Here is a 144,179-nt window from a genome sequence, read left to right as displayed (position 1 = left end):
CGTACAAGCCACAACTCGCACAATCACACCAACAACACTCACCAATCCGAGCCACAACTCAAGGATTCCTCGTATTCATCCGCCATCCTGAGCCACAACGCAAGAGATGTCATTCCGAGCCACAACTCAAGGAATGCCACATGTTTTCCCTTATCCGAGCCACAACTCAAGGGATATTATTCTGTACCACAACTCAAGGAGCATTCCAACAAGTCTCTCTTCAAGGTACTAGTCAAGCCTTGTAGACCACATACATCCCAAAGCAAACAAATCACAAGTCATGCCTCTACATTATCGCTTGGCGTTACTATAGAGCCGCCAAGCAAAATTCAGCTCCAGACCGTCCAACAAGAGTTTTGTGTTGTTATGCGCCAAGTGCCTTTGGAGCCTCTGATCCTGCAACTTTCGCCTGACGGAACGAGCCCTGTCGCCTGGTGCCACGCGCTCCCAGAGCCATTGTATTTGTAGCTATCGCCTGGCGGGTTAAACACCTCCACCAAGAGCTACATCATTACTTGCGCAGTACTAGTTTTTGTTGAGGTCCAAGCATAGTTGCTCACACACCACTCACCTTGCCACTTATCTAGAGTACCATAAACCTAGTTAATTACTGTCAACAACGATTCTAGTTATCATAACTCCTCTCATGTACATTCATTTCCTAAATGTGGTCACATAGGCAATCCCAAGTATTCACACTTATCATTTTGTTATTAACTGATGCAACTGCCCTCTCCCTTCTGATGAAGGATTGACCCCAACCAAGGATGGAGGCACATGTTTAAGAAGACTAAGCATATTTAGAAAGGAAGTTCACTAATCCTTCATCCCTTTCATTTGTGTTTATTATTTTTGATTCCTTAAGTTGACTTAGTTGAATCAACCTTAGTTGACTTGTTGACCTTTGACTTGACTTAAGCCAACATGCTAATCTATGTTTATTTGCTTTATAGGTTAATTAGGAGTAAGAAAGCAATGCTAGGTGGCACATGGTGATTGAAGAGCATAAATGATGTGGAGGAGAGAGTAAAACAAAGGCATAAAGCATAAAGTAAAAGGCATAAAGCAAGTGTACCTATGTACCTTTGGTCTCCTTTGTTTTTAGCACACTTTGACAACTTTTTGGAGACATATGAGACACATTCTTGGTCTCTTTTGTGCTAGAACGAAATTAGCCTTGCACACACCATAGTTAGCTCTTTTGTCTCTCATTTTTGTAACCTTATTTGACCTTGTTTCTAGAAGCTAGGGTTAGGTTTTTGTAGAGACATCCTTAGGTATCTTTTATTTGCATAGAGGCCCCTAAACTCTTCTATATAAGGGGTGCTCCTAGACATGTAAAAAGGGTTTAACATTTTGAAGTAAAAACACTCTTGTGTCTCAACCATTTGTGAGAGTTTGCTCCTTAGGGAGTGAATACTTTTAAGCCTTATCTTGCATAGCAAGTGGCGACACACATCCACTCATCTTCAAGGTTGCCATGGCTTTTAGCCTAGCCTTGTATTGGTGCTTCTCACATGTTTTACCATTACTTTCCTTTCCATTTTATGCTTTCTTCTTCCTTTGTGTGTGTCTCGGGTTTTTACAATTTCATGTGTTTCCATTCTTTTTTTTTTGTTTCGAATCAATCCATCATCTTCTTCTCTTGAGCTTTGTGAAAGAAACCTTCACATCTAGATAGCATGTTATCTTAATGTCCAATGGGGATTTCACTTAGTTTTCTTAATCAACTCACACCATATTCAATAATCTTAAAAGGAAACAAGATAATCCTTCATCACATTTTAACACAACCACATCACTAATTCAACCCTTCCATCAACATATACCTCATATCCAACTCTGGCCTCTTCACTTAGGAACTCTAACTCTTAATTTTGTTATACCTCTCAATCCAACAATACTTTAATTTAATAAGTCTCTCTACTACATTGTTATTAATGTCATGATTCTTCCAACTCCCCATTAACACTCACATTAATTCACGTTACTCATTCAGATGTAACAATCACCTTAGACCTTTGTCTAGATAAGTTCTCTATCCTACATTCAACATTAATCTGATTCACAAGGACCCCAGACTTCCCAATGCACCTCACAGCCACACAGTTCTCTTAATTTGTGCTGGCGCCTTGTGGCCCAATCATTAACGCTAGGCAGTGCATAGTATTCTAGAAAAAAATCCCAAAATTTTCAGCACCTGCGAAGCCCAAAAAAAAATCCCCCAAGTGTGTTCCTAAGTATGTAACCACGATTCCACTGCCATTCAAATTTCCAATGGTACCTAATATCAACTTAAGTGTGCAATTCCACTTTGCTTAAGGTAATTCATGCATCATTTAACCCTATGCTCACAATCTTAATTAATTCCCAAACCTAACATGTGTTCATACCATTATTTACTCAATTACCTCAAACCACTGCAAAATTCAACAATCAAATGCATCCAATATTCAACTCATAGTTAAAACTACTATTTCCCTCGATCAAAATCACCTAACAACTACCAAAACATAAAAAAATGAGCAACTTGGCTCCGGTCGCTTGGTGGTTACTCATCATTGCCAGGCGGTTCATACAAAACCCAGCAATCTGGATGAGAATTTGGCCGCCAAGCGATTCCATACAGGAACCCAAATCACATGCATGGCCTGACGGCTTTAAAGGCTCGCCATGCAGTTTTTGGAAAATTCCAGAAACTCAGAAATACGAACTTTAGCCACAGGAAAACATATGCAATTTAATCATACAACACAAATTTTATCAATTTAAATAAGAATTACGAGGTTCAACTACCCTAACATGGATTTATCGCTTAACTTGATGACTTAGTGATGAGTGCGTATTTTTGCCCTCATTCAGTGTTTAATTCTGGGTATTTAATTGAATTTATGTGCTTAAAGAGTGATTTAATTGATAATTTTGATAATTAGGCTATTTGAACTTGTGTGATAAAAAAGTCTTAAAAAGTGATTTTTAGCTGCATAAATTATTTTTGGATATTTTAACGTTTGTTGATGCAGCTGAAGTTAAGATTAAACTTATTTAAAGGTAGGAAAATAAATGGATTGAAATTACACAACACCTTTTTAATAAGGCTGAAATTAGCAAGTTCTGGAAAAATCACTTTTGTACCCTAGTTTTTACTTATACACTCCCCTCTTTCTAAAGTGGACTACCAAAAATCTGTTCCGCACCTCAGTTTCTACTAAGTTGCACCCCTCTTTCCACTTAAACTCCACTCAACCAAATGCTGCCATGTGGCAATCATCAACTCTTAAAAATTGGCCAACCAGCACATGCCACATGGGCTTAATCTCCACTAAATAATTTGAGCCAATAACATGTTGCCACGTCATAATCTTCATCTCCACACAACCAGAAACCCTAGCCACCATGTCCACCCTCCACGGCAGCCGCCGCCGATCACCATTCGCGAGCACACCAGATCGGAGCAACAACCACATCGCCAGAGAAGAAGAAGGCATCACCATTCTCGCATATGTACGCGCATCAAATTCTCCATCCACGAGAGGTCAGCGTCCTTGTGGATTTCGAGCCTCCATGCGTCAACCACCACAGTTTCTGTATCTACACTAGAACTCGTCACAAATATGTGAAAACGCAGCCACCACCGTCATCCATTAACCTGCACCATGGCCACCGCAACACCTATTCGGAACAACACCTACAACTCCACCAGCGTTCTCGAGCAGATTCACGAGCCTGCACACGTTCCGTCATCATTCCGTAACAGCAGCAGTGCAGCCAGCCATGGAAACCACTCACCACAGGTCTGCAGCATAAAGCACCAGTCACGACCACCACTGCACCTCCATCACCAGCTCTGCAATAGCGCGCTTCCGTACCACACCGCCGTGAATGAAAAGCAGCAACAAACACCATCTTTAACCTTCTGCGTTCTGCGTTCACGTTCCACCACAACAGTGCTCCTGCATCTTGCGTCAATGGAGAACGCATAAATCACGCACACGTCGCAGCACCACCAGCGGAAGCACAACCAACATCACAGACCAGATTTGCAGCTGTAACTTCGTCGTGAGCCTCCACCGCAGCAGCAGCGAAAAAGTAGCCGCAGCCTCCATTGCACCTGCAGAAACCATAGTTTGGACAAAGTGCACTCTGTCACGTGTCTGGGTGCTATTGGACAGTCAAACTGGTCAACTGGTCAACACTGATCAACTGGTCAACAAAGTTGGTCAAATCTGGTCAAAAAGTCAAAGACTGGTCAAAGGAGAGGGGTTTAACTATAAATATTGATATTTTTGGATGTCTCTACAAAATTGGACTACAGAATTGACAATGGACTATTTAGAAAATTAATACAAATATTATTTGGTGATAATTTATAAGATATCTTTAAATAATTAATTTATTTAATTATATCATAAATTATTAACCAATTATATTTGTTAAATAGTCTATATCTCTCCAAATATCTTTGAATATTTATCTTTATCTTTATTTTAAAAGATATTTGAGAGGTTTTAGCAATAGAAAAGCCTAGTCCAATTCCTATATAAAGAGACTAAGGGAGAAGCAAAAGAGGGGAAGCTCGACACTTCAGAATTTAGGAACCCTTAGGGGTGCCTAATTTCGTTTCCTTTCTCTCTCTTTTCTCTCTCTCCTTTCTTCTATTTTTATTTTGCATTCATGGATTGCTAAACTTCTTAGGTTGATTCCATTGTAATTTCTTAATTGGATTCTGAGGTTAGATCAATTATTTTCTTTGTTCTTTTTATTATTGTTGAGATTTTAATTCATTTATGTCTTTTATCTTTGAATCACGTAAAAACTAATGATTTTAAATCTATATGCATGTTGATCATATGAGTTCAAGGGTTTTTAAATCTAATTGAGACTTTACTTTGATTTTATTTAGAAACTTTCATGTGATTAAATGAGTTTTACCGATAATTGAGACTTTACTTTGATTAAAGGTATTTACTCTAACTACAATTAATTGAGACTTTACTTTGATTAATTAAGCTTTTCATTTAGTGAAGAGATAAAAGAATAGACATGATTAGGTATAGTAAATTTGATTGAGACTGTAATTTGGTTGAATTTACTGTGGATAATCTAAAAGTTCTAACTTTTAATTGAGACTGTACTTTGGTTAAAAGTGAGAACGCCAACAAATTAATTGAGACTTTACATTGATTAATTTGTAAATCTATAACAATAATTAATTGAGCAATAATCTTTAGATAACCGATGATGAACCTATTTTGAAAAAGCAATGGAATCAATCTATTTTCTTTACTATTGTTTTTATTTCTTTTTATCTTTTCTATTTCTTTCTTTGTTATCTTAATCCTCCAATATTTTTATTATTTTATTTAGCTAACTCTTTTATATAGTTTAATAAGAACTAATTTGTTAAAAATCAATTCCGTGCTCGTTGGGAGACGACTTAGAGTTACTTTACCCTTTCTATTTTCTTAACTACTATCTTAGAAATACTAAAGTTGCTATAGTTTAGTAGTATTAATTTGATCGCGTCAACGACAGCTTTATCAAATTTGGCGCCGTTGGACAGTCAAACTAGTCAACTGGTCAACAAAGTTGGTCAAATTTGGTCTGCGATGTTGGTTGTGCTTCCGCTAGTGGTGTTGCGACGTGTGCGTGATTTATGCGTTCTCCATTGACGCAAGATCCAGGATCGCTGCTGTGGTGGAACGTGAACGCAGAACGCTGAAGGTTGAAGATGGTGTTTGTTGCTGCTTTACATTCACGGCGCGGTGGTGCGAGAGCGCGCTGTTGCAGAGCTGGTGATGGAGGTGCAGTGGTGGTCGTGACTGGTGCTTTATGCTGCAGACCTGTGGTGAGTGGTTTCCATGGCTGGCTGCACTACTGCTGTTGCAGAATGATGACGGAACGCATGCAGGCTCGTGAATCTGTTCGAGAACGCTGGTGGAGTTGTAGGTGTTGTTCCGAATAAGTGCTGCGATGGCCATGGTGCAGGTTAATGGATGACGGTGGTGGCTGCGTTTTAGCAGATCTATGACGAGTTCTGGTGTAGATGCAGAAACTATGGTGGCTGACGCATGGAGGCTCGAAATTCGCAAGGACGCTGGCCTCTCGTGGATGGAGAATTTGATGCGCGTACAGATGCGAGAATGGTGATGCCTTCTTCTTCTCCAGCGACGTGGTTGCTGCTCCGATCTGGTGTGCTCGCGAATGGTGATCGGCGACGGCTGCTGTGGAGGGTGGACATGGTGGTTAGGGTTTCTGGTTGTGTGGAGATGAAGATGATGACATGGCAACATGTTATTGGCTCAAATTCTTTAGTGGAGATTAAGCCCACGTGGCATGTGCTGGTTGGCCTTTTAAGAGTTGAGGATTGCCACATGGCAACATCTGGTTGAGTGGAGTTTAAGTGGAAAGAGGGGTGCAATTTAGTAGAAACTGAGGTGCAGAACAGATTTTTGGTGGTCCAATTTAGAAAGAGGGGAGTGTATAAGTAAAAACTGGGGTACATAAGTGATTTTTCCAAAACTTGCTAATTTCAGCCTTATTAAAAAGGTATTGTGTAATTTCAATCCATTTATTTTCCCACCTTTAAATAAGTTTAATCTTAACTTCAGCTGCATCAACAAACGTTAGAATATCCAAAAATAATTTATGCAGCTAAAAATCACTTTTTAAGACATTTTTATCACACAAGTTCAAATAGCCTAATCATCAGAATTATTAATTAAATCACTCTTTAAGCGCATAAATTCAATTAAATACCCAGAATTAAACACTGAATGAGGGCAAAAGTACGCACTCATCACTCAGCTTCCTATGATCACCAACGACCACCTTTGTTCTTCTAATGTTCAGCCCTTCCTTTCACTCACAGCCTCAGTTGTCTACTCTGAATTTTTCTCCTTACAATGCTTAACAATGGTGGATACCAAAGCTCTCTCACCCTTAATTGGACACTTTACTAAGGTTTAATTGTGCTTAATGACCAAAAAACGAAATTGTCATTAACAGGGGCTTAATTGCTTTTCATGCTTCATTATTTGTGGTTTTTTTCCAGCCCTCTTGGTTGCCAGCTAGGGTTTCTGGCCTTTCACATCCATGCCAAAAAGAATTTTGGCAAAAAGAAAGCTTAGTTTATGTCTACCAAGGTTCAAACACACAACCATGAAATCTCAAAGCAATTGCACAACCAATTTAACCAATTCATGTTTCATGATAATTCCTATAAATCTAGGATTATATTATCACTCATCATGATCAAGCATATTATTATTAAAATAATAAACAATTAAAATAATGCATAATGACGTACAAAGGACTCAAAACCAAGTCCTCTTAACACAACCAAGTACTCTTAACCATTTGAGCTAGTACTTTTCCACATCATACAAGCTATGGTCTTACGGTTGTCTTGACAAACTGGATGTAGCCCAGGTTTGAGTGAAGTAGTATAAAAATCTTATGCATTAATTTTTTCTCTAACCTTTCTCTCTTGCATTACAATTTAAAGTTTAAAGAATTGTGATCTAAACCATCTTTTTGACATTCTTGAGTGTTTTGGCATTATCTGTAGCATTGATCATATTTGTATAACTCATTGATCTTGCTTTAAATCACGAATCTGCATTTTCCCAATATTTTGGTCAACTGTTTTTGTGATTCAATCGATTGATTATATCAGTGCTACATCTATTTAATAAAATCAATAGACTAACTCTGGTTTTTATGGTTAAAAGTGTTTAGTCCAGAAGTGTTTGCATCCTTACTTGTTGGTTAGGTTGATTCAATTAAAGATAGTTTTTAGCCTTTAAAGGTTACCTAAATGTTTAACTAGCCATTTCAACCCCCCTCCTTCTTGGCATTTCAACCATTTCAAAACTTACACCTTTAATACTTTCATAGCAAGTTGTTCTTTATTCCTAATTCCTACTTTAAAAATATCAAATTTGTTGAGTTCTTGGGAAAGTTTTGAATCATGAGTAACGTAATTTGTGCAACCATTATTTATAATCTAACTTTTTATAAATTTATTGGTTGTAACACATTATGTTATAAGAAGTGATTCATTTTTTAATTCATCCTCTACAATCTTGACATGTTCTTGGAGATGTTGGTATTTGAATATATTCTTTTATATGTCTCAATTAGCCACATTTATAGCATTTTGCATGTAGTCTCCACCAAAAGTTGTTATATTGGTGGTGATTAATTTTCTCATAATATGGATAATGTGAAAAAACATGTGTTATTGTTTTTGTTGTAATTTTGTAGTTCTTTAATTCAAAAACACTTCCATTAGTATTAAGTAAATATGAAGTAAAGTACCTTCAACTCCACAATTTTCTCTCATTAATCTCTTATTCTAATGCTTGCAATACATGTATAATTTTTGTCAAAGTAATAGTAGACAAATCTTTTTGTGTATTCCAACGAAATAATTGATGCTTTGAATCTCTCTAACAATGTTGCTGAAATTTTTTCAAAGAGTCTAGGATATGAAAACTCGTTACCCAATAATTTTATCTTATTAGCAATACCCAATAATTTATTTGAGTATTCCTTAATTGTGTAATGCTCTTTCATTATTTGCATCTCAAACTCCTTTATCAAATTTAGTACTTTTGAACCTCAATATCTATATTTTTCTTGTATATGTGGTGTGGTGATTCATATTATTGTCTTATAAGACTAACGAAGATGTTAAAGTGTAAGATTTCTTGGTGAATTGTTGATGCGAAAGTGAATAAAGAAAATTTAGAGTAGTTTGTCTATTTTCCTTTTGGGGGCTGGAGGTGTTTTCATGAGTGAATTTGTATGGAGATTTGGATTAGAGGTAAATTGTGAGAGCATGGGTTAAAAATGAAATTAGATAATGGAAGTGTAAAAGTTCATTAAGATTTGGAAAACTACTTAGGTGAATTGGATGTAGTGGAAGCCTTTATGAAAAGATACCTTAAATGAATTTGAAGGTGAACTAAAATTATGGATTTCACGTATTCATATAAAAATATATATAAAAAAATGAGTGTTTGAATTTATATATTCATTATGAAGAAATATAAACCACGTATGTATTTATATATTAAGTATGCGGTGGTTTACGGAATAATAATATATTGGGTAACTAGTGTTTTTTTTATATATAAAGTTAAAGTTAATATGGTGTTAAGCAAAAGAAATAAAAAAATTATAATATGTATAACTTTTATAAGAATACGTATGTTCAAGGTTTTATGTCAGTCAACCTCAATGAGAGGCAGTTAAATCTTCTCGGCAATAACCACAATTTAAGTCAGGAGTAGAATGGATGTCCTAAGTAAGGTGGCTCATAAGAGAGAAAGGTTTGACTTGGGACATGAGATGAACGATTTCAAGCATCGAAAGAAGAAGTACTTCGTTAAGTTGTTCTTATGGGAATGAGGCAATTGGTAATGTCATGACATAAGGGAGGATGAAAGGAAAAGAGAAAAGTCTTGTGTAGCTGAAGGAGTGTCTCTACAAATTGGTGTTGGATCGGTTAAAGTAAATAATTAAAAGGATACAAAGTATAAAAGTGGTGTTCAGGGTATGCATTTTGGTTTTAATCGAGATCATATACTCCTTGGTATTGCCATTATGAGAATTAGGTTCTAGCTGTCTGCAAGAGGGAGTTGGTAGTGAGATGTAGGTTTACTCTACAATTTCGGTTAAATGTAGAATACTTGGGTTTGGTGGTGTCTTGGGATGATTGAAGAATCCATACTCAAGGTTATTTGGAATTGACTCTTTTGTGAGACTGGGACATCAATGCAATAGTGGATAGGTTATTTTCCAATCTCATTCTGGAATGATGTGATACTCAATAAGGTGGTGTTCGATGATCCAAAGAGATAAATCGACGACAGTGTATCAATTGTAGATGGATCAGAAAGGTGAGGACAAGATGTCGTGTGAGGATCACAATGTGAAAGAGCTTGAACTGATTGAGAAGCTCAGGGATATGAATCTGGGTAAACAACTAGGAGAAGATTCCATCAGGTACAATGTACTAACGCTGACTAGTGACATCTTGGGAATGATCCGAGATGAGCAGAAGAATGATGCTGAGTTACCATGGTTTGTGAGTTGGCTAGTATAGAGAAAGGGAAAGATTGCAGGATGGGATCAAATGGTATTCTGCGGTTTTGGGATAGAGTATGTGTACTTGGGGATTAGAGGTTGAGGAAGCAGATTCTAGAAGAGGTTCACAAAATTCGTCGTAGCATACATCCAAGTATGACTAAGATGTATAAGGATTTGAAACAATCCTTCTGGTGGAACGAAATGAAAATTGATGTCCCTTACCTTGTGGCATCATGTTTGGTGTGTCAAAAAGCAAAGATTGAACACTAGAGACTAGGTGGTACATTACAGTCGCTAGACATCCCTTAGTGGAAGTGGGATAGCATCGCCATTGACTTCGTAACTCATCTGCCGAGGTCTACTAAAGGGCATGATTCAATCTGGGTGATCATAGAGAGGTTGACTAAGTGTGCCCATTTTTCTGCCGATTAATCAGAAGTTGTCAATAGACAAGTTGGCTGAATTGTACATTCCATAAGTAGTCAGATTGCATAGGGTGCCAGCCAGCATCGTATTTGACAGAGACCCGAGATTCACTTCTCGCTTTTGGCAGTCTCTATAGACAACTTTGGGGACCTAGTTGCGGATGAGTTTTGCATATCATCCTCAAATAGATGGTCAATCTCAGAGGATGATCAAGTCATTGGAGGATCTGCTATGAGCTTGTGTATTGGATCATATGGGAAGTTGGAGTGAAATGCTTCCATTGGTGGAATTTACGTATAACAACAACTATCACTCTAGTATTGGTATGATGCCATATGAGGCCTTGTATGGGCGAAGATGCAGAACACCACTATGTTGGAATCAAGATGGTGAGTCTTTGGTAATGGATTTAGAGTTTTTACAACAGACTTCAGATAAAGTCAAAGCCATCCAAGAGCGAATGAGAGCGACTTAGAGCAGACAAAAGTCCTATGTAGATAGGAGGAGGAGGCCTTTGGAATTTAAGGCAGAGGATCATGTGTTCCTTAGAGTCACGACGATTGTTTGCATTGGAAGGACTATCAAATCAAGAAAGTTAACTCCGAGGTTTGTTGGGCCATATCAGATCTTGAAGAGGATCGGCACCGTAGCTTATGAAATTGCACAACGTATTTCATGTTTCTTGGTTGAGGAAATACATAGCAAGTCCCTTACATGTGCTGGAATCAGACGATATCCAGATCAGGGAGGATCTGACAGTGAACACAAGACCGGTGAGAATATTGGACTCTCAAGTGAAGATGACTTGGGAGTGGAGGATCGTATGAGATAATTCTATCCGCACTTGTTTCCTGATAAGTCAATTTTTGAGGACGAAAATCTTTTAAAGTGGGGGGAATATAAGACCCGAGAAATTTAAATAATTAAATAAATAATTATTTAATAAATGCAGGTAGTAGGAGCCTTTTGTGGCATTTAATGCGGATTGTTATGACGTGGAAAAGTACTAGCTTAAATGTTTGAGAGTACTTAATTGTGTGTGAGGACTTGGGTTCAAGTCTTATGTATGCCAATTGTATGACATTTTAAAATGTGCATTATTTTAATGTTATGATTGAATGCGAGTAGTAATAATGTAATCCTAAAATCATAGGAATTATCATGAAACATGATTTGGTTGAATTGGTTATGCATTGACTTTGTAATTGAGTGGTTGTGGGTTCAAACCTTGTTAAGAACGAAATTAACTTTTTTCATTTTTGCAAAAATTTATTTTGGTATGAAGGTGAAATGGTAGAAAAACCCTGGCTGCAAAAAGTGGCAGCCAAGAGAGATAGAAAATAGCCATAATGAACCTTGAATAGCCATTAACCTCATGATTAATGTCCAATTTCGTTTTGGACCATTAACCCTCATTAAGGGACAATTATGAGACATTGAATTGGAGAGAAAAGGTGAATTTGAGACTGCATTTTCGTGGTATTGAAAGGAGAGGGTTCTAGAGCTATCAGAAAGTGCTTTTGGAGGAGTGAAAGCTTAGAATTTTGGAGTAGGAAAGGAAAGTTCTTGAACCTCTTGAAAGAAAAGCTTGGAAGACCAATTGGAGCAAGAATTGCAGGTAAGGGGAGCTATTTCGTGTTTTATTATGTGTATGATTAAGAATCTTGCTCTCATGATTTTATGCTTGCGTGCCATGAATTTTCATGCTCTATGTGATGGGATTAAATGTTTGTTGTTTTCTTGATGTTGTTGAAAAGCCTCTTATGCTTTTGTATGAATATGATGGGGGTTTGTGCTATATGGTTGTTTGTGGTTCAATCTCAAGTGTTGGTGGTTCAATTGGGTTTAAAACATGTCCATGAGAATTACTCATTGTAATAGATTGTTTGGTAATGCTTGAATTGTTGTATTGGCATTGTCTTCTAGTGTTTGCGTGCGTGAACAGGGAAGACATTTGTTATTCTCGCTCAAGCGAGCAAGGCTCGCCTAGGCGAAAGTAGCAGCGACTCAACCCTGATTTTGCTCGAGCCTCTCGCTCAAGCGAAGAGCCCATGTTTTGGGCGACAAAGCATCTCGCTCAGGTGAGAGTTCCTCGCCTAAGCCAGAAATCGTGGGGTTGTGTGGTTTTGCTCGAGCATCTCGCTCAGGCGGAGAACCCTGTATTGGGCGATAGAGCATCGCACAGGCGAGAGTTCCTCGCCTAAGCGAGAAATCGTGGAAATTCGTGTGTTTTTCTTAAGTCACCGCCCAGGTGAGGGACGTTGGTTTTGGGCGAAGGGTGATCTCGCCCAAGCGAGAAAGACTCGCCTAAGCGAGAATTCGTAGAGTGCCATTGTAATGATCTCGCTTAGGCAAGAGAGCCAAGCTTAAGCAAGACAGGCTTGGTCGCTTGGGTGAAGGCTTTTAGCCTAAGCGAGATTAGTGCAGTTTTGTGTTTTAAAATGAGGCGGTCTGCACAAGTAAAGTCACTTGGCAGTGCTTGGGCTACGCCAGGCGATATTGTTGCAGTCATGGGTTTTGTATGTGTTTTTTGTACGCATTAATGCGGACTTGGACCAGGAGATGTTGTGTCATGAGTGGGTAGGTTCATGGATCGTGGTGAACACGTGATGATATGAGCGGGGAGGTTCATATCCAGCTACTCTCGTGTGGGGACACGAGCGAGGTAGGTTTGCATGTTCCATGCTCACACTTGAGAGATGCTACGTGCGGGGAGGTACGTAGCTGATGGATCATGTGTGTTGGACTACAGGCGGGTAGGTATGTAGAGTAAGACTACGAGCGGGGAGGTTCGTAGAGGCAAGACCACGAGTAGGCATGTTCGTGTGAGCATCATAAATCCTGAGTCCATGGCTAATTGTTGTGTGAATTGAAGGTTGAAAAGCCTTGGGATATTAAGGTCTTGGCCAAGAACTAACTAGAATTAGACAATTGGGTGTATTGTTAATTTTATTAACTTGTTCTATTAATTATTTTTGAGGTCACCCTTTGTGTGTGTGTTTGGCGATGATCGTGTAATTCGTTACAGGGAGCAAATGATGCTACAGGTGATGCTGGTGATGCATAGAGACGGAGAGAGGGCTAGCTTGGGGGCTCTTGAGATAGGGATTTTTATGATGTTATTTCATTATGTTGGATTTTAAAAACTTGTAATAAGATTATTATTTAGTTATGTTTAAATTATGGTGTGTTGAAAAATAATTTGAATTTTCCTGTGTTTGGGAATAATGAAATTATGTCGATTAATTTTTTTCTATATTTTATTTATTTATTTTAATTAAGTAATTTCCAGTAGGGATGTTACAGTTGGTATCAGAGCAATCCATTTTAACTTCTTGTTTTAATATTATTTGATGCACATATTTTCTTTTGATGGGACTTTTGTACATTTTAGAGTGGTGGAGTACACACCTTAAGTGCTTCACAATATATATTTCTAGTTTAGTTAAAAGAAAATTCAAGAAGTTTAATTGGTTGATTTTATGCAAACAAAAGAGACTAAAATAGGAGTATTAAAATAAAGGTTCAAGTATGGGGGCCAATTCGTTTGAAGTAGAGGTGTTTTTGGCAGTGCTATTTGGTGTATTTTCAAGTTAGGGGAGCTATTCATCGCGTTTCTTGATTTTAAATTCATAATTATGAATTGTATAATAAACATGAATGTATTTTACGCGTGATTTTCTAGACTATGATAACTTTCGGAAAATTTTCCAGAAACTGCCTCGTGGGCCTTCAAAGCCGTTGGGCGACTCATGTTAAAACAACCCAGTTTCTGGGTTTTTGTTAAGAATCGCCTAGCGGTGAAGAGTTGCCGCCAAGCGATACGTGTTGGTGTTCTTGTCATGAAAAAGTGTTGTTTTTCGTACTTTTCGCGCAACAGGAACCGTCGGGCGCTGGTTTTGTACCGCCAGGCGCTAGGTTCCTAACTTTTGGGCACTATGCACCAGCATTTTTCTAGTTTGCGCAATTTTCGTAAAACTGCATTTTCTGGTTCGTTATCTGACCGATTTAGGTAAAATTTTGACAAGTGGTCCATAACATGTAGTTCTTCACTTTGAACGGTGGAGATTTTAGTTACAGGTCATTAGCGAGAGATATATGTTATGCACGATTGCTGGTTTTGAAGTCTTTAAAATGCATGAATAACCTCTTGATAATTCCAAGTAACTTCTAATGAAGCATGATTGGGCTATGTTGTAAGTCTCTATAAAATTTGAATGTTCCTTTGCGTTAGTCACATATTGAGAATTGATTTATTGATGAATGTATGTGTGTCAATATAAATTTGCATTGGTGCATAGAATCATGTGCTTAAGTTGTCAAAGTGTGGCTACTTTATATTTGTTTGAGCATACATCATTCATAAGTTGAAATTGAAATTGAATGCTAGCATGAATTTAAATGGTGGAATATATATATATATATATATATATATATATATATATATATATATATATATATATATATCTATATATAGATATATATATATATATCTATATATAGATATATATCTATATATAGATATCTATATATATATCTATATATATATATATGAATATGTGGGGATTGATGCATATGATATATGGTGATACTTGTGTACACGTATGATGAAGCCATTTAAATTGAGATTGTGCATGGGAGTCATGTTGATTTCTGGAAGCCTATATTCTTGATTGTGGATATGCATAATTATAAGAGTATGATTGATTTTATTTTGTTCTGGGTGCTTAAAAACCAGTACGGCGCAAGTACTGGTGTAGTGCCTAGTTAGTTGGGAGAAGATTTTTCTCAGAGTTTTATTATTTTATGCATTTTAAGGATTATGTAAACGTTTGGATTATTGAACATGGCTTTTATATTTGAATTTTATAAATTATGAATTTGAAATATTTCACGATGAAATAAAGTCTTAAATTTCTCGCGTTTTTGGGAAATGAACTAAAATAAATGAGAAATATTTATTATTTTTTTATTTTATTATTTAAAATTCGTAATATCCGGGATGGGTGTTACAATGTTGGTATTTGAATATCATTTTTATATGTCTCGGTTAGCCACATTTATAGCATTTTGCATGTAGTCTCCACCAAAAGTTGTTATATTAGTGGTGATTACTTTTCTCATAATATGGATAATATGAAAAAACATGTCTTATTGTTTTTGTTGTAATTTTGTAGTTCTTTAATTCAAAAGCACTTCCATTAGTATTAAGTAAATATGAAGTAAAGTACCTTCAACTCCACAATTTTCTCTCATTAATCTCTTGTTCTAATGCTTGCAATACATGTATAATTTTTGTCAAAGTAATAGTAGACAAATATTTTTGTGTATTCCAACGAAATAATTGATGCTTTGAATCTCTCTAACAATGTTGCTGAAATTTTTTCAAAGAGTCTAGGATATGAAAACTCGTTACCTAATAATTTTATCTTATTAGCCATACCCAATAATTTATTTGAGTATTCTTTAATTGTGTAATGCTCTTTCATCATTTGCAACTCAAACTCCTTTATCAAATTTAGTACTTTTGAACCTCAAAACTTTTCGTTTCTTTCATATTTTCCTTTCAAACAATTCCAAATTTCTCTAGTGAGTTTATGATCATAATTCTAGTGATGATCATTTGTGAAACATCAACAAACAAATGTGATTTCATCTTTATTTTTTTTATCATTTTTCTTTTTGTGTAATGTGGGATTTTCAAGCAATGGATAATCTGTATAATATTCTTTCATAGTTTTTTATAAATATAATTCCTCTAAATGAATTTGCATTTTTACCATCTCTATAGATCATAGCTTTTGTCACGAAAGAGTAAAATAATAACTCGTGAACATTTTTCTTCTACTTCAAAGTCTAATAAGATTTTGGAAATGTGTTGTTTAATGGCTATTTGTCGTTTTATTTTATTTATGTAATGTGACCATACATAAAATATTTATGATATTTCAATTTTGATTTCTTAAATTTAAATAATTCAATATATTTTACTTTTATATAAAATATGTTCCGAATAAAATGAATTTTTTTTCTAAAATATAATTTATATAAAAAAAATGTTCAATAAATATTTTTTATTGTAATAACTTGAAATCTTCGTATAATGTAACACCTCATCTAAATAACGACCTTAATTAAATGAAATGCCACACAGAATAATATAAGAGATGAAGTCATGGAGTATAAACATTACTCCTTATAGTTGTACAAAAGAGAACAGGAAATAAACTAAGGCACACCACGATGCCAGTAACAAAGCATAATAATGGATCGACAATATTTCAAAATAAAGCCCAATGACAAGACAATACATAGGCCATAGCCCTAAAAGAAACTCAAATGAGCGAAATCCAGCCTAGATGGCTATGCAGCGGAACCTCCATCACCCTGATGACCATAGGGAGTTCTCGCATCTGCTCACATAAATAAATTGATGATCATCGCAAAAGTAGAAAACCACACACAAGAACACAAACAAGCAGAAAGGGTAAGCTAGAGCAGAAAATGATTTATCATACGGTTACATACAAATTCATAGTCCAAGATGCATATGTCAACCAATTATGTTATGACTTTTCAAGCAATACACTAAGACTCAAGACACGACTCATCCGGATACATATAATTAGTTGGATTCAGCAGATGCTTGCAATTGTGGTGGCCTTTACTACTCTACCGAGCTAATTGTTCAAGTGTTTCATCCCCCACACACAAGGTTAGCCCTTAAAGTATTCCAAGCCTCCTACTATCTCACCACTTGAGTTAGTACGCTTTATGTGAGACTAACTGACTCTTTAAAGTGTCAGGATACAATCCTTACCTTGAATCCTTACTAAATTATATAAATGAGGCACCACCATGAACTCCCACTAACAGGGGTCATGGAATTACGTCTTGACCAAATGAGGCACCACCATGAGATCTCACCTAGAGATTCATGGAATCACGCCCTAACCAACGAGGCACCACCATGAATCCATCGTAGAATTACATCCTAACCATACCAATAACATGTTCCATTAAACAATATAACATTCATGCTCATACCAATTATGTGTCGCTTTTATATTCAACCATTCCATACTCATTACATGCCAAACTCATCATCCATAACCCATAAACCACTTTACTCATGCATGTTCACTCATCTCATGCTTTAACAAGATTATTTAATCCAAACATATGGTAAACAACCAAGAACAGAGAAACACACAAAACCAGCGCGCCTCTCGCCCAGCTTCTCGCTCAGGCAGGAAGGTCTCGCTTAGGCGAAAGGTTTCCCTCGCTTAGGTGTGCTCCTTTCGCCTAGGCAGGAGCTCAAAAAGGGAACAGTGGCGCTGTCGCGTTCTCTCGCTTAGGCGAGACCTCCTCGCTTGAGCGAGATGGCTGCTCGTTCAAGATTGGAGCTCGTCGCCTGAGCGATAGCTCGCGCAACACCAAGGAGGGTTTTCTGATACTCTCGCTTAGGCGAGCTCCACTCGCTTGGGCGAGATTATCAGATCTCCTCACCTATTCACGCAGGCCAGTACACAGATTCACCCAAAACAATGCGGAATACATATTCATATCATGTTAAGCATCATACACACACCATAAGCATGAAACAGAGCTGAAAAACAATCAAAATACATCCAAACTCGAAACCCTAGCTTCGCTTAACTGGAAAGAGTTGGCCAAATGACTCGTATATGCAAACAGTGAGCACCACAACTCCGGGAACAACTTAGTGAGCTGAAAAAAATAGTAGAACGAAACAGAACGAGGTCATTGAGATGAGCCTTAGAGGAAACACGAAAATAAGGCTAGGGGAGAACTAATATGAGTTAAGAAGCAACTTACGTGGAGCGGAAAAAGCTTGAGCTTGCTTGAAAAGGACTAGGAGCCAAACCCTAACAGAGCACAGTTTGGGGGAAAAAGAGAGGAACAAGACGGTTGTTTTCTGAAAGTGAGAAGAATGAGTGAGGTTAAGACAATTTAGGGTCCTTGGTTCCCTTTGAGCCAGCTCTAGGCCCAACTGATTTGGGGCGGCCCTTATAAAATAAGGACAGAAAATGATTGGGCCTTACATACAGTTTTAAGACCAAGTCAACTACTTTTATTTATTCCGATTTTCCTTTGTTTATAAATAATTATTTTTTCAAAAACATGGGATTATTTAAGTGAACAATGATAATTTTGGATATACATATTAGCGGATACACAATCATGATTCGATTTAAAACTTTATATATATATATTTCAATTTTGCCTTAAAGTATATGTTTTAAGTGTTTTTTATTTATATTTAACCATTTCTTTTGATTTGAATGATTTCTTTTAAATTTAATTTTTTTATAATTAAAATAATATTTTATAATACAGTATTATATAGAAACTAAATAAAATTATTTACATAAAATTGTAACTTTTTATTGTTATAATAATAATAATTTTATAATTTTTTGTTATAAAAAAAATACAGATATGCTTATTTTCACTAGTATATAATAGAATTATTTTTTTCTATTTGATATACACATTTTACTTCTTAATATACTATGTAAAACTTTTTCTGTTTTATCTGATGCTCTCCAAATAATTTTTCATATTCTACGTGTTTTTTTTAAGTTTTCTATTTTCTTATATTGTAACGTCCCAATAAAATAGATAAATCCAATTTAATGAAACGCCACATACATAATTATCCAGAGAGTACGGAAATTGGGATATAAAGTACACAGTTCCCCAAACATATTTCATAATAAAAGAAAAGAGACGCCACCTTGCCTAACACGAGTACAATAGTTCAAAAGTAGCACAAGTTCTTATCCAGAACAATAGAAATCTAACTAATAAGATTCTCTTAGTTGCGGCCCCACAGTGAGCCCAACACCCGTCCATAGACATCAAGCTGCAGCATCCCTATTGTCATTACCACTGCCAGGGGTTCTCACATCAATAGAATCGATGATCATCGCAAAGAAGTAAACCACACACAATCATATAAACAAGCAAAGGATAAGCTAGTGCAGAAAGGTTCTTATATCATAACACTCAACATACGAGTTCATAGTCAAGCATAATTAACATACATCCACATAAGAAGTACCAAACTACATAAGACACCAAGACTTGACTATCCGGATACATACGATGAGGCATCACCACCAAACTGTGGAATTACGTCCTAGCAGTGAGGCATCACCACGAGGCCTTCGCGAAATTACATCCATACATGAGGCACCACCACGAGGCCTTTGTGGAATTACGTCCTGACCTTGAGGCACCACCACGTTACCCTCGTGGAATTACGCCCTGTGGATGAGGCACCACCATGAACTTCCCCTAAGAGGGTCCACGGGATTACGTCCATTAGGTGAGGCACCACCATGAACTCCCCCTAGGAGGGTCCACGGAATTACATCCATTAGGTGAGGCACCACCATGAGTACTCCCTATGAAGGTCATGGGATTACGTCCTACCTGCACTTTACCCATGTTTCACCAACCACTCTTAGAGTTCTCATGCACATCAATCTCATGCCAATATGTATATATATTTACCAAACCAATCAAGCATATATCACACCAAGCCCATGCTAAACACATCAACTTATAGTCCCAATATATCATATACAATACATATAGCATCATGGCTCGAACCGTCTTAAGCGTACATCAATCAATCATGTGAGACATATATATATATATATATATATATATATATATATATATATATATATATATACACACACACTTAGAAATGTCAAATCTCGCTCAAGCTAAAGAGTCCTCGCTCAGGCGAGAGAAACCCCTCGCTCAAGCTACAAGCTCTCGCCTGGGCGAGACTGCAACAGGGAGAACGTCGAGGTCTTGCTCAAGCTAGCCCAATTCACTCAGGTGAGACTGCTCTCGCTCAGGCGAGTGGCCTTCGCTTAGGCGAGCCCTCGAAACAGATAGGGGAGTGAGCTACTGTTGTTCTCGCTCAAGCGAGAGCTCCTCGCTTAAGCGAGAGCTTTTGTTTTGATCGACCAACCCCCTCGCCTGGTCAAGTTCAGCAGAGCTCAGCACTCTCTCTCTCTCGCGCAGAAACAGGTCCACATCATTATAGCAGTACAAATCATGCATTTTCATACAACTAATAACATATACCAACCATCCAGTACATAGAATCAAACGAACAGGCATCTAAAACGTAAAAACAATAAAGCCATAGCTTCCCTTACTTGGAAAGAGGCTAATAACAGATTGTGACCTTAAGCCAAAGAACCCAACAGCTCCAAAAGTAGGGTTACGAACTGGAACAGCGGCACAGAGAGAATAACAGGGTTACTACTGTGAATCCTAACAGAAACCACAAAAACAAACTTAGAAAGAAGGGACTACGGTTCAAGGACCAACTTACGTGAGACGAGGTGGGCTTTTGAGCTAGCACGAATAAGAGGGAACCAAACCCTAGTAGAGCTTCTGTTGATAGGGAAAGGGAGAGAGTAAGGTCCTATTTTTCGCAAGAATGATAGAAATGAGAGGGGTTAGGCTGCCTTAGGGGCTTTGGACACCCTATGGGCTAGTCTTTAGGCCCAACAGATAGGGCTAGGCCTTGTTAAATTTTAGGGCAGAAAAAGAGGGTTTTATATTCTCCCCAACAACAAAAATTTTCGTCCTCAAAAATTCATCGATGAGGTAGGAAGGAACTATGTTCTCCTCATATCCTTTGAGAACCACCACTCAGGCACCTATAGTCACTGGAAACTTTGGCTTCATGCTAAACGATATGTGTTCAACTGTGTATATTAGTTTAGTCACTACTCTTGAAGCACTCCTAATCCTCCACCCTTGAAACTGGAATGCTCCTCCAAACCTGCCCCACTAACTTGTATCTGATTTACTGACTCACTAACCATATGCTCTTCACTACCCCTTGTAGGTTTTTACCAAGGCCTTAGATGACTTTAAGTCTCAAACTAAAGCATGTTAGTTATCACTTCACACCACCTTGTTCCCTCCTCAAAGCATCACTCCACTAACTTGATCATCCTTGACTTCTGGTCTACTATCCCATACCAACACTCTTGGTCCCTTTTATCCATGACGACACTCATAACATCTTGTCCCCTTTACTGACTCAAACCAATGGTAACAAGGTCCTCAACCAAGTTATTCCATTTCCAAATTAAACTTTCATTTGTTACAGCCACCCAATTCAGTTCGGCATCTCACCTTCCTTTCTGATCTACTAACTCGTAACCATCCTTCCACAAAAGCCTTAGAACCATGTATTTCCTTGACTTGATGTTTCTAGCTTGATTTATACTTATTAGCTCTAAGATACTTCTCAACTAAAATTTTTCTGAATTGCTTCTTCCCCAACCTTGTCGAGAGACTCACTAGTTCTAGTCGGATGACTAGGCTATTGAAATCTCCTCACACATTCTCTTCCCAACCCAAACACTTATGTTTCTCAACCAACCCTTACTCTTAACTCATCAAATCATAGATCTCGAATTCTGTTTCTGGCTAAGCATTTACTCTCACTTTCTCACTTCCCAGTTGGCACCCTAACTTGAAACCATAACTCAATCCATCTCCTACTTCTCTTGTACAACTTTCTCTGAGTAACCCCATAATTCCAACTCTAAATGATCCATGAACATCTTTAATTGATTCTCATAAGAGCGACACTTTTGTTGTTTAAAGAGAACTAGTTGTCGTAGTAATCCTCTAGGTCGTGAGTAAGATAGTTTTTTCACGTACCTCTTACCCTTTATAAGTATCACTTGTCATCATCCCATTGCGCTCCTCTGACCAACACAAGAAGTCACTTATTTGTTTACTCAAAATGATGCTCCTTTCATGTCTGCCGTGACAAGGAATCAATCATCACTGAGAAACCTTCCTCCAAAACTTCTATGAAACTTGCAAAACCCTTTGGACTCCCCTGTTTATAGCCTTAACATCCTATTTCCTCAGCATCACATCCACCCTTTTTAAATCGTATGTCTTACTAGTCACTCCAACCTTTGTCAATACCTCTCTCGAACATTCTAAAGACTCTCTTCACACTTGGAAAACTCGCCGCTAAACCTTGATGATACCGCTAACCTGTTTGAAATTCCTTACCTTCATCATGTTTCCACCCTTTAAAACCATAGGCCAAAAAGTCTATCATCCCTTATCCAACGTTTACCCTTGAACAGTCTATCCTCCCACTACCTCTCCTTTAAGATTCACCAAACTTGCAGTCATCCTTTTAGTTATACTTAGTATAAGCCACTACTTCTCCAACCTCTCCCCCATTTCCGTATTTACTTCAAATTCTCAGTAGGAACTATCCAATTAGGAACTATCGGCACAAGTCTCCCTTCAGACACCAATGTAAAAGTGAACTCCACCACACCAAGGTTAAAATTCTAATACTTGCTTTAGAACACGTCTACAAACTCTTCTACTACTGAGATCCTTTGTGTCTATTATTCACTTTCCTCTGTCAGCTGGCTCTGATTCACATTGCACTCCGCCCCCACTATTTAGCTTGATTCGTACTTCATACGCAATCATTGACTTATCCCTTTTTAATCAAGGTACACCACCTTGTTGGTTATCCCAAGTCATCGGAATGAGATTGAGAAAATAACCAATTCACCCTTGAGACCATGTCCCAACCTTGTAAAGGAAACAATTCAAATTGGGTTTGAATTTAAATACTTTGATCACCACGAAGGCGCCACACTCCAAAGCGAATCTTCACATGACCGCTATTGTAGCGAAAACCATTATCTCAAACCCAACTCCTTGTTGCAGACAACCATGACTTCTTTACCATATTGGCGACATCAAAGAGTGAGCTACTGTTGTTCTCGCTCAGGCGAGAGCTCCTCGCTTAAGCGAAAGCTTTCGTTTTGAGCGACCAACACGCTCGCTTGAGCGAGTTCAACAGAGCTCACCACTCTCTCTCGCGCAGAAACAGGTCCACATCATTATAGCAGTACAAACCACGCATTTTCATACAACTAATAACACATACCAACCATCCAGTACATAGAATCAACCGAACAAGCATCTAAAACGTAAAAACAATAAAGCCCTAGCTTCCCTTACTTGGAAAGAGGCTAATAACAGACTGTGACCTTAAGCCAAAGAACCTAACAACTCCAAGAGTAGGGTTACGAACTCGAACAACGGCACATAGAGAATAATAGGGTTACTACTCTGAATCCTAACATAAACCACAAAAACAAACTTAGAAAGGAGGGACTACGGTTCAAGGACCAACTTAGTTAGACGAGGTGGGCTTTTGAGCTAGCACGAACAAGAGGGAACCAAACTCTAGCAGAGCTTCTGTTGATAGGGAAAGGGAGAGAGTAAGGTCCTGTTTTTCGCAAGAATAGCAGAAATGAGAGGGGTTAGGCTGTCTTAGGGGCTTTGGACACCCTATAGGCTAGTCCTTAGGCCCAACAGATAGGACTAGGCCCCTTTAAATTTTAAGACAGAAAAAGAGGGTTTTACACATATCTTATTTGTTATCTCCATAACTTTTTTTCAATTTTAAATTTAATTGTCTAATAATGTCTCAAATTTTAAAAAATAACATAAAAATATATAAATAATATAAATAAGCATATCTTAAAGTTACTAAATTTAAAATTAATAATTAAAAAAATTACCATTACAATTAAATATTAGCTTCATAAAATAAAATAACATAATAAAAATGTAGTATTTTTGTAGTAGACATGTACAAAATGTACCTATACAACCTGTTAGTGTAGTCAAAAATCTAATTTCATTTTAAAATTAAATATGTTTGTAGTCTTTAACACGAATGTTAAATTATAATATGTTATTGTCTTAAAAGTTGAAAAATTTTGATTTTTAAATTTAAAAAATGAATATTTAAAATTTGATAACTTAATCCAATGATATTAAATTCTTTTGTGGTAAATAATATTTGAAACTGACATTTGAAGTAAAACATAAAATATAAAACGTGTCAAATAATATAAATAACTCAATCAAATATTAATTTAAAATGTCATTTAAATAAAATAAAATGTAATAAAATTAAGAGAAATCAACTATATATATTTATTTTTATGTTTATTTTTAAAGTTTGAGGACAACATTTTATTAAAATTTTAAAGTAAAAATCGAATTGTATAACACCCCTCCAACTGAGAGCATGTCAGGTCTGCAGCCCAATACACCCCAACCCCTCGCCCCAAGTGTCCCCCCACTTCGCAAGGCAGGTTGTTGTCAGTGGGTATCGAACCCCAAACCTGACCTTTAACACCCTCCCAACTGGAGAGATGTCACTAGTTGTGCTGTTAAATGTAACATCCCAATTTCAACAGCTTAAAACTAATAAAAATTGGGAGTTTCATCATAGTTCCAAAACAGATAATCCAGTGTACCCAATATATTAATACAGTCTTACAAAAGGTATGACTATAAAAATATATCACTTATACACTTAAACTAAACTAATAAACTTTGTACTACCGACCACTGCTAAAGCTCCCACTGGAAACCTCCTCTTCAACACTAACCCGATGGCTCTTAATCCTCTAGAAGTGCCTTTGACACTGCAACCATATCTGCTCCCACCAAATAGGTGATCATCGCAAAAGGAAACATACAACACAAGACAGGAACACAAAAAGCAATGGTAAGCTAATCTGATTAAGGAATCATGTAGTTCAATTATAAACAGAAACCATGCAATCTTTCTCATTATCACCAGAATCATATAGACCACCACAACACATATACATGACTCTAGACTCAATATCTGGATTATGTAAGCGACATCGGATCTCTTGGTGGCTTGCACCTGCGACGGTTCCCAAACTTTGCAGAGTTTGGACACAAGGGGTTATCACCCAACCACTCCCAGGGTAAGTCCCATCACCACTATGGCGGATCGGGTCCATAGACCAGGACCTCCTGCTACTCCCCCCGACGTAATCCATCATACTCTACATGAGTCTTAATGGTTACTAGGAGCGTCAGGATACCAACCAAAACTGAGTCCTTATGTCCTTACATACACTAAAACATTCCTCTTAGAATTTCCCTTGAAATCCTAGTTCAACCACTTCTTCTCATATTCCAACTTCATGCAATTTCACCACACATATTACCAGTCATAACAATTCATGCATATCATAACTAAGTTCATATTTTAACATTCAAACATAGCTTCATCCATTAGAAACAAAGAAGTAACACTCAACTGCAAGAGTTCTCGCCCAAGCTAGAAGGTCTCGCCTAGGCAAAAAGGCTCTCTCGCTTAAGCGAGTCATTCTCGCCTGAGCAAGGCTCAAAACAGAGAACAACCCAAACTCAGGGCGAATTCTCGCTCAGGCTAAGTTGTCTCGCTTAGACGAGAGTGACTCTCGCTCAAGCGAGACTGGCTCGCCTAGGCGAGATCTCGCGCAGAAACAGGGGATGAGTTTTTGGTGTTTTCGCTCAGGCGAGAGCTGCTCGCTTAGGCGAAAATACCAGATTCCCAATCTGTTCTCACATGCAACAGTAAAGAAATCTAGCACAACCCAAGCATACACTCAATTACACAATTCAAGCACTCATACAATAATCAATCATGCAATTCATCAGAATGATTTCTAGATGAAATTCAAGTAAAACATTTAGCTTCCCTTACCTGTTATCCTGTTTAGACAACTTTATAAACGTCAAGGCCTTAAAAATGTCAAGGCCTTAAAAACGTCAAAGCCTTAAAAACGTCAACACCTCTAACTCCACAAGATGCTCTATCTACACATAGAAACATCACAAGAACGATCAAGACATACCGTTATGATCACTGATCAGCAGAGACTCATACTGATGATTAAAACGTCGCATGCAAGCGGAAGAGGGCCTGCATGCAACAGAAAACAGAAAAAGACTAAAATAAAGAGCGGAAACTCAACTTACGTGAACGGAGAAACTGATCGGTCCAATTTGAAGAGCTTGTTGAGAGGATCAATCCTACGGTCTCGGTTCTTCAATCAGACGACTAGAGAGACAGAACCTCTAGAGAGAAGTCAGAGAACTCTAGAAAAGTGGTTTCTAGAGAGATTTTGTGTTTTAAAATAATGAAACTCGTTTATAACAATTCTATTTATACTAAAACCTTTTAATATTAAAATAATCGAGTCTCACTATTTTTACTCCACTATCACTTTTAAAACGTTATTTTCTAGGGTCTTACAAATTGTATAATGCATAAATAAAAAATAACAATCACTTTAAATGAAATAGTTAAGAAAATAATTTTAATTTATTCTAGTTTTTAAATTTTGATATGTTTTTTTGTTACATATGTGAAAATATTATTTATGAATTTTGATAATTTATTCTAGTTTTTTAATATTACGTATGTTTTTAAATTTTGATATGTTTTTTAGATAATTCAATTTATTAATATTTACGAATTTTTATTTTTTTAACAAATAAATATATGTAATTTTCGCTTTAATTTATTAATAAAATTAAATAAAAAATTTATTATTAACAAAAATCAAAATATCTAAAAGTTAAGAATATATAAACAATATATAATTCTATAAAATTTGAAAAAGAAAAAACAAATTTATTAAAAACCATTGCCTATATTATTAACAAATAGAATCAAATTAAAATAATATGTTCATATCAAACCAAAAATTTTATACTTCAAATACTACTTTTAAAAAAAGTATGAAACGTAAATAAATTATTTCTCATCTATACATTAAATCGGTAAATATCAAATTTAATTTCATACCAAATAAATTTTATTATTTATTTTTTTATAAATATATGTTTTATTATTTCAGACAATAAATAGAAATTAAATAAATTATTTTAAATCATTTATATAACATTTTATATTACTTTTAACATAAAAAATATTTTGGTAATCTCATTTTTTTTATATTTTAAGTTTTTTTTAGCATATCGTATCACTCGATTCAATCACAAATTTTTACGATTTTCACTATCTGATCCATTCTAAAATCACCTTTTAATCTTTTAAAAAAACAACATTAATTTTATCCTCTAATTCTTCTAATCTCTTATTTTTTTCTCTCTAATCCTCCTTGAGAACACAACCTAATCGATTTGAAAGAGATTAAAAAAAACATTGAACCATATATATCATTATTATAGCACGTGTATCTTCTCTAATTAATAGTAGCATCCATTTATAACATCCACATTAAGGATCTGTGTGTGGTAATGAGTGATAAAGACTTTAAGGTTTGAAATTCATAAATGGGAAACGTGGTGCATAATTTGTGAGCACTTTCATAAGCAATTAAGAATTGGTGGGGCCAGAAATTGTAATGGGAACACAAATATGAAACTTTTTGTTTGGTCGTTCTCATTGTCAAGCCGCAATTGATAATTCCCATTTGGACTTTGACCATAATTGCCAAACCATGTTCATCAGTTTTATATCACTTCAATGCAAAAAAACTTAACATCACATTCATTGTGTTCCTATCTGATTAAAAAATTTGTTGAATATTTGTCCATTTTATTTTATTTTCTAATGTTTAAGATGATAATATTGCTTCCGTTTAAATTGCATTCTTATTTTTATTCTGGTCAATTCATGTAATATGATGCAGGAATGAAAATTGGTAAATAAAAATCACCTTTTTGAGATTAGAACAATCATTGCATTTTCTTTACTTCCGCATAAAAATATTAAAAAGCACATAAATCCTACTCCGTCCATATCAGAATTATAATTAATTAGGAAAATTTAGTTTTGTACATACCTACTAAAAAATATTAACTATCACGCTTACAGACTTAAATTAACCACCCCCTCCTCTATTTTTTATTTTTATCTTTTGTAAAATTTAACGATTTAGAAGATATAAAATACAAAATATAACCAAAAAACATTACTGTGAATTTATAAAATAATTTATAGGTTGTGGAAAAACTAAATTTCTAAATAACTAATGACAAAATTTAAATGCCATTTTACAAGTATTTCTTTTTATGTTTATCAATTTAAAAAATTAGTTTTTCTCTATTGTAAAGGATCAATTTTATTTTATTATATAAATGATTAACTATATTTTTATCTTTAAAGTGTAACGTAATTTTGATTTTAATATATATATTTCAAAGTTTGATCTTGTTAAATCCTTTTATTTAAGAAATGCATATATTTAATTCTTAATGGTGAATGATAATTAATTAATTTATTTGACGTGACAAATAATGTATCACATCAGCATCCTGATACGAGCGTGACAAATGAAGATTGGAAGACATTTGAGGGCCTACTTCCATTTCCCACACACTTTCCACCATCATTTTCTTCCTCCTATCCACTCCAACCTCCATCACCAGGCACCCATCCCAACTCTCCAACATTCTCCATTTCTAGCACCACCACCCTCCATTCATGAGCCACACATACAACCTTCGTCTCCTCCCTTCCATTTTTTGATCCTCTATATTCATCTCTACAAACACAACTTCATCATCCTTCATCAACACTCACAACACAGATAAAAAAGAACACGCTTCTAGACATAATCTCTTCATCCATCTTTCACATACAATATGCCAACTCTAAAAAAACAAACATTGTTCATAGAAATAGAGAGGGAGACATATTCATCATTTCCTTCAACTTACATCACCTTCAGATTGCATAACACACACTCAATTCAACTTCAATCATAACCATTTATTCTTTCTCCATGCATTGTACACTCGTTGGACACAACTCTAACAGTCATCACGCACCTATAACCAATATTCTTCAACTCAACTACCATTTTTCTCTTCATATCCTCTCACAAAACATAAAGACAAATAAACAACCACAAAAATCAAGTTCTTCATCCAAGGGTAGAGGTTTGTCATATTCTCCTTCCACACACATAAATTTTGGACAAAGGAACAACTCCATACTCACATAGTCGACCATCTCCATTTTCCCCATCCCCAATTCAACAATTGGAGCTCCCGAGTAGCAATTGACATTGGTAATAGAGCATAGAGAGTTTTCAATAGAAGAGGGCTTGGCGGCAACCTGAGTTGGAGAATTGGAAAAAAGAGAATCCTGACAATTTTGGAAGAGGGAGAAGGAAAAACATTTCCAGATATTCTGATTGCAGCGTCATTGTTGAAGGAGTCTTTGGTCAAGTGAAAAAGTGATAATGTAGATTTTTACCATTATCTTGGCTATATTTTTCTAAGAAAATTAACTCCTCTTGAGCTTTTAACCCACTTAATCCTCATTTTTACTTTGCTTTTGTGAATAAATACAATATGGGTTACATAGATCTAATTATACCACTAATTCCCATTTTTGTGTCCAATTTAATGATAGGAAGCTTTTATCTCAAGCCAAATAAGTTGTCAACCAGAGAAGAAAGAAGAAAAAAAAGCCAAAGTTGAATATATGAACATAGCAGTTCAAGGCTGAGCGCTAGAAATCAAGATTGAGCCCCATTTTCACGCATTTTTCAGCGTTGAGCGCTAGAATCAACGTTGAGCGCCAATTGATTCGCATTTCTGGACACTCAGTGCCAACGCTCAACCTCATTTGGTTCGCATTTTTGGGTGCTGAACGCCAGATAGCCAACGTTGAGCACTGATTGGCTCACAATTTTGGACATTGAGCGGTGCGAGGACGACGCTGAGCGGCACTTATGTTGATGTGGCAATTTTAACCTATTTCTTCTGGTTTGCTTAAGGGGAAATCATCTTTGGCAGTGTGGAGGCACGAAAAACTCATTTTGGAGAGCTTGGAGGTGTGCTAAGGCTTGTGGGAACGACTCCTTCTTTCTCTTTGTATCTCTTTCTCTTCCATTTCTTACATTTGTAAACTTGAGCTCTCCATGAAAATGGAGAGCTAAACCCATTTTTGTTGGGGTTAGATGTAGCCACGAAACTCCTATATAAATGCAAATGTTTTGATTATATATATGTTTCTTTCATTAATTGCTAGTCTTCTTGTTTCTTCACTTAATGCTTGCATTGATTTGACCATCCATTACATGATATTTGGTTCATTGGGTGTGGAAATATCTTTTCAAACCTTGAATTGGAACAAGAAAACCCAATGGAGCTTGTATCTAGGAATGAGACTTGACCCATTGGTTGTCTTAAACCCTAGTGCATAATGCAGATATGCTTATTAAAAGTGCAAGGGATTGACTCTTAATAAGGAAATTTAGGCTCATTCCACTAAGGAATTAGGGTTTGAGTAGATTTGTGGGTTGACATTAGCATATTGATGTAGAGGATGTAAAATTGTAGTTGCATGAGAGCATAGTTGGTGAATTCTAATCCCGACAATATCAATTTATATCATTTCTAATCTTTTCCATTCACTAAGTGCCTTAAACTTCCAAAGTTCAATTTTAATCATTTATGCAAAATTACTTTCTTACATGAAACTCAAAATTTTTTATTCATTCTTTAGTTTAAATTAGTCATTAATTGCACGATTATTTTAGTATACACAAGTCTCTTGGGAAACGATATCCCGGTCTTACTGGTTACTACTTGCGTGACTTGGTACACTTGCCTAAGTCTTAATAAAGAGGCACGACAGTGGGGTCCATGCCCATTGTTGTGCACTTGAAAAAGAAGAAAGGGAACTTCTCCTATGACGGCGTAACGAGCAACGATGGTCTAGTGACGACTAGTGGTAGCAACATCTCGTCTTGGAAGGACCTTTGATCTAAGTGGTTACTAGAGAAGAAGCCTCTGGTGGAGATTAAGAGGAGAAGCCCTCATGCATGAGAAAGTAGAAGATGAAGTGGGTTGGGTCACTTTTGCTCCTGGCACCCTTGGTTAGATTAATTTCATACATGGAAAATGTGTTCGGAACAAAGCAATAAAGGAAAGAATAAAGGAGAGAAAAATAAATGACACGAAAAATTTAATGTGGTTCAACGTACAATGTATATGCCTACGTCCACGGCTACACTAAGAAGTATTCTTTTATTTTTGGTGTGTATCAAGCTTTACAAAGGGTCTCTTATATAGAAAAATAGATAATTGTATCTCACAATGCTAAGCGATGTGGGACTAAATCAAGCACCATGATACTAACAATTCTCACACTTGGAGTTTGATTTACATTACCACGTAGTGTAGTGCCTTCATCATCAATTTTCTTAAAGGTCAGTTGAGGCAATGCAAAGCCTCAACTTAGTTGTTGTGACAGTCTTGATCAACATATCAGTTGGATTCTCTGCACCTAGAATCTTCAACAAAAATAAGTCTCCATAATTTATCAAGTTTTTGATAAAATGATACTTCAATTCAATGTTCTTGCATTAGAATGAGGAATTGGATTTTTAGCAAGACAAATAACACTTTGATTGTCACTGAACAACGGAGAGTCATCTTGTTGTTTTCCTAACTCTTTTACAAGGTTCATCAACCATATCATCTCCTTCGCTACTTTTGAGATAGCTACATACTCATCTTCAGTGGTTGAGAGGGAGACTCTTCCTTGAAGTTTCGAATTCCGATTGATAGTTGTACCACCTCGTAAAAATGTAACCTGTTGTGCTCTTTCTATACCATCCAAATCACCTCCCAAATCTGCATCAGAAAATTCATATAAAGTGAGATTGCTTCTTCTAAAAGACAAATGCATTTTTGAAGTTCCCTTCAAATATCTCAATATCTACTTCACCCCTTCCCAATGCTCATTTCGATATTTGATAGAAACCTACTCGCAACTCTTACTACATATGCTATGTTAGGTCTGGTGCAAACCATAGCATACATCAAGCTCCCTACTGTAGATGTATATGACACTTTAGACATGTGACTTTCTTCTTCCTCTATCTGAGAAGATTGTCTTTTTGAAAACTTTAAATGAGTTCCCAAAGGTGCATTCTTGGTTTTAGCATTTCCAACATTAAACCTACTAAGCAATTTTTCTTCATATTTTTCCTGAGATAAGTTCATAATACCTTCAGATCTATCCCTGTAGATTCTCATACCAAGAATTTGCTTGGTCGGACCAAGATCCTTCATTTCAAAATTTTCTGACAATTGTTTCTTCAACCTGTCAATTTTTGCCATATTAGCAACAACAATTGTGAGATCTGAGAAATTTAAATAATTTAATAAATGCGAGTAGTGGGAGCCTTTATAGCATTTAATGTTGGTTGTTATGACGTGGAAAAGTACTAGCTCAAATGATTGAGAGTACTTGGTTGTGCATTGACTTGATAATTGTGTGGTTGTGTGTTTGAAACTTGACTAATGCGAAATGAATTCCTTTTTGCCAAATTCTTTTTTTTTGGCACGAATGGGAAGGGTCAGAAACCCTAGCCATCAGTGTGAGAAACTAGAAGGGTTGAGAAACCATCATGTTAATGAGAATTGATGCCCATTAACACACACTTTAATAATTTCATTTTTGATTAATTAAGCAAATTAAAGGTTGAAAAGGGTTGGGATAGGAGGGTTCTGGAATAGAAAGTGAGCAAAGAAATTGAGAGTGAGAGTGGGGGAATTAATTATGTACATTGTAAGGGAGAGAAGCAAATGTGAACTAAGGAGTGTGAAAGGTGGAAAAGGGTTGAGAAACCATCATGTTAATGAGAATTGATGCCCATTAACACACACTTTAATAATTTCATTTTTGATTAATTAAGCAAATTAAAGGTGGAAAAGGGTTGGCATAGGAGGATTCTGGAATAGAAAGTGAGCAGTAGAAATTGAGAGTGAGAGTGGGGGAATTAATTATGTACGTGGTAAGGGAGAGAAGTAAATGTGAACTAAGGAGTGTGAAAGAAGGGCTAATGAACTCAATTGGAGAAGGGATTCCAAAGAAAGGGGAGTTGCTCCTATCTGTTTTGATTCGTGTATGATGTGTTGAGCCTTGCCATGAATCAATTGCATGAAATCCTATATTTTTACGTTGTTTTTTGTAGGTTTCTGGGTTTCTGCCTAGAAATCGCCCGACGGTAATGAATGAATCGCCATGCGACACATCATTTTAACCCACTTTATGGGTTCTACTATGAACCGCCTAGTGACGATGAACACCCGCCAGGCGACACGAGGACGAGTTATGCATTTGCTGATTGATCATCATCTTGCTTCTTGTTGTTATTGTGCTTCCTTGGAGCCCTACATTGATTTGTAAAGTGACCCCTTTTCTGACAATTCCAACAAGTGATATCATTCCAGAATTTTGGTTGTGATCTCCCTCTAGACTTTAATCTGCCTTAACCTTGATTACGATCTTTCTGACTACTACTTCCTCTAGTTTTAGTACTCAATGCTGAACCAGAATTAGAACTGGAAGATTCTCCTGAACTTTTCCTGCAAACATCTTCGCTAAAGATCAACTTGCGGATGTTGTCAAGCTCCAACTTGCTATTACTTGCAAAATTAATAACTATAGTAATAGTTGCACTTTAACTTTCCAAAAGAGATGATAATAAAATTAATGCTTTCACTTCATCATCAAATGTTATCTGCACTGATGTCAATTGCGCAATAATTGTATTAAATTCACTAATATGATTAGTAACCGAGTTACCTTCACCCATTTTTAGGTTGACTAGCCTGCGAATACACTAATGGTTGTAGATGGCTTCTCATACATATTTGATAACGCCTACATCAAATCTACGGTTGTTTTCTCGTTCATGATGTTGAACGCAACATTCTTAGCTAATGTCAATCGGATCACACCGAGTGTTTGCCGATCTAACAACTCCTATTCTGACTACTCCATGTCGGTTGGCTTCTGCCTTATTAAAGGTAGATACAACTTCTTTTGATACAAGTAGTCCTCTATCTGCATCTTTTAGAACCCGAAGTCACTGCCATTAAACTTATCAATCCTCACATTCCCTTATTCCAATGCCATTTCTCTTGTTGCTTTGAAGAAAGCTCTTGCTACTTTGATGAAAGCTTCTATTGCTTCGACGAAAGCTTTTGCTACTTTTGACGAAAGCTCCCACTACTTCTCTAAGCTGAGATTCCCAAGAAGAAAAAGAAGCCAAATCTTTTCTGATGTGGAAGATCAGACAATGTTGCAACCATAGAGCATACTAAGAAAAATGGCTTTTGATACCAATTGTTAGGAATAAGGCAATAAAAGAAAAAATAAAAGAGAGAAAAATAAATGACATGAAGAATTTAACATGCTTCGGCGTATAATGTGTATGCCTATGTCCATGATTACACTAGGAAGTATTTTTTTTATTTTTGGTGTGTATCAATATTTACAAAGGATCTCTTATATTACAAAATAAAGAACCACATTTCACAATCCTAAACTATGTGAGACTAACAAAATGTTTTCATTCTTCATTAGCTTTGTTTAATAAATAATAGGTCAGATATACCATTATAAAGTGCTAACATGACACATCTTTTATCATGTAAAAAAAAATTGTTTACCATTAATAAATAAATCCATAGATTTTTGAAGTATTGAGACTTACCATGATCAAACTTTAAAATAAAAACTAAAATCTAAATTGCATTATAGTAAGAAATTAATTACATAATATATATATATATATATATATATATATATATATATATATATATATATATATATTATCAGAACACTTGCAGAATTTATAAGGAATGTATCCGTCTTTGTAAACCTTCTTAGATCCGCTATTTCTATTATTTGAATTAGACTCGAATTGTGATGAGGTTCTAATTTTTTATTAACAATGATACTGAAAATTATTAAAAAAAACTGAATTTGATATTTTGTCCTGTATAAATATGTTATTTAATATTTTATGTATGAACGTTTTTAACAAATAAATTTGAAAATAGACAACGGTGGATAAATAGAAACCAAGAAGAATTATTGTAGAATTTTATCATATAAATGACATCACCCTTTATGTTTTTGACATTGTTTTGAAAAGTATCTTCATCAGAAGGGTTTGACTGATCTTCTGTTGTGGTGCTAGCAATGATTTTGTTTATTTCACACCATGTGATGTTGCCATTTTTTATGCACTTATGTTTCTTTTGTTATTTAATGCAGTTGATCACGTGTAGACACAAATCGGATTTGATGTTTTTGGTGGTTGGTTTCCATGTGTCGGGCAAGGAAGTTCATTGGCTGTTTTCCTTTTTTCTAAGTATAAATCTTAAAATCTCTCTTTTTTATTTATAATAATATTTTAATTACTAAATTCGATAGCTTTCTCTTAAAATATAAAATATATTTTTTAAAAAAATTTAAAATATTAAAAATCAGAAAATAAAAAAATAAAAAATTATTTAAAAAATATCACTTAAAGTTATAAGAAAAAGTTATCAAAATAATAAAAAATTATTAATTTTTTTAGAGAAAATAATTTACGTTATCAAACCAAATTAAGTTTTGATAAAAAGAATTGGTAATCAGCAAGACAAAACAATTGGAGTTAAGCATTTTCAAGATTTTCTTTAAAATTACTTTTCTTCCTATTTGGTCTATTTTATAATTTTTTATATTGTGATTTGGTAATTTGTGGATTGTTACTTTTCTTTTCTCAGAAATATTTATCAAGTTTGGGTCTTCCGTTCCAATTATGTTGTTTTCATCTAAAAAGTGAAATTCAGTATCTTTGCAGGAACCAAATCTAATATCACTCGCATGAACGAATTTTTATTTGTATATTGTTACACTACTAAAAAATCACTCATTACCTGCAAAATTTTTTATAAAAATATTTTTGCAAGAAATTCATGCATATTTTTGTTTGATTTTTTTGCGTGAAATTCATTTGATTTTTGATACAAAATATAATTGGCAAAAAATATTTAAATATTTTGTAGCGTAATATTTTTCGCATGAAACACCTGCAAAATTTTTTATGTTAAATTATTTGTTAGAATATAATTTAACATTACATGCAAATTTATTTATGTATTTTTTTATCATATATCTTTCTCTTACTAATAAAATTTCGTAAGAAATACCTGTAAAATTTTTTATGTAAATTTATTTGCAAAAAATAAATTAAAATTTCCTGCCAATTTATATATGTATTTATCATTTTTCTTGTCGATAACATTTTGCAGAAAAAGTATGAAAAACTAGAAAAATGAAAGAAAATCGCTAATGTTGTTTCCTTTTTTAAAAAAAATTCTACGGCTCAGAAAAAAGTAAAATAAAATATTATATTAATTTATTACATTTAAGCATTTATTAAGTTTTATCCCATTTAAGTTTTACTATTAGAAAAATTATTATTTATAATTTTTTCTATAAAACATTATTCATAGGAAATATTTACAATTATTTTACAAAAAATATCTATCAATTTTTTAGAATTACTTTTTACAAAAAAATAAACTCTAAAAGATAATTCATAAAAATAAATATTAATATATAATTTTTATTTTTTATAACTATAAACAATTAGTGTAGCCTGGCTTTTACTATTTTCTCATTTAAAATTTGATAAAATAATATTTTAAAAGATTAAAGTTAAAATGAATAGAACGCACGCGACGGAAATATTTGGAAAAAATTAATAAGTAGCATTTGTATTTTTCATTTTAAAAAGAATAAGTAGCCAATAAGTAAAAATTTGCAGATGCATTCTCATATTGCCCTATCTGGTACAGTTTCCCTTTTACATTTTCTACCCTCGTACTCATAGGTTCTTTGTCTTCTCCATAACTTCTTCGACAACATTTTCACAGATTTGAAAATTTTCTCCCAATTCACTCTGCATTCTCACTTTTTCAGTGGTAATCATACATTCTTCTCAATTGCAGGTTTGAATTTCAATTTCACTCTCCTTTTTCTATTTTTGTTGTATCTCACCCTCTCATATTCTCTTGTATTTGTTATTGACATTATTTTTACAATTTTCACATGTTCTCGTTCTATCATCTCGACCTCCACCTCCTCCACCACCTCCAGCTAGATATGGCCCTCCACCACTTCCACCTATATATCGCCCTCCACCTAATCATATTCAATTCCATCAAATGCAAGATTTTCCAGTGATTAATGAAGATCCATCTTCTTCATCTAGTCACATAAGTGGAGACAATAACAGAAATAAAGTCTCAATACTTCTAGAGGGGGATGGGTGAGTAATTTTTTTTAGTGAATCATTTAATTTCTTACCATATACATTTTTGTTGTTTGGGTTTGTGATTTTGTTTCAATCTTTTTGGTTTTACATAGGTTTGATCAACACAAGTTGGTACTTGGTTCAATTGCTTCAATCATTCGCACTAACTTGGAGGAGGGAAAACCATCATGGAAAAAACTATCCAAAGAGCAAAGGGAGTCGTGGTTTGATATGTTCAAAGTAATTAAATTTCAAACATTGAATAAAAGGGTTCTATATATTTATTGGAAATGTATCTAATAATTGGTTTTCATTTGTTATAATTTAGTCAAAATTTTCATGGCCACCTCAATGTAATGACATGGTGCGACGTAACTTTGAAAGAAGAGGTGCATCAAAAATGTCTCAATTAATGCAAGAAGCACGGAAAGATCTAGAAAAGAAGCCAATATGGATGGGAGAGGATGTGTGGGCACAACTAAAGACATATTGGAAGTCCTCAAGCTTTAAAAGTAAGTCTGAAACAAATAAAAGAAATTGTGTAGCTATGGATGGTGCATCTCTTCACACTGGTGGATTAATTCCTCATCGTTTGCATCGGAAGAGAATGGTAATATTATTTTATTGTCATTTTTATAATTTAGATTCCAAAATTAATTATATTGAAGAAATTTCTTTATCAATTATAGAAGGAGGAGAAATGAGCAAATCCATCCTTAACTGAGTTTTATTTTCGTACGCATCGAAGAAAAAAGGACCAAAGTTGGGTTGGTCTTCATGCAAAATTGACCTTTGTAAGTTTTCAATTGTTTGCTTTGTTTTTATTGAGTTCTTAATTTCTTTGTTTTCATTAAGTACTTTTCATTTTCAGGACAAATTTGAACAAAGGAAAAGTGAGTTAACATCTCAAAGCCATATGGAGAATGCTAATGATGGTGAACAATCCATTCATGAATATCCATCTAATTGGGATATATGGATTGACTCAATTGGTAAGAAAATGGGAAGGATATTTGGTCTTGGATCTGTGGGTAGAATGTTTATTTCAACCTCAAGTCAACAATTACATTTTGAGGAAGTTGATGCTTTAAGAAGTCAGATTCAAGCATTAAATGAATCATTATAAAGACAAGAAGAAGAAAAGGTAGAAATGAAAAGAGAGTTGCAAAAACAAAGAAAAGATAAAATAGAAATGAGAAAAGAGTTGACTGAGACAAAAAATCAAGTAATAGCTTTAATGCAACATTTAGGATATGTGACATCCTCTTCTCATCGATCTTTATCATCTCCACATAATAATGAGAATGAGGATGACGACGATAGTGATCATACAGAAGATGGTGATAATTATTATTTTATTCTGTACTTAGTATATTAAGTTGATTTTGTTATTTATTGTATTACTTATTATATTTTATTTGAATTTGTAGAGAATACAAGTTTTTGATTATAGGTACAAATTTGATGCAATTGGTAGTACAGGAAAGTTTTAAAAGTCATTTGATGGATGTATTCATTTAATTATTATTATTATTATGCAAATTATTAAATTTTATGACATTTGAATTTGTTTATGACTATTGCAGGTTATTGAAATATTAGAGGCAAATTTGGAGTATTGATATTATTGCAGGTTATTGAAATAGTAGTTTCAATTTACTTGGATAATCATTTCAAATTTCCTTAGAATAGTAGTGAGGACTTATTTGATTTGCTTGACTACTGTTTATATTCAAAGTTTATTTTCATATTATTCCTGTCTTTTCTTTAGCTTGCTGTAAATCCATCACTTACGATCTTCTCTTTTGTTTCTGATGCTGCATTGTAGAAGGTTAAATTAAATGTTGGTTGAGTTTTTTTTTTTTAAGTGTGAAAGAAGAAAAACTGAAAATAGGTGATGCTGGAGAAAAAATGCAGATTTTAAAAAGGAAGAATTGATGCGACATGAAGCATCTAATGTACATGCATTAACTTAGGCTTTTCGTAGCCTAAGTCTAAGTTTATAGCAAGCTACTGGATGGGCCACTTCATGTACATGCATAACTTAGGCTTTTTGTAGCATCTAATGTTGATTATGATTTTTCCAAAAGCTACTTTCCTTGACCTCATGTCGTAATGAGTAATGTTTTGATGCTGATTTTAGAATATTTGTACATAACTACTTTGGATATGCATCTGACTTTTACTCCTACATTTATTATTTTGTATCTAGAAGGTGCATTTAGTTGTTATTTTTTTCCTTTGACATGCTTGTGCTCTGTAGATCATTTAGAGAACCTTACAATTTAGCTTTTGATTTAATTTAATTATACTCTTGTCTAACTATTGTTGTGAATGAAACTAATTTGTTAGAATGATAGACATGGATTCTTCTCTCCAAGATTTGCATAGTTTGATGCAGATGGCAAGGACCAATTTGGTGATTCAAGGCAAATATCATAATTGGCTCTCAAAAGATTAAAGTATTATATGTTGCTTCTTGGAAAAGTTCCTTTAAACAAAGATATTAGGAACCTTTGAGAGGCTTACTTTTATTTTATGATTTTAATTTCTAAAGCTCAAATTATAAAAGTGTTTTCTGCATTATTTTGTCTACATTGTTGACCATTGCATAATTGAGCTTAATCTTTTGTATGTTTGTGGATGCTCATAGGTAATTTTGCAGGGATAAAGTTATTATGTCATTTTTGATATTATTGTGATTTGTTTGATATATTTTGAAGAATATTTTAAAGATTTGAAATAGCTTATGTAAAAATTTATTAACTTTTCATGAATTATGTTATTCAGGATCATTTATTTGGTAAAATAGCTAAATAGACATAAAAAGTGTTTTGTTTTTTTATTTAATTAATATATGGTATTGATAATAATAAAATAAATATTTTTTTACAAATTATTTTGTCATTTAAAATAATATGAAAATAAAAATTATATAGTTTTTAAAATTTATTATTATTCTCTTTTGCGAAATTTCTTGCAACATTATTAGTAAAAAAAATATACTTGCAAATTCATTTTGGCAGGAAAATTTACTTGTAAATTTTTTTTGCAAGAAATTACCTACAAATTTAAAATACGCAAGAATGTTATTTGTGAAATGTAAATTTGCAAGAAAAAGTACTTGTGGTTATATTTACAAATTTATTTTCGCATGAAAAGTTACCTGCAAATTTTAAATATGCAAGAAAATTACTTGTGAAATGTAAATTTACAGGAAAACATACCTGCGGTTTTTTCAATTGATTTTTTTGTAGAAAAAATTGCTGTGATTTTTTTTTTTGTAAGAAAATTTGCTGTGAATATTTTTCACAAAAAAAATTGCAAGAAATTTCCTGCGAATTTTGAAATTCCCTAATAACTAATTATACACGAAGGTATTACCTATCGATCAAAATTCATAAGAAAATTGGCAGGAAACACTTTTTCTGCAAATTTTTGTAAAAAATCTGCAAGAAATTTCCCATGAAATATAGAAAATTCTAGTAGTGTTGTATTGTTTTTTCAAATTTTAAAGAAAATTCGTTTCCGACACTTAAGCATGTTATAAATAAAATCTAATGTAGATTTCAAGAGGAATTTAGAATTTATTAACACTAATGAAATGCTAAGGTTGATTGGTTTCTGTTTTTTTGGACAAATTAAACAATTCATTTTTATTCAATATTGTTGAACATGAACAACTTTTAACATTTGATGAAGTAATTTTGCTTAGTATTAAGGAAGATTGTTCTATAGCAATCTAAATTTTAATGTTTGAATTCGTAAAGGTCCAGGGGAAAAGATTCCTCTGCCACCACTGTCACTGTCACAGAATCACCGTAGTGTCGGTAAAAAAAATAAAAAAATATCTATTATTTTTTAAAATATTTCAAAACTTAATAACTATTAACAAATAAATGTATTTAATACAAAATTTGGAATTTCGAGTGGAATATATAAAAAGAGATACTTACGTGAATCATAATACGAAAACATACTATATTTAGTAGAAAATACGTTAATTACATCACAACATTAATGTTGGGTAAAATTATAAAAAGATTTAAAATAACAAGTTTAAAATAGTGAGATTCAATTATTTTAATATTAAAATATTTTAGTATAAATAGTTTTGTTATAAATGAGTTTTATTATTTTTAAATATATAAATTTTTCTAAAAATTACTTTTATAGAGTTCTCTGACTTCTATCTGAGAAGGGTTCTTCTCCTCTTTTCGACTGATTGAAAATATGAGATTCGTAAGAGTGATCCTCGCGACGAGCTCTTCAGATTGGATCAATCAGTTTCTCCGTTCACATAAGTTGAGTTTCAGCCCTTTTTCTTGGTCTCTTTATGTTTACCATTGCATGTGAGCCTTCTTTAACTTGTATGTGCCTTTTTAATCATCAATATGAGTCTCTGCTAATAATTGATAATAACGGTATGTCCTGATCGTTCTTGTGATTTTTTTCAAGTAGATAGATCATTTTGTGAAGTTAGAAGCATTTTGGTGTTCTTAAAGCGATTTGAGTGTGTAGAATTGCTTTGTCAAGTTAGGGAAGCTAGTGATTTTTGGTGTGTGTGAGTTTGATAAATTTGATGTTTTGCATGCATGTATATGATTGATTATTTTGAAGATTAAACCCAATTGTTTTGCTAAATCTATTTGGTGTTATGCTTGTGGAATGATAATTTGTGTTGAAACTGAGTTTGGTATGTTTTTGGCATTTGTGATGGTTATTGGATTGCTTAGACTGGACCGAAATGACATAATTATACAAAATCATGTTTTGCAGAATTATGCAGACTCGTTGATCGAGTGTGTGCTAGTTTCTGACTTGGTAGTCGCTGAGTGAACCCAAAGTCAAGGAGTTTCTTATTTGGTATTCACTAATCGAGTATATTCTCGTTGAGCGAATACAATGTCAAAGAGCTTATTGACTTTGTAGTCATTGGTTGACAATGTACTTGTTGGACAAATTTTGGAGGGATATATCTTTGTGAGTTCTAGTAATTCACTCGCTAGGCGAGCCATCTAGTTGTTGGACAAGTAGGCGCTACTCGCTGAGCGAATGGATGATTTTGCTGAGTGAATGCATCAAAGTCTAGTAGTCATTCTTATGCTCAATTTTGGCATGTTGTAGTAAATGTGGATTATTGTTTAGGAAATAGTTGGTGTATGAGATTGAATATATGGTGTGAGCATGAAATATGACGTGGATGTTAGAATTTCAAGGAGAGATTTTGTGTGGTGATATTTGTAGTGCATGCATTGACATATGAATTCAATATGGAGGTATCATTTTCTCTCTAATAACTACTCACACATAAGTAAAACAGAGTAGGTTATGTGATGAAGAAAATAAAGAGGTCCTAATCATTAAACCTGATTTGGTCCTAGGCGCGGAAGGGGACTACCTTTTGAGTGGTTGGGTGATAACCCCTTGAGGCCAAACTCTATAGAGTTTGGGAACCACCACATGTGCACACCACCAATGAGTTTAATGTCAAGTGCTTGTGTGATTATAGGCATAAATAAGTTTTATACCATGTTTGTAGGTATTTGGCATGATTTAAATATATGTATGAATATTTCTTTTGTATACTAGCTTACCCTGTTGTGTGTTTTGTGTATTCTTGTATGACTTGTCTCTTTCTTTTTTGTGATGATCACGTATTTGGTGGGAACAAATGAAGTTGTAGGTTCAATGACACCTTTAGAGGATGAGGAGTCATCAATTAGAGTAGGTAAAGGTTTCAAGGAGTTTTAGCAGTGGTTAGTCTATGTATTGAGCTTTTTAGTTTAGTTTAAATGTATAAAAGATATATTTTTATAGTTCTATCTTTTGTAAGACTATATTAATATATTTTATATACGGGATTATTTGTTTTGAACAATATGATGAAACATCATATTTTATTAATTTTAAGCTCCTAAAATTGGGATATTACATGGTTGGTAAAATTTTGACATAAAAGTGTACAACAATTTTTTTGTAATTAAATTTTACTTTTTAGTATTGAAATATTTAAGATGATGAATTTAAATATAAATATTACATTATATACTATACTGGATGAGAGTTATAATTTATATGAGTATTATTCATTTTTAAACTAAGATAATATATTTACATATTTGGTTAAATTTAAATTTACTTTTTGTGAGAATTGAAAGTTTAACTTAAGTCAAATGTTTTCATTCTTTTAAAACCTAACCTCATTATCCCCATGTTGATATTTTGTATGTAAGCAACAATTAACAACATCTCCAATATAAATAGGAGTTAGGTTTAGTTAAACTTTATTTAAACACTTGAGATCTTTTTATTTAATATTTATTAGATTGTTTATGTTAAATTAGACAATTCGATTAAAACTTAATTATAAAAATTTTATTCATGTGGTATATTTGAACTATTTTAATGATCTATATTATTTTTTATAGGTTTTGATTTGATGGTAAAACAAACCAAAATTAAAAATAATAATTTTTGTGACGATTTATAACTATAATTATAAATAAGTTTGAGGAGATATGACTGTATTTATATCTTAATATAAAATATACATGATTTTTAGTGGTAAAAAAACTTTCTTATTTGAAAACTCTTGAACCAAATAGAAACGATCTATAAATAGTTCCTCATATTAGTCATTTGAATAGATCATACTTTTACTACACAAAAATCAAATTAACTAAATAGCATAAATAAAAACATCAGACCACACCTTAATAATATTCGTAACCTAATTAATCTTAGGACGGTGCAAGGTTGTGTTTGATTCTTATTCTGAAACATTGAATTCAACCACACCTATTAATGAATGCACGAATCAACATTCTTCCAAGAAATTTCTTAAAATTTTGTATTAATCAATATTAACCGTAAAGTAACGAGTGTTTTTAATCACTCATATTAAATAGAAAATTAATTTGGAGTTTTTAATTAATGTAATAAATATGCTTGTTATTAATGCAGATGTAATATGATTTTAACCTCTAATATAAAACTTAAGACGTTGTTGGGAAGAAGAAGAAGAAAATCAGGATTGAATTATGGAAAACAAAAATGTTAGAAATAAAAATAAATATGTGAGAACAAAAGAGAAAAGAGGTGTGACTTGAACATATTTTGTGTCCGTGTTTTTAGATAAATAAAAGAAAAAATGTAAAAGACAAATAAAAAGTTAAATTTACCGAACATATTTTATTATAAAATTCTTTTTATTTCATGATAATTATTTACTTTTCTATAAAATGTAAAAGGGAGAAAAAATGTCCTCCTTTCCAGTTTCAACACGCAAGGAAAAATATTTTCTAATTCTTCTATTAAGCAAATACTGAAAATTAGTTTTATGGTTTACTATAAATATGGCAAGTTTTTAAGATAAATTTTTTACTTTCATAATACATTAAAAATCACATTAAAAACAACTTCGGATTAATTAAAACTATATGTACAAATATTTAACCTGAATGAAATAGTTAACTTGATAATTTACTTCTTATAAATCCCTTCCACAATATTATAAGAAATATAAAATAAAATTTCCAAATCTTTTATGGTTTTTATCCAATAATTTTTAAACTCCTTTTAGTATTTTTCTCCACCCAAGACTAAAATGCATCATTCAGATCATTAAGAAATTTTTTTTTTCATCTCTTATTAATATTTATGTTTTATCCAATAATTTTTAAACTCCTTTTAGTATTTTTCTCCACCCAAGACTAAAATGCATCATTCAGATCAAGACATTTTTTTTCATCTCTTATTAATATTTATGTGACTTTTTTTTTTCAAATATTATACATTGTGTGCATCATCATTCTCAAGATAATTTCACAAATCATAAGATTGTATCCTAAGTCAAAATAATAAGAGGTAGCAAATGTAGAAGATTGATATTGATATTTCTTTACAATATAGACAAAGATCTTTCCTATCTTTCTTTTATCTTTAAACTTATCAAATAAGAAAACACTTATATATCAGATAACTTTGTGTTGAAGTATTGTATTAATTGTTGACATTGGGCAATGGTTGAGATAGAATTATTGGTGGGAGTATTTTCAGAAGATTCAACAACACTGTTACTTGATGGTATAAACAATTTGGGGAATATCCTACAAGCTTATAACATTTTTCTTTAGTATGATCTAAGATATCACAATGACTGCATCTAGGTCTTGTTTTCTTAAGAGATCTTTGTTTGTCAAATTGAGATTTTTCGAGAAGTATGAATAGAAAAAGCCAAATTTTTAGAGGTTTTTGAAGATTGAGTTTCAATAATCTCACGTTGAGCTTTTTCTTGAAGACTGAAAAAGAAAACATTACTGATTGAATGAAGAGGATTGAAAGGATTTGACCTATGATTTGAGAAAAAAGAATCGTGTAATCCCATAAAAAATGATATCACATACTGAGAATCAATATGGTGTTGTAGTTGTTGAAGGCCACTGCATGAACATGCGAAGTAGGGTTTGTATCCAGATGGTTCTTCCCATATAGATTTAAGTTATATGTAATAGGTACTAACTCTATCAAAACCTTGTTAGAGGGACATAAGTTGTCACTGACATTGAAAAATGCAAGGGACATTTTTGGAGTGCGAAGAGCTTCCCAAATCTCGCAAACAGTTGTGGCAAAGAGGATGCTAGTAAATATATCTTTTGATATTGAGTTATATAACGATGACATGACAATGTTGTTAGCCCATGTACAAGAGGTAAAAGAAGGATTGGTTTCCGAAGGTTGGGGAAGGGATCCATCGATAAGCATAATCTTATTCTTGATAAAGAGAGCAATTCACATCACACAACTCCAGGTGGTGTAATTTCTGTGATCCAAGGATTGAGAAGTAAGAATGGTGTACAAAAAGGGAAAGGTTTGGATATTGATGGGGTTCTTTAGTAGTGGCAATGGCAACGAGGTTATAAGAAGCCATGGAAAAAGGCAAGAACAAAGAGATAGACCAACAAGAACAAAGAAAAGACCAAAAAGGAAAAAAAAAATAGAAGGAACTAATGATGATGGTCTATTAATACCATATCACATAAAGAAGCACAAGAAACTAGAATTCTTATAGAAAAGAAAAAGTTTATACATATAGAAAAACTAGACCATGACTAGGCTAACTAGACTAGTAAAATACAATGTAATAAAACTCAAATTTCTCAATTATTTTTTATTATATATTAATAAGGGTTAAATATACTTTTGGTTCTTCAATTATGACACAAAATTAAAACTCGTCAATGTTTTAAATTTTGATATAATTTGATATCCAAATTTTAAAAATGAATAAATCTAGTCATCGTAATCCATCTATATTAAATTGTTTTGACGTGTCAAATAACATTTTGAACATTTGAAATATTTATACTCTATGACATGTACTAACTTAAATTGTACTATACCTATGCGAACTTGGGTAATCATACAACCTAAACCGCCTACCTATAGTCCCTTAATAAAAATAGTCAACTAAACAAGATTACATAGCGGCCTAGACCGCCTACTATAAAATGTCACATTATAACATAGAACCGTTAACTTCGAACTTAAGCCTCTCACAAATGCTCAGAATTTGGGCTCAGCCCAGGCCCATAGAGAATCTGAACATTAGCCCAAAATGACTCAAGAGGGGCCCAACCCACAGGAAGGGGCAGACACATCTAATGACTCTATAAATATATATGGACCCCAACAATTAAGAGATACGCTTTCATTAAATTCCTAATCTAAGATTTGACTTTTGAGAGCCTTTTGCTGACTTGATCGTCAGAGCACTTTTCGCAGGTAACCCCTCAAGGGTCCAAACCGCCTACGTTAAAAGACGACATGTACAAGTCAAGAAGGAGCCAGCTCAGGGATCAAGGATTAAGATAATACATTATTCGTGTCCACTAACATCTCTTATTTGTTTCTGCAGGAACATAAATATTAACCATTTAACACGTAAAAAGAAATTAATATTTTTAAATTAAAAGATTATATTTATTTATTTTTAAAATTTAATAAGTAAAATATATTAAAGTATGATACATAGATAAATTAAGTTTTATGTCAAAATTTAGGAAATATAATCATAAACCTATTAATAAAAGGAGAGAAAATAGTAAGGAATATATTCCACCAAGGAAATTTTATTGTTTCTATAAAGGAGAATTTCAAATTCATCTATCTCCTTATGAATATTGAACTAATCATATTTTATCCCAATTCAGTCGGAGAGATTCTCACCGAAACATAAGAAAGCTAAAGACAGCTAACTACGCTGCTGACAGGAATGTTCGAAATCCAAGTTCCCAACGTGTGCTCTGGTCGGTGTTTTCAACGCTTCAGTCAACCCCAAACCACTCAACGTCCGTTACAAAACCACAAAAATTCTAACGAATATTTCCCTCCGTTACCGTTTCTCCGCCGTCAAATTTCCAAGACCTTTTTCTCCTGCTTTTCCTTCCCCTATATTATAAATACCCCGTTTGAACACTCCCGGTCTCAATTTGCGGTTATTCAAAAAACTCCTTCTCCATGGTGCCTTCGTTTTCCTTCAAAACCATAATCCCTCATCAGAAACCATATCATTACGTGTCATCAACTGAGGCGAATTCAGCATAGTTTAGCTCTGCACGTGGATTGAACCGAAGTCTTTTCTAATGGTACACGTTGAATATTAATGGTCTTCAAGGTATGCTAAGTGCTTACACCAACGTTTTTCACTTTCCTAGACAATTTGGTTTTCTTAGTCACCGTGTTTTTGTTTGTGCAGTTTATGCTTCTTTTTCTATGTTATGTGTTTGCTTGCATACCTGAATGATTCTTAATCATTGGTGATTTGAGGGTCTTAGCTTTTTGAATTAAGAAATAGAATTTTGCATGTTGTTGTTTGATCGAGAAGAATGGTGTAACATCATTTCTGACGCTGAAAGCTGCAAATTTTGGTTGAGTTGAAGGTTTCGATTTTTGATTTGGTTTAACGCATGGTAGTTGAATCGTGAATCGTATCGTGTATCGGAGAGCTTAAATTTTGAATCGTGAATCGTATCGTATCGTGAATCGTACGATTCATAAACATTTTATAAACATTAAAAGAATGCAGTTTATACTTAAATATATAAGATAGATAAATATGTAAAGAGAAAATTAATAACAAAACAATCTCATAATCAAAAATAAAGTAGTTGTATCTATGTGTATCTACCACAGAGTTTCACAATTTCAGCAACATGGCCTTCAAAAAACAATGTGGTTGCTGCATAAAATTCTTTCAACTATAGTTATATGCTACTAAACAAATTATGCATTATAGCCATCCAAAAAATAAGTGTTTTCGAGCACACTAACCTTAATAAGTAACATTAATAAGTTTCAATGTGCGGAAAATAAAGGGGGGAAAAATTAGGGTTTCAATTTGGGGGTAAATCTGTAGAGGGAAAAACTAGGTTTTCAAATTGGGGTAAATTCGTATCGTGAATCGAATCATGATTCACATGATTCGGACTCGTATCGTACGATACAAGTACGATACGGGAGTAAAAACGATACAACTCACGATTCGTATCGCCAGGGACCTGAATCGTATCGTATCGTACGATTCGTATCGTGAATCGTACGATACTTACTACTAACGTTTTTGTTCCAATGAAATGGTTTGGGCGGGGTGGATTAGTGGACTTTGAATTAAGACGAAGATTCTTTTTCTGGGTTTCTAGGAATTTTTCTGGATTTATTGGTATGGTATGAACAAATGTATATGGAGCTTCCATGAACTCAGCATCGGGAAGTGGGGCAACTGCACAATAACATCAACAGGAAATAATAAGGTTTAAGTTTTGGTTACGTGGCTTAGTGGTAGTGGCTTTCCTGGTTGCAAAGTAACGATTGGGACTGCAATGAGGAATTGTGACTTACATGGTATTGTTGCTGTTGTTACTATTGATGCTATTATAAGCTTTCTCTTACTACTTGAGTTTTTCTATGTTCGTGATTTGTAAGTCTTTCTCTTGGTCACTAAATCAGTACATGACCATATTTTTTCTTGATTTGAGATATCTAACGTGTCCCCTCATGCCTAACATGTTCCGAAAAAATAACATGTCGAACAAGAAAATAGAGAATAGCAGGGAACATCGATCACATGAAGATTCTTTATGCTTAAATGAATTTTACAAAATTAGTTTGCACTCATTTAATAGACTAGAGATATAATAAGCTATAATATGTAGATAGTTACAAAACTCACTTCATAAATTGTTTTTGTTATATGTAATTAGATTTGGAGCTCATTTTTAAAAAATAAAGAGAAGCGATGAATTCAATAACAAAATACCAGAATTATATCTTAACATATTCCAATCAGCTTTTATATTTTTCAGTGTGTACAGGTTGATCCAATTCTTGTATGTATGTGTATTGTTTCTTCAGTCCTCCACTTGTTAGGCTAGTAGATGATTGTTGCGGCAAAAATAATTTTTATTGTGTTTATGCGTGTATTGATAGATTGCTGCTCTGTTTTACAAGGTTTATCTGTTATTATTGTAAGTGTTGGTATACTAGTCTGGAGCAGAAGTTTGCCAAGGAAGCTGCTTTTAGCTGATTGCTTTGTCATAGTATGGACTTGAATGAGTTTTCAAGTGTCGGTGTGACTAGTTCTGCAGGAATCCCTTGCACATCATCTTATACTCATATTTCAGCAATACCCAACAGGTTGATTGGATCCTTGAAACACGACACAGAACACTCTCCTAATTCGGCTCTTTCTACCCATTTTGATTCTGATACCCTTTCTTCTGCACTAAGTGACGGCCAGGAACAGCACACCGCTGGGGAAATTCACTCTGGTGTAAACCCTTTGCAACTATCTACTAGATGCTTTTTTCCACAGGATATAAGTTATGACCATGAAACCAGATATGCATTGCTGGAATTAGAAACTGCTTTGATGGCACCTGATGGTGATGATCAAGTCACCACATCAAGCACTTCGTCTTTTGGTGTTAGCAGAAGGCCTACAACATCTGGGCAGAGAAATAGGTCCTGGAGCCATGAGGGTCAGCCAAATGATGTTGCACGAGTGGGTAAGCGTCACAAATCAACTGAGGAAGTATCACTACAAGGATTTCCATCAACCCATTTGAAAGAATTGCTGATTGTGTCAGCCAAAGCCTTGTCTGAAAACAAGATGAAAGATTTTGATCAATTGATAGAGAAGGCTAGAAGTGTTGTGTCTATAACTGGGGAGCCAATCCAGCGCCTCGGTGCTTATTTGGTGGAAGGGCTTGTTGCAAGGAAGGAGGCATCGGGGAATAACATCTACCGTGCACTCAGATGCAGAGAACCTGAAGGAAAAGACTTGCTCTCTTACATTCAGCTACTGTATGAAATATGTCCCTACTTAAAATTTGGTTACATGGCTGCCAATGGCGCCATTGCTGAAGCTTGTAGAGATGAGGACCACATTCATATCATAGACTTTCAGATTGGTCAAGGAATTCAATGGATGACACTTCTTCAAGCTCTTGCTGCAAGACCTGGTGGAGCTCCCCATGTGCGGATCACAGGGATTGATGACCCCCTTTCTAAATATGTCCGTGGTGATGGATTAGAAGCCGTTGGAAAAAGGTTGGCTGAAATATCTCAGACATTTAACATCCCAGTTGAGTTCCACAGTGTGCCTGTTTTAGCTCCATATGTGACAAAAGACATGCTTGACATTAGACCTGGTGAGGCTTTGGCTGTGAATTTCCCTTTGCAACTCCATCACACGGCTGATGAGAGTGTCGACATGAGTAATCCAAGGGATGGACTTTTGAGATTGGTGAAATCACTTTCTCCCAAGGTAACTACGTTGATTGAGCAAGAGTCAAACACTAATACCACTCCTTTCTTCAACAGGTTTATAGAAACCTTGGATTACTACTTGGCAATTTTTGAGTCCATTGATGTGTCTCTTGCAAGAAAGAGCAAGGATCGGATTAATGTAGAACAACATTGTCTGGCACGGGATATTGTCAATATTGTTGCTTGTGAAGGGAAGGAAAGGGTAGAGAGACATGAACTGTTAGGCAAGTGGAAGTCTAGGTTCACAATGGCTGGCTTTTCTCAATATCCTTTGAGTTCATACGTTAATTCTGTCATAAGGAGCCTGCTTAGGTGCTACTCAGAACATTATAATCTTGTGGAGAAGGATGGGGCCATGTTGTTGGGATGGAAGGACAGAAATTTGATTTCAGCTTCAGCATGGCACTGATTACATGCAGAGAGGAAATATTGTGGTTGGGGTAGAAATATGTTGCTGACAGAGGTTTATGTTGATTCTCAGGGCCATGTGTCCCTTATCATTGTCTTAAAGGTCATTGTTCCATAAATTAGTATATGGAGTTTCATATCATAGTGATGCTATAACAATTCTTTCATGAAATGTTTAGGTATGTACAGGGTTTTGGTTTACAAATATTGTACTTGTTACCGAAACTTACCCTTGTCTCCAATAAAAAATTCAATAATTTCACTATAAGATTATTGACAACTGACTACATTCTTATTTGTTGTATTACCATTTTTGTTTTGATAAGGTTGTTTGCGTAAGCTGATAAATGGTGGTTGGTTGGATCTGTATATATGTAATAGAAAGGGATGGTAATTTTTTCTGTTGGTGGCATGGTGGGTTTTCCATGTTTGTGACTGAACACAGGGATGGTTGTTGCAAAACTTGTGATGCTTTCGAGAGGCATGTATCATCTCAATGTATACAAGTAGTCATATTAAGAAATACAAGTAGTAAATATTATCTAAAGAAGGAACTTCATTCAATATTAGGATATATCCATTAGTAATTATCGGGATTTGGTTTCTTTTTCCCATTGTAGTTCATTGATGAAATGGAATTTTGAATAGGCCCACTGGTCCATAGACGAACTAGCTTCAAGCACCTTCGCCTCCAAGGCAAAATCGAAGGCAATGTCCAATAATAAGTGCTTTTATTTCTGAAAAATGTTATGTATAATAGGGAGCTATCACAACTCGGTATTTCACTTCCAGGGATAATACATTCAACATCTGGACCAAATGTAGTTGATGTAAGATATATGTATCGGTGGGTCACCTTCGAATATCAGGGGTAAATATATATAATCCTTTATATGCTTGATCTTTATGAACTAAATGTGCAATGCGAACAAGAGTCTAACCCGTAGGTTGTTCTATCCTGTACGAATCAAACAATGAAGTTAGTAGCTTCGTGGCATGCTACTTCAGGAGAATAGCTTTCTGGATCAAAATGTGAAATGCATTCATAAAACACGAAAGAAGCAAACAAATAACGACTTCATAGAAAAACAAAGTCTTTTTTCATCCTCGATTGTTTCCTCTGATTTAAATATGACATTATCAGTGTTTGAAGCTGTTTATTTAATGTTAACTTGCATATGGGAGTTCATGTGAGACAGTAATATTAAAGTACCTCCGTGAGTCACAATTAAAATCTGTCAGAACATTAAGTACCTGAAGTTCATGTGAAGACAAACTAAAAGAAATTATAATACGGAGGAATGAATTGGACAATAAGAAGTGGATTTTACAATAACAATACTATATCTTGAGAAGAGAGAAGTAGAGTGCCTATGAGAGAAGTCAAGGGGAATTTGAATGCGGTGCTTCTACTGTTCATCTCTGTGTGGTTTGATGGTAGCAAATCATGCTTCCACGTCGAATAAAGGCTTAAATACGGTAGCTACCTGTTTTCTTCAATTACTGAAAACTTGCGCTTCAGATCAGTCAAATTTTTGCCATACATCAATGTAAAGTTTGGTTGTTGATCTTCCTCATATACCCATCGATACCCATATTTTTTCACATCCACCGTAACAAATTTCTGGTAACCAAGTCTGTCGTGATGAAATATTTGTATGTCCTCCATCCTCAATTTCAAACTAATAAATTTACGAGTATCAAATCCGACCCAACATGGTCGAGTGAAATCTTGCCGACGGAAATAAAATAGCTTCATGTGATCTGACTGGTCAATGACTGGATCTTTTCTCAAATCCACGGGAAATTTTGGAATGCGTGGAAATTGAAGATATGTTGGTTTTGGAAAACGCACATCATACTCATTGCCTAGACGAAATATTGCACAGCACACAACACCAATCCAATTATTGTCATGCGTAACGGGAGATGGATCAATGATTATTGAATTGTCCATGCTCACAAACTGATTGTTGAACCACCTCGGTATTTCACTTTCAGGAATAATACTTTGAATATTTGTAGCTAATAGAATGGATGCATCAAGACATTTGCATTGCTGGGTCGCCTTGTACCACCACCACAGAGTTATGCGTTAGTAGTTCTGTGGACAACAAAAAGAAATTTTAAGAAATAAAGGAGGAAGGAAAGAGCATCCAGACCTGAAAAATTTGCATCATCCATGAAACACTCATGCTAATGCACCGTTCCCTCTCAACTAATTCTGGGCAGTTGAAAATGATTAATCCTGCCTCATCATGATGGTCGTTCAGCCAACCAAATAGTGAATCCGACCGAACTTTTAAACGTAGGAATGGCCGCATGTAAAATTTTGAGGGTAAGTGAGTTCGTGAAGGGAGGTCAGGCAAGTATTTGAATTGCTTGCAATGCTGTAAGTCTAAATAATACAGTCTGGAAAGGTCTTTGAGGTTAGGCAACGAAACAAAATTGTTTCCCTTTAAATTTAACTTTTCTAAGCACCGTAACTCTGCAATGGCGTCAGGGATTTGAACTAAGTTACAGAAACTTAGATTAAGGAGACGCAAACAAGGGAGAGTGGGAGAGGAGGGCAACAAACAGCTGATCGAGTCTCTCTGTGCTTTCGGATACAACAAATCTAAAGGCCACAGAAACATATTTTTTAGGAGAGACAATGTTGACTGGAATTGAATAGGAGATTCAAGTAAACGAAGCTTCTTCAAATGCTCTCTGTTCCTTGCTTCATCTAGCAACACATTTTTATAAAGTTTTGTACAGCCAGAGACATTCAGATATTTGAGAGAACTCAAGCCCAATATAGTATTGGGTAAGCTTACTAGGCTTTTGCAGTCCACCAAAAATAGAAAAACAAGCTTTCTCAAAAGACCAATTGATGGATTGATATTTCGAAGTTGTATGCATCCGTGAAGATTTATCCCTTCCAAATTTAAGGCCTCTGCAACATCCGGCATCTCAACCAGTTTTTTGGAGAACGAGAGATCCAAAAACTTCAAATTGGGTAGCAACTATGAGAAATGGAAAAAAACAAAAATTAATAATGAAAAAAGGAATTAAAAATAGATAGTTTGTAAATTATATTGTTTATTTTTTAGAAAGCTAAAAAAAAAATTCATTTGCATTACCTTTGTGCCCTTCCACAAGCGTTGAATACTGCTCGAACTCAGGTTTAACTCAACTAGTTTGTGTGGCTCAAAACTTTGAGGCAAACATTCAAACGGATAGCTCTTCCAAATAAGGTATCCTAGTTCATTCGAAAGATGACTTAGACTTCCTGAAAAGCGCACATCCTTAATTACAAGCAGTTTAAGGTGTTTAATTTTTGATAAACCATCTGCCCTTGTTTCATGTATCCAGAATGAATCAGTTGTAACAACTATTGCTTCAAGGTTTTCAGTTGCCTGTAACATCGCACATTATTAGATGTAGGTTTTGAATTATTTACAAATTCTAAAATAATTCCAATATAAGATTTTATAATCAATATGTTAAATACCTCATTCTTCAACATAGCATTATGGAGATCTTCGTGTGTCCACAACCTACTCCACTTTAGAGGCTCCTTAGGTGATTTTTCTCGAACAATACACCTGCCCAAATCCACTAGTAACCCATGCATATAAATCCGTCCATCTTTTTTGGTTATGAGTGATTTATCAAAAAGAACTTGTATGCTATCTTCGGGATGAAATCCACGGAAATTTAGAATTTCCTTCACTTCTATTTCGTCATAATCATTGTAGAAGCAGGCAATATCCAAAAATGCTTCTTTCTCTTTTTCATCTAACTGATCAAAACTTATACGCAAAACATCCATAATATTTTTACTTTTGTTTTCTTTTAATTTAGCCAATACACTTTTCCATTGTGACATATTTCGACCAAACAAAGATGATCCAATTACTTTAATTGCCAAGGGATGACCTTGAGCATGTGATAGTACATCATCTGCCAACATTTCATAATACCACAAAGTATGATTATCTTTGAAAGCATATTTACCAAACAATTGCAAGGCATGCCCCTCATTCAATGGTTGGACTCGATAAACATCATCCACTCCATGTGTCTTCAATATATGTTCATCCCTGGAAACTACGATGATTCTGCTCCCACCACCTAAGCAATCACGCAACAAAGTGTCTCTATTCCCTGTAAACATCCTCAGTTGTTCAACTTCATTAACATTGTCAAAAACTACAAGTGCCCTAGCATTGCGGAGCCTGGACCACACCAAACATGTTCCCTCAAAAGCATTTGAAATCTCTAGATTTTTCTCATTTAGAGACTGAGAAATTAACTGCTTTTGTAGACCTAATGAACTAGAATCTTGATATATTTTGCTTACGTCATCAATAAAACAATGATAATCATATTGATGACATATTCTTTCGTATAAAGCGCGACCAAGAGTTGTCTTTCCTATACCACCCATCCCACTAATTCCAACAACTCGAACATCAGTAACTGACCCCAAACAAAGAAGTCTTAACAATTCTTCGACACGAGCTTCCATCCCAACCAGATCATCCCTTGGGAGATTTGAAATTTTTGGTCCCAAAATATTTATTATGTTTTGAACAATTTCTTCAATCTGTTCATATTGTGGCCTGAAATTTTAAATGAAATGGGGGCAAAACATCATGCAACAGAACAAAAAAAAAGGACTATATACATTTTTAGGAAAAAAATAATAACGTCAAAAATTTTAACTTTCAAATTATTATTTTCATTAAACTAGTATACATTTGGACTCAATTAGCATGTTTCCTCCTAAACCTCTGTTTTTAGATAATGACATAACATAAATGATGATTACCATATGTAGGATACATTTGTGATCAGTCTATAAGCATAATAACTGGAAAGATGCAGGATACGGTATATATAGGCCAGTGCAGTTTTGTTTTTGTTAAGCACTTCCAAATATCAATAAAGCTACATTTGTCATCAAATCAAATTATACCTTCTATCATCTTTAGGTTACTAATATTACTCTTCTACTTTTCCAAAATTCCTAGCATCTCTCAACTCTAGTTCGGAAAGGGATAATAAATTTCCGTAAACAACAGGAGTCAAATAAATTCAGAGGTACATAACTCACTGCATAATCGATATATAATTGTGATCAATCTTGAAATGAGAGAGAGGATTACTCACTTATTTCGGACATCCCAACCAGAGAGATTGGCCATTTCTGTGAGAGCCTTTCTCCATCTCTCAACTTCCTCCATCTTCACCTTATCTTCTCTGAATCTCTTTTCGTGTTCTGCAAATGCTTTCTCATAACATCCACTCTGTTTCCGCACCGTCGAAGGATCAACATCATAAAATATAGGTATAACACGTCTTGCTGAAGTTTCAACGCAGTTAAGTATCTCTGCAAGTTCTCGTAAGCACCAAGTGGAGGAAGCATAGTTCTTTGAGAACACAACAATGAAAACTCGAGAGCCTTGAATGGCTTGCAGCAACTCAGGTGCTATGGATTCACCTTTTCTGAGATCTTCATCATCTTTGAAGGCATCGATGCCTTTTCTACGGAGAGCTTGAAAGAGAAAACCAGTGAAGTTGTTGCGTGTGTCTTCACCACGGAAGCTCACAAATACGTCGTATGTGTTAATTGCATGTGATGAAGAAGAGGTGTATTGGACGATGTCGTTAGAAGGCATTAGCGAAAGCATAACTTGTTGATAGAGAAGGAAGACTATTATGAAATTGATGTGAAAGTGGAAAGCAAACAATGAAGAAATATAAATCCACGCAAGTTTTGGGAGTCTTCCACTGAAGCTTCTCCCACTTTGCTTTTCTAATAATTGTGCTTAATCATTACATTCATAACTTCCTATTTGGTTCATCTTTCTCAGATCACTTCTCTTTTGTTCCTCTTTAATAAAAGCTAATGTGAAAACCTTTTTTGTTTTTTTGTTTTTTCACCGTGCTTCTTTACTTAAGAGCATAAGTTATATACATTCTCTAACTTTAACCAAATCTACTTTAAAACTAAGAAAACAAACTACTAGGGATATTACCCTAATACTCCTATCTGATGCGCTGACACGTGTCCAATTAAATAGTTTTTTCGTCATTTTGGTGCCCTTTATCAATGGTTTGAGCAGCTGAAGACGGAATTACAATTTTGTCCCTGTTTTCTGCTCCGTACTTTAATTGGGTTTGGTTATTTCGTAATTTTGCATAGTTTTAAATGCATATGGGACTGATTTGACGAGCTTTCATTTCCACTGCAGACCTTCTCCTTGGTTTGAATGCGGAAGCTTGCTGTGGAAGGAAGTTTTACAGATAAATGTGGAAGAAGTTGTGTATTTATATTTTGTTTGTTGTTTTCCATTTCTTTCTTCGTTTACTGTCTTTGCCTTACTCCAGGTATTTCTGTATTTTTTCTGTGTTGCAGTGTTTTTGTTCATCATGGAATGGTACTTGGACAGAAGTTTACGTGATAAATATGAAGATGCTTTGTTGTTTCTCTGTATTTCTTTTTTTTTTGTTTGTTCAATGTTTATGGGTAATGATAGAATGATATTTGTAAGCAACTTTACGTGATAAATATCGAAGAAGTTTTTTGTGTTTTGTGTTCAAATTGTGTTTTTTTGTTTAACTTTACTCCAGTTTATATTTTTGTGTTTGGATTGTGGTTTTTCTGTGTTTATGTTCATCATGGAATGATATTTGGAAAGAAGTTTATATTTTCTGTGCTCTGTGTTAAGATTGTGTTTTTTTGTTTAAGTTTACTCCAGTTTATATTTTTGTTCTTGCATATCCATTTTTTTTCCGGTCATTGTTTTCGTTTTGGTTTTAATTAGTTTGATAATTTTATTCTGTCTTTAATGGTTGATATAGTTCTTTGTTGTTTTTTATTTAGTTTTATTTTTCTGATGTTAGTTTTTTTACTCCAGTTTATATTTTTACGTAGGCTACATCAGGAAGTTTGACTGATTTTATGGTGTTTTTAGGAAGTGCAATGGCGAAGAAGTTGGATATGATTAAAGATATTGATGATAAGAGGGAAACTCTGAAGTTGGGAGTTAGAGTTGTTGATCATTGGTATGTTCAGTCCCGTGATTCTACTCTTCAATTGGAGATGATTCTGATGGATGAAAATGTAAGTATTTATTCATTAAACATTTGAGTTAGTTTTTGGATGTCTTATGTATTTTAATTTGTTCTGTTGATTATTTATTGTAGGCGGACAAAATACATTGCATTGTTCGCAGGGAAGAGTTTGATTTATGGGATAGCAAGTTGATTGAGGGAGAAACATATATCATGCACAATTTCAAGATACTGAAAAATGAAGGGCAATATAGGGTATGTGAGCATCCTTACAAGTTACTGTTTATTGGTGCTACATCCGTGAAGTTGCAAGTTATTGCTAAACTTCCAATGAAAGCTTACAGCTTTAAAAGTATAAAAGATATTGTTAGTGGCAATTTTATTCCTGACTTGCTTATAGGTATGACAAATATAATAACTGTTTTATTTTTTTTTTAAATATTTCGTATGATTTTCATACTAACCGTATTTTATATATTATGTCATTGAGATTTGATTGGTGTCGTTGAGAATGTGAGAATTAAGCCTCAGTTTAAAAGTGTGGAGTCAAAAAACGTGGTGTTTACTTTGGTGGATCTCAGGTAAATTAATATAATTGTACTGTAATATTATGTTAATATTTTGATTTATTTGAACTGAAAAATTTGTATTTTTGCAGTGGTGCTGCTATTTGTTATACATTGTGGGATGAATATTGCAAGAAGTTTATACAGAGGTACAATGAGCTACCTAATTCGGAAAAGCTTGTGGTTGTCATTACTCAAGCTAAAATCAAACCAGCTACAGGTATAAATCTTTATGAAACCTCTTCTTCGTTGATTGTGATTTTGATTTTTTCTAACATTGGTTTTCATATGTAGGTGAATGGCCAGTTTCTGTTTCTAATACGTGGAATGGTACAAAGTTGATAATGGAAAGTGATTTTCCTCAAATAGTTGATTTTAAGAAACAAATGAAGGAGTAAGTTATCCGAATATTAAGCCATGTTAATTATTTGTCTGGTAGTGGAGTTATTTTACATATAGTAAAAAAACTATAGTTGATTTTGTATGTTTTATTTGACTTGCAGAATTGATCCAGATGAAGTGATATTGAGTCAGTGTGCAAGTCAATTGACTCAGTCTTCCCAATATACTGATGCTGAACGTTTTGTATATAAATGTTTAGTAAAAAGTTTGTCTGAAATCCCATTAATGAAGAAGGTATGAAAGCAAGTATTGTGAATTACTTTATTTCATTTGTTCTTTTTATTGTATTTTAACTTAAATTTTTTCTTTTGATATAGGAAGTTGTATGTGTGACTGTTGCAACGACTGTTAAGTTTAACTTAGATAATGAAGGCTGATATTATTTGGTTTGCAACAATTGCAGCAAAAGGACTTATGAAGCAGTTTCTTTCAAGTGCACTTATTGTGATAGAGATAATGCATTACCTGTTTTCAAGTTGGTATATTGTTTTATTGTATTTTTCATTTTGTGATGTATGTTAGTTGTTAATTTCAATTTTTCTGTACTTTCCAGGTATAGGCTCCAGGTCCAGGTCTGTGATGATTCAAACAATTATGCTAACTTTGTTGTATGGGACCAAGAATGTAGCAACATTATTGGATTGTCTGCTGCTGATTTGCAGAAACAAATGATTGAGGTCTACAATTTTATAGTTTCATCGTTTATATTTTGTGCTATCAGTGTTGTTTATATTTTGCATTGTTGTTAATTACAATAGGCTGGTGAAGATGATCCCCTTTGCTTTCCTGATGCATTGGATGTAATGCTAGGTTGTACCTTTGCTTTTAAAGTTCGAACGCAACCAAGAACTAAGTGTGCATCTGTCATTAAAGTTTCAAATGTTTCAGAAATAGTGGCACATGTTAAAAGTCTTATTCCTCCACTTCAAGTAAATATTATTTTGATATGATTTATGTATTTCTTTCCATATGAAATACATATAAATGTAAAATAATTTTATTTTATTTGTATATGTAGATTGGTGATGGTACTGATAAATGCAGTATGGATTTGGTTTCTGAGAGTTCCAGTGTTATGGTAAGTATATTAAGATGCAATTTTGATTTTTTGTTAATCTGAATCACAATTTTTAAGTATATATTACAGAAATTGATATGTGGTTTTATTTGTTTTGTAGATTTCAGAATTACGTGGGAAAGCTATTTGTAATTTGGCTGCAGACACTGATACTAATATAGTATATTCTTATTCAATTATCTTGAATCATAATTAAAACTATAGAGTATTTTGACATTACAATTTTGTATTCTTAATTTTGTAGATGAGTTTGAGCGCAACTGGTGATAATGACTCGGATTATGTTGTAATTGGAACTCCAGGAAAGAGGTTATTGCCATGTAATGAAAATTGCAATGAATCTTCTCAGGACATCGATTCTGCTCAACTATCCAGCACTAAGATGAAGAAGCTTATTAAAAAGGAGAAAACTTAAATTAAGTTGTTCTGATTTGTATATGTTTGATGTATATAATTTTGGGTGCTTTGGAACAGTTATGGTTAAGCACTTTTTTAGCCATATATATTCTGTAAGTTGGGTTCAAGTACATTGTCTTTCGTATTTTGTGTGTTTTGTTTGATGTTAGACTCATTCTCGAATATATGAATGAACCATCTTTTATTATTATATAGTGAGCGATTGATAAAATTATAGCTACCAATATTCAAACAAAAGGTATACATGATTGATAATAAAGGAAATTAGATTAAGTAGATCTGCATACATACAGAAACATATAGTCTTCCAAAAAGCAAATAAAAAAAAGCCCGTAAACTATTATCAAACTTAAGTCATAAATATTCGTAGTTACATTAAGTGATTAAAACATGAATTGTGCTTGAACGGTTTTTGTCAACTCCGAACATCACTTTGTTTCCAGCTTCAAGTGCATTATCAATGCAGAACTGGTTCCATCCTTGAGTAATGTAGCATCCCATACGCGATCTGTTACTCCATTTGATATTACATTCCTATAAATCGCCATTTTCATTGCTGAGGTTATAGATTTTTTGATTCTTTACCAAGGCTACATTAGCAAATTGTGCATCCAAGTACTGTAAAAGAAATTCACAATATGTTAAGTAATTCTCTAAATTCATGTAACATATACATTTCAGAAGGAATGAAACTTACCAGTGATGATGAGCGGATATCGTTTTCACTCAATGTTTTTTCTGTTGAAAAGTAAAAAGGATTTTCATCGTTGCTTTCCATTGTAGTACTGCATTCATCAGTTGATTTGGTGATGTAAGTGATTTCATCACCAGCCAAATCAAATATCCTTACTATGAATTTGTTATCTCCCATGTAAGTTAGCCTCAGTACATGATCATTTTTTATATCATAGTATTTAATAAACTGTGGAATTCCCTTTGTAATAAAACGCATATGCAAGAATCCTCTTGAAATGATAATTTGGTGGATGTTTCATACTGGGTCAATCATCTCAAAGTTATCAGACGCAAATGTTGGACCCCAAAATCGTGAGAATGCATCAGCAAGTGTTATAGATTCCTGTACCATAAATAAATTATCTTTATGTTTATACTCAAATAATTATAAACCAGTTACATATGAATTATATGTATCGATAATGTTACCTGTTGTATGGATAATTTGACATTGAAACAGTTGAAGAATCTGGGCAATGGGATTTCTGGGTGTACATCTGTCGGATTTTTTGGGGCAGGGTATTGGATTTCAGTCATGTCAATGTCAAAAATCCTTAAGTCAAATACTCTGTTTCCTAAGTATTTTACTGCAAGAAAATAGTTTTCTTTGAACTTGTAAAAACTTGCTATTTCATAACCTCCACAAAAGAAGTTTTCAAGCACTGAAGTTTGACCTATGCGGATAACTATCTTATTTCCTCTTGGGTCCACTAAGTAGTTTAGATTGTGTCTAACTTCCTTTGACCAGTAAACAGCGAAAGCAGGGTCAAATTGAATGTATTCCTGCAATATGTATGAAGTAAAGGAATGAAAAATTATGGATGTACTACAAGTGTCCGATTTTATTTGTACAGATAATAAAATCGGAAAAAAACAGTCTAAAGAATGGGTTCCAGTTTGTAATATTATGTCCACATAATGCATATTATAATGGCTCTTATGCATAAATCGAACATATACTGACCTTTTGCATTTGCTTTCTCATATCAATGGTTGGAAACAGATGGTACTTACTTTAAACCAAAAAAATTAAAAACTTACCTTAGTTGGATTAAAGATTGAAACCCAAAATGGTTGGCAGTACATCATAGCCTTCCGGGAAGATGAAGCCATTGGAATAGATTTGAGAAATGCAGTGCAGAATGATTGGACAATGGAAAGTGAAGAACTCGAAGGACATGACATAAATATTAAACTTTAAAAAAAAATTACCGTTTCAAATGACGGTTGGTAATGAAATGTCAGTGTAATTAATACTCTGACCTTTTAATTATTTAGTTTAAGTTTTAAATACGAGAAAAATACGAAGCACTCATTGCATATAATAATTTCATTAAAGTGACACGACAATATATGAAATAGATTTATGTGCAAAAAAATCCTATCTTTTTTTTATTTGGCGCCATTTTAATTGACTAATTGCAATAACTACAGCATAAACATCTAAGTTATGTGGTCTGCAATGAAGGGATGATAATTTGCAGTAGCAACAAAAATAATGAAACTACTCCAATGCCTACGAAAATAAAAAAGTTAAACTACACAGCCTTGAGGTTTGTTTTTTTGTTCTTCCAAACTATAGTTATACATTGTAGAATATGTATTTATTATTTATTTGATTTGAATCCAATTTTGTAAAATAAATTCTGAAGTGCTTGTGCTGTATGTTAAAAACGCAGGAATGGAGGCTGATAAAAAAATATTGAAGATTGCTTGTGCCCAAGCAAGATTGAAGCGAAAAATAATTTTGAAAGAAAACATGATGAATAAGAAATGTGTTAAAGAGTGTGGTATATTTTCTAAAAGCCAACATGGTAGAACATTGTGTACTCCACTGTCTGATGTTACAACTCAATTTTTATCTGGAGGAAGACTTAACACTTCTGGAAGAGTACAATGTCATAAAAATAGAGATGCAGTTCCAGATAGTAATGCTTCTCATCGACAAAATCTATTGCCTAGGTTTGAGATTGTTTTTTCAGAGCAGGAAAAAGATAATCAGTGCTCATTGAATAAGAGTAGTAGTCAACAGTCTTCCTTAACTGCATCTCATTTTCATATGGCTGAACAAATAAGTCAACTCAGTACTAATGCAGACAATCTAGACAATGGCCAAGGTATTAATTAATTTATCTACTACCAAATGGATATATTGTTTAATTCTGACTGCTTTCAATTATCACAGTTGAACAGATGGTTAAAATGCGAAAAAATCAACATATAAAGCAAAAAACATATACAACTTCGGACTCTGACTATTCCATACAATTTGACGAAAGATAAGATACTATTAATTACATCTTGACTTTACTATATTTAGTTTTTTTATAAATGTTTACTAAAATCGAGATACACATTCAGTTGCTATGCAGATATAGGTGACCCAATTTATACATGCCCCTATTGCAAAGCATGCATGTGGTATGAAGAAAGGATAGACAAGCATAAACATTCTGCAATTCCAAAGTTTAATTTGTGCTGTGGAAATGGAAAAGTGCAATTACCTCTATTGAAGGATGCTCCTACTGTTTTGAAGCAATTATTGTTTGATTCCAATAGCAAAGAAGGAAAAAATTTCCAACAACATATTCGTACATATAATATGATGTTTGCTTTTACATCACCAGGTGCCAAAGTTGATAACAGCTATAACAATGGTCATGGTCCACCCAATCTAAGGATCCAAGGCCAAGCTTGCCATAGAATAGGTAGTTTTCTCCCGCCTACAGGACAAATTCCTAAGTTTGCCCAACTATATATTTATGATACTGAAAATGAAACACACAACAGAATCCAATCCTTAAGGTACGTGAAGCTAAAGTTTGTTTAAAACAACAATTTGATATTTTGGATGCTGTATTAATTAAGATACTACGAAGAATCATTTGTTGGGCAGGGTCATTGGATGTATATTCCCTTTTTCCTATTATTTGATAATGTAAATTTTTTTTTGTTCGTTCATATACTAATGGAATGAATTTACAATGCAGACATGTATACTATTGAATTCCAAAAGCGTGGTCTACCTCATGCTCATCTGCTTCTCTTTTTGCACCAAAATGACAAATATCCAAGCGTTGATGATATTGATAAAGTAATATCAGCTGAAATTCCGTGCCCAATTGCAAATCCTAAACTATATGAATGTGTGAAGGATCATATGATTCATGGTCCCTGTGGAGTAGTAAATAAATCCCTTCCTTGCATGAAGAATGGTAAATGCTCACGGTTTTATCCTAAAAAATTTCAGAGTAGTACAACTATTTCAGAAGATGGATTTCCACAATATCGAAGAAGAGACAATGGAGTCTGCGTGGTCAAGAATCATGTTTCTTTAGACAATCGATCTGTGGTTCCATATAATCCTAAATTGTTACTTAAATATGAAGGTCATATCAATGTTGAATGGTGCAACAAAAGTACTTCAATTAAGTACTTATTCAAATACATCAACAAGGGTTATGACAGAATTACAGCGGCTATAGTTAATAATACCAATGCAACTCATCTTCATCAACAGTCAGGACATGAAATTAAACAATATCTTGATTGTAGATACATATCACCATCTGAGGCATGTTGGAGAATATTTTCATTTCCTATTCATGGCAGGAATCCAGCTGTTGAACGTTTATTTTTCCATCTTCCCGGAGAACAATCAGTGTACTTTAAAGACGACGAGTTTATTGATGAAGTCATAGGAAAAACAACTGTAGCAGAATCAATGTTTACAAGTTGGATGGAATGTAATAAAAAGTATGAATTGGCAAGAACTTTGACATACCCAGAGATTGTGTCAAAATTTGTCTATGTCAAGAAAGACAAATGTTGGAAACCCAGGAAAATAGGAAACACAATTGGAAGACTTATTTGGGTTCCACCATCAACAGGTGAATTATACTATCTAAGGAGGATGCTCACTGTTGTCAAAGGTCCTTTATGTTATGAAGATATCAGAACGGTGGATAATATATTATATTCAACCTTTAGAGAAGCATGTGAAACCTTGGGATTTTTGGCAGATGATAAGGAATATGTAGAAGCAATCAAAGAAGCCAAAGATTGAGGCAGTGGAAATTATCTAAGGAAACTTTTCGTGACAATGCTATTGTCCAATAGTGTCAACAAACCACTAGATCTATGGGAAAAAACTTGGAAATGGCTATCTGATGACATATTATATAGGGAAAGAATAAAAGCTGGCAATCCAGGTATGTTTGACTTAAATTTATAAACTTATAACAGAAATAAGTTACTGAAATAACAAAAATGAATACTTAAATAACTGAATTTTAATGCAGAACTACAATTATCAGTCCATATATTGCGAAACTTGACGTTATTCCATATTGAAGAGATACTACAAACTAATAGAAGAAGCCTAAAACAATTCCCAACAATGCCATATCCAGATGGTTTTATTATAGCTCAATGTGGGAACAGATTGGTGTACTCAGAACTTGACTACAATTCTGTCACCGAAGCAAATCTATTTCAGCAAAATTATGATCGGATGACAGGTATAACCTAACTAAAAATTCATGAGTACATTTTTTGTTTTGAATAATTAATATCTGAATTACAATTGTAGGGGAACAAAAGGACATATTTCAAAAAGTTACTGAAGTTGTTATTAAAAATGTGGGAGGAATGTTCTTTCTTTATGGCTATGGGGGTACAGGAAAGACTTTCATGTGGAGAACTATTTCTTCAGCATTGAGATCTAAGAGAAAAATTGTATTAACTGTTGCATCAAGTGGTATAGCATCTTTATTGTTGCCAGGAGGAAGGACATCACATTCAAAGTTCAGAATTCCAATTCCAACCATGGAAAACTCAATTTGTAACATAGAGCAGGGTTCTGAAGCTGCTGAGCTACTAAAATTAGCTGACCTCATTATTTGGGATGAAGCACTAATGGCACACAAATTTTGTTTCGAAACTCTAGACAGGACCTTAAATGACATAATGAAAGACAAAATGAAACCAAATTTAGTATTTGGAGGAAAGGTAGTAGTTTTTGGAGGTGATTTCAGACAGATATTACCTGTCATTCCTAGAGGAACTAGATCAGACATTGTACATGCAACAATCTATGCTTCATACCTATGGCAGCATTGTCAAGTTTTGACATTGACAAAGAACATGAGACTTCTACAACCAGATTTACAAAGCACTTCAACATGCGAAATTCAGCAATTCTCCAATTGGATTGTAAAACTAGGTGATGGTAACTTGTGCGAACCCAATGATGGTGTTGTGGATATCGAAATACCTCCAGAATTTTTGATCTCTGATTTTAACGATCCAATTGAAGCTATTGTGTTAAGCACATATCCTGATCTATTGGAGAATTATAGAAATGATAATTTCCTGCAGAGCATAGCTATACTGGCCAGTAGAATAGAAATAGTAGAAGAAATCAACAAATACATATTATCTTTAATTCCAGGTAATTATTAGGATATTGTTAGTCACATATGTTACATATTGAATACTAATTATATATGTAGTAACTAATACAATGACTATTTTGCAGGAGAAGAACAACAATACCTAAGTGCAGATACAATTGATAAGACAGATAATCCAATAAACGATGAATATGATGTTCTTACTCCAGAATTCCTCAATTCATTAACTACATCAGGCTTACCAAGTCATCAAATAACCCTCAAAATCGGAGCTCCTATAATGTTGCTAAGAAACTTGGATCAATCAGAGGGGTTGTGCAACGGAACCAGATTAATTATTACAAGGTTGCAAAAACATGTAATAGCAGCAAAGATTCTTAGTGGAAACAAAAAGGGTAACGAAGTTTACATTCCACGTATGTCTATGTCTCCATCTCAATCACCTTGGCCATTTAAACTAATCAGAAGGCAATTTCCAATAATGTTATCTTATGCAATGACAATTAACAAATCACAGGGACAATCTTTGTGTTCGGTTGGATTATATTTGCCAAAACCAGTATTTAGCCATGGTCAATTATATGTCGCAGTTTCTAGGGTTTAGAGTAAATCGGGATTAAAAATTTTAATCCATGATTCTGACAAAAAACCATTGTCTTCAACGACAAATGTTGTATTTAAGGAAGTCTTTCAAAATGTATAGAAATTCAGACCATATTAACTTTATTTTGATAACTGAGTGGGTTATGTATTTTGTATAGACAGAGCAGATATGACAACTAATGTGAAACTCCATGTCCATTATCTAATGACTTTGAAGTTTACAGTTTCAGATACAAAAAAAAGGATGATACTTGATAAAAGGAACAACTGCAACATTGTATGAATTGTTGCATGAGCTAATTGCCTCAGAAATGGATGACATAGTATTGCGAGACCAACCATGCCCTCATTTATTGCGAGACCAACCATGGTAGACACGTAGTCATATTCAATAAAGAATGCATTTATGTACTGAACTCTTTTTCTTTTTACACCACCGCCACCTCCATTTAATGATTTCTTTCACCAACACAGTAATAAATTGAAATTAAACATAACCATATACACCAATTAATGAGCGTGAAACGTATTTACCTTGCATTAACCCAGTATTTCTCATTTTATCAACTATTAAAATATCGGTTATAAGTATTGTTCCATTTTGTTTTCTAAATCCACTTAATCACTCGAATTCATCCTATTTATTGGAAACTAATTTACTTTTCAATATGAAACATTTATTGTTTCAACAAGACCTGACCGAAAATGAAGGTTTACCATTATGTAAACTGATTCCATTAGTCGTTAGCTGAATTAACAAAATTGTTTAATATAGAAACCCATACTTCATCCATTTAAATAAAACGTTGGCATACATACCAAAATACAAGTGCCAACCAAAAAAATATGTCCTTGTGCATAAACAACACCAAAATATTACCACAACATACATAAATTAAACATTCCAGTTAAATATTCCAGCAACACACTAGATTTTCTGAACTACGATTACATTGTCTTCGTTTTTCCTAACTTCTAACTTTATCCTATCACCAGCGCATAACTTATTTTCCGTGACAAATCTCCTCCATCCACACCCCAGATAGCATTCAGTGCGTGCCCTCTGAGCCCATCTAATTGAACACTGCCAGTACATTCCATTAGCATTTGATAATAGGCATTCCTTCTTAGATGTCGAAAATGCATTGGCAACAAATGAAGCATTCAGATATTGAAATAGGAATTAAAAAGATTGTAAGTAACTACAAAGTTTTATAGAAGATGAAATAAATTTACTGTAATAAATAAAACTAAGTCTTACCAGCGACGATTCACCAACATCATAAGCAGTCAAACATTTTATTAAGCAATTGTCACTATCATCTTCTGGAACATCTTCAAGGTTTTTTGCAGTACCAGAACAAGATGCTGCATTTGTAGTATAGGCAATCTCGATTCCTTCCACTGAAAATAACTTAATTAAGAAAACATTGAGCGATACATAACTCATATGCAAGTAGACTTCATCCTTCAGATTATAGTATTTGAACATTTTCCGAATCGGACCATGAAAAACCGTTGTTGCATTTGGGGTCACATGAAACTTAAACTTGAAAGTTTTAGAATTTGGATCAACAAACTCCATCTCCTGGTCAAAAACTGTTTTCTTTTCCCAGAATAGGTGGAAATAAGGATCCAAGCTAATTGTAGACTGCATTCCGAAAATGATACAATATTAGACTAAAATATGAAATACTTATTTTTACACAAAACAAGAATGATAAATGCTACAGATTTACCTCTTTGGGAGTTAAGAGAATCCTGAAAGAAGACAAGAACCTAGACCACACCAAATCTTCTTCTGCAATGTAACTATCAGCTATACCTCGGTATTCTATTTCAGTCCATTGTAGGTCGAAAATCCTCTTACTTTGTTTCAAAAAATTTAACAAAAATGATCAAATTACATCAATTTTTAAAAATTCAGGACCAATTTAAGGTTAAAAAAACTAGAGGATCAATAAGATATTTTTGGACAAAAAAATAAATCAAAATAGTAATTCAACCAAAATTTTGGCATCCCCAGAATTTTGACTCAAGATCTGTCACTGCTCACAGGAATAATATTATATTAAGTGACAGTTGAAAAATCCCAACCTCCAACGATACTCCTTTCAGATTTTTCTTCAACAATCTAAGTTTTACATTCTGCTCACATATTTCATCCACGACTTACATGAGTATTTACGTCCGTTTACGTTTAAGTTTTAATGAACATATAAAAATTGATAAGTAAAATTTTTAAACAAGTAAATAAAATAATATTTTGAGTTCCTTTTATTTAAGATAATAATTAAATATAATTTTTAATTTAAATATATTAAATTATAATTAAAGATAAATATTTATACTAAACACAATTTTTTTATGAAATGCTACTTATAAAATATGGGTTCGCCTATATGATAATAATAAATTTCATTATATTTATATAACGTAAGCACAATTTTTATTTGAAACATTTTAAAGAATTGATAATTTAAAACATTTTAGATAGTTGATTATTTAGAATAAATAAAATAATTGACACTGACTTTATAATATAATTTTTTTTAAACATTAAAAAAGAAAGCTTGTATATACGTAAAAAGTTTTGTAAATCAAAGTGAAGTTTAAACTAAAGCAAGGACAGGAGTCTTTCGATACAAACACCGAAGAATTATATAAAGTTAATATTACATTAAACGTGTTTCATTTTTTCTGGCTCTTTCGGCGTAGATCATATAATTTATATAAAAGTTCCTATATGTAATTTTTGCCTTTTTTTCATTGAAACTTCTCCCACTTAGCTTTTCCAAAAATTGCGCCTATGATCATCAAATAGCATTCATGATTTTTATTTGCTTCCCCTTGGTCAAGATGTTTGTTCCTCTTTAATAAAAGCTAGTATGAAAGCCCTACTTCTTTTGTTGCCGTGTTTACTCCACTAAAGAGAATAACTTCTAGATTTTTATCTTCTTTTTTTTTTTTTTTAATTTAACCGATTCCAGTAATCCTCTTTTTTATTTTTCTCTAACAATCTAAGTTTTGCATCGTTTTAACATAAGAATTGATTAGTAAAACTTTTAAAGAAAATGAATGAAATATTTTTTTTTTGAGTTCTTTTTTTTTTAAGATAACGAGTAAATATAATTTTTAATTAAATTAATCAAAGATAAATATATACTAAACAAATTGATTCTATTTCTACTTATCAAAATTTGGTTTCTGATAGTATAATTTCATTCTCTTTATATAACGTAAACACAATGTGCAGAAAAAAAAAAATCAACTAATGGATAATTTGAAACATTTGAAGTACTTGAAAATATAGAATAAATAAAGCTTGTAAAATTATAAGAAAAATAAAAAAACAAAGCTTGTAAAATGCTTAAAAGTTATGTAAAATCATGGAGAGGAAAATTTAAACTAAATAACATTTAAGAAAATGGAAAGAATAAGTAAACAAATAATTGTAAACGAAAAAAATTATAAATGCAAAAATTGATAAAAAAAATGTATACGGGAAGAAAAAATAGATAGCACGAGAAATAAATGTATAAGAGAAGTAAAGAGTTCGTAAATGTAACGTCCCATTCAAATATAATATAATTCAATGTAAGATTACACAAAATAGGTATAGAAACAAGGTCCTAGAGTAAAGCCTATATGTAACGTCCAAATTAATTAATGAGTGTAATTAAAAGAAAGCGTCACATGATCATAATATAATAGTGCAGTTCTGGAGTTAAAACATGAGGCCTTACAACTAAGGCACACCACGGTGCCACCAACACTAAAGAGCATCATAAACAGTCTGCTGGAAACACAACATAAGTAAAAACTGACAAATACATAGGTCGTAGCCCTCAAGATGTTCCAAGAAAACTAAGTTGTAGAGTCACCTCTTTCCCGATGACCACGATTATCCCTCGCATCTGCTCCCATCAATAAATTGATGATCATCGCGAAGATAGAAACACGACATACAAAGCAACCAACAAGAAAAGGGTAAGCTAGAGCCAACAACATGTTATCATACAGTTAAATATGCTTTCACCATCCAATACCAACACAACATCCAAGCATGTTAAGACTTTTCAATCAATACACTACGACTCGACTCGACTTATCCAGATTCGTATAACTTGGTCGGATTCAGCGGATGCTTGCACTTGTGGTGGATACCTTTGCTCACCCCCAAGCTGCTCGACCCTGAGCTATGTGTTACAAGTGTTACGATGAATCAATTTTCTCTCACCACAAGATTAGCCCTTAATGAATTTCAGGCCTCCTGCTACTCTCACCACAGGAGTCAGTCCGCTCTAAGTGAGACTAACTGGCTCCTTAGAGTGTCAGGATGCAACCTTAACTTGAATACTTACCTAGTTATACAGATGGGGCACCACCATGAACACCCACTAACAGGGGCCATGGAATTACGTCCCGACCACTGAAGCGCGACCCCGGAAGTCTCACCTAGAGACCCCAAGGAATTATGCACTGACACATACAAAACATAACCACGCAGCCAATAATGATATTCACCATGCATGTATACGTTAATTGTACCAACCTTTAAGCCAACGCCTTTCATGTTCCAAGCCCAACTCATTTCCTCTCATCACAAACCATCCATGTACCACGGACTTCCAAATCATATAGTTATCATGCCTCTTTCATACCAACCATTTCATTACAATCTCATGCGAAACTCATGTCAACTCATTATACATAATTCATGACTTGCATTACCCTATCATACTCATTCATATTAAACCTTCAGCACCATACTCAAAGCCAAGCAAGCATTATCCATACAACACCAAGAAAACCATCCCACATTGCATTGTCTCGCCCAGCACCTTGCTCAGGCTGGAGGGTCTCGCTCAGGCGAGGTGATCTCGCCCAGGCGAGCCCCCTTAGCCTAGGCGAGGGCTCGAAAAAGACAGCAGGAGCACACGCGAGATCTTGCTTAGGCGAGACCTCTCTCGCTTGGCGAGATGCTCGCTCGCTCAAAAAGCCGAGCTGGTCGCCTGGGCGACCTTCAGCACAAAAGTCCTAGGCGAGCTCCCTGTTCATCTCGCCTAGGCGAGACTGGCCCGCTTGGGCGAGATTAACAGGTCTCGCCACTGTTCTTCACTGTCCTCAACACAGCTCATGGCCAAACAACCACACAAATCATGCCATACACTCACAGTCACATATAAACACGAAAATTCATAGGACACCATCACAACTAACAACATTGCACCAGACACTAGGGTTCTAGCTTCCCTTACCTGGAAAGGGAATAAGGGGCTTCGGTAGCCAAGTGTGCAACACAACAGCTCAAAGAACGAATAGAGGAGATGGAGTAGAGAATAGCTTCGAGCTAGCTTGAAGATGGCATAAACCTAACCCTAGCAGAGCTCTCCGTGAGAGGGGAAAAAGAGTTGACAGCTGTATCTGTGAGAATGAGAGGGTGGAAGCGTTAGGGCAACTACGGACCAACTTTATCCTTTGGGCCAGCTCTTTGGCCCATCAGATTTTGGGGCAGCCCTTTTTATTAAGGGTTATAAAATAATAGGGTCTTACACTATACTCCTTACAGTTATCCAATCAAAACATAGTTGAACTAGGGCATCACGATGCCAGTAAACAAGTAAAGGAAAGGATCAACAATAATACAAAATAAAACCCAGACACAAGACACTACATAGGCCATAACCCTAGAGAAAAGCCCAAATAAACAAAAATTCAATCCAAGCAGACTATGTAGCAGAACCTCCATTACCCTGATGACCACGGAGAGTTCTCGCATCTGCTCACATCAATAAATTGATGATCATCGCAAAAAGGAGAAAACCACACATACGAACACAAACAAGCAAAAGGGTAAGCTAGAGTAGAAAATAGTTTATCATACTGTGACATACACTTTCATATTCCAACATGTATATATATCAACCAATCATGTTATGACTTGCACACAATACACTAAGACTTAGACGCGACTCATCTGGATACATATAATTAGTCAAATTTAGCGGATGCTTGCACTTGTGGTGGCTTTTACTGCTCTACCGAGCTAATTGTTACAATGTCTCATCCTCCACACACAAGGTTAGTCCTTAATGAGTTCTAGACCTCCTGCTACTCTCACCACTAGAGTCAGTACGCTTTATGAGAGATTAACTGACTCTTTAGAGTTTTAGGATGCAACCTTACCTTGAATCCTTACTAAATTATATAGATGGGGCACCACCATGAACTCCCACTAATAAGGGTCATGGAATTACGTCCCGACCAACTGAGGCACTACCATGAGGTCTCACCTAGAGACTCATGGAATTACATCCTAACCAATGAGGCACCACCACAAAACCATCGTGGAATTACGTCCTAACCACATACAATTCATGTTACAACAACCAAGTATATATTATCACATATACCAAAGTCATGCCAACATTTAACACCAATTCTTCATTCATAATTCATACCACGATCATGCCAACCTTATCATTTGCAGTGCATAGATCACTTAACACATGCATACTGAATCCATTTATGCTTAATAGGGAAATAGAATCATACAGTAAATCACCAATCAAAGACATGAGACAGAACAGGCACCACACAAACACTTGCATCAGTTTCACTCAAGCCAGGAACCCTCGCTCAGGCGAAGGGGTTCTTTCGCTTAGGTGAAAGGGTTCTTTCGCTCAAGTGACAAACCCTCGCTTAGGTGAGATTGCCAACAGTGAGAGCTGATGATTATGCGAGTTCTCGCTTAGGCGAGCCCTCTTGGCTGGAGCGAGGCCACCCCTCGCCTAAAGGTGAGGTCCCTTGCCTGGGCTGAAACTGCAGCGACATGCCTTGAGATGTCACCTCACTCAAATGAGAGATTTCTGCTTGAGCGAGAGCTCGAGTGTGAACCTGGCCTATTTCTGCAAGTCTCGCCTGGGGAGACAGGCTCGCTTGGGCGAGAGCATTAGTTTCTCGTCACTATTTCCCTACAACAACCACACATACGAATCCAAACATACTCTAAATACGAGAATATGCCCAGAGAGGAGAAGTATAAGTTGGAGAATGACTTACGTGGAATGGAATAAGGGAACTATTTTTCTAAAAGTGAATGGAATGAGGGAGTTAAGGCAGATTAGGGTCTTTAGCTCCCTATGGGTTAGCCTTAGGCCCAACCGATTTAGGGGCAACCCTTTAAAATAAAGGCAGAAAATAATTGGGCCTTATATGTTGAGATTGCTTCGTCACGGGATTCGCCGGAAAGCCTCTCTTATCGGTGTTCTACCGATTGAAACTCGCGAAAGGCGAGGGAAAACGCAGTAGAAGACTCAAATATGGAGATTACACTCAATCTCTCTGGTTTCTCACTGGTTTGGTAAACCCTAGGAGGAGAAATCCTCATCTAAAGGGGAAGGGTGAGCTAAGACGAACGGTGGGAGTGTTCTCAACCAATTTAACATTCATCAAAGCTTCCTTATAAGAGATTGGCATGCACTATTTATAGATTGAAGGGCAGCCAAAGCAAACAGAAAAGCAAGTGGAAAAGGAGGGTGGATGCCATCTAACACAAACCTAATGACAAAGAGTTAGGGAAAGGAAACCCTAACGACTATGTATGGAAGGCGTGAACAGAACCTTAGCTGATACGGTGGAGTGCATGAGGCAAGGAAACCTACAAAGGTTTACAAAAAGAAATGCGTGATGGCTTGAGGCGAGAAAAGCCAGTTGCGCCTCTTGAGAAAAAGGATTAGACGTGTGAGGTTAGAAACCCTAGCACAGCTATGAAAGGAGCGTGATGCGGAAATTAAAGGAAACAGCTAGTGCTGCACAACAAGAGGTGTGGGTAAGATCTGTGTGATGTGCTGGAAAATCAATTGAAGAAGCATGTGATCCTTGTGATTTGGCCGCTGAAGCAAAGTGATTAACACGTGATTGGCTACATATGGGTGATGCGTGGAGAAAGAATGTGTTGCTGGTCATGCTAACATATGGAGGAATTGGGCCACTTCCAGGTTCAGTCTGAATCACAAAGAAAGCCTCAATGCGTGATAGTGCCAAGCAGGTGTCCTTGTTATTGGGCCGTAGGCCCATTAACTGTTGACATGAGAAGCCAAGGTGGTTTGCTTCTTGAAGATTTGATGAAGACTTAATGAAGCTCTTTTGAACTATCTTGAAGCCATTACCATTGGAATGAAGCCTACATTGATGAAAGAAAGGAGATTTGATGATACTCATGTTGTTCAAGGCTGGAACGTGTGCTCTCCATGTAGTTAAATAATTTAGAAAGTGGATTTTAAATTTGTAATTCATGTTGTAGACCTTATAGCATTAATTAGATATCTTTTAATCTGTTGATTGGTTTTGCAACAGGTTAAAATGTCTCTTTTACTCTGCTGAATGGTTTTTCAACATGTTAAAAGGTTGGATGAAGTAGTCTTAAATTGTAAAAATTCAATAAGTTGATTTAGTTTTTAATCGACTAATTTCACTTAAGTCAAGTGAAATCAATCGATTGATTTGAAAATCAACCTGTTGAATTTTGCAACAGTTTGACTATAAAAGTTGTGATTTTCGAAAGAGAGGTTTGTTGATCATTTTAGAGCACCATTTTAGGGGTTTGGGTAAGGAATTTAACAAAGAAGAGTTAAACATCAAGGTGCTAAAGTGTCTTGATAGATCTTGGCAACCAAAGGTCACAACCATCTCAGAAATAAGAGATCTATCCACTTTGACTACAACTGCATTGTTTGGTAAGCTTACGGAGCATGAGATTGAGATGCAAAGGCTTAATGAGCTTGAGTCAAGTGAGAAAAACGTTAAGAACATAGCCTTTAAGATTAACACTAAGAAGAATGAGGAACTCGAGGATGAGGTTGCTGAATCAAGTGAAAGTGAGAACTTGAATCTCCTTGTCAAGAGGTTTGGAAAGTATCTCAAAAGGTGCAGATGCGACTTCCTCACATCCTCCTCTAACTCCCAAGTAGAGTCACCTGTCCTCCGATCCCAGATGACTTTGACAAGACTGACTGGCTTTCCTCAACGTTCCTATACTCAGCTATCCTCTAAAGCAACTGGTGGTACCTCCATAGTAAGATCCTCCCTGATCTGTACATCCTCTTCTTCCAACACATGAGACGGATCGAATACGTACTTCCTCAGTTGTGACATGTGAAATACTGGATGGAGGTTTGCCAACTGAGGAGGCAAAGAAATCTTGTAAGTTACCGGCCCAATCGTCCTCGAGATCTAATAGGGACCAAGAAACTTAAGAGAGAGTTTCCTTGAGTGAAGAGCCCTTCCCACACCAATGCTTCGGGTTACCCTCAAGAACACATGATCTCCAGCTGCGAATTCCAAAGATCTCCTCTTTCGGTCCGCATAGGCCTTCTGCTTGCTTTGAGAGGCTTGCATCCTATCTCTCACCATTATCAGTTTCTCAGTAGTCTGCTCTAACAACTCTTGTCCAACCAATACTGCTTCCCTATCCTGATACCAACATAAAAGAGTCTTACACTTTTTGCCATAAAGAGCATCATATGGCGTCATGCCAACGTTTGCATGAAAGTTGTTGTTGTGAATTCTATCAAAGGTAGTACTTCATCCCAAGCACCCAGATGATCTAGTACACACGTCCTCAACAAATCCTCAAGCGACTGAATCGTCCTCTCGGACTGACCATCGGTCTGGGAATGATAGGCTGAACTCATAGTCAACTTGCTTCCCAAAGCACTCTGCAAGGTCTCCCAAAACCGTGATGTCAATTGTGGATCCCTGGCTGATACAATGCTCGAGGGCACTCCATGCAGCCTCACAATTTCCTTAATGTACAACTAGGACAACTTGGCCATGGACATCCTCAAGTTCACCCCAAGAAATGGGCACTCTTAGTCAATTGATCCACTACAACCCAGATGGTGTCATGCCCCCTAAAAGTTCATGGCAAATGGGTCACGAAATCCATCGAGATGCTATCCCATTTCCACACTAGTACCTCCAAGGGCTATAGAATTCCACCGGGCCTCTGATGCTCCACCTTTGCCTTCTGACATGTCAAATAGGCTGATACAAACTATGCAACATCCTTCTTCATTCCCTCTCACGTTGCTTGGCAAAATTTGGTTCTAGACCGCCTGGCGAACATCTCACACCGCAAGGCACAAGCGCCTTCCAGAAGTATTGTCGCACCCTCACTACCTGGCTCACCCCTCTCGCGTCGCCAGGCGCCAAACTACTTCCAGGACTTGTTCCCTGCCACCAGGCGCCACGCGCGTACAATGGCCATTGTTTTGGGACTCCATCGCTTGGCGGCTCGCCCTGCGTCGCTAGGCGCCATACCAGTAGCACAATGCTATTGGTTTTTGACATTTTCATCCGATCTTAAGAGACCCCAAGCATACAATGCATTATTCTTATGACAATCATACTATTCCATACATAATATTATAACCAGGACTTAATATATCCAAATAACTCATGCCAAATCAAGTATTTTCATGTCCAATTTATTCTCCTTGAATTACTAATTGAAACATGCCTCAAAATTGTCAACATTGTACATACACCTTAAACCATACAAATGGTGAACATACAAGCTACACCATCATGTGCATCAATCTCATTCATTTAGGCATGTTTATAAAACTAATTTGCACTTTCACACACTTCAATCGAATAATTACATTTCATAACAGTTTTCATAATTCAAGTTGTGCTTTATACTGAGATATAAAGTAAACAATCATGACTACTTTATTTCACCAATTTATACCTATGGTCTCCAAAATATATCAACACTCCAGAGAACACATAATTACATTTCAACGCATACAATTCATCACATTCTGTCAAAGAACACTTTTTATTAATTCATGCATTTAATTCCATTCCCCTCTCCCTTATATGCATGGTAATGTACTCCCTCACCTGTTTCAAATGAATAACCCCTACCAACCAACCCAAATCATGCAGAATATCACCTGTAAAACCATAACGTGCACAACTCACAAAGTCAACTCAAGACATCCTTTGTACTGGTGTGTCGTTTGGCGGCAATCTAGGTGCTGTCAGGCGAATCATGACAATCTAGGTTCTGCCAGATCTCTCCCGCACCCTTCGTGACCCCAAACAATCCCAATTCCTGCATCCACGATCATATCGATACAGTTTCAAATGCACACATCATAAAAAAGTTCATACTTCATTCATTTTATATCTTTTCACTAAAAACAGTGCACTAATCATAGACCTAGACCATGCTTTAACCCCAACAGAAACCCTAGTTTCCCCAATTTAATGCAATACTCTTACATTCAACATATAAATATTAACGTAGTCAAATTCATCCATAAAAATTCATATTCATGCATATAGATCATCACGACAACATCACGGATAACCCAAAAACCTAGAGCAATCCAAAACTGATCAGCCCCAATTTGTGTCGCCTGGCGGATCATCCTTTACTGTCAGGCGTTTCATGAAGAAAACCTAGAAAACTGGGTCTGAAGCTTGTGTCGCCTGGCGGGTTACGTGTGACCATTAGGCAGTTTCTAGAAAATTCCAGAAACCCAAATGAAACTCAGAGAAAATCAGAATATGCAATCCCAAACCCTTGGCACATTGCAATTACATACAATTAAAATTAAAACAACCAATAGGAACTCCCCTAACCTGGTTTCCTTTGCTTAAAACTTGAGTAGCCCTTGGTTCTCCCTTGTTTCCAATAGCCTTCCTTAGTTCTCCTCAATTCAGCCTCAATGCCTCACTCAATACACCAACCTTACTCTGATTTTCGTATTCCTCTACCTATCCAACAAAAACAGCCACAAAACCTCTCTCTTTTTCCCTTAATTGGCCAACAATTAGTGTCTTAATGTGGGTTTACAGTCACCTCGCTTAAATGAGAGCTCTCTGCATTAGCGAGAGCTCGAGTGTGAACTTGGCCTGTTTTTACAAGTCTGGCCTGGGCGAGACAGGCTCGGTTGGGCGAGAGCATTAGCTTCTCATCACTGTTTCCCTACAACAGCCACACATATGATCCCAAACCAATATACCAAGGTATTCCATGCGTTCATAATATCACACCAACCATAGAATAGTATAATAATAGCAGGACAAATAGGAAAATAGAAATACAGGAGTAAGCCTTAGCTTCCCTTACCTGGAAATAGCTAGAAAATGCCTCGACTCTAAATAGTGGAGCACCATAAATCTAAGAATGGACTTGTGAACTGGACAAGATAGAGGAACATATTTAGAAAATGAGCTTACTATGAAACCCTACTATAAATACGAGAATATGCCGAGAGTGGAGAAGTATGAGCTAGAGAATGGAGCAAGAAAATGAGGTTGAGCTTGCTTGACCAAGGTGGTGGCAAACCCTAGCAGAGAGTTCGCAGTTGCTCTAGGAAGGAATAAGGGAATTGTTTTTCTGAAAGTGAATGAAATGAGGGTGTTATGGCAGATTAGGGTCTTTGGTTCCCTATGGGTCAGCCCTGTGCCCAATTGATTTGGGGGTAGCCCTTTAAAACAAAGGCAGAAAATAAATAGGCCTTACAGTAAATGTAAACATGTGATTGCCAACGATAAAATAAGAAAATGTAAAAGAAATCATCAAATTTTGAAGGTCTATAAAAAAAACGTTTTCAAGGAGTTGTCCTTATTTACAATTATTTGGTATTTGTAAGAAGAAAATCTAAACTTCGTACACACATGTACAATTCTAAAATCATGAACATTAGTTTATTGACATTGATTTTGGAAGGCCGATTCTTAGTACTATCGACTTAGTTCATGCTAACTCATCATTACTTTTTAAATTAATATTTTATTTAAAGTAGTTTAGCATTGGCTTGATCAACAATAATGTTGGCTATTAATTTAATTTATATTGTTTTGACTGACACTAATGATTATAAGAACTTAAAAAAATTGTATAGTACTTAATGTTCAGTAATATACAAAAGAAATATGGTTATATATATTTTTGGTCTCTTAACTTTTAGTGAAAATGGAAAATAATTTATTTTTAAAATTTTGAACTAATTTAGTCTCCCAATTTTAGAAATACGTGTATTAAGTCCTTTTAACCATATTTTTTAAGTTTATTTCAGGTTTTAAACGTGTTTCATGATAGTATTTGAGTTATTTACATCGTTTAACTCATTTTCGCTTCAATGTTAATTGAGAAACACGTTTAAAACGTCAAATAAACTTAACAAAAAAAAATTGGTTAAAAGGACTAAATTCACCCAGATTTTAAAGATGGGGAACTAAATTGGTCTAAAGTTTCGAAGATGGACTAATTCCATTTTTCATTAAATTTAAAGGACCATAAACATATTTAACCCAAAAAAATATAAAAAAAAAAGAAGAAGTTATAATTAATGAAGGAAATGGGTGTAAATGAAAAAGATGATTGTAGATGAAGAAGATGATTGTGGATAAAGAAGATGAGAAAAAGAATGTGGATGAAAAAAAGTAGTATATGTGAACGAGGTGAATGTAGAGAAAGAGATGAGTGTGTGAGGAGATTAATGAATGTTAATAAAGAATATCAATGTTCACGTAGGATAAAAAAAATCCTAAACCTTCCCCACGAGCTCATCACAACTTAGGCTTCTCCAACTATATATGCATCAACATCTACTCCCGTATAACAATGTACATCAATCTACAACACACCTAGCACTACCAAAATATATCATAGCTCATCCGAATGATCAACTATCACATGTTCTTAAAACCACAACATTTAATCATCACCATATTACCACCAAGTGATATTAAACATGAATGGCATTATCTCGTAATTAAACACCCAACTAATTCTCACACGTAATTTATCGAAGATGCCACTTCCTATTACTCTAGTAACGAGCCTCGATGAAGTGTACTACTTCCCATTACTTTAGTATTGAGCCTCGATGAAGTGTACTACTTCCCATTACTCATGGCAAGAGCCCCAGCGAAGTATACAACTTCTCATTACTCATATTGAGCCCCGATGAAGTATACAACTTCCCATTACTCATATTGAGAGCCCTAGCCAAGTGCAACCCTTATACAATCACACAGAGTAACTTTTCATTACATTCATACCTAAGTATAACCATGTCTCATCACACTCATGCATCAATAATATCACACCATGATGAAGGATTGACCCCCACCAAGGATGGAGGCACATGATTAAGAAGACTAAGCATGTTTAGAAAGGAAGTTCACTAATCCTTCATCCCTTTCATTTGTGTTTGTTATTTTTAATTCCCAAAGTTGACTTAATTGAATCAACTTTAGTTGACTTGTTGACCTTTGACTAGGTTTGACTTGTTGACTATAGTTGACTTGACTTAAGCCAACATGCTAATTTATGTTTATTTGCTTTGTAGGTTAATTAGGAGTAAGAAAGCAATGCTAGGTGGCGCATGGTGATTGGGGAGCATAAATGATATGGATGAGAGAGTAAAGCAAAGGCATAAAGCATAAAGTAAAAGGCATGAAACAAGTTTTTGTGCCTTTGCTTTACTCTCACCATATTCAATAATCTTAAAAGGAAACAAGATAATCCTTCATCATTTGGTATCTAGAGCCTAGGTTATCTTGAATATGGTGTTTTTCATATGCTAATCTTGTCTTGTTGTAGCTATCGTTGTATGGTTCAAATCCACTTCCATTACACACAAATCCACTTCCATTACGCTTTTAAAACATTAAACTGCACCAACAGTCCAAAAATTACGTTTTTGGTGTCAAAAGAAAGCTTTTTGAGTCTAGTTTCCAGAAAAAAAAAAAGAACCAACGCATTTGGAGTTCTGTGGAGAATGTTATGATCAAATTAGTGAGCAAAGGTCAGATCTGCCAAGAATACGTGAATCAGCATTTTCAGGTTCTGTTGTTGAAGTTTGACTACGGTTTTTGCACCTCTTTAAGCTCCTAAATGTGATTGGATAACATGTCTTTGGATGCTTAGTCTTTGAGCCTCAAATCCATGAGTTTAAATGCATGATAGCTACATGTTGTCTTTGTGTATGTCATGTTGAGTCTTTAAATGTGCCTAACTTTTGCTTGAGTCATATGTCATATGTTAACTTGAAGTTTTCTTATTATTGTTTTTCCAAGTATTTGAATCTTGCTTTCACTTTATGTCTTGCTTGATGTAAGCTCCATGAAATTGATTTTGGCCTAAAACTAGAGGAACTAAGTGTCCAAGCCACCTAAAACTCTTTCTCACCATTTTATAAAACTAGTTGTGAAAGAAGAAACTTTTGCACCAATTTTTGCCTAAAAACCGAGAGCAACCTTGCTCCTTGGTGAACTAAAAGTTTGTTTTTCATTAGGTGTTTTGCTACTAGTTTTCATACTTGAGAATTGGGTGATATTGGCTAATTAGTTCCATGCTTTAACTTGGTTAGGATCTTTCTGGGTGTATGCATGATTTAAGACTTGAAGATGCTTGTCAAGTACTTTCCATAGTCTTTAAAATGTGCTTTTCTTGTTTTAGTCCTTTTAAAAGTTTTGTCTCAAACTTTTCTTCTTTAGAGTTTAGCTTTCCTTGTTTTTGTGCTTTTCTTGCTTGTTACTAGGTGTTCTTTGTTTTGTCTTAGTAGTTTTCTTTTCTTAAAACTCTTAGGGTGTTGTGGCCGAATCACTTGTCTTGCATTTGAAAGGTTTTGAACATGTTTTTAAAAGTGTTTGCTTCACTCCTTTGGTGGATTTTGAGTGCTAGCCTTGCCTTGTTACTTTGGAAGAGTGATCTAAAGACTTGGGTTACATTTTGGGTTGGATTTGGTCTCGCTTTTCATGTTGTCTAACCTCTAATCCATTTATTTTGTCTCGAATTTGAGTGTTTTTGTGATAGGAATCATGGCAAGTTCATCAAATGCACCTACACCAAACAAAAACAATACATTGATGAGATTGCTTCGGGATTTGGAGTTGTCTAGGAAGGAGGCCTTTGAACAATTGAGAAAAGACAAGGAGCGAAGTGACCTAAGAATCCAAGAGCACATTCAAAGGCTTGAAGCTAAAGAGCAAGAAAGAGATGCTAGGAAAAAAGGGCATTCTAGGCGCAACCCATCACAAGAGAAGCAAACTCCAAAGATTCCTAAGTTCTATGGAGGAAGTGATCCCAAAATCTTCCTTGATTGGGAAGCTAAAGTTGATCAAATTTTCAATGAAAATCATGTAAAGGATCAAACACAAGTTGATCTAGTAGTTTTAGGATTTTTGGAGTATGCCAATACTTGGTGGCATAAAGTTTGTAAGAATTATGACCAAGGGCCACCCGCGGCTTCTTGGATGGACATTAAAACTCTTATGCGCGCTAGATTTGTTCCTCCCTCCTATAGGAAGGAACTTCTTTTCAAGCTCCAAAGGCTTCACCAAGGTCCTATGAGTGTGAGTGAGTACTTTAAAGAATTAGAGTCTCAAATGCGTAGGGTTGAAATAAAAGAAACTAACAAAGAGAAAATAAAATGATTTGTGAGTGGTCTTAGGAGAGACATACAAGATCAAGTAGAGTTGTATGAGTACTCCACTCTTGAAAATGTTTTCACACTTGCCCTTGGGATTGAAATTCAATTGAAAAGAAAAAGAAAGGCAAAAAAGAGTTACTCACCCAACCACTACTTTAGTCACTCATGGAAGGGAAAGGATAAAAAGAAACATGATAAGTTCCCTTCTAACCTTCATCAAGAACCAACAAGTAAAAGTAAGTCACCAAGTGATCACATTCACCATTCCACTTCTCAAAGATCAAGTTCCATTAAATGTTTTAAATGTTTGGGTTATAATCACATTGCTTTAAATTGCCCAACCAAAAGGACCATGATCTTAAAGAAGAGTAATGATGTTGAATGTGAACACTCATCTCCCCATTCTCTTTCAAAAGAATCTTCTTCCTCTAGTAAAACTAAAATTTTTGAGAAAGACCCTATGTTATTAAGGCGCATGATAGGTCAAGATCAAAGTGAGCTTGAGCCAACTCAAAGAGAAAACATTTTTCAATCTAGATGCAAAATTAACAAATGGGTTTGCTCTCTAATTATTGATGGAGGAAGTAGTACTAATGTAGCTAGCACAAGGTTGGTGGAAAAGCTTAGCTTAGAGACCATTCCTCATGCTAAGCCCTACAAGCTTGCTTGGATAAGTAAAGAGGGGGAAATAGATGTCAATAAACAAGTCCTAATTAACTTCTCTATAGGAAGCTACAAAGATGAGGTGTTATGTGATGTTGTTCCCATGGAAGTCACACATATCTTACTAGGTAGGCCATTGCAATTTGATAAACAAACTTTACATGATGGTCATACCAACCAATACATTTTCTTCATAAATGGGAAAAAGACCACTTTACAACCTCTATCACCTCAAGAAGTTAATAAGGATAAAAATATAATAAGAAAAGATAAAGAAGAAAAAGAAAACGGGCAAGCTTTCACTAAGGTGTTACTTGCCTACAAAAAAATTCTTCCAAAGCAAGATGTGCCTCACCCTTCCTTCTCTTCTCAAGCCAAAAAGGAGGTCCAAAGCACAAGCAAGAGAGGAAGAGTACTCTATAAAATAAAGATAGCCTAACCAAAGCTAAGGGTAATATCCTTAGAAAGGATGGAACAAGAGCTCAAAAAAGGGAGGCGCAAATCCTCCCCCAAATCAAGTCAAACTCCATCTACAAAGGCTTAAAAATTTGTGGTCAAATTCTCTCCAAGGAGGGGAGGATGATGAAGGATTGACCCCAACCAAGGATGGAGGCACATGCTTAAGAAGACTAAGAATGTTTAGAAAGGAAGTTCACTAATCCTTCATCCCTTTTATTTGTGTTTGTTATTTTTGATTCCCAAAGTTGACTTAGTTGAATCAACTTTAGTTGACTTGTTAACCTTTGACTAGGTTTGACTTGTTGACTATAGTTGACTTGACTTAAGCCAACATGCTAATCTATGTTTATTTGTTTTGTAGGTTAATTAGGAGTAAGAAAGCAATGCTAGGTGGCACATGGTGATTGGGGAGCATAAATGATGTGGAGGAGAGAGTAAAGCAAACGCATAAAGCATAAAGTAAAAGGCATGAAGCAAGTGTACCTATGTACCTTTGGTCTCCTTTGTTTTTAGAATACTTTGGCCACTTTTTGGAGACATATGAGACACATTCTTTGTCTCCTTTTGTGCTAGAACGAAATTAGCCTTGCACACACCATAGTTAGCTATTTTGTCTCTCATTTTTTGTAACCTTATTTGACCTAGTTTCTAGAAGCTAGGGTTAGGTTTTTGTAGAGACATCCTTAGGTATCTTTTATTTGCTTAGAGGCCCCTAAACTCTTCAAAATAAGGGGTGCTCCTATACATGTAAAAGGATTAATCATTTTGAAGTAAAAACACTCTTGTGTCTCAACCATTTGTGAGAGTTTCCTCCCTTGGGAGTGAATACTTTTAAGCCTTATCTTGCATAGCAAGTGGCGGCACACATCCATTCATCTTCAAGGTTGCTATGGGTTCTAGCCTAGCCTTGTAGTGGCGTGTTTCTCACATTTTTACCATTCCTTTCCTTTTCATTTTATGTTTTCTTCTTCCTTTAATTGTTCTTGGCTTTCTATGGTTTATGTGCCTTCCATTTCCTTTTTGTTTTGAATCAATCCATCATCTTCTTCTCTTGAGCTTTGTGAAAGGAACCTTCACATCTAGATAGCATGCTATCTTAATGTCCAGTGGGGATTTTAGTTAGTTTTCTTAATCAACTCACACCATATTCAATAATCTTAAAAGAAAGCAAGATAATCCTTCATCACACCATACCATGCCATGCTTATATGCAGATAAGACTCATAATCATATAAGTAACCACGCATTATCATCATGTTATGACACACCTTTAACACAAAGTATCACACAAACCATAATGTATATGCATTAACACTATGAAGTGTGGAATATCATTCAAACTAAGAAAAGAAGTACAAGTAGGAGGACCAACACTCAACACCATTTGCCTCGTAAAAACCACCGCCCAACACTCAACGCCCAAAACCACCGCCAGACCTCTCATAGACTCACCCAAAAATACAAAAAACTACGTCATTATGCATACAACATCACAAAATTCTATTCCTTACCTTCCAACCTTCCATTTCATACCCATAATTTACCAATACAACACCGCCAATGCAATTAAATACTACATTCAGTCAAAGCATTCACACAACCAAATCATTATTATTATTATTACTGAAATTTTACTGCACCAAAATCCAAGACAATTGCACACACTGAAATCATATTCACTTCATGCACCTTTCACCCAAAAATTAATCCAAATTAACCCCAAATAATTTCCAGCTTAAACTCAATACCATAAACCATAAAAACATGAATTTCCTTTTTACATCATTCACCTAATTTTTCATTATCAGGAATCTTTAAAATATTTCCAAGGTCCATATGCCAAAGTTTAAAGCCATCAAAATTACTGCTATAAAAATTTATACCACATGCTCCATGAGATTTTCTTGCATCTCTTTTTGACAACAAAAATTCAACACTCAAACTATATCAATCCAACCAATTATAATCAATTTAACACGCTAAAACTTTACAAGTTGTTTTTTTCAAAAGCCACTTTCCAAAACGTTAATTTAAATGAAACTTTATTATCAAGTAAAGCATTAATGAAATAACCAAATCAGGTTAAGTTGTTCAAACCAAAGCTCATTACAAGTTCAAAACTCAAAACTAGTCAAACTATTACAATTGCCTTATTCAAAATTAACCACTTTCAAATACTTTTTATAAAACTCCCAGAAAGTTGTCCCTTAAGCTCCTCATAGCTATGTCTTACCATTAGCATCTGCATGAACATTAGCTCTCATATAACATACACGTTATACGATCATCGCACAGAAACAACCACACATAAAAGTAAGGGTGAGCTAACCAATTAAACCATCACACAATAGTATATCACCCACATATAAATCACCTTACATTATCACAACATATGCATAAATTTAACCAAAATACCAACTCATCACATGTTCCCAAAACCAAAACCTACAATCATCAACATGTTCCCACCAAGTAATATCAAACGGTATTTCGTTCTCTCAAAACCAAGCATTCCTAATTAACCCCAAATAATTTCCAGCTTAAACTCAATACCATAAACCATAAAAACATGAATTTCCTTTTTACATCATTCACCTAATTTTTCATTATCAGGAATCTTTAAAATATTTCCAAGGTCCATATGCCAAAGTTTAAAGCCATCAAAATTACTGCTATAAACATTTATACCACATGCTCCATGAGATTTTCTTGCATCTCTTTTTGACAACAGAAATTCAACACTCAAACTATATCAATCCAACCAATTATAATCAATTTAACACGCTAAAACTTTACAAGTTGTTTTTTTCAAAAGCCACTTTCCAAAACGTTAATTTAAATTAAACTTTATTATCAAGTAAAGCATTAATGAAATAACCAAATCAGGTTAAGTTGTTCAAACCAAAGCTCATTACAAGTTCAAAACTCAAAACTAGTCAAACTATTACAATTGCCTTATTCAAAATTAACCACTTTCAAATACTTTTTATAAAACTCCTAGAAAGTTGTCCCTTAAGCTCCTCATAGCTATGTCTTACCATTAGCATCTGCATGAACATTAGCTCTCATATAACATACACGTTATACGATCATCGCACAGAAACAACCACACATAAAAGTAAGGGTGAGCTAACCAACTAAACCATCACACAATAGTATATCACCCACATATAAACCACCTTACATTATCACAACATATGCATAAATTTAACCAAAATACCAACTCATCACATGTTCCCAAAACCAAAACCTACAATCATCAACATGTTCCCACCAAGTAATATCAAATGGTATTTCGTTCTCTCAAAACCAAGCATTCCTTTCCTGTGTGACAATGCCTCTTGGAAATGGCATTTCCCCTACTTTCCATAGACTTACAAGAAACAACCCTACCCACTTAACAAAACATTGGGTAAGGGCACTCTTGCAAAGTTCATGCTAAAGACTTATGGCGGGAAGAAACCCTTTTACTCTGACTCAACAAAGTCCTCTGGTAAAAGAACCATCTTGACTTTACAGTTATCAGAGCATTCATATTGTCCCATCACATATGTACACATATGTATATCATACCTCATCATCATAAGATTAACCCAAACATTATTTCCTTACGCTTAAGGATTTTAACATATGATTTCACCAATTAATTGAGAACAACAACTTTTTTAAAATTAGCCACAATGGTGGTGACAGTGGGCATCAATAGTGGAGTAGCTCAGCTGTTTGAGATGCCAATATTGACGACGAGAGCGGAAGAATGAGAGGGTTCATTTTCTTCATCATCGGTAGGCAAAACATCTACTTCTTCGACGTCTTCGTAAACGCTCTGTATGGTGGAGTTACTACAGCACCAGACCAACGTTAATGCTTTGCATACCAATTGCCATATATGCAACAGTGGGATGATTCTCAAGCACTGATTTGGGATTTTCATATTCTTAGGGTTTGATTATTCCTCTTCTCTTGTGATTTGGGATTTTTAAATTTCGGATTTGATTCTATCTCTATTTCGTTTTTGTTGAAATTGATTTTATCCTTGATGATTCCTGGCTTTTGAACCAGAGTAGTTTTATTTTAGCTTTAGTGTTACAATACTTGATGTATGTTTACTCAGCATGTGAAACATCAATTTTTGATTATGACATCAAGTGTGTTATGTGTTTGTTCTCCTATTTGTGGCTTGGATCTGGCTATTTTTTTAATAAGTTGTATAGTTTATAATGTAATGCCACTCTACAGGTGTCTGGTTTGTGTAAAGAATTTTAAATTTTTTATTTTATATTTTATCGTGCGTAAGCTAAGCCGATGCAATTTAAATTCATCATTATATTTCAATTTCTCACAACTCTAAAATACTATAAATTAATAACATGTTGTAAAATGTTCAAAAGTGTTGTAAAATCTTCCTATAACTATAATTCAAGTAATTGTAATTATAGAAAATCAATGTCACCGAAAATGATTACTTTCAACCGTAGAGCCTTATGTTAATTAAGTGGAGGAAACATTTGGCCATGTGAGGTTTTGGCTATGAATTTCCCTTTGCAACTCCACCACACGGTTGATGACTACATTCATTGAGCAAAAGTCAAACACTAATACCACTCCTTTCTTCAACAGATTTATAGAAACCTTGGATTACTGCTTGGCATTTTTTTAGTCCATTGATGTGTCTCTTGCAAGAAAGAGCAAGGATTGGATTAATGATGAAGGCGTGACCACCTTCTTAGAAGCTCCCTCAAGAAGGATCACTAGAAGCATGTCTAAAGGGGAGTCTTCTATTCCATCACCTTTATCTTTGTTTTGCATTACTTTAGTTTGAATTCCCTAAGTTGGTTTCTAGTTGACTTATTTTGGTTGACTTGTTGACTTTGATCCAAAGTTGACCTTTGACCAAGATTAAATTAACTTAATTAAACCAACATGCTAATCCTTGTTTGTCTTGTTTTGTAGGTAATTAAGAGAAAGTAGAGCATGGCTAGGTGGTACTTGGTGATTGGAGCACTTGGATGAAGTGAAAGAGAGAGGAAAGCAAAAAGCATAAAGCAAAAGCAAAAGTAGACATGTACCTTTTCTCCTTTTGCCTTTGTGGTTTATGCCTTAGAAGGTCACTTGGTCTCCTTCCTCTTTTGGCCTAGAATCCTCATGGGAATGCCTCCACCAATCATCTCCCTTCACTTGGCCAAGACTCATTCTCACATTAGGTTTAGGGTTTGCTAGTTAATCCTTTTTCATGTTTTTGTATTTGCTAAAGGACCCCTATGAACTCCTATTTAAAGGGTGCTCCTTGTCTTGTAAAAGGGTTGATCATTTTGTTGCTAAACTATTGTGTTTCAACCATTGTTTTTCCGTGAGCTCTCCTTCCTAGAAATGAACTCACCTTTGCCTTATCTTGCTTGCAAGTAGCGGCACCATCACTCATCTCTAGGGCTTGGTTGGCTTAGATCCCCCCTATGAGTAGCGTGCTTCTTCCATGCTTCATCTTCTATGCTTTCTATTTTTATTGTTTCTTCTTTCATTTTGCTCTTTAAGTGTTGTTATTGCCGTGTGTGTTTAAGCTTGAATCCAACTCTCTTCTTCCTTTCATGAGCTTGACAAATGAACCTTCACATCTAGATAGCATGCTATCTTAATGTCTAGTGGGAATTTTCAAAAAATTTCTTAAACAACGTCACCATATTCATAACTCTAAAAGGAAACAAGATAATCCTTCATCAATTAATGTGGAACAACATTGTCTGACACGAGGTATTGTCAATAGGAAAATGATTTTTTGACTACTAAAATTTGACAACTTTCTATTATAACTTTAGGTGGCATCTTCTGAGTGGTTTCCCATTTTTTCATTTTCTCATTCTCAATATTTCAAAATCACTTAGAAGATGACACCTCATGTTGTAAGAGAAAGTTGTCAAAATTTAGTAGTCAAAATATCATTGTCCTTGTCAATATTGTTGGTTTTGAAGAGAAGGAAATGGTGGAGAGACATGAACTATTAGGCAAGTGACAATGGTCGATTTTTCTCATTATCCTTTGAGTTCATGCGTTAATTATGTCATAAGGAGCCTGCTTAAGTGTTATTCGGAACATTATAATCATGTGGAGAAGGATAGGGCAATGTTGTTAGAATGGAAGGACAGAAGTTTGATTTTGTACTTGATCTTGTATTGGAGTAACTAAATTGTTTGATTTTGTACTTGATCTTGTATTGGAGTAACTAAATTGTTTGATTTTGTACTTGATCTTGTATTGGAGTAACTAACTTTATCGATGTCTTCAATTGCCGACAACTTTCATAATCAAATTCAATTTATATTCTTCTTAATTTTTTAATATCTCTACTTTTTTGCAAATATTAAATATCTAAATCCAATACTTATCTTTTCTAATTTTTTATTAAATAAAACCTAGAATATATAAAAAGATAATAATAAAAAATAATAAATGATAAAAAAATATGATAATGCTAATTATCACGACACATGGCCCTGAAAATCAACGTAAACCTGTCACCAAAATATTTCTACCCGACCTACAATATTTCCTCTCTGCATGTAATCAATGCCATGCTAAAATCAAACTTTTGTCCTTCCATAAACTCTAAGAGGGTATATTCTGTTTTAGTTTTAAATAGTTATAGTTATATTTTGGTTGTTGACAACTAATTTCATTTAGTTCATTTTAGGTTTAGTGTACATTCTTATAGTTTTGATTCTTTGAGTAATCATCCTTAAATTTCGTTTTATTTTGCTATTTTAAAGTTGTAGAAAGTATTTTAGATTAGTCTTTAGTTGTTGTTTGAATATAGCTTAGAGTTTATCTTGTTTTTACTTTCTTCATTGCCTTATTTTTCTAATTAGGCTTATTTTTAGGATCACATAGCTATATTTTGCTTCTTTAGTTTTCTCAAGTAGATAGAGGTAGTTATATTTATTTTGGTCATTTGGCCTCGATTTAAGACCCGAGGCATATCTAGCCGAGGTAAAAAAGTCCACATTTCTGCCTCGGTTCTTACCCGATGCATATCTCATCATTACTGCCTCGGTTCTGATACCAACCAAAGCATAAAATACGTTAAAAATTAAAAAAAATAATTCCGAAATGGCTGAAACCTGCAAGAACACAAGCAAGCAAAAATGCAACTTCGCCAGTTCGCAAAACCTCAACACCTCGCGCGTCCAAAATCTCGTGCCAACAACCATTAAATCAACCATTATGTGAAGTTCACCTGCACCAAAATGTGAGGAAACACAACAAGACGAACCCCAACCCTACAGGAAAAACACCCAAGAAAATGGATTCAAATTGCAAAATGAAAACGCAAAAATACCCCAATGTGCGGACGAAGGTAAGCTGTTGTTCTCGTCGGAGGAGGCGCAACGCCGGCAGCAAGTGGAGAAGGCGGGCATGGCGGCGGATCTACGATGGTGGGTTGTGGGACTGAACAGTGAAGATGCATCTGCAGTGGTGGCGGAACGGCGTGGAGGCACAAATTTTTGAAGGTAGAAGATGCATCTACAGTGCGGCGGATTTGGGTTTTTAGAACCTAACTAGGCTTACTGCCTCGGTTGATTCGAAACCGAGGCATATACTCAGCCACGTGGAAAAATTCTGGCACTGATAGGCCTCGGGTGAAATAACCCGCTGCAGTAAACCATTATATGCCTCGGTTCAGTAAACCCGAGGCATAAAATTGCCCAATTATTTTCGAATTTTAAAAAAAGAGGGAAAGTGTGAGTTTCTGGCAGCGTTACTGCCTCGGTTGAATTTATAACCGAGGCATAAACATTCATAGGCCTCGGTGGTTTTGGTTAACCGAGGCATAAAAGTTGTTCGAAATCACAAAAATGTCACCGCGTCCTTATCTACCTCGTTTGTGCAAGAACCGAGGCATATAGGGCTTTGTCTAAACATGAAACTGCACTAGTGTAGCATAGTTATTTTACTATTTTGATATGGTTAAGCATAGACCTTTGATTTAGTGTATTTTCTAATTAGTTTTATCAGTTTTAGTACATTTTCAGGTTTAATAGGCAACTTAGTATTTCTTTGTTGTTTTAAGTAACTAATATAGTTCTTATCTTGACTTTATCATTTTAACTAGTTTAGGATGTTCCTTTACCTTTTCCTTTAATGCTTGGTACAATTTTAGTTTTTAGGTTAGCTTGGTAAGCTTTTCTTTGATCGTTATAGTCAGATTTCGTAATTCTTACTGCTTGTAATAGTTAAGACAGTTGACTTTCTTATACCATTTAAAAATTGTACAAATAATTAGATAATAATTCGATATGGTAATCTAATCCATTGTTTTAGCACTTTTAGCCTACTCTAGTTGCTAGATTTAAGTCATTAGTAGCCATATTTTGATTTTTAGATAGATTTGATAGGTTGAGTTTCATCATTTTAAACTTGTTAAGGCAATTTCTTTACTTTCTTTTAGGTCATTTTAATGCAATTTTATGATTTTAGGCTACTTTAGTACACTATCATAGTTTTAGGTAGTAAATTTTTTAAGTCTTTTTAGGAATTAGTGTTTGAGTTAATTTTTTGTTGTTGATTGTAGTCATTTAAAACTTGTGTAGATAATTTCTTTGCACATTTTCTTTTTGTTTTATTGCGATCTTTAATATTAGCCTAGTTTTAGAGTGATTTTTGTTGGATATTCTGCATAAAAGATAAATTAGAAGGAGCTTTTGAGATGTGAATGGTCGCTGCCTATTGATGGCATTATGAAGGATTCAACTTTTCTAGCAAGTATATTGGGTCTGTTGTAGTGCAACAAGGTCGTATCCACAAGAATTTGGTAACTAGATCAGTAGTCTATAATTTTACTCAAAGTTTGGCAATGGAACAATAGATGAGTTTTGGTTTTTATATGATTAAGACAAATAAAAATATATATGAGAGAGGTGACACTAGTGCAAGAATTTGACCACGGTTTAAGAATTGAGACATATGCAACTGAGGCCAAAAAATGTCACATTTCTGCCTCAGTTGAAAATCAAAACATATCCAACTACTACTGCCTCAGTTCTCGAGATAATTAAGACATAATAGACATTAAAAATATAAAAAAAAAAAACTTATCTTTTTGTCTTGGGTCTAACTACAACCAAGACAGAAAAGTGTCACATACTTTCTCCATTGTGAAATAACCAAAACCTAAAGAGATTAAAATTTTTGTTCCTGCGGAGACCAAATAAGAGATGTCAGACACAAACGTCACCTTACCTCAATCTGCAATCTCCTCAATAGGCTTCCTGTCGCCTGGCATATGTCATATGCTGGTGTCTCGGCTTGGACCGGTTTGGACCCGATAGGGGTTACCTGCGGAGAAGACTCCGACGCTCAAGTCAGCAAAGAATTCTTAGAAAGTCAAATCTCATGATTAAGGGATTAATGAATGTGTACCTTTAATTGCTGGGGTCCATGCATATTTATAGATTATTAATTATACTTGGCCACGTCATGAGCTGGGCCATCGTTAGGGGCCGTAGGTGGGCTTGAGCCTGGCACAAGCCCTTTAGTTTGATCAGTTGTAGGCTTAGGGGTCTTACCTGTAATACCTTAAGTCTGGAATAGTTGACAAGTTCTCGTTTTATCCTCTGATGTAGGCGGCTTAGGCCGCTTATGCCTGCTTGATTGGTTCATCTGACAGTTGTTTGCATGTTTGATGATCACCGCAAAGCAGAAAACCACACATAGAACATACAAACAAGCAGAAAGGGTAAGCTAGAGTGGAAAAACGTCTTATCGTACAATTGCATACAATTTCATACCCAAAGATACATACACCAACCAATCATGTGATGACTTGCAACCAAAACACTAAGACTCAAGACACGATTATCCGTATACATATAATTAGTTGGATTCACCGGATGCTTGCACTTGTGGTGGCCTCTACTGCTCTACAGAGCCAATTGCCAATGGGTTTCACCCTACCATTCACAAGGTTAGCCTTCAAACATCCAAGGCCATTATCTTGCCAACGACAACGTTATCAAATTTGGCGTCGTTGTCGGGGAACACGGTTAGAATTTTTATCATTTTAGTTCATATTTATTTTGTTTTTTTTTTCTTTTCTTTTCTTTTCTTTTGATTTTATTTTTTGTTTATCACTGTCGCAACCGGAATCGCGACGGGACGACGAACCAAAGAAAAAACAGGTTTAAAAGAGATTTGGAGTCGCCACCATAGTTATTCTGGAAAACTATGGAAAACCATAAAGATAAGACAAGTCTGCGAAAAACTAGATTTTTGGATCCGGGAGTCGGTTACGTGTAGGGAAGGTATTAGCACCCTACAACTTCCGCCCGAAGGCGGTACCTTTAATTAAATATGCAAAGTTGATGTGATTTTCAAAATGTTATTTTTTCCCCCAAAATAATAAGATAAAAATGCTAAAATGAAACAAAAATATTTTTTAATTTTTTAGGCCCGACAAGGATTAACCTTGGTCCTACGTATTCTCATTCAAAATGAGAAATTAGGGTTACGTAGTTCTTTAGGAGAAATGATTTTGGAAAACAATTGAGAAAATGATTTGATTTTTTGGAGGTGAACCTGACAAGGACTGACCTTGCTCCTACGTATCTTACAATGGAGAATCAAGGATCACGTAGTTCTTAAAAAAATAATTTGAAAAATGATTGAGAAAATGATTGGATTTTTTTAAGGTGAAGCTGACAAGGACTGGCCTTGCTCCTACGTATCTCACATGGGAGAATCAAGGATCACGTAGTTCTTGAGGATTGAAAATGTTGATATTTTTATATTTTTGAAATTTATATTTTTTTTGGGGGGTATTTTTGATTTACTTGAAAATATGTGTCACACAACGCGAGCGGTCGGACAGACTTTAAAAGAGAAAGAAAACATTTTTTATGTTTTTTAAAAGAGTGTCACACGATGCGAACGACCGGACAGACACAATAAATTGGAAGAGAACATTTTTTCATTTTTTAGATTTTTTTCTATTTTTGTAATTTTTATGATTTTTAAATATGTTTGTTTTTTAGAAAAGAAATTAAAAAGTTGAAATTTATTTAAAAAAAAAGATAAAATGGAAAACAAAATATGAGGTACATGAGTAATTAGTGGCAAGTGCATAAAGTAAACACAACAACAGGCCCAACAACAATAGACAAAGATAGGGGTGCATGATTATCACATATGGGGGGCATGAAGTAAACAAGAGGGTGTGTAAAGTGAGACAGGGGTGTAAGAAATAAAAATATGTGGGGTGTGCGCATTAAACATAGAGGTGCGTTGTGTAAACCCAAATAGATTCAAAATACAAACTGTGAGAGGTGCAAAGATTGAAAACGGGGGTGTGCGGAGTATAAAGGTTGGCTAGCCCAAAGAAACTCGTGGATGTGTAAAACATTAATGTTGGGGGTGCGCGAGAAAAACCACAGACCTAATTTTTAAAACAAATTAAAAAAAACTTCTTCTTCCACGATCCAGCAGCATCTTCTTCTCGCAACAACACAACCTCCAACCCTTGTCACCGTTCACCTCTGTCTGCTTCACCAGGCCACCATGCCACTGCGCAGCTAGCTCGTCGGCGACACTCATCGACGTCAGAGACGTCAACATCCCTCTCGGCGGCTCAGCCATTCCGTTCTCGCGCACGCATCGAAACCTAAACCCGATAGATCATCGCCTCGTCGCCGGTCCTGCCGTCACCGTCAAGGGAAACGCCGATGCTGCTGGTGTGAACAGGGATGCGTCCTCTCCTCTCAGGCACGACTCGATCGGCCTCCGCTCCAGCGCCCCAAAGCCACCGCCTAGGATATGCGACCTTTACAGTTTAAAGCTCCGACTCGTCGCCGGCGATTTTCTCTCTTCTCTGCTTCGATTTGTGCCGGGTTGTTATGGGGAATATGGGTGTTTTGCTGAATGTTGTATAACAGCGACTCGAGAATGATGAACGATGAAATCTGAGTTGGTAGCAGTGGGCGTATATGTTGTTTTTGGTTTTTATGCAGGTGAGTGATGAAAATGAACGAACAAGATGACAGTTGGGAGTGTGTACTGTTTGCAGGTTGAAAGTGATGGAAGAATGATGAAGAAAGATTGGTCTTGGATGAAGGTATGAATCTGGAGATGAAAGCCAAGCTCATAGCTCATTCGTGTGCGAGAATGTGAACGAGATGATGGTGAAAACAGGTCTAGAAATGTTCAAAACTTTGGCTATTTCGTTGGATATGGAAAATGACGAGGACGAGTGCATGATAGATGCTGGTTTTTTATTGAAGTTGTGTTGTTATAGATGAAGTTAGATACTTAAAGCATGTTTCGTTTTCTGGCACTTAACAACGACGCAAGCACAACATACTATGAAACTCGACAAACCCAACAACATACGCACATCATTTCACACAAGTACTTCTACGTTGAGGATGAAAAACACCAAGACAACATATTCATTGAATTATTCAAGATAGAGTTCTTACCTCTTGCAGCCCCTACCAGAGTTGAGTTGGTGGCTTGAAGTCTTTTTTTCTTTTCTCCCCCATGTGCTAGGAAGTTTTTTTTCAAACGGCTCTAGCCCCTTTTCTTTCATCCTCTGTATTTTTGAAATGGCCAGCCGTTGCCTCCTAACCACCCTACGGTTGTAATCTGCATGCCAATGGTTGATGTTGCAGTTATAAGTTGCCATCTAAATACTTCCTTTTTCATGTCAAGACCCAAAATCAAGGAAAAGTATGCAAGCTGACAATCTTTCTTTGGACGAGAGTGGAAGGGTCAGCAGGAGTGCAGCAGGTGTGGCAACTTCAGCCCGGTTGACTTCAACGTTCATCATTTCATTTTTTTATATTATTATTATTATTTTCTTTTTTTTTTTCTCTTTTTTTTTTTAAAAAAATAAAATAAAACGAAAATAATAATAAAAAAGAAATAGAATAGGATAAGATAAAAATTCAAAATAAGATAAAATAAATCTAAAGTAAAACAAGATAATAATAATAATAATAATAATAATAATAATAATAATAATAAATAAATGTAAAAATTAAAGTAAGATAAAAAGATTTATTCATACTCAAATCAAGGTTCACCTTTTTTTGTATTTTTTAATTATTTTTAAATTAAAATTTTATTTCTTACCCGGACGAAATTGGGTGTTGACAATCACTAACATTTTTTTTTATCTCAATTTTTTTAACACTTGTCAAAGACTAGGGCCTCCTGTTACTCTCACCACTTGAGTCAATATGCTGTACGTGAGACCAACTAACTCTTTAGAGTGTCAGAATGCAATCCTTACTTGAATCCTTATTAAATTATATAATGAGGCACCACCACGAAACTCGTGGAATTACGTCTTAAGCACGAGGCACCACCATGAGCTCCCACTAACAAGGGTCATGAGGCACCATCACACAACCATCATGGAATTATGTCATGACCAATGAGGCACCACCATGAGATCTCACCTAGAGATTCATGGAATTACGTCTTGACCAATGAGGCACCACCATGAAACCTTCGTGGAATTACGTCCTGGCCATACCAAAAATCATATCTTACCAACCAAGTATGAAGTTATCATGCATACCAATCTTATTCCAATATATTATCAATCATCCAACCATTTTTCATACGTATATCATGCTAAACTCATCAATTCTAGCTTCGTTGTGTCTTATAAAATACTTATCATGCATCATACTCAACCACTTAAAATAACTAACCAAAAGAAGCATTTGAAACACACTTATCAAGTCACCACAGTCAATCTCGCTCAAGCTAAGGAACACTCGCTCAGGCAAGGAGAACCCCTCGTTCAAGCTGCCAGATCTTGCTTGGGCGAGATTGCTCACATTGGGCACGTCGAGGTCTTGCTCAAGCTAGCCCCTCTCGCTAAGGCGAGTGGCCTTCGCTTAGACGAGCCCTCGAAACAGAGAGGGGGTGAGTTGTTGTTGTCCTCGCTCAAGCGAGAGCTCCTCGCTTAAGCGAGAGCTTTCGTTTTGAGCGACCAACCTGCTCGCCTGGGCGAGTTCAGCAGAGCTCACTACTCTCTCTCGTGTAAAAAAATCAACACATTTTCACACAACCAACAACATATATCAATCATCTGATACGTAAAATCAACCAAACAAGCACATAAACCTTGAAAACAGAAAAGCCCTAGCTTCCCTTACCTTTTTGGTAGAGCTGAAATTGAGGGGTTTTAGACACGGTAGCAAAGATACCTCAACTCCAAGAACGAACTCAGCAACTGCAAAGCACGAACGTAGGAGCAAGATTGAGCCTATAAGAATGGCTCGAAACTGAAACCGAACAATAGGAACAGAAAAGAAGGGAAGAGTGGAGTCTAACTTAGCCAAAGGAAGCGTTCAACGAAGAGGAAAAAAGAGGGAGCTTACTCAAATCCTAGCAAAACTTCTGTGGAGAGAAAAGGAAAGAGTAAGTGATTGTCTTTTTGCAAGTGAGTGCAGAATGAGAGTGTTAAGCTGCTTTAGGGGGCTTTGCACCGTATGGATCAACCTTAAGCCCATCTAATTAGGATAAGCCCTTAAAAGTTAGGGCAGAAAAGAAAAAAAATAAGCGAGCCTTACAAATAAAACTAAAACTAACAACCTACCAGAAATTTTTTGTACTGATATAGATTCTGCAGAGACACAGTAGTTATGTGAACAACTTTACCTTTGATATTTTTTATTTAAAAACTTACACATATTTAAAAATATTTAATCCTACACCTTTAGGGATTAAAACGTTGAAAATAATAGACATCGGGAATAAAAGGATTAAAATAACATATACAACAATTAGAAGAGATTAAAATAGTATTTATAAAGATTAAAGTGATTAAATAAAAAATAAATAGATATATAATAATCTGAAACAGTTATAAGACAATTTGGTATTGTTAAGTTTATATCCTCCCCGTTAATTTGTATTAGACATATTATTTTTTATTTCAAATTAATTGATGTTTTATTACTTTAAAAGATCATGTTTTTAGTGAGTGTATAATAAAATATGTAAACTTCTACTTTTGTTTTCATGCTTATATACTTAATGCTTTAAATATAAAATTAAATAAAGTATGGTTGCGCAATTTTTTAAGATGAATTTCAAAGATGTTGTACCGGTATCTAAAGTCTATATTTATCATACATGAAATTCATTGGGTTAAGTTTATATATTTCATTGTAAGACAAACAAGAATAAATGAAATCAATAGATAATCATAGATAAGCCAGATGGAAGCATATGATGAATGACAATATCAGTACCAAAGTGTGCCAACCAGAATTATGGGGACACCAGGTGCATAGTGTTTCAACTCTAGAATCCACTGAAAATGAAACCAACACATTCATTTTATCATCCATTTTTTATAAAATGAAACAGTTGCTTAGTATAAAAAAGATCCATAGATTACCGGCCATACAAAAATCTTGTAATATTATCAAAATAAATGAAAAGTAAAATGCTTTTCTCTTATGACAATAAATGACATAAAACGAACCAAGATGAAAAAAAAAAACATGAAATGCTTGTTTATTGTAGAAAACACGGATACAACAATATCAATTTGCTAACCAAACTTCATAATCAAGGACTCATTATAATTTTACAATATGTCGTTTGTTAGCTTATGAAACATGTCCCTTCACTTCTCGAAATACATAGGGCAAGAAAAATGTAACTGAATTTCTTCATTTAGTGAAACTGAACAATCACCCAGACCCAAAGTTAATGTTTGAAATGCGAAAAATAGAAAGGAGAAAGAAACTAACGGTGTAGAAAGTAGAGTTGGTGTAGGAAGTAAGCAAAGAGAAAGAGACACGAAAAGCCTTAGATCTTCACCTGAAGACCGATCACACACCCCCTCCAATTTCTTCTTCTTTTTCTTCTTTTATCTCGATTACAAATCTACAACAACAAAAAAGTAAATGAAAAAAAAAACACAGAAGAAGAGAAAGAACGAGGAGAAGAAGCGAAAACAAAAAAAAGAATAAACCCTAATTGCGAAAAATGTGGAGAAGGAGAAAGCAGGAAATGAAAAAACTGAAAAATTAATCAATACCATGGTACACCGCAACAAAAATTGGAGAAAAAACACCCCAAAAAATTATTCAAATCATAAAACGAAAACAGAAAAAATAACACAATATGTAGACGAATGTGGCGCAGATATTGTTGTCGTTGTCGGAGGCGTAATAGCTTGTCGTCGGATGCACAATGTTGATAGCAAGCCGATGAGGCAGTCACAGTGGCAAAGTCTGTGGTGGTGGGTCACGAAACTGTAATGGATAAGTAGAGAGGTTTTTCTTCATGTTCGCGCACAAGAGGAGATGGAATTGATTCTAATTTTTGGGTTTTTAAATCCACCTTCTGCCTCGATTCAATTGGAAATCGATGCATATATATTATTCTGCCTCAAGTGAGTCATAACGAGGCATAAGGCTTTTGTTTTAAATTTAAAAATTTAAAGTAGCGGGAAAGTGTAAAATTTGGAGGGGCATTAAGCTTCAGGTCTTTCAGATCCTAAGTAGAAAGTCCGAGTTAGAAAGTCCAAAATGCACTAGTGTGATACTTATTAGGATGTTGGGATTAAAATTGGCATCTTAACTTCAATATTACCCTATAATAATTTATATATTGTGTTCTTTATCTTAGTGTTCATGGAAGTACGCTTACTTATAGATCAAACCACATGTTTGTGAGAGTGAACCTAAGGGTGTCAAACGTAGGATTTACCACACTAGGTGGAGGAATCCTTGCTTTGAGAACAAGACTCTTTAAACGATCTGATCCCGAATATCCATGTCTGGTATATGCCAATGGTTAGAATACTTGATTGGATGTAGACACTAGACCAGATGTCTCTGCATCTAGTGCTGATGAGGTGCGATGATTAGCCAAATCAACACGAAGTGAAATACAAACCAAGTAACCAACATGTAAAACAAGAACACAATAGATATATAATCAAGTGCAATACAGAGAGAGTTTAGAAGTTACAATTAATCCCGACTATAGAGGACTTAGCCGGTCATGGGGATGAATAGAACGTGGAGTAGCATCCTTCCTTCCATAGCTATATACTACTATAATATAAGGACTAAGCTAATCTAACAATATCTCTCTCTAGAATAGTATACAAAACCAACATGAAAATAACAAGGGTAATGTCCTATATTTATAGAATTTAGGGTGTTGCTCTAGCTTCCAAATCTTAAAGTTTAGCCATGGAGATCTCCTTCTAAAGTGGGTTTCTTCCCAAGCTTCGACATCTATCTTTTGCAAGTCAGCACTAGAGCTTTCCTATTCGTGCTCAACTTCAAATCTGGAGCTTCACATTTCTTTGAAGTTTTGTTTTCTTAGAATGTGGCTTTAGCAGCAAATTCCAGTGTTCAACACCAACTTCATAATTTACTTCATTTTACTTTGATTCCATAAAATATATTAAATTCCATTTTTTATCAATTCTTACTACCTCATTCTGTAATTATGTAAAATTAGGGCAATTCTAATGATTTTTACATTGATTTAGTGCATTATAAGTGTCTAAAAGATATGCAATTTAACTAATACTAGACACTTATAACTACCCTTAAGGATTTATCCGCTATGTATGCGTAGATCTCCTAGGGTACAAGAGGAACATCTCAGATATTACGAGGATCTCATAATCTAGCAAGATAAACTTTTTACAGAGTATCTATAAGCCTAAGATCTCAAATAAAGAGAACATAGGATAATAAAAGAGAGTGAGAGATTGAAAGAAGAGAGGAGAAGAATAAGACACCTATTTATAAAGAGGGGTTGAGATTTGTAACAGCCACCAACGGTCAAAATATTGCTGTAAATACCAAATCAACACGCTAGAACAATAATGGCGGAAACAAAACTATTGCTGCAACTTTCATACGTTTGTAATAACAATTAAAAACATTGTTTTTACAACAATACCCTAGCTATTGCAAAAGGTATGAGATAGAAAAAATGACAGAAAATAATGGGTCTCATATTAGATGTAATGCATCAAAGTTAGTAAACCAAGCTATATGAACCTATCCTAGATTAAGAAGGTTAACACATAGTCTATTGGTATAACAAGTTATATGAACCAAAACACTTAGTGTGTGTTAGCAGATTATCAATCGCAATACACCCTCGCAATTCTTTGTTGGTATCACTTTGTTGTTGTTACTAGGTCATGTGAATGTCCGATGTTCATGAGTGCTCTAGAGGTAATGCCAAAATCTCTTACAAGCGGTCCCACTCAACACTCATATAGGTGATTTCATTAAGTGTATGCTGCAAATCATACACCACCCGTTAGAGATATGAAAATCATTAAAACTTTGTTTCACCTAAAATTCTTACACCAGGAGAATATTAATTACAAAGTTTAACCTCTCATTAATGTAGTCTCTAACACTTTCACACACATAATAGGAATGGACATAATTGATTTAAAAATCAATTTAGTGTTATTAGTACTAACAAGTGACTTGTTTTTACCCATATGAACCTTATTCATGGGATCTCCAATCAAAAAGCTAGCTATTATTGATTGGAAATCACATTATATAGATTTGTTTCATTCCAAGTGAAATGTTAGCTAGAAGTTCATCAACTACTCAACTTCACTACTAGTCATTTCAAGAACAACAAACTCATATTTCATTGTTAACTTAACAAGCATTGTTTGCATGGCTGATCTCTATGTAATCACATTACTCTCAAGTGTGAATACATAATCCGATCCAAAACGCTGATCAAAAGTAGTAAGCTCCCAATTATCTTAGCATAGTGATGTTGATAAAAATAATTCTCCTCTATTTTTCATTAATTAAGAGTTAGCATCATAAGGGATATGAAGTCACAATTTATACTATCATCCTTCCTTATGATTCTAGCTTCTAAAATCGCATTGGTTTCACCCATATCTTTCATTTCAAAGTTAGATCCTAGAAACAATTTAATTCTAGAGATTAAATCAATGCATATATGTCAATCACTAGTATATCATCTACACATATATAATGACACATTTTCTTTAAATATCATTAGGAGAAAACCCATCAAAATAATTTATTTTCCTTTGAAAATGGGATTATATTCACTGAAATGATTTTTTTTTTAATTTTTCGACACCCCTACAGTCTTAAATACCTGGTTGTGCTCGTCTCATTTATAGGTAGGGAGTATACGACCAACCTTTTAGGGTTTCGTAGTAAGCCCATTTTAAAATATGTTCTACTATATTGTTCAGTTCATAAATTTGTTTCGTGAGCTGTCGTGCTCGACTGTTGGGTGTCAAAGTCCTTGCTAGCTTATTTCCAGGTAAGGGAAGCTAGAATCTTGTGTTTTGAGTTCATTTTGCCTACGTTTGGTTTTGTTTTGCATTCCTGATAGTTATATGATGCCTACTTTGAAATGAATATGCGTTGTATGTTTTTTTTTTGTATGGGTATCTGATTACGCAGGCATAGAACAATGAGGGAGAACTGTTGTTCTCACCTAAGCGAGCTCGCCTCGCTTAGGCCGCTTAGGTGAGAATAGTAGAGGCTCGCCCAAAGGTTTTTCTCGAGTACTCGCTCAGGCGGGAGACTAAACTTTTAAGCGACGAACCATCTCGCTCAAGCGAGATGGCCTCGCCTAAACGAGAGTCTGCAAAACCTCCAAACCCTCTGTTCGTGGTATTGCCTAAGCGAGATCTTGTAGCTTGAGCGAGAGCACTCCTCTCGCCTAAGCGAGAGCTCCTAACTTGAGCGAGATCTGACGCAAAATTTATTGTTTCCTCACATTCTTGTTATTGATGGTATGATTGACTGGTTTGCTCTAATTAAAGTATGAAGTATGAAAATGTATGAGATCTCTGATATTATGGGCTTGATTCATGAGTTTTTGTATGATTTTGGCATAAGACATGTATGAGATGGTTCGTATTAAAGTGACATGGAATTGGTATGAACGATGCTTTTATATTGGTTGATGGAACATTATATTGGTTGATGGAACATGTTGTTGGTTTGGTTAGGATGTAATTCCATGATAGTTTCGTGGTGGTGCCTCATTGGGTTAGGGCATAATTCCATGAATCTCTAGGTGAGATCTCATGGTGGTGCCTAAATTGTTTGGGACGTAATTTCATTACCCCTATTAGTGGGAGTTCATGGTGGTGCCCCATCTATATAATTTAGTAAGGATTCAAGGTAAGGTTGCATCTTGAAACTCTAAAGACTCAGTTAGTCTCACATAGAGTGTACTGACTCTAGTGGTGAGAGTAGCAAAAGGCCTAAAACTCATTAAGGGCTAACCTTGTGTGTGGGAGGATGAAACATTGTAACATTTAGCTCGGTAGAGTAGGGAAGTCCACCACAAGTGCAAGCATCCACTGAATCTGACTAATTATATTTATCCGGGTGAGTCGTGTCTGAGTCTTAGTGTATTGTTTGCAAGTCATAACATGCTTGATTGGCTTATGCATCTTGAGTTATAAGTTTGTATGTGATTGTATGATAAATCCTTTTGTTTGTTGTATGTCCTATTTGTGTGGTTTTCTCCTTTTGCGATGATCATCAATTTATTGATGTGAGCAGATGCGAAAAATCCTCTTGGTCAACAGGATAATAGAGACTCCGCTACTTAGCTTGGGTTGGATTCCGCTATCCAAGTTTCTTTTAGGGCTGTAGCCCATGTACTTGTCTGCCCCTTGGGCAATTATTTTGAATATTTTCTATCTTTTACTCTATTTGGTTATAGGCGTAGTGGTGTGCCTCAATATCTTCTTTTATTTAGCTTGGATAATTGTAAGGAGTAGCGTTTATACTCCCTAACTATGTTTCTTAAATTATTCTGTGTAATATTCCATTTGATTATGCTATTATTTAAATGGGATGTTACATTTATGGTATCAGAGCAATTCGTCCTTAGGATGACCTGAGGTTGTGGGTTTGTCATGCCTCGTGGGTGTAAGTAGTCATGTCTAGTCGAGTTTGTCAGTGAAACCAAAAGTTTTAAGAACAAAAAACGCCATGATAAAGTAATGAGGGTGCACACTCATGACTAGATATAAGGTTGTTTTCCTTTCTTAATTCTAATGGTTTGGGGAAAGAAGGGTGACATATAAAAGGGTTTATTGTCTGTAAGTGATAGAGTGTTGCTTTGTATGATCTAGTTTGTGTTGCTACGCCTCTATGCTTTGTGTCTAGTGTCTACGGAGATAAGGGAATGCAGATTCAATGTCAACTTGGTTTGCTCACCTTTACAAGTGTTGGATGGGTCTATGAGACAACGTCTTGCCTCAAAGATAGGAAGTTGATGTATGATGTATAGAATTGAGCAAGGAAAGCTAAATTTTGGGTTAATAAATTGGAGAAGATGCTAGAAGTTCACAAAATAACGTTTATTCAGAGGAAGCTTTAAGGATAGACTCTCGAAAACAGATACTACAAGTTTTCTAAAAGGAGTTAAATCCAAAGGTTAAGAACGCTGAAAGGTATTAGTGCATGCAAGTGCCACATCGTTTGAGGAAATCAACCTGATTCTACATCTCGACAATGCTGGGGTTTAGAGTTATGCAAATGCATACAGTGTTAGGAGAAGTGTCAATGAATATAGTCATATGGTCACATCTAGTGCTTCTTGAAGTGGTGGAAGAGGGACAATTGGCAAATCCTAGGTTGCAGAAAGTGGATAGATTGCTTAGCAACGAGAAAGATAAGAAAGGAGGAGACCGTGAAGTGTGAAAAGATGGCAAACCTCTAGTGAGAGACTGAGATGGATAAAGGTTTACTGATCAGTCAGGACAGATGATGTTCCTAAGTAAGGGAAAGAACAATTTATAGATAAGAAAGAAGTGGCATAAGGGATTCCTACTAGGATTAATAGTCAGCAGGTAGTGATGTGTCTTTTCAAATTTTTTAGTGGGATGTTTCAAGGAAAATAGTCCCCATGAGCAGGGCATTTGACCTTGGGTATAAATTTGAAGGTTTCACGTACCAGAAGGAGGGGCACACCTTTAAAGGTTATTCTTGTATGGAAGGCAACCCAAATGATGTCGGAGCACAATGATGGAGGGAATTAAAAGAAAAGTTTTGAGTGGTTGACATGGTGTCTACAATGATTGATGCTAAAGTAGTTAGCACAAATAATCCCATCTAGAGATGCGCCTTACAAAGTGATGCTTGGACTAAGAGCCAGATTTCTTGGGATCGTGTACTCCTTGATGTCGCCAGTATGGTAAAAGAGTCATGGTTGTCTTTAAAAAGGGGCTGAGGTTGAGATGATGGTTTTTGCTATAATTGCGACCAAGTGATCAAAGTATTTAAATTCAAACCCAATTTGAATTATTCCCTTTGCAAGGTTGGGACATAGTCTCAAGGGTGAATCGGTTGTTTTCTCAATCTCACTCCGATGAGTTGGGACAACCAACAAGGTGGTGTTCTTAGATTAAAAAGAGATAACTCAATGGTTGCGTATGAAGTATGGATCGAGCTAAATAGTGGGGGCAGAGCTTCACGTGAATCAAAGACATATGACGAGGGAAAGTGGATAATAGACGAAGAGGATCTCAATGGTAAAAGAGTTATAGACGTGTTCTGAAATAAGTACTAGAGTTTTGACCTTGGTGTGATAAAGTTCACTTCTGCGTTGGTGCCTAAAGAAGAACTTGTGACAATAGTGCCTAATGGAATGGTTTCTACTATGAGTTTGAAGTAAATACGGAAGTGGAAGAGATGTTCGAGAAGTAGTGGCTTATACTAAGTATAACCATAAGGGTGACTACAAGTTTGGTGAATCTTAGAGGAGAGGTAGTGGTAGAATAGATTGTTCAAGGGAAAACGTTGGATAAGGGAAGATTGGCTTTTCGGGCCTATGGTTGTAAAAAGTGGAAAGATGATGAAGGTAAGGAATTTCAAACATGTTAGCGATATCATCAAGGTTTAGCGGCAAGTTTCCAAGTACGAACAGAGTCTTTAGAATGTGCAGGAAAGGGTATTGACAAAGGTTGGAGTGACTAGTAGGACATGTTTTAGAAAGGGTGGATACAATGTTGAGAAAATGGGACGTTAAGACTATAAAAAGGTGAGTCCAAAGGGTTTTGCAAGTTCCATAGAGGTTTTAGAGGAAGGTTTCTCAGCGATGATTGCTTCATTGTCATGACAGACATGAAATGAGCATCATTTTGAGTGAACGAATGAGTGACTTGTGTGTTGATCAAAGTAGCGTAGCGGGATGGTGGGAAGAGATACCTATGAAGGGTAAGAGGTGCGTGAAAAGAACTATCTTACTCATGACCTAGAGATTACTACGACAACCAGTTATTCATAAACAGTGAATGCGTCGTTCTTATGAGTACTAAGTATGGATGTTCAACGATCATTTAGAGTTGGAATTATGAAGTTACTTAGAGATAGTTGTGCAAGTGAAGTAGGAGATGGTTTGAGTTATGATTTCAAGTTCGGGTGCCAACTTGGAAGTGAGAAAGCAAGAGTAGATGTTTAGTCAGAGAAGGGAATTCAAGATCCTCGATTGACAAGGTAAGAGTAAGAGTTGGTTGAGAAACGTAAGTGTTTGGGTTGGGAAGAGAATGAGTGAGGAAATTTCTTTAATCTAGTCATCTAACTAGAACTAGTGAGTCTCTCAACAAGGGTGGGGAAAAAGCAATTCAGAAAAATCTTAGTTTGAGAAGCATCTTAGAGATGATAGGTATAAATCACACTAGAAATTTCAACTCAAGGAAAGACATGGTTCTATGGCTTTTGGGAAGGATGGTTACAAGTTAGTAGATCAGAAATGAAGGTGAGATGTCGAAATGAATTTGGTGGTTGTAACAGAGGAAAGTGTAATTTGGAAATGGAATGACTTGGTTGTGGACTCTGTTACCATTGGTTGAAGTCAGTAAAGGAGGCAAGATGTTATGAGTGTCGTTATGCATAAAAGTGGTCAAAAGTGTTGATGGTGAGGCAGTAGGTCAGAACTCAATAGTGATCAAGTTAGTGGAGTGATGTATAAAGGAGTGAACAAGGCGACGAGAAGTGATAATGAACATGCTTTAGTTCGAGACTTAAAGTGATTTGAGACTTTGATAAAAACCTACAAGAGGTAGTAGAGAGCATATGGTGGGTGAGTCAGTATATCAGATACAAGTTAGTTGGGCAAGTATGAAGGAGCATTCCAGTGTTAAGGTTGCAAGTTGGAAGTTAGTTCGAGTGTAGTGACTAAACCAATCTACACCGTTGAACACATATCGCATAGCACAAAGACAAAGTTTCCAGTAGCTATAGGTGTTGGAGTCATCAAATCTGTCATGTCTAGGTGGTGGTTGTCGGAAGGCGTGAGGAAAACGTAGTTTTCTTCCTATCCCATCTGTGAATTTTCGATGACGAAAATTTTTGTTGTTGGGAAGAATGTAAAACTCTCTTTTTATTCTACCTTAATTTTTAAAGGGGTTGCCCCAATCAGTTGGGCCTAAGGTTGGCCTAAAGGGGACCAAGGACCCAAAATTGCCCTAACCCTACACATTCTTCTCACTTTCAGAAAACAGCCGCCTTGCTCCTCTCTTCTCTTCCAAAGTTGTGCTTTGCTAGGGTTTAGCCGTAATCTTGGTCAAGTAGCTCAACTTCATTTTCTTGCTCCATGTAAGTATTTTTCCAGCTCATATTTCTCCTCTCTAGGCATATTTTCGTATTTCCAGCTAGGGTTTCATAGTAAGTCGATTTTAAAATCTGTTCCACTATCTTGTTTAGTTCATAAATATGTTCCGTGAGCTGTCGTGCTCGGTTGTTGGGTGTCGAAGTCCTTGCTAGCTTATTTCTAGGTAAGGGAAGTTAGAGTCTTGTGTTTGGAGTTCATTTTGCCTAAGTTTGGTTCGGTTTTGCATTCTTGGTAGTTATATGATGCCTACTTTGAAATGAATATGTGTTGTATGTTGTTTTTGTATGGGTATCTGATTGTCAAGGCGTAGAACAGTGAGGGATAAATGTTGTTCTCGCCCAAGCGAGCTTGCCTCGCCTAGGCGAGAATAGTAGAGGCTCGCCCAAGGGTTTTGCTCGACCACTCGCTCAGGCGGGAGACTAAACTTTTGAGCGACAAACCATCTCGCTCAGGCGAGATGGCCTCGCCTAAGCGAGAGTCTGCAAAACCTCCAGGCCCTCTATTCGTGGTCTCGCCTAAGCGAGAGCACTCCCTCGCTTGAACGAGACCTGACGCAGATTTTACTATTTCCTCACAAGCTTGTTATTGATGGTATGATTGGTTGGTTTGCTCTAATTAAAGTATGAAGTATGTGAAAATGTATGAGATCTCTAATATTATGGGCTAGATTTATGAGTTTTGGTATGATTTTGGGATGAGACATGTATGAGATGGTTGGTATTAAAGTGACATGGAATTGGTATGAACGATGCTTTTATATTGGTTCATGGAACATGTTATTGGTTTGGTTAGGACGTAATTCCATGATAGTTTCATGGTGGTGCCTCATTGGGTTAGGGCTTAATTCCATGAATCTCTAGGTGAGATCTCATGGCGGTGCCTCAGTTGGTCGGGACGAAATTCCATGACCCTGTCAGTGGGAGTTCATGGTGGTGCCCCATCTATATAATTTAGTAAGGATTCAAGGTAAGGTTGCATCCTGACACTCTAAAGAGTCAGTTAGTCTCACATAGAGCGTACTGACTCTAGTGGTGAGAGTAGCAGGAGGCCTGAAACTCATTAAGGGCTAACATTGTAAGATTTAGCATTCGTTGAATCTGACTAATTATATGTATCCGGATGAGTCGTGTCTGAGTCTTAGTGTATTGTTTGCAAGTCATAACATGCTTGATTGGCTTATGCATCTTGAGTTAGAAGTTTGTATGTGACTCTATGATAAATCGTTTCCTGCTCTAACTTACCCTTTTGTTTGTTGTATGTCCTGTTTGTGTGATTTTTTCTTTTTGCGATGATCATCAATTTATTGATGTGAGCAGATGCGAAAAATCCTCGTGGTCAACATGATAATAGAGACTCTGCTGCTTAGCTTTGGGTTGGATTCCGTAGCCCATGTACTTGTCTACCCCTTGGGCAATTATTTTGAATATTGTCTATCTTCTACTCCATTTGGTTATAGGCGCAGTTGTGTGCCTTAGTATCCCCTTTTATTTATCTGGGATAATTGTAAAAAGTAGCGTTTATACTCTCTGACTATGTTTCCTAAATTATTCTGTGTAATATTCCATTTGATTATGCTATTATTTAAATAGGATGTTACAGAACTCACCTTCACATTTCCATGCACTTTATTTTTTAGCCTTTTGACCCTTTCTTGTTGATTTTACTTCCTTTAGTAACCTTAGACATGCAAAACTATAATTATATATTGTCCTAGAGTTGTGAGGTGGATTAAGCTGTGTTATGTGACATTGTTGGGTTCAAGTGTGGGGGTTTCAATGATAAGTTGATGGCTAAAACATATTGTGAATTACTAAAAAATAGGATAAAAATGAACAAAATGAGAAGATTTTGGTCTTAACTTTTTCTCCACGTTTATATATATATATATATATATATATATATATATATATATATATATATATATATATATATATATATATATATATATACTCTTTTTCTTGTTTGTTACGCTGGTTTTTGACAGCTCACTATTTTTGTTACCTTTCTGTTTTATCCTTCTATTACAATTCCTTGTATATATACTCTTGTTGACATCATAATAAAAATATGAGAAGCTTATGTTGATCATATCTGCCTTTTTCACCCCTGTTGTGACTTTTGTGATGGTATCAAAGCCTTTCATTTGAAGGGCTCTACTACGCTCTGCCTTTTTCTTTTGGGTTAAATATGTTTTTGGTCCTTTAACTTTCAATGAATTTTGGAATTAGTCCATTTCGAAACTTTGGACCAATTTAGTCCTCCATCTTTCGAAATACGTGGATTTAATCCTTTTAATCAAATTTTGTTAATTTTGTTTGACACTTGAAGCTTGTTTCATAATAGTATTTGACTTAACATTAAAGCATAAATGTATCAAACAGTATAAACAACTCAAATACAATCCTGAAATGCGTATGAAATATCAAATAAATCTAACAAAATTTTATTAAAAGGACTAAATCCACGTATTTCGAAAGATGAAGGACTAAATTAGTCCAGAGTTTCGAAATGGACTAATTCCAAAATTCACTGAAAGTTAAGGGACTAAAAACATATTTAACCCTTTTCTTTTCTCTGCCACCATGGCTGATTCTCAAACACTTGGTGTACACAGTTACCTATATCTCTACCCTAGTGAAAATCCAGCGACAACCGTCATTTCCCCTCTTCTTGAATCCACTAATTATCACTCATGGAGTCGCTCTATGTTAACGGCTCTTAGCGCCAAGAATAAACTCGAGTTCGTCACTCGCACAACATCTTAACCTCTCATTTCAGATCCTCTCCATCATGCTTGGCAACGTTGCAACAACATGGTGGTTTCATGGATTTTGCATTCTGTTTCAGTTCCGATTCGTCAAATCATCCTTTGGATGGATAATGCCGAAGACATATGCTTAGATCTAACATTCTGATATGCTCAAGTTGATTGATATGCGTCTCTAAGTTACAATATGAAGCCTCTTCACTTAAGCAAGGAGCTCTTTCCGTTACTAATTTTTTCACCAAACTTCGCATTATTTGGGACGAAATGAAAAATTACAGACCTGAGCTCGTCTGCGTTTGCAACCCTAAGTGCTCTTGCAAAGTTAAGTCTCTCCTTGCTCAACGTAAACTCAAAGATAGAATGATGCAGTTTTTGCGTAGATTGAACGAACAATACAACAATGTTTGATCCCATATTTTGCTTATGGATCCTTTGCCATCCATTTCTAAAATTTTCTCGCATGTAGCTCAGCAGGAACGCCAACTGGTTGCTCCCATTCTCTCTTCTTCTTCTGAATCGATGATTAATGTTTTTATTGCCCTTCCCTACACTTTCTACAGCCGCCCAGGTCATAGAGAAGTTGTTTGCTATCGCAAACATGGTTTCCTTAATAGCAAGAGTAAATCCACTCCTTCTCGCAATAACAAAATTTGTACTCACTGCGGTCGTTAAGGACATACCATTGATGTTTGCTATCGCAAACATGGATTTCCCCTTGGATACAAATTTTCGAATTCCAAACCTTCCATCAACATTGTTGTGACAAAGGTTGGTGACATCACTAGCACTGATCAATGTAAAGTTTCAGAGAATCTTGATCTTCATTTCTCCCCACAGTAGTTTCATGCATTACTGGAGTTAATCCAACAACTAACTCATAACGCTTCTTCTACGTCTTCTTCTCATGTTAATTAAATTGGTTCTATTACATCCTCATCAGGTAATATCCAACCACATTTTCCCACTCCCTAGATATTAGATTTGGGAGCTACCGATCATGTCTCCTCTTCATTGACACATTTTTCTTTTTTTAAAGCTATTACACCCATTCTTGTTAAGCTTTATACAGGACAACATGTCTATGCCACACACTCTGGAACTATTTCTTTTAGTCCTTCTTTTCAACTCACAAATGTTTTATACATTCCTACTTTCACATTTAATTTGATTTCAATTTCTAAACTTGTATCTTCCCTTCATTGTGAACTAATTTTCTCCCCTTCTTCATGCATTATACAGGACATGACCAGCAAACAGCAAATTGGTACAGTTGATGTCAATGCTGGATTGTACACCCTCACTTTTCCTATCAAGGCTACGAGCTCTGTTGCTGCTACCATTGTTCACCCCCAATGTACAAAAATTCCCATAGACTTATAGCATTTTCGCCTAGGACACCCTTCCCATACCCGTATACACCAAATGAAAAATACCTATTCTTGGTTGAGCAGTGATCACACTTTTACTTACAATACATGTCATCATGCTAAACAAAGAAAGTTGTCTTTTTCTTTAAGTCAGTCTCATGCTACTAAACCTTTTAAACTTTTACATATGGATATTTGGGGGCCTTGCTCCACTACTTCATTATTGGGTCACAAATATTTTTTGACTATTGTTGATGATTATACCTATTATGTTTGGATTTTACTCATGCAATCTAAATTTGAAACCCGCTCTCACATTATTCATTTCATCAATCAAATGGAAAAATAGTTCACTATGCTTGTTAAAATCATTCACACATATAATGGAGCTGAATTTCTCATGCATGATTATTTTTCTTCCAAGAGTATTATTCATCAGACTAATTGCACTAAAACACCACAAAAAAATGGAATTGTTGAGCGAAAGCATCAACATATTTTAAATGTTTCAAGAGCACTTCTTTTTCAATCCAATCTCCCTCTAAATTTCTGGTGTTTTGCTCTTTCACACGCTGCCTATCTCATCAATTGCATTCCTACCCCTTTTTTACAAAGTGTATCACCTTTTGAAAAGCTTTATCAACATGCATGTGACATTACAAACTTGCACATTTTTGGATGTTTATGTTATGTGAGTACAATCACTGCTCAACATAAGAAACTTGATCCTCGTGCTCATCCTTCCATCTTTCTTGGTTTTCAACCCCATGCCAAAGGCTACTTACTTTATTACCTCCATACTCATACCACTACAATATCTCGACATGTTATATTTTACGAAGACCATTTCCCTAGCGTTCCTTCCCCTCCCCCCTCACTATGATACTATTCCTGATCCTGACCCTCCCTCAGCTCCCACTGATTCTCCTCCTCCCACCCTTCGTCGTTAAAATAGAGCTCGTCATCCACTTTCTTACTTAAATGATTTCCATAGTGCATTGACATCAACTGGTACTATTCCTGCTGCTGTTCATTATCCTCTTGACCATTTCATCTCATATTCTCGTCTCTCTCCTTCATTTCATAAATATATATTATCAATCTCATTTGTCACTGAACTGAAGACGTATAATGAAGCTGCTAAGTTTGATTGATGGCTTAACGCCATGCGTGCTGAGCTTATTGCTTTACAAACAAATGAGACTTGGATTCTTACATATTTACCCCCTCATAAAACCCCTATTGGTTGTCGGTGGATTTTTAAGATCAAACACAATGCTGATGGTTCTATTGAGCGTTATAAAGCACGTTTGGTTGCCAAATGATACACACAAACATAGGGTATTAACTATCTCGACACATTTTCTCCCATTGCCAAGCTCACCACAATGTGTCTTCTCCTTGCTCTTACAGCCATTAATAACTGGCATCTTAAACAGTTGCACATTAACAATGCATTTTTACATGATGATCTCCATGAAGAGGTGTACATGCAACCCTTTCCTGGTTTATCTCTTGCTCATCCTCATCAAGTTTGTAAATTACAGCGCTCTATTTATGGCCTCAAACAGGCTAGTCGACAGTGGTACGCACATCTCTCTTCTTTCTTGCTCAATAATGGCTATAAACATTTGGCCTCTGATCATTCTTTCTTCCTTAAATCTTCTATATCTCATTTAACTACTCTACTCATTTACGTGGATGATATTATTCTTGCTGGAGATGATCTTGCTGAAATTCAACGCATCACTTCATGCCTTTATTCTACTTTCAAAATCAAAGATCTTGGTAATCTATGTTTTTTTTTGCATTGAAGTAGCCCGCACTGCTACCGGTATTCATGTTTGTCAGCGGAAGTATACTCTTGACTTACTCTCTGATACTGGTATGCTTGCATCCCGGCCACTACTCCAATTGATTACAACACTCGTCTTCATTCTACTTCTGGGGATCCTTTGCCCGATGCTTCTGATTATCGTCGATTACTTGGTAGACTCATAATCTCACCAACACATGACCTGATATTGCTTATGTTGTCCATCATTTAAGCCAGTTCATGTCTTCCCCTACTGACACACATTATCAAGCTGCTTTCTGTATTCTCCGTTATTTGAAGGGTACTCCAGGTGCAGGATTATTTTTCTCTACCCCTGCTCCTCTTCAACTCAAATTTTAGTGACTTGGATTGGGCGGGTTGTGTTGATTCTCGTCGATCCATCATCGGTTTTTCCATTTCTCTTGGCTCATCTCCTATCTCATGGCGTTCCAAGAAACAAACTACAGTGTCTCGGAGTTCTTCGGAAGCTGAATATCGGGCTCTAGCGTCCACTACTTGTGAGCTTCAATGGCTCACATATTTACTTGTCGACCTTCATGTGCCTTTCATTCGTCCTGCATTATTATACTCCGATAATCAATCTACCCTTCAAATTGCGAACAATCAAGTCTTTACGAACGTACTAAGCATATCGACATTGATTGCCACATTGTGCGCGACCGAGTAAATGATGGATTGATCAAATTGTTACCCATCTCTTCATCTCATCAGCTTGCCGACATTTTCACAAAAGCTTTATCTCCCAATCTTTTTGGCACTATATATATTCCAAGATGGGAATGCTCAATATACATTCCCAGCTTGAGGGGGGCTCTTAACTTTTTCTCCACATTTATATATATATATATATATATATATATATATATATATATATATATATATATATATATATATATATATATATATATATATATATATATATATATATATATATTCTTTTGCTTGTTTGTTACGCTGGTTTTTGACAGCTCACCATGTTTGTTACCTTTTTGTTTTGTCCTTCTATCACCATTCCATGTATATATACTCACTACTAAAAAAACTCATATTTCTTGCCAATTTTGTTTTGAAATTTTTTTCGTAGGAAATACTTACAAATTTTGTTGTGAAAAAAAAATTGCAAGAAATTGCTACCAATTTTCTTGTAAAATATTTTGTATAAAACACTTTTCACGATAAATTTTGTAGGAAATACTTGCAAATTTTATAATTTTGTAGGAAATGATTACCCACGAAAGAATTACCTGTCAATTAAAATTCTTAGAAAAAATGGTAGAAAAAAGTCTTTTCTTGCAAATTTTTTTAACAAATGTGCAAGAAAAAATCCATGTAATATGAGAATTCCTAATAATGACTCTTATTAACATCATAATAAAAATATGAGAAGCTTATGTTGATCATCTCGGCTTTTTCACCTGTGCTTTGACTTTTGTGATCTGGTGAAGAAGAAAACTATGGAAAATATGAAAAAGTGGAAAACAAAATGAGAAAAGAAAGTGAAGATAAGGGATGCTGAGATGAAAATTAGTGTGTTCGATTCTGTCCTGCACTTCAATTCACCGTTGTCCACCTATATTCATCTCAGTTTTCTAGTATTCGAGCCTTGCTTCCGTCTTCTATACCATACCTTTACCTTAACCTCATTATAAGTCCATGAAGAGTTCTTTTGATCTTCAAATCATATATTTTGATCGGTATTGATTAGAAATTTTCCAAGTCCACGTGAATGCTCATTTCATTGATATGTTGAAAGTAAACACAATATATTTACCTTAACCTCATTACAAGTCCATGAAAAGTTCTTTTGATCTTGAAATCATATATATATATATATATATATATATATATTTTTTTATCGGTATTGATTAGAAATTTTCCAAGTCCACGTGAATGTATTTCATTGATACGTTGAAAGTAAACACAAGCTGATATACTTGAGTGCAGAGTGTAAACACCGACTGTGAGGTTGAATCTGTTTTATGCCACTGATTTTTATTGTTCAGCGCTTAATATCATTGTTTGGAGTTGTTTTTTGAGTGACTGAAATTTTTTGAAGCCAGAATCAGAGGATTCTATTATCATGTGCAATTTAGATTTAAAATAGTAGAATGAGTCCAAGTGTGCGGATTTGTTTTTAAAATTGGTTTTCTATTTTTAGAAAGATTAGATAAGTGTAAACCTTTAGTAAAGTTTTTTGTATTTACATTCTTACGAAATAATTTTGACGTGCTTTTTATTTAAATTTTTATTTTTTATTTGAATTATACCTTTTTACTTTTTTATGTTTTTTCCCATTTAAATTAAAATATTATTTTTGTATAATTATATTATTATTGTTATATTGTATGTCCTTTTATTTAAATTATATATATTTTTATTTAATATTATTCTACAAATATATAATATTAGACTATAATTCCTTTTTAATTTCTGATGTGCTTATTTTTTATTTTAAAATAAATTAATATAATACAAAATTTATTTTATTATAAGAAATTAAGATGAGTATACTTAATCAAACCATCAACTAAGAAGATGAAACAAAACACATGACATTAACATTTTTCATACCACATTGTCTTTGTCACATGTTAGATCCAGTTTTTTTTTTCTCTCAAGCTAGTATTTTAGCTAAATTTTTAATACCAGGAATGAATTGGACTCTATCTTGTAAGGAGAGACAACAAGAATATGCTATCATCTTGTTATTTTTCAAACCAGTGGATTTTACAATGACAATACTATATGTTGAGAAGATAGAAGTATTGTGCCTATTCAAGGGGAATTTAAATGCAGTGCTACTTCTACTATGCCTGTCTCTGGTTAGATTGTAGCAAATCATGTTTTCGCATTCACTAAAGGATTCAATTCTTTATTGTGATGAACTTGTAGCTTAAATACGATAGCTACCCGTTTTCTTCAATGTCTGAAAATTTGCGCTTCCGAGCTGTCAAATTTTCGTCATGCATCACTGGAAAGTTAATTATGTCTTGCTCATTTACCCAGCGATACCCATATTTCTTCATATCCACCGTAACACAATTTGCGATCTTATCCCACCAAAATTCAAATCTAAAAGGACGAATAGCAGGTATGTCCCTATTGTAATAAAATTCATCAACAACAAAACCATCATAACCTTTCCGAGGGAAATAAATTAGCCACATGTGATCTGACTGGTCAATGACTAGATCTCTTCTAAAATCCACTGGAAGTCTTTTGTTTCGAAAATTTGTTATTGTTGAATATTTCACTATGGTTTCATTGCCTAGACGTCTTGAATGTTTCCCTTCACTCTCATTGCCTACTAGACGGAATATTACACAACACACAACACCAATCCAGTCATTGTCATGCGGAACGGGAGGTGGATCAATGATCATCTCTTTGTCCACACACACAAACTCATTGTTGAACCAACTCGGTATTTTACTTCCAGGCATAATGCTTTCAGTACATCGATTTAATGTAGTGGATGGGCATTGGCAGGTCGTCTTGTACCAGCAGAGAATTATTCGTTAGTAAATGTTCTCCAAGACAAAACCAAAAAGGAATAGGGGTGGACAAAAAATCTAATTTTCTTGATCGAATCCACTTTTGCTTTGATCCAATCCACTTTTGCTCTGATCAATCCATTTAAAATCCATTTTATTAAAAATCCAATCCATTTAATGGATCTGGATTTCAATCTAATCTACATTTTATATATTTTATGGATTGGATATTCATTTTATAAATCAAGATTTTCAAATATCGATAATCCAAAAAAACCAATCCAAATTTTCAATTTAAATGTTTGCTTGGGTTAGGCTAAAGGTTAAGATGGACTAGGCTAAATTCAGACTCAAATGGACCTTGCTCGACGACCTATACGGATCGGGAAGACCCGACGACCATAAGAGGTTGGGCGGGCCTAAAGATATGAACGGGCTAGGCGGGCCCGACAAACCGGACGAGTCGATCGGGCCTAACGATCCGGAAAATTCGGGTGAGCCCGATGACCCGAACTGCCAGGCGGGCCCGATGACCCGATGAGTCATGAGGGCCCGAAGACTCGAACGGGCCAAGAGGGCCCTAAGACCCAAACGGGTCAAACAGATTCGAAGATCCAAACGGGCCAAGCGGGCTCGAAGACTCGAACGGACCAGGCGGGCCCGATGACCCAAACGGGTCAGGCGGGCCCAAAGACCTGAACGGGTCAGGTGGGCCCGATGACCCAAATGAGTCAAGCGAGCTCGAAGAATCGAACGGGTAAGGCGGGCCAGAAGACCCGAACGAGCCAGGCGGGCCCGATGACCCAAACATGTCAGGCGACCCCAAAGACCCGAATGGGTTAGGTAGGCCCAAAGACCCGAACTGGCCAAACGTGCTCGATGACCCAAATGGGCCAGGCAGGCCCAAAGAACCGAATGGGCCAAGCGAGCCCGAAAAACCAAACGAGCACGACGGACCCGATGACCCGAACGGGCACGACGGGCCCAAAGACTCAGATGGACTAGGATGGGTCGGCTTGACGACTCACACAGGTCCTGCCTAGCGACCTGTACGAAATAAGTCATGTTGGCCTTAATGACACAAGTCTTAAAAAATTCAATTTAAATTTCTTTTATAAAAAATGGATTCTGGATTTTGAACTTGATCCAAATATTTGGATTGGATTTAAATCTTGATCCAAATAATTGGATCTGGATTTTCAAAAATCCAAACTACTTTTTCTAAAAAAAATGGATTTCGGTTAAAAATCTAATCCAATTATTTCGACCATGGACCATTTTCAAATTTAGGTCAAACTTGAGATATCAAAAACATATATTTTTTCCTTTTTCTTTAATATTCACGGATATACATAAATACTCATGAACTTTAAAAGACTATGTGACATCTTTTAAATGGATATCCAATATATATACGTACGGATAACATATTAGATTTCTTTTTGAGATTGGATAGCAAATAGACACTATTTGTAATGAATCCAAATCGTGTTGTCATACCTTTTTACAATGCTATAACAAGCAAAATATAATTAAAGTTTTCAATCAATAAGATATATGTTTTAAAGCCTTCAGGATTAACAAAATATTGGTACAACTACAAATAATATTTAGTTTTTTTTTAATTTCATTTAAAGACAGAGACATATATGTATATGCATGCTTAATCTCAAATCCAATTTTAATTTAAATTATTAATATAAACTTTTTATTTATTAAGTAATAAATAAGTTATTCACGTTGTTATTTTTAGTTATTAGTTTTGTTTCATTCAAATAATTCTTTTCGTTTTTTTCTTAATTATTCCGCATGATATCCATCAAGTTCACTCGAATTTTAAATGTATTTTTCCTCTCAATATTTGCAAAAATAATATCTATGTAGTTGCTATAAAATTTTAATTGTGTTTAATTATTTAATGATTTTTTGTAATTATTTTGATATTTATGCAATTATTATCTTTTACTTTATTTAAATATTTATGTAAATTTTTTAATATTTGTTACTGAAAATAAAATGTACCATTTGTACATTGAATCATTAATAATATCATGTTTTTATTTTTTATATAAAATATTTAATTAATATTTAGAATAGGAAAATAGGAATAAAGCACAAATTTCTTATTTAAAATAAGCAAAAAATGTGTATGACGTTTTTAATTGAAGGACATGAAAGAATATAGTGAAACTTATGTCTACAGACTTTTCCTTTAGCTATTTTTGGTGTAGACAAATCTTTCCGTTTAACTTCTAGGTTTTGGAGCTATTTCTAAAACATAATTAACTTTTCACGATAAAGAAAAAGCTATCCACAATCAAATCTTAAAAACAATTATTTATGATCATATTTCTATAAGTTTAATAATACTTTTTATTTTAATAATTATATAAAATTGATGTCATTAATATGCATTTCTAAATAGCATTTCTAAAAGTAAAGTGTGCAATAAATGGCATATAAGGTCTTATGTGATTTCTAAATAAAACAAGTGTTTAAGGTGTCAAGAGTATTTCGTATCACATGTATAGCATAAAAGAAGTTATACAAAACACAATCTTTTTCTAACAATAAGAAAATAAAATAAAATAATGAAAATGAGTGCATTGAAATAATTTGTTAAAAATATATTCTTAAAAAAATATTAAATGAAAAGCCGATATAGTGACAACTAATCTTAAAAAAAATGTAGAACTCGAATGAGAATATGTTACATCATTCATTTGACATTGATTTAGTTAGTAATTTTGTTTTTCTATTAGGTCTTTTAGTTGTTCTGCTTTTATAGTTTTTATTTTTTATTTAATTGGGTTCTTTTTCTAAAGGAGTTAGTGTGATAATTTTTGTCAAAATTGATATTAACGGTCACATATTAAAATTTAGATATTTTTTTATTTTTTGTCTGTGATTTTGACATTGTGATAAAGTAAAAGTGACAACTTTTTATACAACATACACATGCACCAGCGAATCTTAGAAGATTTGTAGAGGTCATAGTCTAAGATTTTTAAAATATTTTTAATTTTTTTATAAAAATTTTAGATTGATTTTTATTTTTTTATAAATATAATATTTAATATTAATAAATAATAAAATTAAAAATTAAACATAATAAAAAATAATAAAATTTATTGAGATTTTTTTTTGTTCTCTCTCATCTTAAGTTTCTCACATATTATATTTATTTATCATTCTTGCATAAGTTCTTTTGTTTTTTGTTTTAAAAAATAAATAGAAAGTTAGACATAAATTTATTTTTTCACTCTGAGTTCTCATCCGTTCTTTCTTATAGGTAAATATTAGTTTGATATTTAGTTTTTTTTTTCATTTTCTGAGTTTTTTGTATATTTATTTTTTTATGAATATAAAAAGAAAAGTTATGTATTATATGTTTCCTCATAATTAGGGATGTCAACGGGGCGGGTAGGGTACGAGTAGTAGTTCGCCTCGTACCCGTACCCATATCCGTCGGGTATCCGTTATGTGGGTACCCGTCTATTTTTTTTATATCCGCGGGTATCCACGGGTACCCGCGGGTATTTACAAAAATATTTAAAAAAATAATTATTTAACCATAATTATTGTTTGGATCAACAAGTCCCTTTCTCCGATTGATTCTTAAAAAACAAACAAATGAAAAATCACTACCAATTTATATTGTAGTTTATTTTTGAATAAAATATTAAAGAAATTACTAACTTCATCAATGTCCACCTCTTGCAACATTGTATAAAGTTTCATATTGTCCAATTTTAATCTAGAAGAGCCTTAAAACATAAGGAGTTCAGTAAAAATTTCTAACAATCACTTAATTAAAATATCTAAGTAAAAATGTTAATTTCATTACCTTCCATGTTGGTCCATAACCAGTCTTAGAGACACATCAATGCCTCCACAGTATATGGAAGTAATTTACTCATCTGTGGGGTAAGAATCTCAATACCAATATTGAATGAAGACTCATAATGTTTTTACTAATAAAGATAAAAACACTAATTTTTTTTGGGTTTCAAAAGAAGACAAATTTGAAGACAAACTTGACAATTCCAGAGGAGATAGTCTGTATATGAAAGAAAAGAACTAGGTGGCCATTACTAAGTAGAGGGTCTCGATTTGACACACTAATTCATTTTTTTTTTACTTTTTGAAAAAACCAAATTAGACCAATCCTGTGGAGAGGGTCTGTTCAAAAGATTCGGTGACCATTACCATGTAGAGGGTTCCCATCCGAAATTTTTCTTTTCTTGACTTTTTGAGAAAAGATTAGACTAATCCCGAGGAGAGTGTCTATATCCAAAAGATTCAGTGACCATTACCATGTAGAAGGTCACAATCTGACAAATCATTTTGTTTTATTATTTTCTTTTCTGACCTTTTAAAAAAACATATTAGACAAATCGCGAGGAGATTGTCTATATCAAAATGAACGAAATCAATGACCATTGTCTTGCAGAGGGCCTTGATATAAATAAATCTATGACCATTACATCACAAAGGGCCTCGATGTGACAAAGAAATCAATGATCGTTGCCGCGTAGAGGGTCTTGATGTAAAGAGATCGATGACCATTGTCTCGCAGAGGGCTTGATGTGACATAAGAAATCAATGACCATTGTCTCGCAAAGGGTCTTCATGTAAAGAGATCGATGACCATTACCTTGCAGAGGGTCTCGATGTGACATAAGAAATTGCCTTGCGGAGGGTCTTAATGTGAAAATATCGATGATAGCAACACATTATGGGGATCAAACCATAGCAAATCAGAGCACAAAATCAATCAAGATTAAAAATATTGATTCTAATCATTAACAAATCAGAGCACAAAATCAATCCTAATTAGTAATATTGATTCTTTACCATTTGTAGAGATATTGCTTCTAATTATTAGAATCATATCACTAAGTTTTCCACCAGGAACAAAGGGAAATATTTGAGTTGTTGGGCTCATGAAAAAGAGTGTGATAATTAATAACAAATTGGGTTCTTCTTTCTTTATTCCTTTTTTTTATCATCTCTCTTTTTTTCTTTTTCTTTTTAAATTAAAGTTTAAAAATCTTTGAAGAAAATTTTGTTTCACACTTTTTTTATTTTCCATTAACTAAAAAACTTTATTATTATTATTATTATTATTTTGAAAATAAATTATTCACGCGGACAAAATTGAATGTTGACAGATCCCAATGTCTTAATAGTTTCTAAACTAAGAAAAACATAAACCACAAAAAAACTATCCTTCAATCGGGGGACGGATTTCCCGGCACAATGATAAACGAAAGATGGTCGTCCACAACCGCAAGCCCTAAAATGTTATGTTTTCGCAACAGTCGCGGCATTGGTTATACTTCTCTCTGTAATGGCACTTCTATGACGCTGTCAACCTCTCCTGTAGGTCATCCACTCCAGTTTATGTGTGTGAAGAAAGATTTTCTCTCTCTTCTCTCTCCTTGCCAAAGTTTTGCTCTTCACTCTGTTTGTTTGCTGAAAAACTCTTCCTCTATCCTTCAAAAACTCACACACATGGCACACTCCTCCCTAACTTAACAAAACCAATTTTTAAATAAAAAGTAAAATGACACATAAGTCGTGTCAAAATATCATTTTTATTTTTCAATATATTTTGGAAGATGAAATGACAATAATAATCTCACACTAAAAAAGTAACCCTTTTGTAAAATAAGTACGACATTAACTTAATAATCAAATAACTGCTGAGCAATTGGTTTGCATAACGCAGCAGTATGAAATATTTCACTTGAACACATTTGTCTGTGTAACTATGCACTAAAAATCCTATGTGAACAAGGAAATTTATATGTTATATCAAAACCTAAAATCCTACTAGTAAAGCAATGTAAATCTTTTAAATAATATGTTATGCATGTCTCAAAAACTAACAAATTTAATGATCTATGATTGTGAAACATCGATGAAATTGTTATCATTGAAGAAGAAGAAAAAAAAATAGAGGGAAAGGGAGAAACTCACCTTTCGGGAATCGAAGGAGGTTTCTCTTGAAAATGTATCAAAACTCTTGATTTTCCTTCTATATATGAATTTCCATCATCGAAAACATTAAAAATAACAAATTGTTATGTCATGAGGTCTTTCATAGAATCATGTACAACAAATTATTTTTTCCCAAGTTCAGTAAGTTTCAATTACAAACTATTTATCAGGTGTGCTTTGCATGAAAATCACATGTTTTCCTTTTTTTTCATTTGATATAGCTTACTAGTATTTATTTTAATTAATTATTGTATTGATTAATCTTATGTTAAGCATCTTGTTTTATACGGGTTGGGGCAACTCAATTGCCCCTTTAATATATTTTCTATGCTCATAGAAAAAAGTACATACCATGATATTATGAAATAGTATCATCATAATATCTAAGTTGTTCTTGTGAAATGTGAAAATCTAAGTTTTACCAACAACAAATTGTAGAGTGTTGTCTGCTTAAGTGTGACCATCATAGTCAAGAGTTTGAGAAAATTAACTATGATCAAATGTAAATTATTGATAGAGGCATTTAGTCTTAAATATAATAATATTGATCATAAAATTCATGAAATTCTTCCTTAATTAGAGTTTTCAGAAGTAAATTAAACAATTATAGTTTTGAATCATATATAAATTAAAGGGTTAAATATGTTTTTGTTCTTCAAGTTTCAGTGATTTTTGGAATTAGTCCCTCTTCGAAATTTTGTACCAATTTAGTCCTTCATCTTTAGAAATGCGTGAATTTAGTCTTTCTTATCAAATTATGTTAAGTTTATTTGACATTTTAAACGCATTTTATTATAATATTTGAGTTAATATTGAAGCGAAAATGTGTCAAACGGTGTAAATTATTATGAAATACGCTTGAAACGTCAGATAAACTTAACAAAATTTGGTTAAAAGAATTAAATTCATGCATTTTTAAAGATGAAGAACTAAATTGGTCAAAAGTTTTGAAGAGAGACTAATTTAAAATTTCATTCAAACTTGAGGAATCAAAAACATATTTAACCATAAATTAAATAATTGTGTGACTAAACTGCCATGTATTTTCAGAAGTAAACATCGAAGTGCAACATACCTTAAAAACTTTCAAATTATGTTTGGATACAAATTCTTCCTGTTTCATATTCCAACTAGAAACAAATTCAAATCAGAAACATTTTGCAACAACTAACTAGATGGTTAGCAAGACAAAATATTTGTGTAATTTTTATTTAACTGAAACATAATTAAATTTAGCTAATTAAAATTTAAGAGATTCAAGTTTAGAATACAAAAATCTAGAAGTAGTTTCAACTTCTCCACATTCTTAACAGCATCTTCCTAAATTAAAAATGAACAACCAAATTCCTTCTAGATTCTTTGACAAATAACTGTCTTTCAGGTGTTGATAACCGTCTCCATGTGTTATAGTTTGTGATATTTTTATTCAAACGTTAGATTTAAGTAAGGAATTACCAAAACCTAAAGTTTTAGGAAAGAATGAAAGGCAGAGTACGTAACATTCAAAGCATTCTGAAGGGATAAAGAAAAGAATACAACCATTCATCCTTAAGTGGATATATATAAATAAATTTTCGTTTTTCTTTTGTATGTATCTATTATTTATCATTCGTCTGAAGTTCAAACACAAAGAAAATGTCACAAACATCAGCCAGGTAATTATATTCTTTAATACGTTAAAACTTTTCAATTTTAAAATTATCATGTGCCATAATTCATTTTGTATTATACTTCCGCTAACACCAAATAATTATGAGATAATATTTTTTTATTTCTTTATTTCATGCATGCTCTTTACAAAGCTCATTCATCATCCGTAAACACGTTACAAAGTAAAACACCAAATAATTATGGGGTAACCTTTTTTATTTCTTTATTCCCCTCTTCTCTTTAAAATTCAAAAAATTATTTATTAACATTATTTTTATAAATTTAATAATATTCTTATTTTCATAATTATTATAATAAATCTATATCATTAATATGTAAAGTAATCTATAACTATTCTCTCTTTTTTATCCACAATTACTTATTTCTAGTTTAACCTTTACAATATAAATATTTTTTATTTTATTTATTTATTCAACTTTAAATATAAATTTACTTTGTAATATCATTCATCTACTGGTAAAATATATATATATATATATATATATATATATATATATATATATATATAAAGAATTTATAGTAAAATATCGTGGGTTCAACTCTCATTACTAACTAACAACTAATTCTTGTCCAAAAAAAAAAATTAAGACATACAGTGTTACTTTTTAATTGGATAATTTTACATTTGTAATAAATAAAAAATAATTTATTTATTTAATAGAATAAAATTTCATTATTTCAAAATCAATAACTAAATTTTCTACTAAAAATGTCCCACGTAATTTGTAATATTATTTTAGTCAAAGTATAAATATTTTTTTTACATATTTAGCACACTAGTGCAAAATAAGCTTTTTATACCTACATTATTACACCTGTTCAAATCCATCAGGTATAAAACAAGAGACGGATGACAATTTTGTAAATAATGTGAGATCTTTTATGCCAATTATACTTTCAACTGGTATAAAAATTAACGCGATGACATTTTTAGCAATATTGAAAAATACTTTTTATATCGGTTATAGCTAAAATTGGTATAAATTATATATATATATATATATATATATATATATATATTATTTTTTTAATTTTTAAAAAAGATATTATACTTGTTGACCTTATGACCGGCATAGTATGTTTTTCATTTTCCATTTCTTTCGTTCATTTCCTTTCCTTAACATTTGTTTCAAACATAGTTCGTTGCTTCCCTTTCCTTATTCTTCGTTTCCAGCATACCTTAACACAGTTCTTCGTTTCCAACATTTGTCGCTTCCACTTTCCAACAATCACCGTCACCGGTCGCCTACGAAGTAGCTTGCGAAGTCGCTTGCGAAGTGGACTGCGAAGTTGCCATCACCGTGCGGAGTCGCCTACGAAGTTGCCGTCACCATGTGAAGTCACCTCGTCACCCTCGCGTGTTGTTTATGTGCTCTTCGTTTGCTAGCATCATGTTGCTAACCGGTAATTACTATTAACTGATGGAACCCTAATTGTTCATCATGTTGCTAGCTTGAAGTAATATCACTAGCTTTAGTTAATTACTGCTAACTGATGGAACCCTAACTGTTCATGTTGCTAGCCTGAATTAATATCAACTATATACTTAGTAAAGAAGAAACATAATGATGTTGATGATTGTCCACACAAGTTGTTGTTTCTATAGAATCTATGCTAAGATAATAGAATTCCCTTAATCAGTTTATTCAATATTTAATTTCTTCAATCACGCCATAGTTTTATCATGGTTCCTGAAGCAATATTGTTTTCTTCAATGCTTGATGGTTAGATGACAGTATATAAGAATGTATGTATTATTTTTTTAAAAGTCCAAATTCTCCTGAGTTTTTCTATTTTTTATTAATTGCTAACTTTTGTGGTTTTAGAAATTCAAGTCTTAAGGAGTGAAATCAATCAAGGAAGAAGCATTGAATAACTTGAAAGCCTTGGGGTCAGCTTCTGTAGGGGCTAAGCGTCCAATTTCACCTGTTCAGACATTGGTTGGGGGATATCTGCAGGAGTTGTGATGCCACTATCCTAGTGGTAGGTGTAAACTGGTAAAATTTTCATATAACTACTCTGTATATCTCTTGTCCCTGAATCTCTTTTCTTTTTTTTCTTCCTTTTGTGCAACAAGGTAGCTGAATATTTGAAATTAGATAAAAACTGGCTCATATTCACTAACATCAGCAACATAAAAAGTAGGAAGCATATACAAAATCTTGTCCCCTATGAGTCATTCTGCTTACATTATTAGTACTGTCACATTTATCCATTTGAATCTTCAGCAGTGATAGACCTTTCTGCAAATAAACATATCCTCTTATCACCTTCAATAATTCATGACCTTTCTGCAACTTTATAACTATAGTACATTCCTCTTCATAACATTTTATTCGCAGTCACCCTCACCCAGGTCTATTTGAAACCTGATAGAGCTATGTCTCTCTGTGATGAAATATACCAAGAATATAAAACTTAAAAATAACATGGGTAGCAAAACTTAAGAAATTAAAAATAAAGGACTAAACACCTAAAAGCAGAGAATAGTGGATGAGCCCTGAGGCATTCCCAAAAGCAAAATGCAGTCTCCCGCAACAGCCCTGAGGCTGAATAATACTAAGATACTCTGAATACAGTCTCTTCTTGCTCAACTTCACATCAATGGAGGAATACCAAGACTAGTTCAATTCTATTGGTTTAAACAATGAATAATAATAGAACATTTTATTAAAATTTATATATATGCATGCAAGTTGTTGTGAATGTGAATGTAGATGCAGTTTATATGAGAGAGGGAGAGAGGGGTGTGACTGTTTCAGTTTCATTGCATTGTTTGGGGAGAGTGATAGAAACAGTTTCGAAGTGGTAGCTACAGGGTACTTGTTGGAAGAGAGGCAAAAGGAAAAAAAAAGCTGAAAACGAACTAGTTAGTATATATGTATATGTGTATCCACTACTTTTCTGTATCGGATACAATGAGTATAGCTCACTCTCACGGGAATTGAGACTATAGAGACCAAGTCTTTTTAGAAGCAAAAGATTCATCATCCTACCTTTTTCTCGGTACATGATGAAAACTACAATTCAAAACAAAGTTGGGATAGATTGCAGCACAAACACAGATTCAGAGAAACACTGCTCGTTTTCCTGTTAGTTGAGTTCATCAAACAAACACCACCCCCAATAATACCCACTGTGCTTTCCAAAGAACCTGTATAGAGCCATGACAAGTTGTTGTGATTAACACTTGAGATTGAGACTTGAGGTAGCTTCCTATATGTATATATACTTTGAACTCAAGCGTAATATCTTGTTTCTCTGCCTCTGATTTTGTGACATTTTGCCAATAATCACTGTCACTGACATTTTACTTCTATGCCTTTATTTTAGTGAAACTAAAGCAAATTAAGTCTGGTACAGGAAATTTTTTACGGTTGATGAAATTAATTAAATTAACTCAATGGGGTAAATAAGTAATTGAAAGAAGAAGAAAGTAAAAGGGTGGTCTAGCAGTAGTTATACATTACTATGCACCACCCACTTATTTTAGGTCTTAATAAACAACACATGTTCATAATCATCACCTACATAGGAAAACACGCTACTATAATTTCTTACTGCAAATAAAATAAAAAGTTTCTAGAAATTTACTATTAGTAATGGTACAAACTAATTAAAAAAATTAGAAAATATAAAAAATTCATTCCACAGGGGCGTGAGGACATATTGGCAGTTGCCATTGGTCGTCCAGAGCATCCTGGACGTGTTCGTGGTGTTGGAAAATTTGTAGGCATCCGTCAATTCTTTGGTCCTCCATCAGCTAATCATAATAAAGTAAATATCAATGAGGAAGTTATCATGTCCATCAAAGAAGAAATGAGAGAACAAATGAGGGAGGAAATTAGGGAGGAGATTAAGAAGGAGATGAAGAAAGAGTACTTTGATATGAAGGCACAATTGTTATCAGACATGAGAGCAGAGTTAGCCTCTCCCTCAGCCCAGCCTTGTAATCCTCATCAACAACCTTCTATTATTTGTGTAAGCACAAAGGGGATTTGTGATGTTCCTCTTGAAGAGGCTTCTCTCATTGGTGATGCAGATTACGAGTTGTTCATTGATGATCTCCTGCAGTCCTTGGTGGCTTTAGGTAATTTGTCTAATTATATTGTTTTGCATGTATTTGTTTTAGCCTAACTATATTGTCTTATTTATTTTACAAATATTATTTGGTTACCTTAGGTAAAATGTATGCATTGGGGTCAACCATACACCATGCAACCATTGCAGATGATATGATGAGAGTAGTGGTTGTAGATGTTCGAGATGCTACTGCTTCAGTTCCAGTGCCCACTCAAGAGGTTAAGACAGTGGGGCAGGCCCCTGGAAATTTTATCCTTTGGCCAGTTAGATTAGCAAAAGTAATTGCAAAGGAGGTAATTGTCCTTACTTGTTTTAATTATGCATTTATTTACATCGGTGTATACTAATGTTATTTAATACTTTAAATATGTATAGCAGATTAGAGTACAAGAAAAGGAAGATGTGAATGAATCATTACCACAACAGACAATTCTAGAACGACTTGGTGCAATGGCAGCGACTATCGCCTTGCAACCTATACAATTAGAAATGTCTCCCCAAGCCACAAATAGGACCTTCAACACCCCTTTTTTTATATGTCAAAAGGATATTTTTGAAGTTCTCTCTGGCACTGATATGTTATGTATATCAGTAATACAACTTTGGTTGTTGTAAGTAAACTTTTATTACTTTTATGAAGTTTGAATATATTCAATATGTTATTCTTATATTATTTATTTTCAATGTTTAAGGTATTTACATCGTAGATGCACTGAGAAGAAGAATGATCACATATATGGATTTATTGATCCTATTGCCATTCAAGGTGTTGGGAATAAAAGTGAAGAGGTTCAAAAGTACCTATTAGAGGGATTTGATGTTGGGAAAAAAGAAGTGTACTTAGCGCCTTATTTGCAGCAGGAAGAATGTCTTTTATACATTAAATTATATTTATGTAGAACTTAATTGTATATAATGGTATTTGAATCTGTAGGGGTCATTGGCAGTTGTTGGTAATTCTTCCTCAGAAGTTTGTTGTGGTTCTTTTGTGTTCATTACACAAGAAGCCTAACACTCTGAAAATTAAAAGTACTTTACAAGCGTAAGTTTTTTTTATTAACTTATTTTTTGTGTTATATGACTTAATTTTACTAAGTTCCATATTAGGCAAAATTTCAATATACATTAAATTTTACAGAGCGGTTGAGGCTCATTCTAGGTTGCAGGGACAACAAATCACTTCTAGAAAGAAGTTGCAGTTCATTGCGCCAACTGTAAGTAGTTAATCTTCAAACTGTTGAAATACAATTATCAAATTTATGATATTATATGAATTTAACTTGTAGTGCTCACGTCAACCGGGAAGCTATGAGTGTGGATATTATACCATGAGGCACATGCATAGAATCATATCCGCAAACATTGTTGACTCATGGGATATGGTAATATGTACAATTTATAAATCACATCTTAAGTATTTATCACTAAAAGATTGTTGACTCAACTATTCATTGTGTAGATTTTCAATGACACATCTCCAATGGATCAAGGAGTCTTAAAGGAAGTTCGTGAGCAGTGGGCTTCGTTTCTTTTAAGTGTTTATATAAGATGATGTTAGGTGTTTTATGACTTATATAGTAATTTGTTTTGGAGTAGTATTATATTTTATATAAACATTAGATTCTATTTCATGTAAATATTAGATTGAATGAGATTTGTTTTCTGGATGTTTTGGGTTATTACATATAGTATATAAGATGATGTTAGGTGTTTTATGACTTATATTCGTTTTGGAGTAGTATTATATTTCATATAAACATTAGATTCTATATCAAGTAAATATTAGATTGAATGAGATTTATTTTCTGGATGTTTTGGGTAATTATATATAGGTTTGGTATGTGGTAAGAAGCATAAACGAATTTTTCATAAAAAAATAATAAATCACTTTTTATACCGGTTGAGGTCATACTTGGTGTAAAATGTGTAATGTTTTATACCGGTTGGAACTATAATCGGTATAATAAGTCATTTTTTCTTACATGACTTTCCATTTCCAAGAGGACTTTCTATACCGGTTTTAGAAATAGTATAAAATATAATTTTTTATACCTGTCATGGAACCGATGTAGAAAAGATCAAACTTTCTATACCACCTGCATCTATACCTATGCTAGAACCGGTATAAAAAGTCTTTTTTAACCGGTATAAAAAGCCTATTTTACACTAGTGGCATCTAAATTATTTTATATTCATATAAAGATTTTAACACTTTCTATAAAAGTACTTTAGGTTTACAATTTGGTTATTTTTGTCAACGGAAAAAAATTATTAAAAATGTGCATATAAGATTATTTGCAATAAAAGAGTGTCTGTAGAAAGTGTCAAAAGATTATTTCATATTACATATATAGCATAAAAGAAACTAAACGAAGACACAATCTTTCTCAGTACTTTTGTTAGACCTGTAAAATTAAGCAAAATTGAATAAAATTAAATTATGAAAAAGAGTGTATTCAAATGTTTGATTTGAAGAGACGAACGAGGAACAACTGTCGGGATTGAAGAGTTGAGAGCTTGGTATGTTAGATATTTTGGACTTCAAAAAATTGGCTTCAAGCAGGAGACGAGATTTAATATGATGGTGAGAATTTATCACTTCCTAAACATTATATATGACACATACATTTAAAAATAAAATAATATGTTAACAACTCCAACTTCATTTAATTTACCCATTTTATTATTATATTAGTTATCAAAGTTTTTATTTATTTATTTAAGAATAACAACTGCAGTACTTACTTAAACACTATAATATTATATTGTTTCACACAAACACAAAAGTAAATAAATTTTTAATATTGAAATTGAAGAAGTACGCATAATAAAATAAATGTTGGTGAATTTCAATTCAAGTATACATGTTGATGAATCATTTAGATAGTTATTAAAATAATTAGAAAACAAAGTAAAAATACATTTCAATTTTTTAATAAAAATATTGTGTTCCTTGGTGGATATTCTGAAAACGCTAGTTTTCTTTTATATATTTTTGTTTACAATCCAAAATCCTCATAAAGATTTTATTTATGAACAGAAAATAAAAAAAGATATTGATAACGTCAGAAAAGCCGCAATTGCAATTGAATATTGTGAAATGAAGAAAGTGCATATTGAAGCTATGAAGCCCAGACACGGACACGGATACGACACGGACACGGACACATAGAAACGTCTAAATTAAAAGAATGACGGACACGGACATAGCTATATATATATATATATATATATATATATAACAATTAAATTCATAGTCTAAAAAATTAAAAATTAATATTTATATAAAAAACAATCTACCAATTATACTTTATGATCTAATAGAAATCAAGATAAACAATTATGAAAGAAACAAAGTCTAGCAAAAGAAAAACAAAAAAAAAAAATATATGTAAATCATGTTTGTTCATCTTGATTGAAAAATACTTCTAGTTCATCAAGAGATAGACTAGCAATTTGAAAAATTTTATTGTCTTCCAATGAGAAGTCATCTCCTCTAATATTCCACATAATCTAAAGAGTTTCTTTAAATAAAATATTATATTAATCATATATTATATACTAATTAAAACAAATTTATTATATAAAATAACTAAATTATTAAATTAATCAGAATATGATTATATTTTCTTTTCATTTTTTTTCTTTCACCTAACTTTTCCTTTCCTATCTTCTATCTTCTCTTCCCCGTAAATTTATTTTGCCTGCAACTTAAACGGTTGCAATTCTGCAACGGCATCCACGGTGGCAACTCTGCAACAGCGGTCACGTTCCACCAGTTCCACCTTTTTGCAGCACCACAAACGTGTCTTTTCCGCATCCAGAGAGAAGGCCGTGTCCGGCAAAGAAAAAAGCTTCCGACACCGCGTCGTGTGTGCTTCCGGCAAGTGTCCGTGTCCGGTGCGCCTCCGACGCGGGGAAGCGTGGCTCCGACGCCGTGTCGGAGCTTCCTAGTCTTGAAGACTTACCTAATCTAAGAAGCTTTTCCTCGGGAGACATTCTTAAATGGTCATCCTTAGAGAATGTGGTGTTCAACCATTGTCCCAACATCAAGAAGTTTGGGTTGGGAATGCTAAAAGAATCACAATTCAAATCGATACTAATAACACCAAATGATGAAGTGCAAATTGACCTTCACACCAAGCTTGCATATCTTTTTGAGTTATTGGTTAGTTCTCTCTCAAACATTATTTATCAGAATAAGACATACAACATATTTTTAGTCTTTGATGATGAATTCTCAAAAAAATTAATGCAAGATGACAAATTCTCACTCATTACTGAGTACAGTGTATGTAACAACGAAGCGTTGGATAAGATATTCTATAATCTTCAAGGTTCACATTTCACCAACCTTCAAATTCTTCGGGTAAATAACTGTAATGGAAGAATGTTGGAGAAGTTTCTATGTATGTTACTAAAAAGGTCTCATAAACTCAAAGTTATCAACATTGAAGAGTGCTCACTAACTCTTCCTCGTTTTAATTTTTGGGATGCAGATGACAAAATTTTCATACAGTTAACGGAACTAAAATTAATAAAAACCAACATAGGTATGTGGTTCTTTGATGATCCAGAATATATTGACCTTGGAAACCTACAAATTTTACACATCATAGGTGTTCCCTCTCTCACATATATATTTGATCTGTATCCACATAAGCTTCACCAACTTAAGGAATTAATTATAGAAAAATGTGAAGTCTTATTGACCGTTTTTTTGAATCATTTTAGTAAAGGTGGTCCAACAACTAACTTTCCATCACTGGGCAAATTGGAGTTGAAGTCTCTCCCAAACTTGAGACAAATTTACAATGGTCATTTAGAATTTCCAAGTCTTAAATCTTTCATGTTAGCAAAATGTCCAATGTTGAAAAAATTCACTACCGGATTTGCAGATTCAAATGAAACCCTTACGACTGATGGGAAATCTTTCTTTGAATTGAACAAGATTGTGTTTGACAGTTATGGCAACTTGGTTTGTGTCATTTCCTCTGAGACACTACAAGAGTTGAAGAACTTGAAGAAACTTGTTGTGAGTCACTATAAGGAATTGAAAATAATATTTAATATTCATCAACAAATATCTTGTTCCACACACCTTTTACAACAACTGTGTGAACTAACTTTGATTGATCTTCCAAAGTTAACTTGCATTGTTAACAAAGATATTTCCAAGTTCTATCAAAACCTAGAACTCCTACAGGTGAAGCAATGTAAGTCTCTTAATATGCTTCAAGTTCTTCTAAAATTAACAAATCTGGAAATTTATGATTGTGATGTGTTGGATACAATTATTATCTCCGAAGAAGAAGAAGAAGAAGTGGAGGACATGAGAGGGAAACTCACCTTTCATGAATTGAAGGATGTTTCTCTTGAAAATCTACCAAGTCTCTCTGTTGTCTTTCCTTTTATATCTGAATTTCCTTCCTTAGAAACATTAAAAGTAGCAAATTGTTCTACTATGATTTCTTTTATTGAAGATTCCAAAGCTCTTGAAGAATCATCTACAACAAATTGCTTCTTCCCAAGTTCAGTAAGTTTCCATTACAAACTATTTATCGAGTGTATTTTGCATGGAAATCACATGTTTTCTTTCTTGTCATTTGATATAGGTAACTAGTATTTATTCTAACTACTTATTGTATTGATGATGGAATTAAAGTATGGAATTCAATAACATAAGTGCATAACATGGTATTATGAGAAACTATCATTCTACTTAGTTTTGAATTCATGCATAGGCCTACAAGCTTAAATTACCACTTGTTTCTTGCAGTTGTTGGTGGAAAAATTGAAGATACTTTATGTGATCAATATGAATGTAGAGAAGCTTTGGCACTGGAATTATCCGTCCAAATCATTTTGTGAACTTGAAAATCTAATTTTGACCAACAACAACAAATTGTTGAGTGCTATCTCCTCAAGCATGATCACGAGATTCAAGAATTTGAGAAAACTAACTTTGGACAAATGTGAAATATTGACAGAGGTGTTTGATTTTGAAGATGACAATCTTGATCGTAAAATTCATGAAATACTTCCTCAACTGGAGGTGTTAGCATTGATTAACCTAATCAAATTGAAGTATGTTTGGAACAAGGAACCTCAAGTTTCATTTTTCTCAAATTTGGTGTCAATTTACATTTTCCACTGTGACAACCTCCAAAGATTATTCTCACCTTCTTCAGTAAAAAATCTTGGGAAACTCAAAATACTCAGACTGTGCAAATGTGATAAAATGGAAGAGGTCATATCTAGTGATAGATTTGAAGATGAAAATGTGTCCATCATTTTTCTCAAAATAGAATGTCTTGTATTGAAGGATCTTCCAATGTTGTCTTGTTTCTACAGCCAAAGTTCAACTTTATCTTTGCCTAAGTTGAAAATAGTGAGGATGAGTAATATTCCAAAAATGAAATCATTTTCAAGTAGCATACTTGTCACATCACTTTTAACATCAATTTGTATAACATTTGTTAAGAAAATCTGGTTTGGAAGCTTGAACAACACCATATCGTATATGCATGACAATCCAGGTACTAAATATTTCTATTGTACACATATATTTAAATATTATAATGTAATAATTATACAACATGTTTAAATACATAGTGACTTTAAGTTCTTATTTAAATTTTTCCTTTTTGAATTTGCAGGAAACTGACGCCGTAGGAAAAAAACTTTTATCAAGAAATTGATATTGACTGAGTCTCTTCCTTCATAAAATAGTAGAACAGTGATGTATTTTTTAAATATAATTTGTTAAACAACTTATTACTTCATGTTACACTTATGATGTATTTTTTTCAATTTTAATAACTTCAATGACATCAAAAATGAATTACTGTAAATATATTTTATACTTTTTTTTTATTTCTATTGCTAAATCAATTGAAAATCAATCAAATCAAATATAAATCACGTTCTCTATATTTGTTTTAAAGTTGCTATAAACATGCAAATGAATGAATTTTTAAAAAAGAAATTATAATAGTTATTTTCAAAACAGGCAAGTCATAAGTTTATTGTTGTTTTGTTCAGAAAATATTTACACCAAAGTGATGGGCTTGTAGTTGTTTTTTGTTTCGGTTTCTTGTTCAAACATTGACTTATCCACTAAATTTTCAGGTTTTTTTATAAATCTATTATAAAATAAGAAAGAAAACACGTAATTAAGAACTAGGATCTAAAACCCTACAAGACCTTAGACTAGTGAACGTGAAACCCTATCACATAATCAACTTGGAAACCCTACCCAATCTTACAATCAGAAAGCAAAAAAAAAAATACAAGGTCACATGAAAAACTTTTGAAAACTGTAGAATACTAACTTCGAAGTTGATCTAACAAATGTGGTATCCTTGAATATATATAAAAAAAGAAAGAAAAAAAAAAAGTCACTAGAACAAATCTACATAGGTCTAGGAAGTGTGTTTAATCTCAATTCAAAATTTCTCTCATTTTTTTTTTATAAAGAATTAAATTATTTTCATGTAATTAATTTCGTTCTGAAATGATAGAGATATAAAAATTTTGTATGTAATGGTTTTACTCAATTAAAACTAACACAACTTATATTAATAAAACTTTGCTTTAATCCATTTAAATATCTTCATTAATTAAGGAGAAACTACGTATACATCTTATTGAGACGATTATTTAGTTATTTTTTAATTACATGAAATCTAAATGCAGAAACCCACTTTTCGTTTATTGCAGAAAAATATGTGCAATAAACAATTTCAACTTCTCTGCATTCTTTGTGACATCTTAATTAAAATTAAACAACCAACCTTCTCAACTCTTTGACAAATTATAATTTCCTTCCTTTGAACCAAATAACTGTGTATATAAACTTGCAAACTTTTTGAAATTGATAAAATGTTAGACTATATTGATTTCATTGTTTTTATATGGTTATATATATATATATATATATATATATATATATATATATATATATATATACCAATTACTCGCGAGTATTTATATATAATATTAATTTATTTCTTATTCGTTTTAGGTTTTAACTGCAAATTCTACAGATACGAATTTTTTTTACATCTGTACTCACGTTACGTCTTCTTATGGTTCTAGTTTGTAATATTCTTATTTTGGAATTAAATTTAAGTAAGGAATTTTTAAAATCTATATTTTTGGGAAAGAATTAAGAGAAACTGTGAGAATCTTACCTTTTTAAATGAGAGGAACACTAACATTCAAAGCATTTTGAAAGAATAAAGAAAAGAAAACAATCATTCGTCCTTAACAGGAGAAATAAATAAATTTTCATTTTTCTTTTGCATTTATCTCTTTATCTTCGGAGATTCGAAATCAAAGAAAATGAGGTCCTCTTATTCGTAGGCACCGACACTCAGGTAATTATAACAATTAAAATTGTGTAATTATTTTTATTTCAATAGTTAACTGATTAAAATATTTCAAAATAGCTAAATATCTTTTTCTGTTAAGAAATATATATATATATATATATATATATATATATATATATATATATATATATATATATATATATATATATAATTTTAATATTTGAAAACATGAAAAACATGTGTATTTTTACCGGCAAATTAATGAAGGGATTATCTTTTTAATTACCTTTTTTTCGCTTTAATTATACCATTCCATCATTTTATCGTTTAGATTTTACAACTTTTTTTAAGCACAATTAACTATCCACAATTTTAGTATACTGTTTCACAAGAACACAAACGTAAATAAAGTTTGAATATTGACATCGAAGAAGTTCACATATAATAGAAAAATATGGTGAATTTCAAATGTTGATGAATGATTTAGATAATTCAGAAGATATATTACAAATCAAAGTTAGAAATACACTCAATTTTCTAATAAAAATATTGTGTTCCTTTGTGGATGTTCTGAAAACCCTTGTTTGCTTTTATACACTTTTGTTTACAACACAAAAACCTTATAAAGAATTTATTCATGGACAGCATAAATGTCTTGATCTTTATAACGTGGCAACAGCTGCAATTCCAATTAAATTTTGTGAAACAAAGAAAGTACATATTGAAGACTTATCCAATTTAAGAAGTTTTTCTTCAGGAGACATTGTCCCAAAATCAAGAACTTTGGTTTGGGAATGATAAAAAAAATCGACACTTATAATGGAAAATGAAGTGAAACTAATTCACCCTCATACATCTTTTTGAATTACTGGTTAGTTTTCACTCAACTATTATGTTTCACAATAGATAAACAAATTTACCATCATTGAAGAAAAAACAACTTAGCGTTTTGATAAGTGTTAATACGTTTTAGAAACAAAAAAACTTATACATAATTTGTTTGGAATTTGAATTATGCTTTCTCTAATCTCAAGGAAAAAACAATGTCAACCTCTCTCTCAAAGATAGGAAAAACAAATATAGAAGAATCTTAAAAGAGTAAATAACATTCTCTCTTAAAAGAAGAAACAAATATTCTCTCATTCTTCTCTCAAACAATAAAAAAAGAAGAATGAAAATGAAGAGACCGTGGAATATGCTCTTTTTATAATATGAAAAGTAAGCTTCAAAAGTAGGTTGGAAATTCACTTTATTTTTTTAAAGTATAATTACTGATTTGGTATCCCAATTTTTTGGTTAAGTTCAATTTGGTCCTCATATGTTTGGTTTAGTACTCCAATTATCTAAAAAGATTCAATTTAGTCATCTTCGTTAAGTTGGAGTTAACACCGTGTCCGTACAAGACACGTGTCAAGCCATGGAATTTTTAATTTAAAAAAAAAATTCAAAAAAATTTAAAACTGCCACCTGTCAGTTTACCATCGTGCCATGTGACAGTTTACAATTACGATGCGTGGAAGTGTTAATAGTTGTTTTTAATTTAGTCATCTATTTAAATTTTTGATTCAATTTAGTACCCCAATTTTTTCAAATGATTCAATCTTGTCCTTTCTAATTTGAGACTAAATTAGTAACTAAGTTTAATTATAACTTATATACACATGTTAAAATAATTGTTTTGAATTTATACATCAAATTACTACACCTAAATATTCAAATTATTTTATTTTTTACAAGTGTAAAAAATTACAAAGTTAAAAAATGTAAAAAATAAAATAATTTAAGAACTTAGGTGAAATGATTTGATATATATATTAGAAAAAGTTATTGAAACATGTATATATATAAGTTGTAATTAAGCTTATTTAGTAATTTGATCTCAAATTGGAGAGGACGAGATTGGATCATTTTAAAAAGTTGAGGTACTAAATTGAACAAAAAATTTAAATAGAGAACTAAATTGAAAACAATTATTACCACTGCCACGTATCATTATTGTAAGTTGTCACGTGACACGACGGTAAATTGACACGTGGCAGTTTATAAATTTTTACAAAAAAAATTAAAAAAAATTAAAAATTCCACAGCTTGACACGTGTCCGTACAGAACTAATGTAATTTTTTAAAATATTTAATTTCCTCCAAAAATTGAAAAATATCATACAAAAAGAAACAAAAATATTTTTTAAATGGTCTAACAAGAACAAATCATTACTCCTACATATTTTCATTCACAATGAAAAAATCAGGATTTACGTTGTACTAAACAAATTAATTGGAAAATAATTGAAGTGTGAAAGTGTTGATATGTTTTCACTTTCAAAACTTTATATTTTTTAGTATTTTGTAATTCTTGAGGAAGAAAGGTTCAAGTAATAGAATGACGTGCGCGGTCAAATGAGTACTCGTACATTCATTTTGAAGATACCAGTTGACAAAGACGATCATACAGACATCCAAAAGAAAAAATGATTTTTTTTTATTATTATGTTCTAATTATTATTTAAAGAAAATATTAATTATATAAATGTTCTTGTACGGAATTGAGTTATCTTGTACATATTATAAAAAATATGACATATTCTTCTTCCGTTCTTAACCTTATACTTTTATTTGACTTGAAAAGAAAAAGGACGCAAAGTACAAATTATGGATATGTCTCCTGTATATTTTTCATCACCGCAAAGACCAAAGTGAAAATTTATCATATATTTATATTATCGTATTATTATAGTAAAATTATAATATTATTGTATTTGTAATAAAAAAATCCAATAGTACTTACTTAAAACTATAATCATTTTATTGCACTTAATGACAATACTAACATGGTTGGTTTGTTTTTAATCAAATAGCGCTATCATAGATCATAGATCTTATTGAGACGATTATTTAGTTATTTTCTAATTAAACGAAATCTAAACTATGTATTGCAGAGACCCACTTTTTTGTTTACTGTAGAAAAACATGTGCACTAAACAATTTCAACTTCTCTGCATACTTTGTAACATATTCCTGAATTAAAATTAAACAAACCAACCTTCTTCTCAACTCTTTCACAAATAATTACCTCATTTTCGATATATTTTTATCAATTTTGGTAGTTCTCTTTTATACGGGGATTCAAACAAATTTATATGTGTAAACTATCAATGTTATTTTAGCTATTTTGTGGAGTGATAAGATGGTTTAGTAATTAGAAAAAAAGGAAGAGGTTGTGTATTCAATTTCTCCTACTAATAATCTGAAGAAATAAAGTGAATTTAGATAGAAAGATGAGAGAGATTGTGAATTAATTCCTCTCACTAACAAAAAAAATACTAACAACTTACCTTTATTAAATTAAGGGTTAACAGAGTTTTTCCTTACAAATTTTTGACAAACTAATTTGAGTAAAAAAATATTATTTTAATTAAAAAATAAAAAACTAATATATTTTAATTCTATTTAGAAAAAGTTTGTCAACTTTCTCAAAATATTTTTTGTGAAAAGATAATTTTCCTTAAAATAATTAGGTATCGTTGATATGAGAAAAACTACAGTTCTAAAACCACAAGATTACATGGAAAATCGGCACTCTGGAATATTTTTTGTGATTGCATAAACAAAATATGTCAATGTTCAAATAGATAAAGTTTGCCACTGAACTCTCCCCTGTTAGATTATGAATCACAAAGATCAATCATATAAAAGATCCATCGTTCTCTAAGTGTGTTGAGACCATGTTGTTCTTTTTCCGGTAGGTTTTTCTAGAGCGCATCTTACAAATATATTTTCTACGTCGCCATTAAAACTGATGAATGGGATCAGTTTTATAACCTTACCAGCAGAGACCAGAGACCTCTCAACAAGTTCCTGAATACTTAAGTCCATCACAGACCGTTCATTGAACAATCCAACCCATCACTGATCATTCATCAGAAACCCAATATATATTATCCATAAATTAATAACAATTGTGCAATATAATTGATATTTACAAATAATATAATTTATTAATTAATGTTAATCCACAATAATAATAAAATAAAGAATAATAATTTTATATAATAAAATTATATAAAATATAACAATCTCCCACTTCGATAACATTAATAAATAAATTAATTATATCAATTACAACATAAGCACAAATACCAATTAAGAAATATAAACTTGAATCACAAAGATAATATCGGACAGGGATACATATCATATGCTTAGATTTCAAAAATAATGGATAATAAATAAAATAAAATAAAAACAAACTATCTCAGACTCCCACTAACCCAATACATCAAAAGACTTAACCGCAACTATATGTGTTACATGATTTTGAAA

The 144,179-nt window shown here is 34.2% G+C and overlaps 6 protein-coding genes, 1 long non-coding RNA gene and 3 pseudogenes across 9 annotated transcripts; 8 read left to right on the top strand and 2 right to left on the bottom strand.

The window, feature by feature from the left end:
- The first annotated feature begins 37,464 nt into the window (after positions 1 to 37,464).
- Positions 37,465 to 39,147, top strand: LOC146881680 (uncharacterized; annotated as a pseudogene).
- An 8,888-nt stretch (positions 39,148 to 48,035) lies between these two features.
- Positions 48,036 to 52,059, top strand: LOC114169989 (chitin-inducible gibberellin-responsive protein 1-like). 3 transcript variants are annotated; one of them, XM_028055419.2, is made up of 2 exons: positions 48,036 to 48,231; positions 50,064 to 52,059. In XM_028055419.2, the coding sequence occupies exon 2, from the start codon at positions 50,155 to 50,157 to the stop codon at positions 51,790 to 51,792; it is 1,638 nt and encodes a 545-aa protein (XP_027911220.1). In that variant the 5' UTR covers positions 48,036 to 48,231; positions 50,064 to 50,154; the 3' UTR covers positions 51,793 to 52,059. The 3 variants fall into 3 exon arrangements, with proteins under 3 accessions (XP_027911220.1, XP_085524973.1, XP_085524972.1); XM_085668847.1 differs by having other exon boundaries at positions 49,256 to 52,059; XM_085668846.1 differs by lacking the exon at positions 48,036 to 48,231 and adding an exon at positions 48,658 to 49,457.
- Positions 52,060 to 53,068: 1,009 nt separating this feature from the next.
- On the bottom strand, positions 53,069 to 57,612 carry LOC114169934 (disease resistance protein Roq1-like). Its single transcript, XM_085668844.1, has 5 exons — positions 56,949 to 57,612; positions 55,285 to 56,398; positions 54,914 to 55,189; positions 53,954 to 54,796; positions 53,069 to 53,859 (listed from the first exon to the last, which is right to left on the bottom strand). The coding sequence occupies exons 1-5, from the start codon at positions 57,467 to 57,469 to the stop codon at positions 53,275 to 53,277; spliced, it is 3,339 nt and encodes a 1,112-aa protein (XP_085524970.1). The 5' UTR covers positions 57,470 to 57,612; the 3' UTR covers positions 53,069 to 53,274.
- Positions 57,613 to 59,705: 2,093 nt separating this feature from the next.
- LOC146881679 (uncharacterized) lies at positions 59,706 to 60,197 on the top strand. Its single transcript, XR_014986485.1, has 3 exons — positions 59,706 to 59,816; positions 59,926 to 60,058; positions 60,142 to 60,197. It is a non-coding gene; the product is annotated as an uncharacterized LOC146881679 (long non-coding RNA).
- A 194-nt stretch (positions 60,198 to 60,391) lies between these two features.
- On the top strand, positions 60,392 to 61,355 carry LOC146881678 (uncharacterized). Its single transcript, XM_085668680.1, has 4 exons — positions 60,392 to 60,753; positions 60,843 to 60,902; positions 61,003 to 61,062; positions 61,147 to 61,355. Exons 1-4 carry the CDS (start codon positions 60,628 to 60,630, stop codon positions 61,315 to 61,317), a joined length of 417 nt encoding a protein of 138 aa, XP_085524806.1. The 5' UTR covers positions 60,392 to 60,627; the 3' UTR covers positions 61,318 to 61,355.
- Positions 61,356 to 63,735: 2,380 nt separating this feature from the next.
- Positions 63,736 to 68,171, top strand: LOC146881677 (ATP-dependent DNA helicase RRM3-like; annotated as a pseudogene).
- Positions 68,172 to 77,113: 8,942 nt separating this feature from the next.
- Positions 77,114 to 78,111, bottom strand: LOC146881676 (uncharacterized). Its single transcript, XM_085669300.1, has 4 exons — positions 78,054 to 78,111; positions 77,659 to 77,837; positions 77,384 to 77,548; positions 77,114 to 77,257 (listed from the first exon to the last, which is right to left on the bottom strand). Exons 1-4 carry the CDS (start codon positions 78,109 to 78,111, stop codon positions 77,114 to 77,116), a joined length of 546 nt encoding a protein of 181 aa, XP_085525426.1.
- A 34,769-nt stretch (positions 78,112 to 112,880) lies between these two features.
- LOC146881675 (uncharacterized) lies at positions 112,881 to 114,339 on the top strand (annotated as a pseudogene).
- Positions 114,340 to 131,088: 16,749 nt separating this feature from the next.
- Positions 131,089 to 133,190, top strand: LOC146881674 (uncharacterized; the record flags this gene model as incomplete). The annotated part of the gene is made up of 8 exons (XM_085669299.1): positions 131,089 to 131,530; positions 131,623 to 131,816; positions 131,902 to 132,134; positions 132,216 to 132,383; positions 132,458 to 132,565; positions 132,662 to 132,737; positions 132,810 to 132,905; positions 132,983 to 133,190. Coding segments are annotated over 8 exons (1,410 nt in total), but the record flags the coding sequence as incomplete, so codon positions are not given.
- A 443-nt stretch (positions 133,191 to 133,633) lies between these two features.
- On the top strand, positions 133,634 to 138,190 carry LOC146881673 (uncharacterized). Its single transcript, XM_085669298.1, has 6 exons — positions 133,634 to 133,645; positions 134,564 to 134,647; positions 135,488 to 135,695; positions 135,783 to 137,059; positions 137,303 to 138,062; positions 138,183 to 138,190. Exons 1-6 carry the CDS (start codon positions 133,634 to 133,636, stop codon positions 138,188 to 138,190), a joined length of 2,349 nt encoding a protein of 782 aa, XP_085525424.1.
- Positions 138,191 to 144,179: the final 5,989 nt, after the last annotated feature.

Source organism: Vigna unguiculata, chromosome 11, assembly GCF_037176805.1.
Source record: "Vigna unguiculata cultivar grain cowpea cultivar isolate G323 ecotype 2 chromosome 11, ASM3717680v1, whole genome shotgun sequence".
Classification (NCBI taxonomy): Eukaryota; Viridiplantae; Streptophyta; class Magnoliopsida; order Fabales; family Fabaceae; genus Vigna; species Vigna unguiculata.
This window is presented reverse-complemented; position numbering and strand designations above follow the sequence as displayed.

Coding starts and splice junctions, on each gene's coding strand:
- LOC114169989 (XM_028055419.2), top strand. CDS start 50,155: ATGGACTTGAATGAGTTTTCAAGTGTCGGTGTGACTAGTTCTGCAGGA.
- LOC114169934 (XM_085668844.1), bottom strand. CDS start 57,469: ATGCTTTCGCTAATGCCTTCTAACGACATCGTCCAATACACCTCTTCT. Junction 55,190..55,284: donor ATGCTATGTTGAAGAATGAG/GTATTTAACATA, acceptor GCGATGTTACAG/GCAACTGAAAACCTTGAAGC. Junction 53,860..53,953: donor GGATGATGCAAATTTTTCAG/GTCTGGATGCTC, acceptor TGGTGGTACAAG/GCGACCCAGCAATGCAAATG.
- LOC146881678 (XM_085668680.1), top strand. CDS start 60,628: ATGCTAGGTTGTACCTTTGCTTTTAAAGTTCGAACGCAACCAAGAACT. Junction 60,754..60,842: donor GTCTTATTCCTCCACTTCAA/GTAAATATTATT, acceptor TTGTATATGTAG/ATTGGTGATGGTACTGATAA. Junction 61,063..61,146: donor CAGACACTGATACTAATATA/GTATATTCTTAT, acceptor TTAATTTTGTAG/ATGAGTTTGAGCGCAACTGG.
- LOC146881676 (XM_085669300.1), bottom strand. CDS start 78,111: ATGTCAGAAGGCAAAGGTGGAGCATCAGAGGCCCGGTGGAATTCTATA. Junction 77,838..78,053: donor GAATTCTATAGCCCTTGGAG/GTACTAGTGTGG, acceptor GCATTGTATCAG/CCAGGGATCCACAATTGACA. Junction 77,549..77,658: donor ATCTGGGTGCTTGGGATGAA/GTACTACCTTTG, acceptor TGTTGGTATCAG/GATAGGGAAGCAGTATTGGT.
- LOC146881673 (XM_085669298.1), top strand. Junction 134,648..135,487: donor AGAAAGTGCATATTGAAGCT/ATGAAGCCCAGA, acceptor AGTCTTGAAGAC/TTACCTAATCTAAGAAGCTT. Junction 137,060..137,302: donor ATTGCTTCTTCCCAAGTTCA/GTAAGTTTCCAT, acceptor TGTTTCTTGCAG/TTGTTGGTGGAAAAATTGAA.